At 39.5% G+C, this 144179-nt stretch overlaps 3 protein-coding genes, 1 long non-coding RNA gene and 1 pseudogene across 22 annotated transcripts; 3 read left to right on the forward strand and 2 right to left on the reverse strand.

Annotated features, from left to right (window-relative positions):
* The first annotated feature begins 8857 nt into the window (after window positions 1–8857).
* LOC131221746 (receptor-like serine/threonine-protein kinase SD1-8) lies at window positions 8858–87900 on the forward strand. 4 transcript variants are annotated; one of them, XM_058217058.1, is made up of 7 exons: window positions 8858–10380; window positions 84338–84469; window positions 84549–84760; window positions 86172–86382; window positions 86885–87122; window positions 87245–87395; window positions 87510–87900. In XM_058217058.1, the coding sequence occupies exons 1-7, from the start codon at window positions 9099–9101 to the stop codon at window positions 87816–87818; spliced, it is 2535 nt and encodes an 844-aa protein (XP_058073041.1). In that variant the 5' UTR covers window positions 8858–9098; the 3' UTR covers window positions 87819–87900. The 4 variants fall into 4 exon arrangements, with proteins under 4 accessions (XP_058073041.1, XP_058073040.1, XP_058073042.1 ...); XM_058217057.1 differs by lacking the exons at window positions 84338–84469; window positions 84549–84760; window positions 86172–86382; ... (1 more) ...; window positions 87245–87395; window positions 87510–87900 and adding exons at window positions 10695–10826; window positions 10906–11117; window positions 12027–12237; ... (1 more) ...; window positions 13095–13245; window positions 13360–13823 and having other exon boundaries at window positions 8873–10380; XM_058217056.1 differs by lacking the exon at window positions 8858–10380 and adding an exon at window positions 82746–84051.
* Window positions 15549–19250, forward strand: LOC131221748 (G-type lectin S-receptor-like serine/threonine-protein kinase At1g11330; annotated as a pseudogene).
* Window positions 29935–31241, reverse strand: LOC131221752 (protein SIEVE ELEMENT OCCLUSION A-like). Its single transcript, XM_058217062.1, has 2 exons — window positions 30980–31241; window positions 29935–30784 (listed from the first exon to the last, which is right to left on the reverse strand). Exons 1-2 carry the CDS (start codon window positions 31103–31105, stop codon window positions 30554–30556), a joined length of 357 nt encoding a protein of 118 aa, XP_058073045.1. The 5' UTR covers window positions 31106–31241; the 3' UTR covers window positions 29935–30553.
* On the reverse strand, window positions 32352–75836 carry LOC131221754 (uncharacterized). The gene is made up of 4 exons (XR_009159581.1): window positions 75761–75836; window positions 75175–75622; window positions 74476–74573; window positions 32352–32451 (listed from the first exon to the last, which is right to left on the reverse strand). It is a non-coding gene; the product is annotated as an uncharacterized LOC131221754 (long non-coding RNA).
* A 29899-nt stretch (window positions 87901–117799) lies between the features above and the next one.
* On the forward strand, window positions 117800–121591 carry LOC131221750 (uncharacterized). Of its 16 annotated transcripts, none has more exons than XR_009159578.1 (6): window positions 117800–118177; window positions 118290–118379; window positions 118775–120100; window positions 120408–120474; window positions 120560–120603; window positions 121256–121591. XR_009159578.1 is itself a non-coding variant. In XM_058217061.1 (6 exons), exons 3-6 carry the CDS (start codon window positions 120002–120004, stop codon window positions 121482–121484), a joined length of 435 nt encoding a protein of 144 aa, XP_058073044.1. In that variant the 5' UTR covers window positions 117800–118177; window positions 118290–118379; window positions 119948–120001; the 3' UTR covers window positions 121485–121591. The 16 variants fall into 16 exon arrangements, 1 of the variants encoding a protein (XP_058073044.1); XM_058217061.1 differs by having other exon boundaries at window positions 119948–120100; window positions 120412–120474; XR_009159577.1 differs by lacking the exon at window positions 118775–120100.
* The last annotated feature ends 22588 nt before the right edge of the window (window positions 121592–144179 follow it).

Below are 144179 nucleotides of genomic sequence, written 5' to 3' on the forward strand. Positions count from 1 at the left end.
ACTCAACTGCACGTTCCAACTCTGACGAGGCTACGGCTGCGTCCTGACGTCACCTGCACACATCAATAGTGCATAAGCTTATAGAAAGCTTAGAGGGTGGTGTAAGTGTATGCACAATATAAGCGTACTCAGAATGCAAGGTCAGAGTAATGCGGAATCATCGTGATGATTATATGAATGCAAACAGCCGTACCAAGGCTATGCGGTGCAAGATATAAATGTTATTGGCCATAACACGGCTATGCGATGCGAGATGCAACTCAAGCATGCCAATCCTCATCATATATCAGTACAGTTCTCATTCTAGATAATCACCGGAGTTCAGTACACTCCAAATGGCACTGCCGCTCTCCTAGCCGCACAGTCCAAGTGAGCATAAGAAACCTCACTATCTGCCTGGCCAACTTTTGTCTCGAACCTTAGAATGGACTTAAAAAACGGTTGGACGGTTGGATGCAGCACATGCATCATGGTAGACCCCATAGGGATGGGAAGGATGGATGGCATATATGAGGTACATACCTCATGGGGGGGCCCACACTAATGGAAGGTGTGGATCACAATACATACATCAGTGGGTCTCATGTGGGGCCCACCATAATGTTTACTTTCCATCTGACCCATGGATAAGGTCACTCAGACCTGGGGGCCCACCGTACTGTTTATATGACATCCAAATTGTTGATAATGTCAGTCAGACCTGGGGCCCACCGTGTTGTTTTTATGACATCCAAACTGCTCATAAGGTCACGTGGACCAGGGGCCCACCGTAATGTTTATCTACCATCCAGACTGTTCATAAGGTCACGTGGACCAGGGGCCAACCGTGCTGTTTATTTTCCACCCAACCGGTTGATGAGGTCACATGGACCTGGGTTGAGGAGGAAAAACAAATTTCATATTGATCCAAAACTCCTGCCCCAAAAAGAGTTTCAATGGCAGATGTCCCATCGAACTGTTTCTTATAATGTGGGCCACCTGAGCTTCTCATGAGGCTAATTTTTGGGGGGCCCACTGTCCCAAAAGGGACCTACCAAATGCACGGAGTGGATGTCCCACACACATCATGGTGGGGCCTACAAGTGGGACCCATCTCCCTGGCCCCCTTCACGTCCACAGTCGCAAGAGCGGCAGCGTCCTACTGACGCTGCTGCATGCATGCATTTTTTTGGTAAATCATTTTCTCACAGTTTTTCATAGGTGGGGCCCACTTCAGGTAGATTCGACCCGGCCTTTGGCTCTTATGGCTCTTACCAACCCATCAAGCCCAATATTCAAAGGGTTTTGGTGTACAGCAACATCAGAGTGTATTTCAATGGTAGAAAACTTTGTTTGCTATGCTATGGCCCACTAGAAACTCGGATTGAGTTCATTTTTCGGCTTAACGCCTAAAATGATCTAAATGAAAGGATGGACGGCTTGGATTGAGTACATACATCAAGGTGAGGCCTGCATGAGTGGCCCACCATTTCCTTTTTTTTTTTTGTTAGCTCGTTAGTACACTCCCATGTCAGTACACGCACTCCATGTTAGCCGCCCTCATCACGTCCAGCGTCTAGAGACGCTGTATGGCATGGATAAACAGGGCATCATGATGGGTCCCACATGTACGTGGCCCACCTGTTTGGATCACCTAATACTTGTGTTTTCCTTCCTTCCGGTCCCGTTAATGGGTTGGATGGTGTAGATCCAACACACTCATCCGATGGGTCCCACATGAAATATGTGATTCATGTGGGCCACACTCACCCCTTCATCATCATCACCATTCAAAGAAAGAGAGAGAGAGAGAGAGAGAGAGAGAGAGAGGGACCCCGCCACTATGGGCCCCTCATGGATACAACACATACATCAAATGGGTCCCACAACAAGTGGGCCCTTAAAATTAAAATTAACGGAGGATCACCCACCTCTAGGCCTTCTCCTTGCTCCCTTAGGCTCCTAAGCTCCTTGCCTTCATCTTTGATGGAGGTTGATGGGAGTTTGATGGTGGGGATGAGAGATGAGAGGGTGGGCCACACTTGGCTTGGGAGAGAATGTTTGGACGTATGAAATTTTTGGGGTTGCTTGGGAGATTTGAGAAATGAGAGAGAGAGAGTGAGGTGATGGGAATGATATGGATGGGATGATGTAAGGAAGGGGATGAGAAGGTATGGTTTAGTTTGAAATATTTGTAAAAGAGGTATGGGTGAGTTTGAAAATTTATAAAGGGGAATGGTGAGGTGGAGAGAGAGAGAGTTGACTTATGGGGAAAGAGGGATGGGTTGCTTGTACCTAGGGCATGGTGTGTACTTGACATGAGTGATTGATTGATTAATGGGACATATCGTAGAGATTCTCTCGAAATTCGTAACGCGAGGCGTTTCTTTAGAACGAACGCAGGTCCACATCTTCTAGCCTAGGTATTAGTTCGGTACACAAGTCGCAGCGTTGGAACCGCGGCGACGGCGCGGTCGTTAAGATATAAGTTTCAGGTCGAGTCAACTTCGGTATGCGGGACCTGGTTTAGGATCACGCGCAAACGTCGGATACGGGTTGAGGATTGCTGGAATTCGACCGAAAGGACCGTGGAAGCCAACAGAACGGTACAGATTAGGACACGGGTCTTACACGATATATTCGCGCTTTAGCTCGCCCAGGTCAGACTTCCACTTAGTGTCCCTCTCCATCGCTTTGGCGAGAAGCCTCTTACATGCCTCCAGCTTGATCAGTGCCGCCTACACCTGAGCCTTCAGGGTTGCGCTCGTTGCCTCAACTTGAGCCTTCAGGGTCGCGTTCGCCCCCTCCACCCAAGCCCTCAGAGCTGTGTTTTCAGAATGGAGTTACTCGGCTTCAACACCTTTCTGCAGCAACGTGGCTCAACCTCCTTGTACTCTGCCTTACTGCACAATATTTCGCAGTAAGTGTTCAGGAGAGAAGGAATGAATCGAAACAAAACACATTAGAAAATACAAAAGCAACTAAGTAATCGAAGAAAATTTTGAAAGAAAACCCTACCCTACCAAGGAGCGTCGCCAACTGCCCCATGACCTTGTCTGGAGGCAAGTCCATCGTCCTAGTGAATTCGACATCGGTAACGTGACACTCAATCCAGGGCACAAGGGCCTCCATCGAGGCATGAGCCGACCTAAGGGACGCCTGGGCCTCGTCACCTTGGCCACCCACTGGGCCCTCCACTTGAGGTGCGAGAGTATTGCTCTCAATCTCTGCAAACCTCTAGGTCGTAGTAGCCTGGGCCTCAGTAACAGGAGCTGGCCCCACAACAACCTCAGCCACCTCGGAGATAATGGCAATGGAAGTCATGACTGGCGCGGTATCTAAGGCCTCCCGGCCCATGAAAGATGAAGACCCAACTGTTCCCTTCTTCTTCGAGGTCGTCTTCTTCTATTTCTGAGCCACCTCGGTTAAGGATGGCACTTTACGCTTGTAGCCCCTCGGTTCAAGAATTTCTACAAAAAAAAAAAAGAAAAAGAAAAGAAAAGAAACGGAAGTCAGCAAACACATAGGTGAAAAGGAAACCTACAGTTAAACTCCTAAAATATATATTTGTAAAAAATAAGTCAAGATCTGATTTGAGCAACATTTTGGGCGTGATCAAGCGCTTCCAAGACCTCAGCTCGGTGTCCACCGACCTCACCTTAACAATCTAAGCTCGTTCTTCCACACCCACTCTAGCAGGGTACTTATGCAAAATTGCCATGAATAGCTACAGTTAGAGAATAAAAAGAAGGGAAGAAATTAAACTAAAGCATGACGGTGCGGACATACCAACCTGGAGTAGCTAAGGAGGTCAGAACCTAAGAGCTCAACCCAGAAATCCTTGGTGTCTCCCAATCCCCCGATGTGCATAACCATTTATTCTTCCAGTTCTTGTTTGATGTCGAGACGTCCCTGATTAAGGCTTTGTCAGTCCCCCGCCAAGAGGCAAAGTAATACTAACCCTTATGTACAAGTGTAGAAACTCATTCACGGTTGGCTCAAGCTGGTCAAGCTCAGACTAGAGAATGAATAACCCCACCAATGCCCTCCAGGCGTTGGGGATCAACTGCCCTGGGGCTAACCCCGGGTACGCGAGAATCTGCCTCACTATCCTTTGAATGGGGAGCCTCATACCACACTGAAGGTCGACCTGGAAAATAGCTACCTCACCCTCAGGAAGACTGTTTGGGAGGTCGCCTGGTGAGGGAGCTCGGAGTATCACTAAGTCCGGAATGTGATACCCTGACCTGATCTTCACCAGGTCGGACTCCGTCAGTACGGATATCCAACTGGCCCCCTCTCCTCAAACTCCAACGAGGACCCACTGGTCTCCTCCGTTGCCAGGACAGCCTCCTCCATGCCTCTGGCCGCTCTACTGGGGACCGTTCAGTCATTCGTGACTCATGGGAAGCTCGTAAATCCCGGTCGCTCATCATCATCAATGACGATGGTGGGTTCGACATGGGGCGAAGATCGTTTGCCCCACCATCACAACGAGATGCCCCCTCCTGCTAAATAGATGTTCCCAACATGACCGTGGGTCCGAAGGTTAACGGAAGCTCAAAGAAAAGAAGAAAAGTATGAAGGGAGGGGAATAGGAATGCAGAAACGAAGCTAACGAAAAGGAAGAAAGCTCACTTAAGAAGACACCAGAAGACCGCTCGCCGGGAATCGCTTAGAGCCGAATAAAAAAGCACAACATAGGTAAAGGGGCAAATAACCTTGCCCCACGTTAGGGCATCCCCTTTTATAACAATGCCATATACACGACATTTAATGCACATTCAATGCGATAGCCAGAGAGGCTCCTCGATGCCCATGCTCGGACATGTGGAACTCTACCGTTCGCTGAATGACTCCACAACCGAGAACATGCCACCCGTCGTCATCTCCTTTGCCCGATGCTGAAAAGGCGCCCTGACAGCACACATAGCCTCGGGCCACGAACACGCCTTCTCGCGTGCTATGTATCATGATTGTAGATGCGCTCAGATTCACGTTCCTGCCGCCTAACTTGATATTAATGACACACCAACCTAGTACCTTAGAAAACTATGGTCCGACAAGTCCAAGTCACTTCTCAAGCCCGCTTTACAAACTCAGAAGTAGGGGGGTTACCGTTGTGGGGAAAATGGGCCGACCAATATTGAAAGGTCTGGTCAGACCCTCGTACACGTAGCCGAGTTGGACGACAACGAACCCACATGAGAAACTTGTCACTCAATGCCAGACCATGCAGCAACTAGGTTGAAGCTCGGCCTCTTGCCAGTAGGAAAAAAAACATGGCGACCTGCACAACATCTAAGGAAGCCCAAACACGTGCCAAAAGAATATGTTCAAGTCGGCAGAGTACCCTTATGTCGGGTTGGCAGATTGCTCCTATGTCAGGTCAACATACTACTCCTAGGATAGGTTGACCAAGGCCAGCTCAATATCCTACTATATATCTCATCTAACCCCAAACAGTCAGATCTTATCTGAGAGAGGTTTGCCCAAGATCTTCTCGGGGGTGTCTGCGATATGCTCAAGATGTTGAGATCTTCGCCAAGGATCCTAGAGGATTTGCCGCATACAGAATCTGAATCCTACTATGACTCACCCATGCCAAAGAGGGAGATCTTTTTCATGTCACCGCCTCTCCTCAATAATAAATAGGAGCATCTCTAACACTGAAAGATAAGTATAATCCTTAGCCTAAAATCCATTACTTGATTGGACCCGGATTCCCCACATGACTTAGATATCGTAGGGTGTCTATATGAGCCCGGGTATCCATTGTGTGTTATTTATGCAGCCCGGGGAGGTTCAGATAAGGTTAACCAGATTTCTGCATCAATCGTATCTCCCCAATCTTTTGGGAAATTGACGTCCATCGTCAATCTTGACAAATGAGGCTACGAGATCAGGGTATTGCTGTCTCGTTTCCCACCTCTGACCTTACACTTTAGATCTTTTCCTAGCCCTCATGCCTCGTCAGACTTTTCACTTCAAATCTTTTCATAACCATTCATTTGTAGGCTACCGACGGAAAGGCTGCAATCACCAAACCAAGGACTATTCCAGAACTAGTCTATCACGACACGAAACAGCATAAAAATGATCTGGACTGCGGAATCGATGGGCCCACTTGACATTGTCGCGGGAATCGGATTACCTGTGACCTCGGGCGCTCGGATACTCCTGTACTCCGGGTTGTGTAGGGCCCACAGAGATGTCACGGAGAAATCCACTCCATCCATCTGTTTTTCAAGACCACAATATGACGTGAATTTAAACATAAGGAAGATCCAAAACTGATGTGGGCCATACCACACAAAACAGTTGGGATTGAATGCTTGGGGTGACAGAAGTTTTGGATCAGGATGATATTTGTTCCTACAGTTTATCTGAGTGGTAATAACCCAATGAACGGTCTGGATGGCATTTAAACATCATGGTCAACTTCAGGAACTTTTCAACCGTGGGCATTTCTGTTTCCACTGTTTAGTTTGTTGTGGCCCACCCTAGTATTTGACCTGCCTGATTTTTATAAACCTGTTCTTTTGTTGTTTTTCAAAAAAATGGACGGAGTGGATTATTCACCGACAACTTTTTGAGCCCCACACAGCCCCGTATAATTCTCTCTCTGTGCCTAGGTCACAGGCAATCCGCTTCCGAATTGAGTACCTGTGTATCTGGTGTAAAGACTCGGTTCGTGTATCCTGTAATTCGTCTTCACTCACTCTTAACGACTTCTGTTTTAAGAATCATACGAGTCTGAGATAACTAGTTCGAGTCAACTCAGATTTTGTTGCGTCCGAACCAGTTAAAGAACACGAGTAACCCCTGACTCAGGTGAGTTGTACCCATTCAGCCCCAACTCGCTTCTGGGTTGGACCAATCAATTCAAGTAGCCGAGTATTTTGACCATCTTCCAGACTGGCTATAGAAGTGGTCATAAGCTTTCAGTATTCACCACTGAACATTTGGCTGTATGGTTGGGTAATCAGGCCTATTGGATTATTTTCTCTTTAACTCATCGGTCATGGGCGCCATTCAATCACCTTCCATTGCTGGTGAATTGCAAGCTTGTTACTCATTTCCATGATGGAAAGCAAATCCGGCAAACTGTTTATTCTTCTCAGTTTCTTCGTATTCTACCGACGCGGATTGCATCCTGTCCGTCCGGGCAGGGCTCTGTGGGGCCCACTGTGATGTAAGTGTTTTATCCACGCCGTTCAACGCTTTTTTCAGATAATTTTAATATGCAACCCAAGAAATAAGGCAGGTCCAAGGCTTAAGTGGACCACAAAGTGGGGATTGAACGTCCACCATTAAAAACTTCTTGGGAGCCGGAGAAGTTTTGTATCATGCTGATATTTGTGTTTTCACTTCATCCATGTCTACATGACCTTATGAATAGGTTGTATGGTAAAACAAATATTACGTTGGCCCTTAGAAAGGTTTCAACTGTGGGTGTCATTATTAGTGCAGGTTCCTTTGGTCTGGTCCATTTAAGCCCTGGACTTGCCTCATTTTTTGGTTTATATATTAAAATTATCTGAAAAAATCATTGAACGGCGTGGATAAAACACTTACATCACGGTAGGTCCCACAGAGCCCTGCCCGGACGGATTACCGGGTGGGGGTAGGACGCAATCCGCGTCCGTATTCTACTGCCTCTGCATTCGATTTTCCCATGCAGTGGATACCATCACACAAGACCAACCGCTCACTGACGGGAACACCTTGATTTCTGCTGGTGAGGTCTTTGAGCTGGGCTTCTTCAGCCCTGGCAAGTCGAAGAATCGTTTTTAAAGAACATTTTAGGGCTTGATACCAAAAATGAGAGGAATATAAATATCAGATGGACCACACCGCAGGAAAACAATAGTGATTGGATATCCACCATTAAAATTCTCCCAAGGCCCAATGTACTGTTTATTTGACATCCAATCTGTTGATTAGGTCATATAGACCCAGATGAATGGAAAAAACAAATATCAGCTTGATCCAAAACTTTTATGGCCTCCAAAAAGTTTTTAATGGTCGATGTTCATTCAACACTATTTTCCTGTACTGTGGTCCACTTGAGATTGGGATATATCTTATTTTTGGTCTCATACATTAAAATGATTTAGAAACATAGATGGACGGCATGGATGAAACACATACATCATGGTGGGGCCCACATAGCACCAACCACCAACCGAGTAGCCAATCAGTTTCCGGGGACGCGGATTGGACACCGAGAGGTTGAGTAGACTCGCGGAGTGAAGTGACCAAGTTATGTGGGCGCCTTACTGATATATGTTTTGCATTCAAGCTGTCCATCTATTTGGAAATATAATTTTACATAAAGATTTAAGGAATGAGTAAAATCCAAAGCTCCAGTGGACCTCACCACAGAAAACAGTGGGGAGAGTGACGCCACCGTTAAAAACTTAAATAGGAAGGTTTCAACAGTAGGCATCAATCTCCCCACTGTTTTTTATGGTGGGGTCAACTACATATTGGATTTGCCTCATTCTTTAACTCATGCCCTAAAATTAAATCTCCAAATAGATGGAGGGTGTAGATAAAGCACATACATCATAGTGGGCCCACATACAGCACAATGGGCCCACATAACTTGGTGACGTCACTTGAGTAGCGAATCTCGCTCCTCTACCTGTCAGTAGCTAATCCGCGTCCATTGCCGTGTAGTTTCCGACCTCTGACTTTTCACTTTAGATCTTTTCTTGACCAGTATACGTCCTTTGACTTCTCATTTCAAATGTTTTTCTAACCATTCATTTGTAGACTTATCACTTCAAATCTTTTCCTAACCATTCATTTGTAGGCCACCGACGGAAAGGCTGCAATTACCATACCAAGGACTATTCTCAGGTGAGTGGTGCCATTCAGCCCCAACTCGGATCTGGGTTGGACGAGTCAATTCAAGTAGCCGAGTATTTTGACCATCTTCCAGACTGGCTATACAAGTGAAGTGGTCATAATCTTTCAGTATTCACCACTGAACATTTGGCTGTATGTTTGGGTAATCAGGCCTAGTAGAGTTTGTTTCCTTAACTCATCGGCCATAGGCGCCATTCAATCACCTTCCATTGCTGGCGAATTGCAAGCTTCTTACTCATTCCATGATGGAAAGCAACTCCGGCAAACTGTTTATTGTTCTGAGTTTCTCCATATTCTACTGCCTCTGCATTCGATTTTCCCATGCGACGGATACCATCACACAAGACCAACCGCTCCCTGACGGGAAGACCTTGATTTCTGCTGGTGAGGTTTTCGAGCTGGGCTTCTTCAGCCCCGGCAAGTCGAAGAATCGTTACGTGGGAATATGGTACAAGAAAGTCACGAACCAAACGGTTGTATGGGTTGCCAATAGGAAAAACCCAGTCTTGCATTCATCTGGTGTCCTTACAATCAACAGCAACAATGGGAATCTGATGATCTTGGATGAGATTGGAGGCAACTTCATGGTGACATCTGATTCTGCTACCAATCAAACAAGTGCTCGGCTCTTGGATTCCGGAAACCTCATCCTGATAGAAGGGAATTCGACGAATGATGAAGGCCGGGTCATATGGCAAAGCTTTGATTATCCTACCCATACATATCTCGCTGGCATGAAACTGGGAGTGAATAGAACGAGTGGGCGAAACTGGTTCTTTGCTTCATGGATAAGTGAAGATGACCCTGCTCCTGGGGACTACACTTTTGTAATAGATTCCAATGGATTGCCTCAATTTTTTATACAGAGAAAACGGCAAAACTACTGGAGTAGTGGCACTTGGAATGGAGAGGTTTTCAGCCTTATTTCTGGAATGATAAGAAGTACTATCTTCAATTACAGCTACATATCGAATGAGGATGGGGCATATTTTATTTATTCACTTTATGATAAAACTATAATTTCAATAATGGTGATGGACGTGTCTGGGCAACTCAAGCAATTGATATGGCAGGAGAACAGCCAATCTTGGAATTTGTTTTGGTCTCAACCAAGAGTGGCATGTGATGTTTATGCTGCTTGTGGGGCTTATGGTATCTGTGATGATAGTACGTCCTTGTGCAAGTGCTTGCACGGGTTTGAGCCTTACTCTCGAGGAGAATGGGATGCAGGTGATAAATCAAAGGGGTGCGTGAGGCGAATAGAACTGAAGTGTGGGAATCAAGATGGGTTCTTGCGGTTGAGTGGCATGATGTTTTCTGGTAACCCTCGAGTTCTAAAGAATTCAAGTCTCAGCCTAGAAGATTGCGAATTTGAATGCAGGAGAAACTGCTCTTGTATTGCTTATGCTTCTGCTCATGACAACAGAACCGGATGTTCCTTGTTGGATGGAGAGTTGTTGAATATTCGTGATACCTCCAGCAATGTCCCTGATCTTTATGTTCATCTCTCTGCTTCAGAGTTTGGTATGCCTACTAACTCTTGGCAACAAGTCATTCGTATCGGTAGATTTTATCGTTTCAACATCATTTTCTTTTTCCTGTTTCCGCTTATCATTTTTAATTGTGTATTTGTTTGTTTTCTTATGCCTGTAAAAGTAGGAAACTGCAACTTTATCTCAGTCTGAATGATTCTGTATATATATATATATATATATATATATATATATATATATATATATATATATATATATATATATATATTATGCTTGTGCTGTGAACCGCAATGATTTTCAACCATACATTCTTTTTTGTACTAATCAATACATGTTCAAATACAGAAAACAATACAAGTTCAGACCGAGGAAAGAAGAAGAGGAAACAAGTAATCAGTGCACTAACAATCTCTCTGTCCATACTTCTACTGGGCTCCTTTATGTGTTGTTTCTGTATGCGAAAGCTAATGCATAAAGGTAAAAATTCTCTTAGTCATGAACTATGCAATTGACATTTTGATTCATCAAGTGAAGCAACTGTTTTGCTACCAACCAGGGAAACGGGAAACAAGCCAAGAAGTATTATTGCGTGAGTTAGGAGATGATGGGTCAGATGACAGGGAACTCATGAATGCAAATAGGCTCAGAGAAGGTGGAAGGAAGGGTCTGGAGTTGCCGCTATACAGTTTTGCAAGTATAGTAGCTGCCACAGATAACTTCTCTCCAACAAATAAGCTTGGGCAGGGTGGTTTTGGCCCTGTTTATAAGGTAACCTTATTTCATTGACACTAGTCCAATTTAGATAATAAGAAATGACATGTATTTCCGCAGGGGATTTGAACAACGCTTTTAATTATTGAGAAAATCCAACACATGGTTCCTGTTAGACTTTTTTTTCTTTTTTTCCTTTTCTTTTTGGTTTTAGCCACTACCCCAACTGGAAATGGCTCTGGAACCATGCAGAAACTCTTTTTGTGCAGAGAAAATAAAAAGAAATCCCAACAAACCCTATTGGTAAACTACTACGCACTGGAATCATGAGTGTATGTTGGTGAATCTCAAGGAACAGAACGCAGTCAGGAAATTGAATTTCCAAGATGACCATAAACTTGAAAATCATCTAGAGAGAGAGAGAGAGAGAGAGAGAGAGAGATTGAAATTCACAGAAACCATATTTCAGAAATATATCCCATGACTTGGAAAATCATGAGAAAGAAAGGAAAATAAAGCCAATAGAGAAAACATCACTCTTATTCATGCCACCTCCAAATAATTACTAATGATCATGTAATTTTGTTTTCACCAGTACCTTTTCAAATACTATTATCTTCCTATCAAGCTTTTAACAGATTCACTAGGAAAATATTTCTAAGAAGAAGCAAATCCTAATCATGCTCTCGAACTACAACTATCAATTGAAAGGACAAGAAAAATAATTCATCTTAGATGATTCACTCTCTAAAAGTAAGTGTAGAGGTAACAAAACCTCTTATCTTACAATAAATAACATACTTAGTTGCCAAATTTCCATGTCTGTCACAACGTATGTTGTCCATCGGCAAAATAACTCTGCTTTAACAGGACTATATTTATTGCCAAACACCAACACACGAAGTATACACCACTTAGTGTATTGATATTGAATAGAAGATGCTGACGGAAAATGACAATCTTCAGGGTAGGTTGTCCGAGGGACAAGAAATCGCTGTGAAAAGGCTTTCAAGAAGTTCTGGACAAGGTCTAGAAGAGTTCAAAAATGAGATTTTACTTATTGCCAAACTCCAACACATGAATCTTGTTAGGCTTTTGGGTTGCTGCATTGAAGGAGAAGAAAAGATACTGCTCTACGAATACATGCCCAACAAAAGCCTGGACTTCCTCCTCTTTGGTTTGTTTCTCTTTAACACTCTCCAACTCCATGCAATACTATGGTGATAGTTTGGCATCATTTCTCAATTTGCGGTCTCTCATCCACTGTACATGTGCCATACATGCACTCTTCTCAAACCATCCAAATCTTCACCCCATTCCACAAGGATCATGACTCAAATTAAAATTCATACTGATCAGATGATCTTAGTCATCAGATTTTGGTCCACTAATTCGCACTGTTCAGGAACCAATTTCTTTTAACCGAATTCTACTGGAGTTATTTTTCGGATTTGCTTCATCCACAACCTACATTATGATTACAATGATCTAGCTCAATAAATTCAAATACCACATGTCTGGTGGATAGGACAACACTACTTGAGAAATGGACTATCTCGAAGTCCTGTCCGTCAACTTCATCTACATTCATGTCCTTTATGTTGGTAGAATATTCTCTACCATGTGCTCTAAAATACCTTCTTGTTAATATATTTGAGTCTGAAAATGATGCAGATCCAACCCAAGGAAAGCTTTTAGATTGGGGAAAACGCATCCACATCATTGATGGAATTGCTCAAGGGCTTCTCTATCTTCACAAGTACTCCAGATTGAGAGTTATTCACAGAGATCTTAAAGCCAGTAACATCCTCTTGGATGGTGAGATGAGCCCCAAGATATCAGACTTTGGCATGGCGAGAATTTTCGGGCGAAATGAATCAGAGGCAAATACAAATAGGATTGTTGGAACTTAGTAAGTAAATTCATTCACAAGTACCAATCTACACCTAACCACATACGCTTCTGTATACCCATAAACATGCCCAACTGATTGTCTAACTTCAATTGAAATTTTGTTGAATGGTGGAATTCCAGTGGTTATATGTCTCCCGAGTATGCAATGGAGGGCCTTTTCTCAGAGAAATCTGATGTCTTTAGCTTTGGAGTCTTACTTCTAGAGATTGTCAGTGGCAAGAAGAACACAAGCTTTTATCATTCTGATATGTCTCTAAACCTTCTCGGATATGTGAGTAACCAGAACAAATCTACCATCTTGGTTTCATGTTTCAAAACACCTTGTTTTTGTTTCGTTTTGGAATCCGACAATGACTTACAACCAAGAAAGATGTAATTGTTTCAGGCATGGGAATTGTGGAAGGATGGTAGGGTCTCGGAGTTGATGGACCCAACGTTAGGTGATACAACATCTACTGGCTGCGACATTTCGAGATTCATCCAAATGGGACTCTTATGTGTGCAGGAAAGTGCGAGGGATAGACCCACCATGTCCGGCGTTGTTTCTATGCTTAGTAATGAAATGGCAATGTTGGCTAATCCGAAACGACCTGCATTCTTTCTAGGAAGAAGGGGGCTTGAGGGAAATTCATCTAAAATCAGAACAGAGAATTGTTCCAATAATGATGTAACTATTTCTGTGATAGAAGCTAGATAGACATTCACACTTCAGAACAGAGTATGCCTCTTTTTCCAATCAACGGAAGTTTAGTTGGTTGAAGTTCAAATAATTCTTACCATTTTATGTCAGTCAGATTAAATGATTATGTTGTATCCTCCCATATGAGACAATGAGTATTATGGGTAAGATTGTGGGATTTATTCTCTAAACTCCCATAAATAAGCTATTATTTCTTTGAATTCTAGAGTTGAATGCGAGTCATTGGAAATTTTCTATTCATTGTTCTAAATTCATGAACAAACATGGATGGGAACCATCATCCCTTACAGATCAAGTTTCTTATGATGGCCCATATAGCATATGGTATCCGACACATTCTGGCTCCTGGTACACCACTTCAACCTTGATCTTGACACTCGTAACTGTTCTCCCTCCATTGCCAGCCGACAAAACCCAGCAATGCTGAAACATATCTTTTAAGATGTAAGAAGATGCAAGTGTATGAGTTCCTCACAATACTCTTAGACTGACAAAAATGAGGCTGATCTAGAACTCAAGAAGCCCACAGCACAGATAACAGTTTGGTTGAGCTTTCGGGCCAGCCTGCCTCAATGAGGCTTGGGATGGAGTATGTGGCCTGCAGGACGGGTTCAGCCTTAAAATTAAGGCCTGCTTCTCAGGCAGGTTTGGACCATTTACAAAAGCACGTCAGCCCCACTGAGCCCATTAAGATTTCAGAGGGTAATTTTGTAATACATAGTATATAAAAATCCTCATTTACTCATGTTACATGCTCCTCATCTCTCTCTTCCATCGGAGCCAATCGTTAGGCTTAAGCTTCTATCTGGTGGCCCCATCATACTTGACCCGTAATGGCTCTGACACCATTTGTTAAACTGGGAGTTCATCTGCCTCCTGACATCGCTCGGTGGGGCCCACAAGCTGAGTGTTCGTAATCATCCACGCCTCTGTTTCCATTACATAAAGAGTACTTACAATATTAACAAAACAAGCCCCTGTACTGCATGTAGAATCAGCAATCCTCTCCTCGTTGCAATTTCCAATTTCATTGTCAAAGTTAGGCGCATGTGAGAAATTATTCAGAAGAAGTTGCAGAAAAAACAATATAAAAATCATTCTTGGGCTCCTATTTAGTGACCCCATGATGCATGACCCGGTGGAGAAAAATGCACCAGTTAGAATATAGTAATACGATTGTTAGACTTTTGTCCATTCCAAGAAGACCATTTTAAGTGACTTAGGTGAGTTGTGCCCATTCAGCCCCAACTCGCTTCTGGGTTGGATCAGTCAATTCAAGTAGCCAAGTATTTTGTCCATCTTCCTGACTGGCTATAGAAGTGGTCATAAGTTTTCAGTATTATTTCCTTAACTCATCAGTCATAGGCGCCATTCAATCACCTTCCATTGACGGCGAATTGCAAGATTACTCATTCGATGATGGAAAGCAAATCTGGCAAACTGTTTATTCTTCTCAGTTTCTTCACATTCTACTGCCTCTACATTCAATTTTCCCACACGGCGGATACCATCACACCAGACCAACCACTTCCTGACGGGAAGACCTTGATTTCTGCTTTTGAGGTTTTTGAGCTGGCCTTCTTCAGCCCCAGCAAGTCAAAGAATCGTTATGTGGGAATATGGTACAAGAAAGTCACGAAACAAATGGTTGTATGGGTTGCCAATAGGAAAAACCCAGTCTCGCATTTATCTGGTGTCCTTGCAATCAACACCAACAATGGAAATCTGATGATCTTGGATGAGATTGTAGTCAACTTCATGGTGACATCTGATTCTTCTAGCAGTTACACAAGTGCTTGGCTCTTGGATACTGGAAACTTCATGCTGATGTAAGGGAATTCGACAAATGACGAAGGCCGGGTCATATGGCAAAGCTTTGATTATCCTACCGATACATATCTCCCTGGCATGAAACTGGGAGTGAATATAAAGAGTGGGCGAAAATGGTTCCTTGCTTCATGGACAAGTTAAGATGACCCTGCTCCTGGGCACTTCACTTTGGGAATGGATTCCGATGGATTGGCGCCTCAGTTTCTTATACGGAAAGAACGAAACAAATATTGGACTAGTGGAACTTGGAATGGGAAGAGTTTCAGCCTGATTCCTGAAATGGGAAGAAATAATATCTTCAATTACAGCTACATATCGAATGAGAATGGGACATATTTTATTTATTCACTTTATGATAATACTATAATTTCAATATTGGTGATGATCGTGTCTGGGCAAATCAAGCAATTGACATGGATGGAGAAGAGCCAATCTTGGAATTCGTCCTGGTCTCAACCAAGAGTGGCATATGAGGTTTATGCTCCTTGTGGGGCTTACGGTATTTGCGAAGGGACGGTGCTCTCTTTCTGCAAGTGCTTGCACAGGTTTGATCCTTACTCTCGAGGAGATTGGGATGCAGGTGATAAATCAAAGGGGTGCGTGAGGCGAATAGAACTGAAGTGTGGGAATCAAGATGGGTTCTTGCCATTGAGTGGCATGATGTTTTCTGGTAACCCTTGAGTTCTAAAGAATTCAAGTCTCAGCCTAGAATGCTGCGAAGTTGAGTGCAGGAGAAGCTGCTCTTGTATTGCTTATGCTTCTGCTCATGACAACAGAACCGGATGTTCCTTTTGGGATGGAGAGTTGATGAATCTTCGTAAGATCTCCAGCAACATCTCTGGCAAAGTCCCTGATCTTTATGTTCGTCTTGCTGCTTCAGAGCTTAATACACCTACTGACTCTCGACAACAAGTCGATCCACCTACTGACTCTTGACAACAAGGCACTAGAAATGGTAAATTTTAATGATTTGTCTTCATTTTATTTTTCCCAATTTCGGTTATCTTTTGTTTGTTTTCTTATGGCGGTAGAAGTAGGAAACTCAACTCTATCTCAGTCAGACTGATTCTATATGTATGTTATGCATGTGCTGTGAGCTGCAAAGGCTTTCAAATGTGCGTTCTGTTTTCTACTAATTAATAAAAGTTCGGGCACAGGAAAGAAGAAGAGGCAGCAAGTAATCATTGCAGTAACAATCACTATGTCCATCGTTTTATTGGGCTCCCTTACGTGTTATTTCTGTAGGCGAAAGCTCATGCCTAAAGGTAAAAATTCTCTTAACCTTGAACTGGGCAATGGACATTTTGATTCATGAAGTGAAGTGAGCCTTTTGCTGACAACCAGGGAAGCAGGAAAGAAGCCAAGAAGTATCATTGCATGAGTTACGAAATAAAGGGTCAGATGACTGGGAATCAGTAAATGAAAATATGCTCAGCAAAGGCAGGACGAAGGGTCTGGAATTGCCGTTATTCAGTTTTGCAACTGTAGTAGCTGCTATGGATAACTTCTCTCCAACAAATAAGCTTGGGCAGGGTGGTTTTGGCCCTGTTTATAAGGTAACCATTAATTTCATTGATAACTAGTTTAATTTATATAATAAGAAATGAACTTGTTTCTCTGTATATGGATTTGAAAAAAAAAATAGGATTTTAATTATCAAGAAAATGCAACACAGTATGATTTATGTTAGGCTCTTTGTTTTTTTTTTCTTCTTCTTCTTTTTCTTTTTTTTTTTTCATCCAGTCTCCAAGGGAACTCACAACTGCAACTGGCAGATGGTTATGTTACCAAGCAGAAACTCCTTTTGCTGAATAAACAAAAGAAACCCCAACGAACCCAATTGGGAAACTACTACAGGCTGAGATCATGAGCATGTGTTGGTGAATCTCAAGGAACAGAACTCAGTGTGGAAATTGAATAGCCCAGATGGCTGACTATACACTTGAAAATCATCTAAAGAGAGTAAGAAAGAGATTGAAATTCAAGGAAACCATATTTCACAGATACCGTTTAAAATAGTATTCGTATTTCCTATTAAGTTTTTAACTCATACTCACTATTAAAGTAATTCCAAGAAAGAAGCAAAATCCTAATCAAGCAATTGATCTACAACTGTCATTTGAAAAGATAAGAAAAATAATTCATCTTAGCTGATTCAAACTTTTAAACCTCTATCTTAACATAAACTTCAAAAATGAGATTATACTTATTGCCAAACTCCAACACATGAATCTTGTTAGGCTTTTGGGTTGCTGCATTGAAGGAGAAGAAAAGATACTGCTCTACGAGTACATGCCCAACAGAAGCCTGGATTTCTTCCTCTTTGGTTTTTTGCTCTTTAACACTTTCCAGCTCCACGCAATACTATGGTGATAGTTTGTCATCATCTCTCAATTTGCGGTCTCTCATCCACTGTACAGGTGACATAAATGCCACAAACCATCCAAATCTTCGCCCCATTCCATATGGATCATGACTCGAAATTCATACTGATCGGATGATCTTAGTAATCAGATTTTGGTCGTCTAATTCACACTGATCGGAACCAATTTCTTTTAACCAAACTCTGCTAGTGTGATTTTTGGCATTTGCTGCATCTACAATGCACATTATGATTACATTGATCCAGCCCAATACGCTTATATACCATGTGTATGGTGGATGGGACAACACTAAAGAAATGGACTATCTGGAAGTCTTGTCCTTCAACTTCATCTAAATTCATTTCCTTTATGTTGGTAGGATATTCTCTACTACGTGCACTAAAATACCATCCTGTTTATATATTTGAGTCTAAAATTGATGCAGATCCAACCCAAGGAAAGCTTTTAGATTGGGGAAAACGCATCCACATCATTGATGGAATTGCTCAAGGGCTTCTCTATCTTCACAAGTACTCCAGATTAAGAGTTATTCACAGAGATCTTAAAGCCAGTAACATTCTCTTGGATGGTGAGATGAACCCCAAGATATCAGACTTTGGCATGGCGAGAATTTTCGGGTGAAATGAATCAGAGGCAAATACAAATAGGGTTGTTGGAACTTGGTAAGTAAATTCATTCACAAGTACCAGTCTACACCAAACCACATACACATCTATATACCCATAAACATGCCTAACAGATTGTCTAACTTCAATTGAAATTTTGTTGAATGGTGGAATTCCAGTGGTTATATGTCTCCTGAGTATGCAATGGAGGGCCTTTTCTCAGAGAAATCTGACGTCTTTTGCTTTGGAGTCTTACTTCTAGAGATTGTCAATGACAAGAAGAACACCAGCTTTTATTATTCTTATGGGTCTCTAAACCTTCTAGGATATGTGAGTAACCAGAACAAATCTACCATCTTGGTTTCATGTTTCAAAACACCGTGTTTTTGTTTTGTTTTGGAATCCGACAATGACTTTACAACCAAGAAAGATGTAATTGTTTCAGGCATGGGAATTGTGGAAGGATGGTAGGGTCTCGGAGTTGATGGACCCAACGTTAGGTGATACAACATCTACCGGCTGAGACATTTTGAGATTCATCCAAATGGGACTCTTATGTGTGCAGGAAAGTGCGAGGGATAGACCCACCATGTCCGATATTGTTTCTATGCTTAGTAACGAAATGGCAACGTTGGCTAATCCGATACGACCTGCATTCTTTCTAGGAAGAAGGGGGGTTGAGGAGAATTCATCTAAAATCAAAACAGAGAATTGTTCCAATAATGATTTAACTATTTCTGTGGTAGAAGCTAGATAGACATTCCCACTTCAGAACAGAGTATGCATCTTTTTACAATCAACGGAACTTCTAGTTGGTTGAGGTTCGAATAATTCTTACCATTTTACATGAGTCAGATCAAATGATTATGTTGTAGCCTCCAATATGAGACAATGTGTAGTATGGGTAAGATTGTGGGATTTATTCTCTAAACTACCATAAATAAGCTATTGTTTCTTTGAATTCTAGAGTTGAATGCAAGTCATTGGAAATTTTCTATTCATTGTTCTAAATTCATCAACAAACATGGATGGGAACCATCATCCCTTCAGAGCAAGTTTCTTATGGTGGCCCATATAGCATATGGTATCAAATACATTCTTGCTCCTGGTACACCATTTCAACCTTGATCTTGACACTCCTGACTGTTCTTCTTCCATTGCCAGCCAATGAAACCCAGCAATACTGAAATCGATCTTTTAAGAAGTAAGAAGATGCGAGTGTATGAGTTCCTCACAATACTGACGAAAATGAAGTTGATCTAGAACTCAAGAAGCCCACAACACAGATAACAGTTTGGATGGGGATTGATGTAGGGATGAACGTGATGAGATCGATCACCATCTTCCCCAAGGATAACTACTACAAATCCACGGAGCTTCTTTGGACTCCTCATAGATACTTCTCAAATCCACATGGAAAAAGCAAGATAAATATAAATAAATTCAATAAAATTTGTAATTTTATTGATAAATAATAAAAATAAATTTACAACCCTTTAAATAGGGATACCAAGCCTTGAAGAAATTTCATAATTAAACTACATGTAAAACTCCCTTAAATTTGTAACTTACTATAAATAGTAAATTTACTATTTATGGTAAGGGTCCTATATGGCTTAACCACGTTATTCTCCTAATTTTTATTAGCACCTTTCATGTTGGATACAACTCCTAGAGCCCAATGGATGAAGAGTTATAATAAAACCGAAACTTACTACAAATATTAAAAATGGAAATAAACATGAAATTCGACTGTCGATCTGATGGAATCTCGCAAATTCGGCGTGGGCAACCTGGCTATTGGTTAAAGTAGCTCGTCCTACCCAAAATCATATATGGTATGTCAAGTAACTCATTCCAGTTTGCGAGATATGCCTGTTTTAAGGTTCTAATGATCTTGATGACTTCTGCCTTCTATCAGGCCTTCTCTGGTCCATGTTGGACATGAAAGTCCTCGTGACCTGCTCTACATTAGGGATGCCCTGCTTGAAGCTTCCCTGATGTTCTTTGGGGCCTTCTTATGTTTCTATTTGTTATGTGACGCAGGGATGAACATATATATATATATATATATATATATATATATATATATATATATATATATATATATATATATATATATATATATATATATATATATATATATAAAAAGCTTATCTCTCTCTTTTATTTTTTTTCCTATATAAGAAATCTCTTACTAAAAAATACCTCAGATGATGATACTAACCAAAGCCTATTTCAACTGGGCCTTAGAGAGAGAGAGAGAGAGAGAGAGAGAGAGAGGTTTCTACGTATAAAATGTGTAGAAGCATTTCACTTTTACAATGCCACCACCTCAACATTCTCTCACTTAAAGATTTCTTTAATAGCGTGAAAAATACTCTAATACTAGCTGTTCAAACTTTATTGATGATTAGGTAACAACAAGGTCAAAATAAGTTCTACACTAAACAAATTTCTCATTTACAATTAGAGGTGGGCATGTCTAATACAAGCCGCAAAGGTAATTAACAAAAGGCACTTAGGCAATAAATGGTCCGTAAGATGGTAAGTCCACCATAATTTCATTTAATTTTTTTACACAAATGACCACTAATTTGAGGACCTCTAAATATGCCATAAAGTAATCGCAAATGGTAAAACAAGTCACGTACAATGTTACTAACATTCACACATATAAAGTGTGCATCTTAAATCAGATTAGAAATACTAGAGATCATAGCATGTTAAATTTCTTGAATTTAATTCTAAACATGTTGCATTTATAAAAGATTACTCAAATGGAACTAACATTAATCATTATTTTCATGTTGCACTATATTAAGAAATCAACAAACTAATTAAACTAAGCTAACTATTATGATGTAGGAAAAGCTTGAAGGGTGATCCTCACCTTGGGTGGGTATCTTTTCTGATTTGTAACATTCCTATGAAGTGAATGTGATGGTCCTAAAATCTAATCAAGTAGGGATATTAGTGTTCACTATGAAAATAGGTTTCTCAGGTTCACCTAAAACCCTCACAATTGTGTCTTTCAAATGGGCTTACACAATTCAAAAACCCCACTTTCTGAGTTTTCTGGCTCTCCTTAAATAACTAACACAATGAGATTTTTCTAGCTCAATCTCAAAAGAAACAAAAAACATACAAGATTTATAAAAATGTAAAATACTTGGATATCTCCTTTTATTATAGCCCGGAAGAACCAAATCAGAGTAGAAGTTCGAATATAGAAGTTCAATGTTCAATACTCACTTGGAAATGGTTCTAAGTTCTAATTGATTTTAAATTAAATCAAGTTGGGCTAGCTCTATTTGATTTTGATTCCAAGAAGTGGAATATCACAATTCCTCTTTCAAATCAGATTGGAAAGCAGAAACAAAATCAAATATCAAAAGCTAACAAAAGAGAATATTAAATATGCACAATGTAGCTTAAAAAGAACACTAACTTATCTCTCAAAGTGATGCCTTGATTTTACTTTAAGTCTATATAAAACTCTGAAATTCGTGCTTTATTTATAGTTACAGAAATCACGTCTACGACTGGTCCAGAGGTCTCTACGACTAGTCCTAGAACCAACAAATTTTTAAAATTTGGGCGCGATTAATGAAAACCGTTCCACGACTGGTCGTAGGCACTTCACGACCGGTCGTGAGGCCTCCACGATTGGTTATGCAGAGCCTAATTTATTCGCTAGAGTTTGAGTCGTAGCTGCAAGACTAGTTGTGAAAGAATCGAGCATTGTTCACACGACCGGTCGAGCAGACTTCAGGACTGGTCATGGCCAAACTAAAAAATTTTGAAAATTTGCAACAACTTAGGACTGGTCTTCAAATTTCTTAGACTGGTCGAGCTAGTTCTAGGACTAGTCGAACAGAGTCTAGGACTAGTCTAAGAACAGACCAAACACTTATAAAATGATTCAATTTGAATTATGTATACAAAATGACCTACCATAAGGTCAATCTAAGGTCATTCATTCCTTGAATGTGAAGTATGGACATTGAACTTTCATTTCTTCAGATGATGGATGATCTATGAAGTTCATTAGACTTGAGATCTTGACACATGATGAAACTTGAACTTGAAATCTTTGAAACCTTGAACTTGTAGTTCTTGAGAAGTATTTCACCTTAAGTCTTGAACAAGATCTCGTAGCTTTAACACTCTGAAGCTTTAATAAAGAGAACAATGTACTTGTTCTTGCATTTCTTAAAGTAGATCATTATACTTGTCTTAAAGCATTGTGACGTAGTGCCTTGAACACACACACACACACACACACACATATCAACATACTACACAAGACACAGATTGAGGTTTTGGCACAACAAAATTTAACAATCAAGGGAATAGATAACCATTGCACTTACAATCTCCCCCTTTGTTAAATTTGTGCAAAACACACTCCAATAAGAATAAGAGTAGCATTACATGCTCAATAAGGAATCATGCACCAGTTACAGCCTGGTTAAAGAATCATGCACCAGTTATCATCAGCTAGCACAAATCATCATGAAGTAGGTAAAACACCTCCTTACTTACTCCCCTTGAGTAGCACACATATATCCAAAAAAAATGCTACTATCCATAATCCATCCATATCCATAAGCAAACATAATAAAATATTCTCCCCTTTTTTGTCACAATAAGACAAAGGAAGTAATTAAGATATGGAAGAGGAAAATGAACAAGAGAGTAATAAAGGAGTTAACTAGGCAAGATATGAAAGATATATAAGCAAATTCAAAGTGCACATATCATAAACCAGTATAATTCAAAGTAAGTCTAGCACACTGAAAGAAACTAAAATAGTCTAATAGTTATTATAGACCAAAGAACAAAAACACCTAATCAGATCCTGAAGAAGGAGCAGGTATGGTAGGATCAAGTTGATGAAGGCCCTTGTTTAAGCACCTAAGATACTTACGCATATATTTAAATTGTAAATCATGGGCAACATTCATGTTCTCTACCTTCTTCTCAAGTGCACGAAGATGAGCATCAAAATCAGATGGCTCATAGTCAGGATCATTAGTAAAGTCTGATTCAAGTTCATCAAAAATGTCATCTATATTTATATCATCAGGAGGAAGATCACCAGCTTTGTCTTCATTTACAGTCGTAGCTCCACCACCACCCACATCTACTTGGCTAGGAGCCAATTCCAATTTCATCTTATTTATATTAGAGTTGTTAAAAATAAGATGAGGAATAGGAGCCTCTCCAAAAGGCATAGCAACTTGCATGTGAATAGCTAACACAGTCATAAGATAAGCAAATAGAATATCACTGTGTCCTTGATGTAGACGAAACTGAATGATGGAATGACATATTAAAGGAAGACAAACTTTAGTACCAGAGATGACAGAATGCAAAAATTGAACCATAAAAGAAGTCAATTCTGTTTTATTACAAGAATGTGGATACAGATTTGAAATAAAGATTCTGTGGAGAACCTTATATCTGGGTAACAAGTACTTTGAGGGGAGCGCATTCCTCTTATGAGTCCATTGCATATCCATATTGCATAATGCTTTAGTGAGCAAGTATTTTTCTGATTCTCAGGGTTTCTCAACTAGAATATGAATAAGAATACCCTCGTCATTAACAGGCATGTCCATTAGACCCGAAATCAGATGGCGGTCAATTTCAAATGGACCTTCTCTAGCATCAATTTTAAACGTTAAATTCTCAGTAAAAAATTTAGAGATACAAGCAAACATAGCTTGCGCAATAGACTGGTATGCAGGTCCACCCCAATGTAGGATGTTAGCCCAACCTATAGCTTGGAGAAGTGGAAGGATACCAAAAAGAGCAATGTGGTCAAGATCAAAAGGACGTTCAATAATGACATTGCGCAATCGTAAATCCCGCATATATGAGGGATCATCTTTAGGTGACTGAATATGGCACCGTGTGATAGGAGTAGATCTAGAGGAAGATGGACTACGAGAAGTTTTCTTTTTTCCTCTAGCATCTATTTGAAATTAAGAGTATAAAGAATCAAGAGATCATAAAAGATGTAGAGTGGGGTTTGGCTAGAACAGATTTTTCAAAAGAAAACTCTAAAACCTTAATAAATCAAAAAATAAATTACTCCAGGAGTGAAAATGAAGTAATATTGACTAGAATCTATAAGAAAAACACAAATGACACACTAACCTTGAAGATCTAGGAAGGTGGGTACGACCGGTCGGGCGTCGATTCGTTGAAGAGAAAAGTTGAAATGAAGAAGGAGTTTTTCCAAATATTTTAAAAGATCTAGCGCGCTACACGACTGGTCGTGGGACATCCTCGACTGGTCGTGCCACGACTGGTCGAGTAAGTCCTCAACCGGTCGTGTACCGACTAAAATATGCATTTTTCATATAATTTTAAATTTTAAACAAATAAATTAACAAGTATATATGCTATAATACAGAAATACATGAATAATCAATTTGAATTGCACATACCAAGATCAAATTTTAATGTATTAAACCTGCTTTTGTCGAGCGGTTTAGTAAAAATGTCAGTAAGTTGAGTCTCGGTCAGAATGTAATCCAAAGAGATTATCTTTTCTTCCACTAATTCACGAATATAATGATATCTAATGTCAATGTGCTTAGTACGTGAATGCTGAATTGGATTTTTAGATATATTTATTGCACTAGAATTAGAGTCACAATAAACCATTAAAAACTAAAAGTATTCTTTAAATATCAAATTAGAATTTATGGAGTTCAACATAAACATGAATTTTTAAGTGTTGTGATATATAAAGCACCATTTGTTGTCAAATTTCGATGAGACAAAATAATTTAGAGTGTGACTTATTCATGTGATGCAAAGTTCACCTTCAAGTGAAGCAAGATGGAAAGTTCACTTCAAGATCATCATCATATGAAATTTGAAAGTGCAAGACATTAAGATAGTACTATAAGTTTGAGATCTACTTCTACTTCAAGTTGAAGATCAAGCTACTATTTCAACTACACTTTAAATAGAAGATCTACTACAAGCTACTGAAGATTCGATTAGTAATTCCAATGTCTAATAAATTCAGGTATAACTAACCCTGGAAAGACCCTAGACTTAAATCCTTTCATATGTTAATCATACACGGGCTTTTATACTTTGATTAGGCTTAAATTTGACTAGTCCCAGCATAAGTTCGACTAGTCCAGGCTCTGGTTTGACCAGTCCAATAAATGCTTCAACCATTCTAAGATTCAAACTCAAATTTGAAGTTTTTCTGGTAGTTCCTCAACCAGTCAAGCACCTTACTCGACCAATCATGGGTACTCTCTCGACCAGTTGTAGAGAGTTCAACTAGAACTCTAACAACCTATTTTATGCTCCCTCGACCAGTTGTGGAGAGTTCAACTAGAACTCTAACAACCTATTTTATGCTCCCTCGACCAGTCGAAAATTAGTTTTATCCGATCGTGCCGAAAATTTTGAAATTTTGTTGATTCTTAGACCAGTTGAAGGAGACCTTAGACCAGTCGAATGAACCACTTTTTAGCCTATTAATGGAGGTCTTATGTCATTTTAAATCATTTAAAAAGACCAGAAAAAGCCTCCACTTTGAGAGAAAGGCCCGCGTCATTATCAAACTATAGTCCAGTAATTTTAGATCCTTTAATAGCTTATTTATTTTTTTAATTCCTTGATCTTTGTTTTGTAAATTTGATTTTTTAAAGGGAGTTTTTACTCTACTTTGTAAGATCTAAGGAATTCAAATAATTGGCCCAAGGTTTAAGTTAATTTAAAATCTGTTTAGAACCTATAACCACTTTTTTATGTTTATTGGACATTGAGCATCTATACATCAAAAAAAGCAGTTATACGAGTTACATAAAATAGCATCTTCAGAAGAAGATAAGAACTATTTGATTATTTGCTTTTGGTTTTTGAAATATTCAGAAAATATTTATATTAGTTTTGATTGAGATCAGCCAGAAAATTTCATCGTGGGGTTTTGATTGTGATAACTCATTTGAAAACACAACTGTATAGGTTTTAAGGTGAATATGGGAAAACCTTGATTATTAGTGAACGCCAATATCATGTGGATTGTGATTATTGAGAGTAGAGTAAGTGTAGCTGTTTGAGAACAATTGGTGTACTCATCTAGTTGTTGTTAAGCGAATTATGCGATATGTCGCAAGTTCAACGAAATTGGGTCTCTGGTATCCATATGATATTAGTGTTCAATTGGCAGGGTACACTGATGCTGATTGGGCTGAAAATATCGATGATAGGAAATCAACCAGTGGTGGTTGTTCTATATCAAAAATTGTTCAATTTCTTGGTTTAGTAAGAAGCAAAGTTCTGTATCTCTTTCAACTGCTGAGGTTGAATACATCGCAACTAGAAATGCATGTACTCAGCTTGTATGGATGAATAGAATGTTAAATGATTATGGAATTGCATAGGATTCAATGGTTTTATACTGTTTGCAGATTTAATGAAATCTAAGTTCGAAATAAGCATGATTGGGGAATTGAATGATTTCCTAGGGTTGCAAGTAAAACAACAACCTGATGGTATATTTATTTCTCAAACCAAATATGCTTTGAACTTAATTAAAAAGTTCGGATTTGAAAATGAAAAAAATTTTGATACTCCTATGAGTACAACTTTAAGGCTCTCAAAAGACTCTACAGGTAAAAATGTGGATCCTAAATTATATCGCAGTATGATTTGTAGTTTACTTTATCTAACTGCAAGTAGACTTGATATTACTTTTAGTGTTGGTATTTGCGCTAGATATTAATCTGACTCTAAAGTTTGAAAGTCTAGAGTCTAGTTAATTAGTAGATTTTTGAATAAGTTCTTCAAATGAATTGATTCATATAAAGTTTAAACATCAATTTAGTCTAATTCACAATTCATACTTAACTTATATTCTGTGAAGTTGACTTGAACTCCTAATTTTATCTTAATGATTACTTCAAAGTGTTAGGAATTAAGTGTAGAGATCCATATCTACCTGAAGTATAAAAAGAAGAAGAAAATGACCAGCTAAAAACTAGTGAAATTGAAAATAGTTACTTATGGTATGTGTTTCAATGAGAAATCATTGAAAAAGAAGGAAAAGAAGAATGAAATGTTGTAAAAGCCATTGATATAGAATTGAAAAGCTAAAAAAAAAAGTAAAACTGAGATACGTTCAGAATCACTAACTTGTGTTAATCTGTCCTCTTTGAAGTAATGATTATGGTTAATGTTAGATAGAGAAGGTTAACTTTTATGGATTATAAATTGGATTTCACAAAGCATACTAGGAACTTAATGTTAACATGCATTCTACTAATTAATCGATGAAAGAGAACTTAGTTTAAATGTTTACTACTGATGTTAAGTTCTGAATTATCGATGTTTCATTCTTATATCTTTAAATTTTACTCATATATATAGGATTGCATATAATGTCGTTTTCTGAGAAAGGTTTGAAATTTGGTTTTTTGGAAGATTCATTTCCGCATGTTTTGCTCGAGACTAGTAAAATGCTAGTTTGGGGGTGTGTTGAATATGAAATATTGTATATATTTTTCCTTGTTATGCTTTGGTTTTATGAACATGGATGTACTTAATTGATTAAATTATTTGCGTTCTCTTACGAGGTGATTTTGAGAGACAATGGGAAAAGGATGTTTGAAGCGGTGATTTAATGCTTAAAGAATAACCAAGTGGAAGATTGGATCTATGGAGGTCAGTATTGAAGGATTGAAGAGTCAAAGATCTAATGAAACTAAGCGAAGAAGGAAGAAAACTGAGGATTCAATGTGCAGAAAATCGGAGAAGCAAAAAATCGATCATTCGATGCCATCGAAGCTATCACCGATCTCATTTTAAAAATCATGAAATTCCTTTTTTTTGTTGGACATATTCATACACTCCTCGATGCCATCGAAGTAAGTTCAATGTTATTGAAGAAAAGTTTGATCCCATTAAAGAAGGTTCGATGTAATCAAGAAAATTTACGAATTTAAATGTTCATTGCTGATCAGTTTCCTGTTTTCATCTAGATCATTCGATGGGAGTTCGATCCATCGAAGATGTGAAAGCTACATAAATTCAAGGTTGGTTTGAAGTCAGTGCGAATCAAAGCTATATAAATGAGTATTTTATATTTTCCTAAATTAGGGTAGAAGGAGTAGAGCAAGGAGTTGTGGAGTTTTAAGGAGCCATCCCTCCTCTTCAATCTTTCGATTTTAATTAGCACTTATGTTTTTCTATTTGATATTTAGTTCAATCATGTTTATGGTTGATTAATCTCTTACCTAGAACTAAGAGGTGAAGCTTGTAGTTTTTCTTAATGTTTAGTTTACTTTGATTTAAGTTAATTGATTTTCATATTGAACAATTCATAGATATTTGGTTTGAATGAAGAAGTAATTATAGTTTATTTTGCTTCATTTTCGACTTCGGGTACATTGGATGCTTACGAAGACTGAATATTTTCTTACCTATTTTATAACGAATTGATCTGTAGATTCCATTGATCTATTGTTGAATCCAGGCACGATAAATACTTTGAATCTATTATAATTAAATTTTTAATGCTTTATGAGGGAACCAATTTAATGAAAGTTCAAATAAGTTTTGAAACGTATGAATAATGATTTAACTGCTCATTATCGACCCAGATATGATAAGACTTTGATTCCAATTGTGTGATCCGATTGAATCAAGTAAATTACATTAAGGAAGCTATGAGTGTATCCTTGGTGCTCTAGTGTTTTATCTCTCATAGTTTCCTTCACAATTACTTGTTAAATTAGATTTTAGTGGTTAATTTAGATTCTACTTTTAGTTATAATGTATTTTAGAAATCGCACAATAGCATGTCCCTGTGGGTATGACCTTAGTCTTACCGAGTTATTACTACATCGCAGCTCTGCACTTGGCATATCATAGGGTACCGAGATCCACGGATCACAACTCTCACTTATTAATATCCTAATGTATAATCTTTAATTTTCATGGACGACTTGCAGATTCACTTTTCAACTAACCCATATATGTATGTAAGTTTTAATGTGACACTACACCCAAAGGTATGTTAAACTGTCCAGTGGAACTTATGTTCAATATGATCTATGACTGAGATCAGCCTCGTCTCATCGACATAGCTAGTGGGTTAGAGCTGACATTAGTTTTGTAGAACTTATATTCCAACAATGTGGAACGTGGAACCCTTACAAAACCAGCTGATGATTTCCGTACATTTCTACCTCTAAATAAGATGCATATAAGAATAAGGAGGTGCAATTCTTAGTCTCAACCATGCCATGAATCATGTCTACGTCAACAATCAGGTTAACCCTTAATTTGTTAGATTCAAAGGAACATGGGCAACCAAACGGTCAACGTTCTACATCATCTTCCGTTCATTCATTTCCCATACAGATTCATCATTGAAATTAGTAACTCTGGAAGCAATGTACTTCATAACTCAGCTTAATTATTTCACTCCAATAACATACATATTAATATTAATAATATTCAATGGATATGATAGTACACTGTCTTATATTGACACTAGAATGTCGTGAAGACTAGTTCTCAAGCCATGGAACCAGTCCCACTATCTTATTGAAAGACCAAATATTCTTCACACACATTTATTAAGGACACACATACCATAATCGGTCGTAGCATGTTATTACTTTAGTCGGTACAGCAGCGGTAGAGAATGTATTTCTCCATGGGGTGTTTGCACTCAGCACAGTCCACCTTCTTTGTAATTTTCCCAATTGTCCAAGGGAGTTGAAGGCTCACGCAATGCTTGGTAGTAGTAATGTATTGAGGAATTTCTTTTTTGAGCGCCGAAATGAATCCTTCCTGAATAATTTTTTGCTTCCATGTGCCGATCGTGTTCAAGCACTCGAGAATAGTCTTCCCATGATACTTCACCATCTCCGTTGATCCTTTGCTTATCCATGCCCACCCATGATCACTATCATCATACGTAAGCATCGTCATAACCTCTTGCATTCTATTGTCGTTTTCAATCGTCCGGCCATATTGCATCATAGAATGCCACATGCTCTCTAGGCGGTTCTAGAAGAACCGTATCTTCTTTACGTCAAAACAAGTACCGCTTTGGTCCACCTTCTTAATTTCAGCGATGGTCTCCTTCAATTGGAATTCCTTGGAGTTTCTCTTTCCCACATATACCATCTTTATGCGCTTTTGAGATTCAGTTTTCACACTTTTCATTGCATCTATGAATTGCTTAATCCAATCCTTGTCTTCTCCTCCATAGAAGCAAATGTACTCTCCATCCCTCGCCTATCAGAGAAAGTATTAACATTTGATCAATACATCAAGCCATTATTGATTTTATGTGTGTATATATATATATATATATATATATATATATATATATATATATATATATATATATATATATATATATAAGTGCATCAGGTGGTGAAACCAAATGGATCGATTCGAATGACATGAAATAGGAGAAACTAGTCATACCCATTGAAGTATCTCAGTATCGATCTGTTCCACTAAGAACTCGACCGTCCAAGTCTGCTCTTTCCAAAGGTCTTCCTCCTTAGAATCAGTGAAAGGGAAGGCCAGGCTGCCCCATATCCACCTCATGTGAAGTGCATTGCGACACACCAGATTCCCTCGGCCATCTAAACTTACCAACAGCGGTTTCTTCTCGAAATTCCACACTTCTTTGATGAACCTAATGACTGCAGGATTTAGCGCGGATGGGTGATGCACCGACTACCACGGCATTGATGATACCAAATCTTTGAACTGCTTTTCTTTCTCAACAGGCAACTCGGCCAACCCATCTATGACTGGTAGCCAGACCATTTCATATTGCCTATCCGATGGACGTTTATAGATTTCAGTCAGAACCTCACACTCCACATGGGAGATGTCGAGATCCGAAATGAATAGTATCACCATCTTCTTTTTTAGTTGTTCTTCCACGTTAACCTGCATTCCAGAACAAAGACAACAACTGTGGAGGTACCAGTACAGACACGTCTGATTCAATGAAATAGAATTTTTATGAATATGATTACTAATTCATAATCTGATATTGTTCAAGGGTATTCTAAACCAAACAGTATTAAATAGCATTGTTAGAGATTAATTTCGTATTAATATCATTTTATTTTTATTTTTTTGAAAAAAATGTCCCTTTCACTAATATTAACTGAAACTATTCCTCCTACTTGCTTGATGAAAAACTCTTTCAAGTGAAAGAAACAAGTTCTTTTTAGAAATGTTGATAGTGCCCATATTTGGAAAAAAAAAAAGAGAGAGAGAGAGAGAGTTACAAAGAAGCTTATGGCTTTTTTTTTTTTTCTTTTTTCTTTACACACACAAACACCCCCACACACTCACACCGCAGTGGGATTTCACCACCTATGGATACTCGAACCCTTGACCGGGTGTTCAAACTCCTAAGAAACTGATGTTTTTAGTGAAAAATGGAAATATACACTCTATAAGGCAACCCCATCATACTCTTACGAAATGCCTCGGCTATATTGCAACAGCTACAATTTAGAAGATAATGACAACTGTTATGAGAACAATGGTTGTGATTTAACGGGTCGTTTTTGTTACCTAGCACCACGACTGAGTTGTAACATTTCTAGAAATAGTTGCAAATAATGTTTCACCATTAAAAAAATAAAAATTAAAAAATAAAAATTAAAAATTAGAAACCATGTTTTATTTATTTTTATTTTTTTTTATGCTTGATAGTCTTCTAAAACATTGATGTTTTTAATCAAACACAGAGGAGAAAAAGTAAGAAACTTTGCATTGGTGTTTAGTGCAAACCCTTTTCTCGCTGCCGCCATAGTGAAGATACACATACTCGGAGTGAATCAATTCCTTGAGAATTTTCACGTTGTCGCTGTGTTTCATTTCCAAGAGGCGTATGATTACCTAAATACCTTCCATGTTTTTTTTCTTACCTGTAGACATTGTTAGAAAATTCAATACACAACGGAGGATAGAAGAAAACGATCAGATCTATCGGGTTCAAGGCTCGACTTGAATAGTTGATTTCTCAAAACAGATTTGGTGCCCTTTTTCTGGAAATTCCAGTAAGTGCAAACGAAGGAAATATACAAATTGTCTTCAGGATACAATGAACTCTCAATCCGTTTTTCAACACGAAAATTTGCACATTTAAGTGTTGAACAGATCTCTAGTTTTGACACTTATATACCTTAAGACGTTTAGAAAATATTTAGCAAAAGATTAGATCGAGAGTAATTGCACAGAAGATGATATAATATCAATGATTAAGAGTGTCTATACTTCTGGATTATAGTATCCAGGATTTATATCAACTGAAGGGCGATGGATTTCTTCTTGAAGAGGTGCTTAAGAGCCTCTTCAAGAAATCCATACCCATTCACAGCAAATTATTGTCTTTCCATGAAAGGATATGACTCTATGTCATATGGCAGTTATTTCTGTACCCATTCAGACAGGAGCAGTTATTCCAACAGGAAAAACTGTATCCACATAAGCGACACATGGCATAGGTGCCACATGTACAATCATGTTACAATTACTCTCAATTAGCAAACAAGGTAATAAAACATCAGGGTACCATGGTCCAAAAAATTGAACCGTGTGCCAAAAAGACTAAGGCTCTTATTGCTCCTTGCGACGTGCTAAGTGTGCCTAATAAAGCGCGAAAAAGCATCCCTACAGCCCACGCCACGTAGGCGCGTGCCCGGATGGTACTTCGCACCGTCCTCGAGGAGATTTGAACCCTAGTTGCATAAGCAAAAACCCCTTCTCTTACCGACTGGCTATACACACTATTTATGGAAAGTTTAAATAATTAATATATTTATTACTTTCTAAAAATAACTTTTATTTTTAAAATTTATTTTTTATTCTAAAAAAAATCACAACAGACATTAGCATCAATCACATTTGTCAATGCATATCACTAAAAAGTGCTTATGATCAGCACTCAACACGATGTCCTGATGACTAGGATTGTTTGTGTGGTCAGATTTTTAAACAAGCTGACCAACTATAGAGAGGACCAAAACTAGATGGACAGTGCAGAATCACTATCTCACCTTGCCATCCTAGTCTAAATTTTTAGGGCTCACCTGAATTACCCATCCCAAGTATCTAACATCCATGCAGATTTTCACAGTGATTCCAACGTTTCAATAGGTGGATGTGCAGAAGGGAAGGCTCATGCCAATGGATATATGGTTTGTAAGGTCGTAGCAACAAAATCAATGGCCTGCCCAGGGGCGATTAATAGAAATTTTGCCAATGATCGGCATTCAGCACCAAAAGCACCATGGATCTGACGGGAGTGCAATTTTTGGTCAGTAATCATAGCAAAGAGGGACCCACTACTTGAATATATCTGACCGGACGCTAGCGTCCTGAACAAACCCACGCCATCCATTCATTTTTCAAACTCAATTTTGTACAAATCCATGATTGAAGCACATCCAACACTCGCTGCGCTTTCCTTCATCTCTGTCTGCGTGACCCTACCAAGGAAAATAAATATCACGGTGGGCTCCGGGAAGGTTTCAACATCGACATCATCTTCCCTACTGTTTTTTATAATGCCGTGCACCTGAGTGTTGGATATGCTTTAATTTTGGGCTCATCTCTAAAATAAGTTGAGAAAACAAATAGAAGGCATGGATAAGTTACATCAGGTGGGTCACATTTTACTCAGCACGCTATAGGAGGCTTAGTTACTTAGAACACGTCACATGCGATCATGGTCGGTACTCGAAATAATAAGTGTGGATGCTGCTATAAGAAACTCCTTTAGTGCCATCCACCTATAAGTACCGATTTTAAAATATTTAAATTAAAAAGCTTATGCTTTGCACTGATAGTAATCCCAACACCGGGTGTCTAATGACATTAGCCTTTAACACTATTTAAAATCTGTATTTTTAAAAATAACAAAATTACCCTCTAAGTAAAGTCAACAAGCTCTTCTAGTTGAGAGTGATGAATGCAATGGGAAATTCAATGCTGTCCTTTCTCATTGGGCCATGCCATTGCCGATGACAATAGCTCCCTAAATGGACCAATTCTCTCTCTCTCTCTCTCTCTCTCTCTCTCTCTCTCTCTCTCTAATAGATTGCGCACTACACCACAAATTTTTTACGTGTGGAGCTTCTCTCGCCCCGCCATTACTTATGTTATAGATCCACACCATCCATCAATTTTCTTAGATCACTTTAGAGGATGCACACAAAATGAAGCACATCCAAAGCTCAAATGAATCACATCATAGAAAGCAACCAGGATTGAACAACCACGGATGAAACCTTCCTAAGGTCCATCATAAGGTTTATTTTCCATCTAACCTTTTCATAAGGTCACAAGGACTACAATGAAAGGCAAACACAAATATCATCTTCACCAGAGCCTTTTGTGGTCCAAAAAAGTTTTTAATAGTATGCATCCAATTCCCACTATTTCTTTTAGTTTGGCCACTTGAGGCTAAAATTTGCCTCATTTTTTGTCTCATGCCCCACAATGATCTGGAAAAATGGATGGACAGTGTGGATCTAACACATACATCATAATGGGCTCCACAGAAGTTCCATATGCCAACACTCCCTGTTTATTTCTCCTCGGAATGTGCTGTTATAACAAGAAACAAAATTTCTTGACTTAGTGAAATTTACATAGCCCCACCATGATGTAATTTTTAGGTCCACACCGGCAATTCATTTTTTTTTCAAATCATTATAGGATATGATCCAATTTCAAATTATTATAGGTCCACATCACCGGAAAAGAAACAATAGAAATTGATGCCTAATTTAAAAACTTCATGGTGCCATAGAAGGTCCGATGTAGATGATATTAGTATTTTCCCTCCATCTAGGTTTGTGTGAGCTTATAAATAGGTTAGATGGCAAATAAACGTCACGGTTGGCCTTTGGAAACCGTAGTTTGTCCAATCCCCACTGCTTTTAGTGGTGTGGTTCAATTGAGCTTTGAATTTTGAAACTGTAGTTTGTCCAATCCCCACTGCTTTCAGTGGCATGGTTCAATTGAGCTTTGAATTTGCCTCATTTTTGGGCTCATGCTCTAGAGTAATCTGAAAAAATTGATGGATGCTGCGGATCTAACACACGGTGGGGCTCAAAGAAATTCCATACATTAAAAGTTGTGTTGTTTAGTAGAAATAGAGAATCTATTCGGCAGAGAGAAAATCAACCTCTTTTGTAAGCTCGTGCCATAGCCAATGGCGTATACCAATGAGAAGCGATGTCCCATTGGCAAGTGATATAACATCTGTCATGCAAACGATAGGCCCCACCATTAAACTTGATCAGCCACACCATTGGCAGGTGATATAACATCCGTGTCATGAAACCGGTAGGCACTACCATCAAACTTTCTTGGTGAAAAAATCAGGTAATGAGACTCAGATTTTTTACCCCTCCAAGGTCAGTTCTGAAAAGGTTATTGGGCCCACCAAGATGAATGTGTTATATCCACACCCTCCAATTTTGCTAGCTTATTTTAAGGCATAAGTTAAAAATTGGAGTAGAACTAAATCTCAAGTGGACCTGCCACATAAAACAGTGGTCATTGAAACACGCCCCACTGAGACTACAAGAAAACTGGCATTTACCGGCGGTCAAAACCGCCGCAAAGGCTAAGAAAACCGCCGTCAAAGCTTTTGCCTGCGGTCAGCTAACAGCTGGTAAAGCCTCAGTCGGTAAAGGCTTTACCGGCTGCCAGGACCTTTACTGACAGTTATGCTGGACGCCGCTAAATCGTCTTTTTTTTTTTTGCAAAAATGGTCAAAAGCTACGGATAAAATTCGTAGCTAAATATGACCGCCCCACAGTACAACCGTAGCCATTGGTACCGTAGCCACGGTAAATGCATAGCCTGCTAAGTGGGGTTCAGAAAATCAATTTCACATTGTCTTAAAAGCCAAGCTGATTGTCTTTTAACCAGAAATTAAAAGACAAGTGTGAGGGGGAGAACTAATTCAAGGAAGATACAAGCAGAAGTAACAAAAATCTGATTACACTGCTTGAGAAGGTCTAGCTCCATATTCTTGCTCGCATCATGAAGGATCCTGGGCTGATGGGCATTTCTAGCATGAAAGAAACATGGGGGAAAAGTAGATGATGGGGATTCTGTTCAAACAACATAGACATGCATGTTTTTCTCGGATTCAAACTCAGAAGTTTTGGATCTGCCTCATTTTTAGGCCTATGCCATAAAATGAGGTTACAAAACAAATGAACAGTTTAGATATAACACGTGTTATTCTCAATAGTTTCAAATGATGGTGGGCATATCCATTCAATGTACCACTGTATTACAAACATGGCATGGAATTAAGCTTATCCCATGGTATCAGGGGACAATCCCTGCCATGTGTAATAATTATGTTTTTTGAATCCCATCCCACCTAATCCTTCCCAATGCCATGCGCCAAACACCCCCTAATGAACTAAAATAAAATCAACTGCAATTCCCAAAAATAATTTTAAATTGCAGGGAAAATAGGACTATATAAATTGAACAACAACAAAATGTAGTTTGAGCATCCAAGTGTGGAATTCTCCAGACAAAAAGGTGGAAATCGTCTAAAAACTCATATGAATGGAATACCTTCTCATTTCCAGAACTACGGTGCATTTATGTCAGGTGATTGAATATTTGTAGAAGGAAGCCTTCTGAATGATACAAATGAAGTAAACACAATTAAACCCTTGTAGCATGTTTGTATACATATAACATATCTATATAACATCAAAAAAAAAAAATCATAATAAAAATGAGATGATGATGGAACTGTTGCCCAGGCCCAGAAGTCAGTCTGATCCAGTAATCAGATGGCCAATACAAGTAGGAGAAGATGGATATATATACTCCTAGCCATATCCCAGAGAGAATAGGATTGGACTTCAGGATCCCTCACACAAGTAGTGGCCTACCAAAGGAAGAGTCAATAGCAGTGGTCTACACTCAACAAAGTAAAATTCACAACAAATGGATAGTCAAACAGTTGTCTCATCATCCACATTGTGGCCCACCATATCAACATAATCAAGACAGTTTCATCACCAACTATGTCATTGGAGAAAAGTGCAGGAAGCCATCTGGATACTACTCTTTACGATCTCCGGACTGTTGACTGGTGGTGCTTCTGCATATGCATTATGGCAAAAAAATCAGGCCAGATCTGTCGTTCATTTCATCCAATTCGTATTTCTTGTACATGTGCTAGTGTGGCATATGTTTGATGCAGGGCCATTGATCTGGTGCTGCTTGCGCATATGCACGGCCCAAAAATCAGGCTGGACATGTCCTTGGCTGAGTTCATGTATAAGATGGTTAGGGAAAAAAAAATGTCCACCAGTCCACACCCTTAACGTACATGTTCCCCCAGCTGATGACAGGACTGTTCTGATTTTTTATCACAACACATGGTGGGGCCCACCAAATGAACGGTGCATATACAGAATTGATTCCTGATAACCACCCCTGTGAGCAGATGTAGCAGTTTTTGCTATCCCAACACCCCCAGTTACAAGAACTACTCTTTCTTAATTGAAGATAATTCAAGTTTGTATAAATCTCCAAAAACATATCTACGTGAACATAGTAATGAGAAAGAAAGAGAAATCAAAGCAAATGTCTCATTGAAATCCATGCCCATACCACTGTTTAGGCACATTTTTCAGTTAGAACTGGTTGTCTGGATCGCTTCCAACAGAAGTTCATCTGTGAGTGGCTTCACCAAAACAACTCTGCTGCAGATTCAATTTCACTGTGTTCCTCGCCATCCATCTCACCTAAAACAACAAACCACAAATGAAAAAGAGATATTGATTTCTAGTTTAGAACTTCTCCAAGAACTACGGCATGTCTGAAACAATGGATTCCATGCCAAACAATGAAAAAGGGAAAAGGTTCAGTGGGAGGCATGGTGTGTTAGGGAATCCTCCATGTCTAGAGCCTTGGCAATTTGTAAAGAGATTATTTCTATGAAGTCAAATTTTGTTGAAGGAATGGGCTTTGCCCTCGGGAATGGGGAGAATATTAGTTTTTGGGAGGACATTTGGGTTGGTGAAGAGTCCTTGCAATCTTTGTTCCCGAGAACTGCTCGCCGGTCCACAGTTCATGACAATCCGGTAGCGCCTTGCTTTTCAATTTGTAGTGAAGCCGTTATGTGGTAAACATGTGTGTGATCTAATCAATCCATTCAAGTGGCACAATCATGTAAATGCCCTTGTTTAACATGAACCTGAACCAGACCCACTGGAAACCAAGGTCCAAAGACCCAATGGGTACCAAAGGATAGTTGAACCCAATCAGTTTCATCACCAACTAGGTTAAAACGACAATCAATGTGAGAATGAGGGTCAGGATTTTGTGTTCAGAACATCTCTTGGGATGGTGAAGATTGGCAGATTTGGGATCCTAATCCTAACTGAAATAGTTACAAAACTGTCATTTCAGGATATTTATGGTAGCAGCAGGCCTGACTCAAGTTTCAGACCTCGTTTAGTTTAGTTTAGTTTTATTAATATTATTATCAATTTTGGAAGGTAGTTTCATGGCAAGTTGATTCAGATGATCAATTATCTCACTGATCTGATGTTCTAACTAGCTGATTCATTTACATCAATTGTATGGCTAAAGTGAAAAATAATCAAATTCATCCAGGAACTGGATGCTTCAGACATCACCCAAAACTGAAGCAACTCCTCTATGCAGCAGCAGTTGTCATCCTCGGAGCCGCTTGGGTCCCTAAAAAAGGGAGAAAATCAATCTCAAAAGCTATCAAACTGCCAGGCACGCAAAAAAAGAAAAAAGAAAAAGAAAGAGGAGTTCAATCTCGACAAAGATGGAAGAAGCAAAGACTACCTTCTCTGAAATTGCTCTTGAACCTTCAAGGCACATGACGTAAATACCTCACCCTACCCGCTCTGGTTGTCTTCCTCCTAATGGCCTTCACACTCCAGTTATCTGTTTCTTTAAGATAATCAGCAAACAACATACTTAGAGAACCTGCTAAAACTATATAGATTACAAGAAGATAAACAAAGGAATAAAAAACTGTGACCCATGAAATGGTCCAAATGCCAAATGTTCTGAGTTTTGCCCATTGAATATGGACATTTGCTGCACCCAAAAGGCCACAAAATCTGGCTGACCAAAGACCTGACTACTCCAACCATCCATATTGTCTTGATTGATGATCTATGTCTGATCCAAAGTTTGATGAGATGAACAGCCAGATATATATTATGGGGCCCATGCGATCAAACAAATGGAACGGATGACATGTGCCAGCTAACTAATCATTATGGGACAAACATGCATCAGATCCATACTATATAGGGAAATCCAAGACTTACATCAGCCGCACCATAGGGAAGAGGGTTTTTCACTACATGGAACAGTGTAAAACCATTCCTAAAAATTTTAAATTCACATGGTTTGGCCAACATCACTATCAAAATGCCTTAATTCTTGGAGAATCCATTAATCTTGGTGTGGAATGTCAGGTGAGTGGATTGGATGGTGGATGCACACCAAAGTAGACACCACATGTAACATACGTGGACTATTTAAATGATGAGACTTCTGATCTCAGCTATTTTCCATGGTGCGTACTAAGTGTTGAATCAGCCTGATTTTTGGGCCCTGGTCCAAATAAGAGTGGCACACTTGATTGACAGGGTGGATCTCATCCACATGAACTTGGTCCTCATTAAATAAAAGTAATGCATCGAATACATATGAAGTCATGGACTGCATTTTGGAATTCAGGCAGAGAAGATTGGAGAGAGAGCCTCGGGTGAAACTACTTGGGATAAAGAATGAGCCATAGGTTGGCTTTTGCAGGTAAAATTCTTAGCCATCATTCAGTTTTTAAACAGAGGTGAATCATAATATGTGCATTACATTTCTACGAGCATTTGAGGTGTCAACTTCCAGATGGATCCTTACTCTCGCATGGGTGGTAGACGCTTAAGAGTTTCAACACCAGGTCAAGGGTTTGAGTATCCATAGGTGGTGAAATCCCACTGGCGTGAATGTGTGGGTGTGCGTGTGTAAAAAGAAGGAAAAAAAAAAGGTGTCAACTTCCAGATCAGGCTGCTTGAGGAAAATTGATTGCACATCTAGCAATAATTCCACAAACCTTAACCTAAAATGAGTAGCAAAAATAAAAAATTCAGTATACATGTATCAAAAGACAACATGTATCGCGACTTTTGTTTCAATGTGTTGATGGTGAGTATCAAGTTGTGTTGTAGAAGAGACCACATATCATTTATGTCTCTCTTTTTTTTCTCTTTTTTTTTTTTTTTTTTTTTTTGCTGCTTGACATGTGGAGGTTTTCTTGAAGTCCTTGGCTTTAAATCTAGAAATGCAGTCCACATTCAACTATTCAGATCTGGGTTGCATTTGCACGTGATTATGTTGAAGACAAACAATCACATGATTAAGCACATTAGAACAGAGATAATGCAAAAAGATAAAACAAATATAGTAATGAAATTGATGAAATGAAAAGGAAAAAGATCCCCTAACAAGATGAAATGTGAAAACAACCCAACCTGTAGAAATTGACGACTATATCCATAATGTGCAAGCCTTATACATGAATGACAAATTGTGAGACCTAATAACCAACACAAAAAATTTATAAGGATACGGAGATTTACTCACAAAAAGACTAACATTGTTTTATTGTGTAAAAGAGCACTAAAACTGTAAAAAGTTTTTCTAACTTTGGATCTCCTTGGGCATACCTCCATGTATCCTTTAAACTCAGAAGAGAAGATACTTCATTTTTAAGTTTCTCATTTTCAGATTTCAGATTTTCAATTAGGGAGGTTTTGAATTCTAAATCGCATTTTGATTTTTCAAAACAATCTGAAATTTAGGATTTTTCTAAAATAAGAGATTCAAAACATTCTTTGAGTTTAAAAAACTTTTTTTTTTGAAGTTTAAGTTTGACAGCAATTTTACAACTTTCCTTGTATAAGGCGTTGTAAGCGTCTTGAAGATCATCTTCATTTTTATAATCACTATTCAGATTTTCATCGCTAGTTGAATCATCATGATCTGAAAAAGTGAATTGGGCTAGAGCCATAAGGGCTTTAACTTCATTGCTCGACTCGGTTTCAGAATCTTCTGATTCAGAAGAAGCTTCAGAATCAGATGATTCATCCCAAGTAGCCAACATACCCTTCTTTTTGGGTTTGTCCTTTTTAGGATATTTGTTTGCTAAATGCCCATATTCTTGGCAGTTGTAACATTGACTATCTTTCAAAGACTTCCAAGTTAGATTTAGGTTTTGATCTTTTCTTATCATTTGATTTTTGAAAATCAACCCTCTTTTTACTCTAAAAAATCTTGTAAAACTTTTTGGCTAAAAGAGCCATATCATCTTCAGAATTTTCTAAATCATAGTTTTCTTTAGAAGATTTAAGAGCGATAGATTTACCTTTAGGAGCTTTAAAGTTTTACTCATAGGTTTGTAAAGAACCAACTAGTTCTTCTACCCTCATATTGTCCGTATCATGAAGTTCCTGGATTGTGGTTACCTTAGAGTTGAACCGTTCAGGAAGTAAGCGTAGTATCTTTGCACACACTTTACTTTTTGAGATTTTATCGCATTGAGTTTACAATGTCATTTAATCTTATGTAAAAGTCTATAAACATTTCATTTTCCTTCATATGAATTTCCTCAAATTTGGTTGTAAGGAGTTGGACCTTAGATTTTTTTACAATTGATGTACCCTCGTGTGTCATTTCTAAAATATCCTAAGCTTACTTTGTAGTATCACAGGATATAATTCTTTGAACTCATCCGGTGATAATGCGCAAGTAATTGCATTTAGTGCTTTTGCATTGGCACTACTCTCATTTTTCTTAAGAGTGGTCCATAAGAAATACAGTGCTGCTCTCATTGATTTTGAACCATCGATACCAATCACTTTAGTGGTAGGTGGGTTCCATTCAGTTGATGTGGCTTGCCACACACTCTCATCCATTGATTTAAGGAAGATCCTCATCCTGGCTTTCCAATAGGCATACTTGGAGCCATTAAAGGGTGGAGGCCTAGTGACTGATAGACTATCAAAATTTAACATCTTTTAAATAGCTTAGATCGGCAAAAAAAAGAGTCGATAATGGTCCACTTTCTTGCAGTGTCACTAATCTATAGAGGTCTATGCCAATAAAAAAAAAACTCAGAAGAGTTAATGTCTTCCTTAAATAAGGTTCCAAAATTCAAACTGTCACCCCCTCTAGGGTCCAAAAGGCACGATTTACTATATTGTACACATCCCGTTTCCCTGATTCCTATAACTTCAATTTATACAAGTACATGATTTCTCTGGATTCATAGTTTCAATGCTCGCAACCAACCGTATCAGAAAGGTTAGCACTATTCCAGTCCTCTATCTTTTGTTCTTTCATTTCAATATTTTGTTGAAAAATTGATAAATTTTGTGTTTCCTTTTCAAAATGGTCTTGTAGTAACACAAGTAAACATGGCCATTGTTTTCTAAAATGTTCCTAAAAATTTTAGGATTCTATTAAAGAGATACATGTTACAAACTTTTCACTCTCCGTAATCATTTATTTCTCTTTCAATCTTTTCATGGTAAGGTAGGTAATTCTTTCCTCCCTAATCACTGTTGTGTTTTTATCAAAATTAGAATTTGAAAACTTATGAAAAGGGCATGCATAACACTCATTGCATGTAAATTTCATACATTGCTGGGCACTGAACGTGCCACTTACCAGTCTTGAATAAATGCTTGGAAAAGTTACACTAAAGAACAATGATTAGCAGCCACACTCACAAGTTTGAGAGATCCATAGCATTCAATCAATGATCACATCAAGTTGCACAAACGTCACGTTACACATCTAATTACTAGCCTATAGATATCAATCCAAGGAAAAAAGAAAAAAAAAACTACTATCGGACAGCCTAGGAAAAATTAGGGGCAAAATAAAATTCCATTGACTGCAGGAATTAAGAATCATCTGATTGGTGCAATATTCTGGCCAGGCCCTTCAATAAGATGATCCATTGATTGGATTGTCAGCATTTAATTCAATGGATATTGAGTACCAATAGCAACCAGATCTAGAAAACATAGTTCTGTTAAAAAAAAAAAAAAGCGCAGAGGTTTTTAAGCACATCAGAGAAAAAACGAAAGAAAGAAAGAAAATACATAAAAGACAATGCCTTTTCTATTATTTTTGAAACAGCAACCACACATAAAGCTCTCCCAATTCAAGACTGGCTTCAATCAGTTTCAACTGCTAAAGTAGCTGCTGAACAGAAATAGATCTGATTGATGAAACCAAGCAGCTATATGATGGCTCCATAGGGCAAAAAGGCCATTTGAAACCTTTTTGTTGTCTGTCAATCTAATTGGCCCACCATCAAGTGTCTCTGCTACAGAATCCCACTTAGGACAGATACATTATGAAGCCAATGAGATGATCAATCCACACGAGTAAAAGCTGAATCCCGCCTTTACTGTTGGTTGACCAGAAAGAATGCAGTTTGGTCCCCAATCTAATTCAAATAAGCACAGTTGGTTGATCAGAAAAAACGCAGTTTGGTCCTCAATCTAATTCAAAAAAAAAGGCACTGATCCATCCAAAAAGGGGAAGGAGAAATCAAGAAACCTGACGTAAGTGAAAAAAATATTACATAGTAAATGCATCGAACAACCAAATCACAAGGGGAAAAACACACAATAGGCATCAGTCACATGCAGTGATGAAAAAACCAAAAAGAAGGGAAAAACATTCAAGAAAAAATTTATTAGCTTAGACCACTACATGACTCCCTTCTTTTTTCAATTTCTCTGTTTTTCCTCCCAATCAAAGAACTACACCAAAAAACAATCTCCTCCCCAGAAATTTCAAATCCCTCAATTAAATGAAAATTTTAAAAAATAAATTAATTAATATTCAAAAGATCTACATCATCAAAGCACAAATGAAAAACATCAAACAAAATTTTTAAAAAATAAAAATAAAAATCCTATGAAACGATCTCAACATCAAAATGCAGCACCAGAAACCCCCAAAAATCGTTGCAGAACACAAATGTGACTCAAAAAACCCTAGAAAACATAATGCAGGTCGATGAAACCCTAACCTTACAATGCGGGAAGACGAGATCGAAAGATTGCGTTTGCTCTTACCTTAAATCGATAAAACGGGAAGCGAGAAAGTAAAACAAACCCTAGATCCAATGCGAACACGATAACCAAACGGGTCCGCCTTTGAAAACGTGAGCTCGTTGAGATCTGCGAATCCAAACGAGAGCTCTCTCCTCCAGCATTTAAAGTGAAAGAGAGAGATAGAGATGGAAAATCGGTAGTAGGGTTTTCTAAGAGAAGCGAGGGAGCGTGTCGGAGAAAAATTCCAGAGCTTTCACCTTTATCGTTGCTGCCGGGTGTTGCAAGAAGAAAAAAAAAAAGGAAAGAAGATAAACACGAGGGAGATAGGGAGATACTGTGCAAATGGATAGGCATTTACGTTTTTTTTTTTTTTTCGTTTAATAGGAAAGGACCCTTTGCCCACAGCCGTTAAAACGGGCTGCGGGCAAAGGATAAGCCCATCAGTCGGCTAAGCCCTAATTTGTTGTAGTGTGAAATTATTCACCCCTCGAGTATGGTGATGAAAAGTTGTGGCCCCCATCATGATGTATGTTTTATTTCCACGTCATCCACAGGTTTTGCTTGCTCATTTTATGGTAGGAGCTAAAAGTTGAAGCAAATCCATATCTCAGGTCAACCACACCACACAAAACAGTGTTTATTGAAATGAAACATTAAAAACTTCCTAAGGCCCACAATGATGTTTATTTCTCATCCAACTTATTTATAAGATCACATAAACCTAGGTGTAGGGAAAACATAAGTATCAAATTGATCTAAAACTTTTATCGGCCACCAAGAAATTTATAATGGTGGGCGTTCAATCATCATTGTTTCATGAAAATGAGTTCTACATGCAATTTAGATCCTACTTATCTTTTTGCGCTGATGACCTAAAATGAGGGATGAGGATTGCCTACTTATAGCGAGGTGGCTACTGACTCTGTAGGCCCCCATCATACATGTGTTTTATGAAAGCTGTCCATCTATTTTTTCTTATCATTATAGAGCATGAGCCCAAAAATGATGGATGTCCAAATTGCGAGTGGACCACACCACAAGTAAAGAGTGGCCATTGAATGTCCGCCATTAAAAACTTCCTAAGGCTTGTCGTAATGTTTATTTGTCATCCAATGTAACACCCCGTACTTTCCAGTACTCGAGTGTTACCATGCAAGTTAATTTAATATAAATACAAATATATATATATATAATGTAATTTAAATATATATACTATGAGATGAATATACTTTGTAAAGATTTAAAATTTCATGCTAAAATAATACATATGTATTTAATGTATATAAGACATTATGAAAATAATATTATATTAAATAAACATAATGAAAAATAATTTCACAACATAAAATCAAATTTTAAATAATAATGTAGCAGTGAATATTTTTATATCCGTATGTATACAAAAATCATTAGATATTTTAATGAAATTTTATATTTAACAATATTATTAAATACAAATATAGTTTTAATTAAATATAATATTGTATATTAAGAATTATGTATATTAATGAATGTGTGAACAGCAGCATGTAATTAGTGGTATGTTAATATTAAAATTATATTTATGTATGAGATTTTAAATATTATAATTATAGGTAAGATACAAAAATAATAAAAAATTATATTAATATTAGTATCAGTTAGTAATATATGTTAAAAGCCTTACAAATGGCCCATTAAGACCTTTTAACCGTTGACGTCCAACTTCGGGATGATCTAACCGTCAGATCAATGAAAACACCAATTTAGAGGAAAAATCTGCATGGATGGCCCATCTGGGTATTGTACCCACCTGAGTTTAGGTTAAAAACCCATACTTGGGCCCATCAAGTGAAATGGACGGAGTGGATTTATCACAAACATCACTGTGGACCCCACTCATATGATGTGTGTGCATAGGGCATGTACACACGCGGTGCACGGGACCATGGAGCTCGGTCAAACTGGATGCTGACCGTGTTTTCCCGCAAATGGGAAAATCTCCCTCTCTCTCCTGTTTCTCTGCCAGCGAACGGGCTGACGTCCGTTTGTTTCAATGGTGGCCCACCAGTGGGGCCCATATTCATGATCTGAACCGTCCATCCAGTTTATACGATCCCTATGACCAAGTCCCACCTAAACTCGCACCTTGGAACTCGTCTGTATGCACACAATTCTCGATGCCACCCGGTCCTACAAACACCTCGTTTCCAAAAATGGAAACTGCTTTCTTCCAGCTCAGCGATCCGCGTGAGGCCGAATCCGCCTATCCTGACCGTTCATTTCAAACCAATCCCGGCCATCCAATGGCTCCCCAAATGGGAGAGGATTCTCGCCCACAGAGAGACCAATACCGGGGCTGGTTTCGGCCTTACAAGTGGTACCCTGAAACGGCTTCAAGCCAGTGCAATCTGGGCCATCCAAAACACATCCAACGGTCCTAGAGAGCTAGGGATTTTCATAAATGAAGAAGGAGCTAGTAGATGCAATCGCTCTCCACCTCCTACAGCGGTTTGAGAGAAAATCGGCTGAAACCTGCTCCAGTCGAACCCACCACCCAGATGTTCTCCAAGCTCCGGAAAAGCTTATCCGTAAGCTTCCTAGAGTCCATATGAACCATCCCAAGCCGTCAGATTAAAGGAAGAAACTGCCGATGGAAATCCACCATCAACAGCAGCCCATCTTCCTCATCAGAGCTGCACCGAGTCATCTCAACTCAGGGCGAAATCAGGTCGAGCCATGGGCTCTGTTAGGCCTCTGAAACAATAGAAAAGAAGAAAAGGAAGAAGGAAGGAAACAGAATGAAGAAAGAAAAAGAAAAGGGAGAGAATAGATAGAGAGAGAGAGAGAGAGTGAGCTCGACTTGAGCTGTGCCGCACTACACCGGTCCGCCAGTGCTGGTGTGACTCACGGACGAGCTTGGCCCGCTGGCGAGTTTGGTTTTAGCCAGGGTCTCTGTTAGGCCTCTAGGGGAGTAGAAAATCAAAAATGGGAAGTGAGAGAAAGAGACTGAGTGGGCCGGACTCGAGCTGGAGCCGCACTGCTCGCTGCAACATGCAACACGGGCCAGTTTCAGACTGAGTTGGGTCCGATCCAGGCCAGCAATGGGTCTGGGTTGGGCCTGGTTCGAGATCTGTTGGGATCTCAATAGAAAGGAGAAAGAGAGAGAAGAGGGAAGAAAGGAAGAAAGAAGGAGAATGGAGAAGGAGCTGGCAACTGTTGCCATGCTGCACCACTCTAGTCTGACCCGAACCGGGCCGCTGCCTCGTTTGGACTCATTCAGGATAAGTCCTGAGCTGATTGCTGCTGACAGCAGAGAGAAGAGAAAAGAATGAGGAGGAAGAAGAGAGAGAGAGAGAGAGAGAGAGAGAGAGAGAGAGAGAGAGAGAGAGGGAGATACAATGAACGTTAGAGTCGGGCCTTGACCCGAGTACGACTGAGTGCGTGGGGTCACTGAGTCTAGTGAGACTCGAGCTCATGTCGGGTCCAGGAGCTGCTGGTTGTTACAGCAGAGTAGAGAAGAGAGAAGGAGAGAGAGAATGTAGAGGTGTTGGTGTTTGTGTTGAGTCGAGTCAACTCGCCTCGAACCGAGCCAACTAGGTGAGTCAACCTGTTTCCCCAATCCAGATTTGTTTCAATGCATCATTATCATTGCTAACAATGTTATTATTAGTATTGTTAATATTACCAATGATTAACCGCTAGTAGGATATTTAGAATAAAACTAGTTATGATAAACAAATTTCAATTATTAAATCATAGTGTTTCGTTTATCATTCTTAAACCTTTGTTAATGATAGTGGATTGCACTAAATGATGTCATCATGATGATTATTAACAAATACTAATTATAATATTAACATTGATAAATATTTCATAATTGTTAGATTAACTCTAAAATTAATAATATACCAAGTAAGGTTCAAACCCTAAGAAACCTAGCCTAGACCTAAACTCTAGGATAGAAACCTAAAGCTAAGTAATCTAAACTCTAAGTCAATACCTTGGACATAGATAGTGTGTTAGGTTTGGGCTAATTATAGAACTTCATAACTCATGGTAGATCACAGTGTCTAGTATCATGGCTAGATTCACTATTATTGACTATTAGCATTTGAAAATACTTATCATGGGATCCGTATAATACTTGTTAATGTAATTAGTCCTTATTTTATATTCTACTAATATTACTTATATTATCCAAGAGATTATTAGTCATTATAAAAATATTAAATAATGTCGGTACGTGCAAATATGAACTTATGAAAATATGAATGGATTAAGACTCCAACCATGAATAGTATTCGGCCCACGGTACAATAACAACAACAACAACAACAACAACAACAATAATAATAATAATAATAATATTAATAATAATCTTGGATTCAAATCCTAGGATCTAAGCATTTAACTAAACCTTGGGATAGAACTTTAATTCTATATTAAAACCCTAAGATAAGTAAATTTAAAACCCTAGACCATGATCTTAAACTTAGATAGTACATAGAACGTGGATCTAATGGTACAAGTTCATGAATTGTGTTAGGATTCAATTCTAAAGGCGCAAGCACTTTGCGACACTAGTAGGCGATTCCAAGTATAAGGTGATGATTCTTCCCCTTGAGCTTTCCATCTTCTCATTAGCTTAAGTTATAGTTTTTATTAAAAATTATAATTGATATCTCTCTCTTATAATCACATGTATTAGCTGGTGGAAATTGAATTGTTATATTGCCTGCTTAATGTTTATCCTGTATATTTTTTCATGCTTGTGAATTATTTGTGTATTGCTTATGGACTTTAAACTGGTATATTAGTGGGAAACCCCCACCTATAAATGTACACCTATACTTGGGATGTAACCCGACTGGTTGTGATTAGAATGGACCTTCGACTTAGTGGTTATTGAGTAGTGGTCTAAATGGATCATTAATGTGGGCCTACCATCCAGGGTTACTGTGTCCAAATGGTTTTTAAGGATGGTCTTTTATCGCATGGCTTTGATACTCGCCCTATGAGGCCTATTTTGGTAATTGCCCTATGTGGCTTGTTTGATATCGCCCTATGTGGCTTTGTTCTGATATTTTCCCTATATGGGTTCGATGTTTTATACTGTATAACCATACGATGGTAAGCCCCATATATTGTAATATGATTGGCCACTAGTCGACGAGTTTCCATTAAACATCCTAAGATGGTAGCCTCATGAGCCGGGGATGGTGGTAATGGGATACTATGCCCGAGCTGCCGGCCTACGCTGGGCCATGTGCTCCCCATAGTGACCTTTGAGCTTATCTAAATTGGTTGGTTGTAAATGGACTAATAATGACTTGGCTAATCATGCATGGCATACTACGACGGCTTGGATCATTATGCCCATGCGATTACGCTGCGAGTTGCGCTAATGACCAGCCGATCGATTTATGATGATGACTTGGATCACTCATGCCCATACGATTACGCTGCGTGTTGCGCTGATGACCACTCACATCTTTCGCGTCCTAACCAATGTCCGTTCGGATGTTTTAACCGGGGCTCCGACCGTCCGGATGATTTACCCAGGTCGATGATTGCATTCATGCATCCATGCACCTAATAAGACTGCATTTACTCTGTTTTGGTTGTCTGGATGTTTTGTACTATTTCTTACCTAATGCGGCAGTGTGTAATCTTGAGGGGAATTCACACTGAGTTGGCCACTCATCCATCAAATATACAACCGTACAGGTAGTACAGGTGGCTTTAGTGATATGTATGTTCAGACTTGATGAGGAGCAGGGTACGATTGCCAGGGATGCGTGGCCGTATTTACCTGGAGGAGCTACGTGATCTTGCGGTTTATATTTATATGCTTTCCGCTATTCTTCATGTATTAAATTTTTGTAAATCTTGTACTTGTTAAATTCAGAGACATTGGTTTGTATAAGTCATTATGGGCAGCTTCTTGTAAATTTGAATGATAATGAATTTTCCTTTATGTCGATTTGTCCACACTACGCTCATTTGTTTACTCTGATGAAGGAAAAGAAAAATGTACACTCGAATTCGACCATCCTTTAAAGCTAACACTCGGGTTTTTGGGACACGGGTCATATACTCGGGTCTTGAAAACCGGGGCGTTACATCCAACCTGTTGATTAGTTCAAGCAAATATCAGCTTAATCTGAAACTTTTGTGGCCCCTGAGGAGTTTTTAATGGTGAGTGTTCAATCACCACTCTTTCCTGTGGTGTGATCCATCTGCCTCATTTTTGGGCTCATGCTCTAAAATAATATGAAAAAATGGATGAAAAGCGTGGATAGTATACATCCACTATGATGGGCCCCACAGAGCATTGTGGGTAGCCACATCGCCAGTGACTCTGTTAGTACTCCATGTCCTAAAATGAGTTGACAAAATAAATGAATGGTGTTGACCGCACAAGTAGATAAAAGTGAGTAGATAAAAGTGGGCTCCATCAAACCTTCTGTCCGCATAAAAGGGTATAACAGTATAAACCAAAGGCACCGGGATAAATATCTCTTTCGCAAACGGATGAAGTGACTACATTGTTTCCCTGGTGTGGTCCACTTGAGATTTGCATCTCATTTGTTTTTGTTTTTAAAATTTTTGGCTCATCCCTAAAATGATATGGAAAAGTGGATGGACAATGTGGATCTAACACATACATCATGGTGGGGTCTATAGAAGTTCCACATGCCGAAACATTCAGTTTTTCTTCCTTCTACAATCGGACTGCGTAGTACTGCCAGCTAATTTTAGGTGAGCACCAGCCAACTAGGTGGTGACAAATCTCTGTGAGCCCTACCATGATGTATTTGTTTTATCCCGCCATAGCAGTTTAGGGCATGGACTATAAAATGAGGCAGATATAAACATGAGGGGAACCACGCTTGCCCGAAAGAGTACTGGTGAATGAACTCCCACTGTTAAAAACATCCCAAGGTCCACTGTAATATTTATTTTCCATCCATCCTGATGATTAGCTCACATAACCCTGGATGAAAGGAAAAACACAAATATCATATGATCCAATACTTGTATAGAACCGGAAGATTTTAATGGTAAGAGTTCAACCTCCATTGTTTCTTGTGATATAGTATACTTGAGCTTCGGATCACATTATTTTTGGGTTCATGCCCTGAAATGATTTGGCGAAATGGATGGACAGCGTGTGGATAGGAATCGGATTAGCTACTTCCCCTCCACCAGCCAATGGCTGGTGGTCGGTGCTCTGTGGGCCCACCATATGATGTATGTGCTTCATCTATGTCGTCCATATATGGTATGAGACCAAAAATAAGGAAACAGTGTTGAATGAACATTGACCATTGAAAACATTTTGGGGCCCATAAAAGTTTTGGATCAAGCTGATCTTTGTTTTTTCCCTTCATCTGGGTCTGTATGACCTGATCAACCGATTGAATGTCAAATAAACAATACAGTGGGCCTTACAAGGATTTTAATGGTGGATATCCGATCACTATTGTTTTCCCGTGGTGGGATCCACCTGAGACTTTTATCCCTCTCGTTTTTTGGATCAAGCTCTAAAATCATCTGTAAAAATGGATGAAGGGAATGGATGAAACATATACATCATGGTGGGGCCCACAGAGCACCGACCACCAGCCACCAGGCTAGTGGCAGGGGCAGTAGCCAATCCGTTTCCGCATAGATAATACCTGTACATCGTGATCGGCCCACAGAGATTTGACACCAGCTAGCTGGCTGGTGTTGGGTCACCCGCCAAACCGCGTCTTCCATTTTGGCGAAGGGTATCACGGGACCCACCGTGGGCACGTAGTTTATGGGTACATGGTGTAGAGACTCCATGGGACCTACCTAGTGTATGTGTTTTATCAGTGTCGTTCATGGGTTTTGCCAACTTATTTTAGGGTAGGATCTTAAGAAGTTTCAACCGTGAGTGTCACTGTAACCCGCTGCTTTCTATCAAGTGTTCTAGTTGAGTTTTGGATTTGTCTCGTTTTTTTGGTCATACCCGAAAATGATCCTGCAAAATGAATGGATGGCGTGGATGTAACATATACCATGGTGTGGGCCTACAAAAGTTTCGAGTTTTTGGTTGGTAAGGTCTACGCTAGGCAATCCGAGTCCAGAAAGTGAAAAGCGGAAGCGGATTGGCTACTGTACCACACACTAGCTATATAGCTGCCGTAGGTACGTGTCGTGCGAAGACGAGCACTGACGCTCCTCGAGCTCCGAGTTGTACGAACGGTTCAAAGGGGATCAAAGTTACATGGCCCTACCGTGATGTATTTATTATATCTTCCCCGTTCATCTATATTTAGATATCATTTTAGAACATTATCCGATAAATTAATCATATCCAAAGATCATCTGGACCACACCATAAATAGCAGCAGAGATAATGATTTTCACCGTTAAAAACTTTTCAGGGCCTACCAGAACGTTTATTTACCATCCAATCTGTTCATAAGGTCACAAAGACTTGAATGAAGAGGAAAAACAAATTTCATATTGATCCAAAACTTTTATGACCCCAAAAAGGGTTTTAATGGTAGACGTTCAATCTCCCACTGCTTTTTGCACTGTGGTCCACTTGATAATTATGTGGTCCACTTGATAATTAGATCTGTCTTATTTTTAGTCTCAAGCCTTTAGACGAGCTCGCCAAATGGATGAACAGTTGGTAATGGGGATCTCAACTTCTGGTCAGATAACTGGTTGGGCAGAGGCCTCATCCAACCCCTTCTTGACTGCGCTGTCCCTATTGAGCTCAAGGAGCTGAAAATTGGATATGTGCTGGGTCACTCCGGCCCTCTCCCTCCTTCCCGGGTTTTTGCCTTTCTTCCCCAACAACTATTCGACGAGATAATCAACGGCGGATTTTCTACCTCTGATGATCCTCCTCAGTGTTTCTCGCTGCACGAAACGTCAGGAAATTTTTCTATTTGTTCAGCCTGGAAACTGTTGCGATCTCCCTCTCTGCCCATCCTATGGGCTACATGGATCTGGGCCTGCAATCTTCCTCCTAAATTCTCTATCTTCTTATGGAGATTTCTTCACAATGCGATCCCCGTTCATAGCAGAGTTTAGGATAAAGGCATTGCATTGGCCTCTAAATGCAATTATTGTCTTCAAGGTATGAATGCGTCTCCCTGTCCGGAATCAATCCCCCATCTCTTTCTAGTTGGTCGTCATGCACAAGCCCTTTGGACCTTTTTCGGTGTGTTGTGTGCTATCCCTCTACTGATCCATAGCTCGATCGTTAGCAACTTGAGTCATTGGAGGAATGCCACGGCTCCTGGTGCTGCGCATAATTCGGTCAGAGCTTTGCTTCCTTTTATTATTCTTTGGGAAATCTGGCGCGCCAGAAACGAAGCAGTCTACAGCGATTCCCCTATGAATTTCAGTAAATTAGTGTCCCGCGTCCGATGGTGGGCAAAATTGGTCCTTGGCGAGGAGTTTCTGGTAGCTGTTAGCAAGGATCACGGTTTGAGACCCAGGAATTTGACTACGGGTCATCCTCCGCCTGCTCCTTCCCTGGTGAAATGGAGGCACCCATCCCCGGGATGGGTCAAATTGAATGTTGATGGTTCAGCGATGGGTAACCCGGGTCCTTCAGGTGGGGGTGGCATTTACAGAAATGAAAACGAATCCATTATATTCGCCTTTTCAGTTGGATACGGGGTGGGTTCTAATAACACGGCAGAACTCCGCACTATTCATGTCGGGATGATTCTCTGCTTGGAAAAAGGCTTGGACAGGGTTATCGTGGAGTCCGATTCGAAACTTGTGATCCATAACTTCTCAAATCACCCCAAGACCCCTTGGAAGTGGGGTCCTTAGCTGTCTCGAATTAATTGCTTACATCGATTGGGAAGTTTTTCTTTTGCTCACATTTTTAGAGAAGGCAACGGACCAGTCGATGCTCTAGCTCACGAAGGGAGTCTCATCCAACAGTCTTCGACTTTTTCCCATTCCAAGTGCCTCCATCTAGTTGTTCGTGGCTTGGTTTTTTTGGATAGGGTCGGTTTAGGCGCGCTGAGAACAAGAAAATAGCGCGGTCCTTGCTCTTTTCTTCTTTGTATTGCCTGTACATAAGTGCTCGTCCTTGCTCTGTTTTAACTGGTCCTCTCCTCTTTTTGCTGAGAAGGGCCTCTTGTTAGTGCCGAGCCTTGTAAAGTCTTCTTTTCTTGAAATGAAAGTAGAGAGAGTTTTTTTTTTTTTTTTTTTTTTTTTTTTTTAACAAAAAAAAAAAACGGTTTGGATATAACACATACCTCATGATTAGACCCATAGAACTTGCTAACGTCAATACAGCAATCATATAGCTGTTATGAGGTACACCAGCTAATCCGCTTCCGTGAAAAGTGGGCCCCGAGCGTGAAGGGAGCGGATTAGCTGTGTCTGTAGGACACACCCAAGATGGTGCCACCCTCACCGTGGGTCCCACATTGTTGTATTTATTCTATATTCACACTATTCATTCGTTTTTCTAGATCATTTTAAGGTAGGGGCCCTAAAAAAAATCAGATCCAATTCTCCGGTGGACCATAGATACCATAGGAAAATAGTGGGGATTAACCATTCACAGGCCACAAAAGTTTTAGACAAGATGAAATTTATTTATTTTTCCTTCGTTTGGGTTCATGTGACCTTATCAATAAGTTGTGTTATAGGTAAAATCGAACTAACCAAACAATCAAAAGGAGATAGAAAACAGATGGTAGGTAGCTCGGAAGAGGAGATCGAACAAGAGCTCGGCCCCGATTATTGAGCATGATCTCCGCGACCAACTCAAATACCAACCATCAACAATGGCCTCAACCACTTATTTAACACTTTACTGTTGCAACTAAAGAATGACTATGGAAGTCGACCTTGGGAACGACCACCGAGGACTCGGACCTCAAGACCCGACTCCGACTTGGATCATTGATCAACATTTTAGCTCAGTCTGTAGGGCCTCACCAACCCGACTTAGAGGTCGGCATTGGCAGTCAACCATGACCTCCTCGAAAGCCAACCACCAAGAGACCTTCTTCGTATACGAACATGATTAATTCCCCGGGATCTTTGCCGAGAATCGTGTCGAGGATAACACCTTGTATCTTGAGGATGATCCCTTGCATGATACGTGACTGTATGGCAGATTCATTACCATATACGTAACAAACACCAAAAGACTATAAATAAGAACTCGACCTATGGAAGAAGGTATACACAAAAACCCTAATTCGACTAGACCTAGAGTGTATTCTAACTTTGGCAACAGAGGGTCCCCTACTACATCGAGGGTCTCCATTGATGTTTAGTTTTGTAGGTACACGATGGTCTAGCAGGGATGACCAAATCTCAGCATCAACAGTTTGATGCCATATGAGGGAAACGATAATCAAGTCATTCTAAACTCACCTACCGTGTATCTATTCACTCTATAATAGTGAAAAGGAGGAAAAGAGCCTTGACCGCCATTACCACACAAACCCTCGCACTAGAAGAACAACATGTTGATCCCTAGGATCCTTCCTCACAATATTAAACCGACTCTTCTCCTACAATGCTCGCATGAAGGTCTCGTAATCAGGGAAGTTAACTTGTCTCCTTTGAAAATCAGGTTGAGGCCTTAATCGACAATATGAACCTGTAGACACCCCACCCAAGTTAATACTTTGGAAAAGCTAAGACAGTCTAAGAACCATGATCAAACTCCGAACCTTAATTCGAACCAAACCCTAATCCAAACCCTGATCCGAACCAAACCCTAATCCAAACCTCGATCCAAACCAAACCCTAATCCAAACCCTGATCCAAACCAAACCCTAATCCGAATCAAACACTAATCCAAACACTGATCCGAACCAAACCCTAATCCAAACCCTGAACCAAACTCTAATCCGAGCCCTGATCCGAACCCTAATCCGAACTCAAAAAGCCCGAAAGGAGACTCCTGGATGAACCAGAGCAGCAAGTGAGGCCCACCGACCAAAGCCCGACCTGATCTAGGCCCGGGCGGTAGTCGGACTACCGCTCTATAGAGAGACAGTTGTCTCCTCCGAGTAATAGCTATTTCTCATCCCAAAGTCAACTTTCATATGGATTTACCCCTCCAGCCCACATTATTTATCATTTTACCAACCTCCACCAATCACCAAGAGCCAATAAGAGCATGTCATGTGGCATTCCTCTCCCCTCAACCAATCCCAAGCTGCCATGTCATCATTTACCCCCCTCAAACCCAACAATAACTACATGCCATTGGAGAAGGCTATAAATAGCCCTCTCCTCTTCACATTTCACGGAAACTTCCATTCTTAAAATGCAAGTGATAGTGAGAGAGAGAGAGAGAGAGAGAGAGAGAGTAAGGGTGAGCGAGTGAGCTCTCAAGCCTCCAAGATTAGATTTTTTTTACCATCTCTCAGCCTTCTCATAACCTTCTCAATCTTGAGCCTAGCACGGATTGATATGGTGTAACCCATGTTTTAACTTATCCAAGTTCAAGCCAAAGATTCTTTTACTTTATGTAAGCATTCATCATGACATCTACTCTCTTCTCAACCCCCTCTGCTCCTCTAAATCTCCAGTGAACGTATGCTCTGTGACTTGCCGTACATCGGATCCTGTCACATCAGAAATTCCTAGTAATCTAGTCCATTTTTCTTTACCCCTTTACATAATCATCATATCTACCCTCTAGACACGTTATTGGACGTATACTCTTTGGCTTATCGAAATCTCGGATCTTGCGGCATTAGAAATCCACATGTGCCTAGTTCCATCTCGACTCTATCATCCAACCCTTGAGATTGTTTTATCACACTAAGTAGAGACCGTACATTTGTATGGGTAGAGAGAGTACTTAATCCCTTCCCTCTTTATAACCAAGGTCCCTTACTTGGAATCCTGGATCGTAGACTAGGAGTCAATCTAAGGAAGTAAAGTTTTCGGATTTCTCCAACCTTGAGTATTCCACAGGTTCTAGCTGACTGCGAGATTCTAAGATTAAGTGGCTAGTGGCGACTCCAAACTGAAATCACATACACCCCATCCTACAAATAAGCAAAAACATCTGCAACATCTGGAAGATTCACTAGATGAGCGTGGACGCCAATTTCCAGCATTCACAGAACCACATAATGTAAGTACTGGAAGGGCAGAATCCACCTCCTAACTGAGGGGAAGGAGGAGCGGTGACTGAGCTATCCCGACCTCCTCAAGTACTTGTCAACTCTGGCATAATCAAACAACGACTAGGGCAACATAGCCATGAGCCCACACACTATAGGAACCATCACGCTTGTTGATTTTGACCTATGCCATACGCTGGTAATAGTAAAGAATGAGGTCCCGTGGGAGGCCGAGCTCAAGGAGATCAGAAGACAACTTGGTGATATTTAACAAGAGTACTGTGCTTGGTTCCCGACCTCAATTGAGGCCATGTTGATGAAACAGAACCACCGTTTAACGGTGATATCATGAGATCTCAATTTTCGTCAAGGTTCTGGATGCCTTAGATCACACCCTACTCGGATGACAATTAGACATTATGAAAACATTACGGTTGGCCCTAAGCAGTTTTAAATGGTAGATAGCTCATCACCAATATTTCCTACATTATGGTTTGGTCCACATCATTTCCTTGGTAGGGCTAGGGCACACCTAAATTGCTTTAAATACATGTATATGACACATGACATCATGAGCAGTAGCCTAATAAGGGGAGGCCGCACAGAACTTCATTGTGCCTTTAAGTATTATTTGATTGGGGGTATTTACTTGTTTGTATTTTCCCTGAATTGAGCATTTAATGTATGACATTGACTTCATACTTGTTTGGTAGATCTTGATTCACAAAACTAGGCAAACTATATAGGCTCCATCACAATGTACATGTTATATCCACATGGTCCATTCATTTTTTAGATCATTTTAAGGCATAAGCCCAAAAGTGTGGCAAATCCAAAGCTCAAGTGTACTAGATCATAGGAAGACCAACATCTTTCTTTGGTGTGGTCCAGTTGAGCTTTGGATTTGCTCCATTTTTAGGCTCATGTGCTAAAATGATTTAAGAAAAGTGAACGGACAATGTGGATATAACTTATAGATTATGGTGGAGCCCGGGGTTTCAATAATAAGAAAATAAGGTTGAGTTTTAATCGAGTAATTCTGCTTTTCCCAAACAATAATAGACGTAATTAATATGGTTTTTGTAATGACTCTAAATTTTATTTCACTTGTAACTACGATTAGTAGTTAAACATTTAAATTTTAAATTAAGAGCAAAAAGAATCAATAACTGAGTTAGTAGAGACACTTTTAGTTGAGAGAAAGGTTGAGTGATTGATTCATGTCATTGTGACACTCATTTGTGGGTGAGGTCAAATGATTAATTTTTGAGACAATAATAATAACTTTTTGCCGAAGGAGAAAAACCCTAGAGAGAGAGGGAGTTATTAGAGGTAAGTATCAACCCTTAAATCTTTTTTATTTTCATGCATTTAGCTTATTTTAACCTGATTTATGCAATGGACGGTGTGGATCGACCACATGGCCATTGCATATGTACTTAGAGAAATCTCAAGAAGAAATGATTTGGAAATCCAAATTAATCTTGGCAATAGTATCTCGAGGAATAGATCAAATTACTGGCATCTAGCTGCATTTGGATGGATTTAAACTGATCATTCAATCTTAAGGATCGAAAGATATCAGAGCCCTAATTTTCAGATTGATATGATTAGTGGATTGTATGTGCTATGTTATATATCAAGCACCCTATATTGTCAAATTTTGTAGTGACAAACCACTATGGAATGATGGACTTATTCATGATGGAAAGTTCACCTTCAAGTGATGGAAAGTTCACCTTCATATTCACCTTCATACGAAGATGTGTTATAGGCCATGAAGACTGTTCTATCTACATCAACTTCACATCCAACATCAACTTCAAGTGCTACATCGACTTCAAGTTTAAGACCAAGTTCAAGTACATGTTCAAGTGCTACTTCAAATGCCAGACCAAGTTCAAGGACACTTGTACTACTTCAAATGCAAGATCAAGTTCAAGTACACTTCATAGTCAAGAAAATGATCAAGTTTCAAGTATACAAGTTCAAGCTTCAAACACTTCAAGAAGAAGATCTACCGAATCTACCAAAGCTACAAGTTCAATGTTCAACATTTGAGGTATAAATGACCCTAGAAAGACTTTGGGTTTAGGTAATTAATATTGTACATTTAATATGGGTTATTATGCTTATTATAGGCTTTACTTCGACTAGTTCTAATCGCTATTTGACTAGTCCTAGTCGCTGGCTCCACCAATCCAGGGTTTTTCTTGACCAGTCCAAATTTAAATTCAAAATTTCAGAATTTTCTGGTAGGTCCTCGACCAGTTGAGCACCCTGCTTGACCTATCGTGGAGACTGGCTCGACCAGTCGATCAAGGCTTGACTCAAACTCCAGCAACCATTTTGAGCCCCACTCGACCAGTCGAAGGTCAGCTTTATCCGATTGCGCCAGAATTTTTAAAATTTAGTTGTTCACAGGACCAGTTGAGGTTGACCTTAGACTAATCGAGGGAATCGTTTTTCAACTTATAAATAGAGGACTTTTCTCATCTTTTTTTATTCATTCCAAGCCAATTCAAGCCACCACTCTGAGAGATAAGTCCACGTGATTGTCAAGCTATTGTGAGGTAATTTAATATTCTTTTTATAACTTTTTTATTTCTAATTTCATGATCTCTTGCTACTTCAATCTGATTTGATAAAAGGAAATTCTGATCTACCCCTTTTGAGATACAAGAAATTAAATCAAAGTAGCCCAAGGTTGGATTAATTTAAAATTCATTTAGACCTAGAAACCTTTCATTTGTGTGATTGAACATTGGATATCTTTATCTTCAAAGAAGCGGTTCTACCAGACTACATCAAAAGAAAATCTTCATATATGCATTTGATTTACAGCTTTTGGTTTGTGAGATTGCCGGAAAATCTCTATTATGGTTTTGACTGAGATAGCCAGAAAATCCCAGCATGGGGTTTTTAATTGTGGTAGCCCATTGAAAATGTAATTGTAAAGGTTTTAAGGTGAATATTGGAAAAACTTCTTTCATAGTGAAAGCCAATATCACGTGGATTGTGATTATTGGGAGTGGAGTAGGTGTGGCTGTTTTAGAACAGTTGGTGTACACACCGAACCAATATAATTCTTGAAGTTTGGTGGATGATGATGTATGTGATTTATGAGTGGTGAATGCTTGTACTTATTTCATGTACTTATGGTGAATGTTGTAATAGCTAGATTTATTTCAATTGCTTCTTGTATTAGTTTGAGTTTTTGATCCGTACCGAGTTCAAGAAATCAGGTACTTGTCCTATCATAAACTTTGATTTTTAGTTTAAGGTTGTCCTTTGAACAACGTTTGTATCAACCTCTTAATACTATTGCAATTAAGGTTCTTATTTGTTTATTTGTTTCAGCTAGCTATCTGCAATTATATTCCGCATTTATTTTTTATTTGGCATAATCCTATTCACCTTTTAAAGTGGTGAATAGGATTATTCTATTGGATTTACTCCCCCTCTATGGCTGAGAGCTCACCTTTTTAAAGTGGTATCAGAGCTAAGTGGCTTATTCTATTGGATTTACTCCTGAGCTTATAGATCTAGAGCGTTCAGCATGTCAAATTTTAATAGCATATCTATTACTAGGCCACCACCATTTGATGGCTCCAACTATACTTATTGGAAAGCCAGGATTAGGATATTTCTGAAATCTATTGATGAAAGCGTGTGACAAGCCACAGTGACTAGATGGAATCCACCAATGTTTGAAGTTATAGGCAATCATGGAACCAAGTCCCTAAAGGAAACACCATTTTATATGTGGAGTACTCTTCAGAAAAATGAGAGCAGTGTAAATGCTAAGGCTTTAAATGCAATCACTTGTGCACTATCACCTAATAAATTCAAAATAATCATTTCTTATGATACTGCTAAACAAGCCTGGGACATTCTTGAAATGACACACGAGGGTACATCCATTATAAAAAAGTCTAAAGTTCAGATCCTCACCACTAGGTTTGAGGAAATTCGTATGAAAGAAAATGAGTCTTTCATGAACTTCTATATTAAACTAAATGACATAGTCAATTCTATGTGGGGTCTTGAATATGGTATCCTAGAAAGCAAAGTCTGTGCAAAAATACTACAATCACTTCCTGAGAGATTTAATTCCAAGGTAACTGCCATTCAGGAACTTAGAGACACACATCACATGAAGGTTGAAGAACTTGTTGGTTCACTTCAAACATACGAGTTAAATTTCAAAACTCCAAAAGGTAAGTCTATAGCTCTTAAATCATCCAAATGTATTTCTCATGATAATAATGTTAATTTTGATTGTGAAAATTCGGAGGATGATAAGGCTTTACTTGCAAAAAAATTTTACAAGATTTTTAAAAGAAAAGAGTTGATTTTCAAAAATCCTCTGAGAAGAAAATAGGTAAATCTAAAATATGAAAATCTCTTAAAGATAGCCAGTGTTTCAACTACCATGAATATGGGCATTTGGTAAATAAGTGTCCAAAAAGGGACAAGCGAAAGAGAAAAGGCATGTTAGCCACATGGGATGAATCATTTCAGCTCAAAGCTTCTTCTGAGTCGGATGAATCTGAACCCGAAACTTTAAATAAAGCTAAGGCTTTAATGACTCTAGCTAGAGTCACTTCCTTAGATAGTTGCGATTCAATTGAATATGAAAATCTGAGTGACCCTGAAAATGATAATGAAGGTAATCTTCAAGATGCCTATAATGCCCTATACAGGGAGAGTTGTAAGATTGCTGTCAATCTTAAACTTCATAAAGAAAAATTTTTGAAATTGAAAGAGGAATTGAAAATTTTGTTTTAGAAAAATCTCATATTTCTGATTATTTTGAAAAAACAAAATGTGATTTGAATTTCAAAACATCTAAATTTGAAAAATTAAGAACAAAAAATGAGATATACTAAAACTTGAAGTTTCTTCCCTATTGAGTTCAAAGGATACATGGAGGTATGCCCATGGAGACCCTAAACTTGAAAAGTTATTAACCGCATCTAGAACATATGGAGACAGATCAAGTCTGGGCTATGACAAATTCACGCGTCTGAAAAATAAGAGTGTATTTCCCACATTTGTCAAAAGAGAATCGTCTAACTCAAATGGAAAGGGCTTGAAATATAATAATCAAAACAAATCTAAAAATGTAAAAACTTTTCAAGCTTCTAAAGTCAATACTAATAATGTCATCTTTAGAAAATAATGCTATAATCCTTTAACTGAAAAAAATTGTGGACTTACTCAAGGAGCTTCTCAAATCTAACTCTAATGTGAAACTTAATAGTAATTACAAGTGAAGAAAAACCAACAGTGCACCAAAACCCAAAACTACTATGAAATGAGTTCCTAAGATTACTTGTTTGGTTGCCCACACTGCCTTCAAGGCTTCGAGTCAATCAAAGTAGTACCTAGACAGTGGTTGCTCAAGACACATGACAGGTGACAGAAATTTGTTCACCAACTACAAAGAAATGACTGATGGTTCAGTCACTTTTGGTGATGAAAACAATCGCAAGATAATTGGCCAAGGTACGGTTCATATTTCTAACATTCCTCTTTTTGAAAATGTTTTATTTGTAGATTGACTTAAGAACAATATTTTGAGCATATCTCAAATCTGTGATAACAAGCATAGTGTTAAATTTATAAATCAAGGATGCGAGATCTCAAATGAGAAAGGTTGTGTAATATTAAATGGTTGTAGAACATTTAAGATTTGCTATATCGTGAATGAATATTACTTATCTAAATTATCTTGTTACATGGTCCAAAACGATGATAACGAATTATGGCACAAAAGCCTTGGACATGTGAACTACTAAAATTTGTATAGATCGAACAAAACCGATCTTGTTAGAGGTCTACCCAAATTGAAGAAAATAGATATATGTGGCGCAAGTTAGATTTGAAAACAAACAAGGAGTAGTCACAAAAAAGTGAACTCCTCTACCACATCCAAACCTCTTGGACTTCTCCACATGGATCTTGTTGGACCAACCAAAACGGAGAGTATAAGTGGAAAGAAGTATTTTTTGGTAATTGTTGATGGATTTACCAGGTTTACTTGGGTTGCATTCATGAGAGAAAAATCTAAAACTCTCAATGAAGTTAGAAGAATACATAAGCGTATTCAGAATGAAAAAGAAATGAATGTTATTAAGATCCAAAGCGATCATGGATCGGAAATCGAAAATAGGAATTTTAAGAAGTTTTGTAGCGATCATGGTATATCGCATAAGTTTTCAACTCCTAAGACGCCTTAACAAAATGGGGTTGTTGAAAGGAAAAACAAAGTGTTACAAGAGATGACCACTGTAATGTTAAATAGCATGAAGTTACCTAAAAATTTATGGGCCGAAGCTGTTAATACTGTATGTTATATCATAAACCATGTTTATATTAGAAAATCTAAATATGACACGGCTTATGAATTGTAGTTTAATAAGAAACCTATAATTAAATACTTTCAAATTTTTTGAGGTAAGTGTTATATTTTACGAGACCGAAAATTTTTAGGGAAGTTCAATATTAAGAGTGATGAAGGGATATTCCTAAGTTATGCTCTGAATAGTCGAGTATACCGCGTTCTTAATTAGAGAACTTGTGTTATTCAGGAGTCTATAAAATGTTGTTATTAATGATCACCTGAACACACTGACATCTAGTTCAGAAGATAATGAAGTCACTGTAATAGATAAACCTGACTCCTCATCTTGTCAAATCAATACTAAGTTACGATCAGTTAAAGACCATCCTATTGATCAAATACTAGGTAACCCTCTCACTGGTGTGCGTACTCGAAAACATCTAGAAAACATATATAATTATGTGTGTTTTACTTCCCAAATCGTACTAACCAACATAAAAGAGGCACATACTGATGAAAATTGGATAGTTGTCATGCAAGATAAAATAAACTAATTCATTAGGAATGATGTATGGTATTTAGTTCCAAAATCATCTGATAAATATATAATTGGAACCAAGTGAATTTTCAAAAATAAATCTGATGAGTTAGGAAATATAATAAGAAATAAGGCTAGACTGGTTGTATAAGGGTACACCCAAATAGAAGGAGTCGATTATGATGAAACCTTTGCCCCAGTAACTCGTCTTGAATCCATCAGATTATTCATATCTATTGCATGTTTAAAAAAGTTTAAAATCTATCAAATGGATGTTAAAAGTGCATTTCTAAATGATGATCTACATAAAGAGGTTTATGTTGAACAACCTAAGGGTTTTGAGGACCCTAAACACTTAATCATGTGTATCACCTGAAAAAGGTACTTTATGGTTTGAAATAAGCTCCCAGGACATGGTATGAGAAATTGACTAAGTTCTTACTTAGTCATAATTTTGTTATGGGAAGTGTTGATAAAACTCTTTTTGTTAAAAAATTCAATGAACACATACTAATAGTACAGATCTACGTTGATGATATTATCTATGGTTCTACTTGCTCTATTCTATCCATTAAGTTTGCAGAGTTGATGAAATCCAAGTTCGAATTGAGTATGGTGGGAGAATTGAACTACTTTCTAAGTTTACAAGTTAAACAATTAGAAGACGGTATCTTTATTTCTCAAACCAAGTATACTTTAAACCTGGTTAAGAAATTTGGATTTGAGAATGACAAAAAATTTGATACTCCTATGAGTACGATTTGTAAGCTTTCAAAGGATACAATAGATAAAAATGTAGATCCTCGGTTATATCATAGTATGATTGGTAATTTGCTATATTTAACTACGAGCCGACTTGATATAGCATTCAGTGTAGGTATCTGTACTAGATATCAATCAGATCCTATGGAATCTCATCTTATTGTTGTCAAGCGTATTATTAGATATGTTGCAAGTACGACTAATCTAGGCCTCTGGTATCCACATGATACTAATGCTCAATTAGCTAGATATATGGATGCTGACTAGGCTGAGAACATAAATGATTGAAAATCTACTAGTGGTGGATATTTTTTATATTGCGAATTATTTAGTTTCCTGACACAGTAAGAAACAAAGTTCTGTATCATTATCCATAGCTGAAGCTGAATATATTGCAGCCAGAAATGCTTGTACCCAGCTTGTGTGGATGAAAAGAATGCTCAATAATTATAATATTGCACAAGATACAATGATATTGTATTCTGATAACTGTAACACAATTAATATTTTTAAAAATCCCATCCAGCATTCTCGTACCAATCATATTAACATTCAGTATTGTTATATTCAGGAATTAGTAGAAGATAAAATCATTTCATTGGAATACGTTCAAACGGAAAATCAGCTTGTGGACATATTTACTAAACCACTAGACAGGAATTGGTTTTCTAAGTTGAAAATGGATGTTGGTATGTGTAATTCTAACTGAGTTTATCATGTTTGCATATTTTTTTATTATATATTTTTATAATTTTGAATAAAATTGAATAAAATTTAATTTTTTAGAGGTTGCACGACCGGTCGAGCACATACTCAACCAGTCATAGCTCAACAAGTCGAGCATGTACTCGACCGGTCGAGTTGCGCGGTTGGGACCCTTTTATGAGCAAATCACTTTTTCACCCATTTTCTCATCTCCCTCACTTGACCCCTCTTCGACCCATTGAACCCATCTTCGATTAGTGCTTGGTAAGTGCTCCAATTTTTATTTCTTTTCATATTTGGGTTCTTTGGATCATATATTGCTAGATTCTTGGGTTGATTTGAGCTTTTTTAGTGGTTTCTAAGGATTTCTAGTTAAAAATTTGTTGGGTTTGAAATCCCTATTTCCATTGTTGTATTTCTTTCTTTTAATCTTGCAATGGAAGGATAATCTAAGAAGAAAGTTACTAAAGCTTCCTCTTCTCCATCCACTCCAATTAGGGTGTGAACCCTTCGTCCTCCCGAAGTGGATCCCGAGTATGTGCGGGATTTTTGCACTTGCGAGATTATAGTTGAGCAGTTAGTCAATTCAAATCACCTTGCTCAATTTCAGATTCTTCCCCTCCTTACTGCTGTAGGTTGGGAGAACATCTTGAATTGGGACGAACCGGCATACCGCTCCATAGCACAAGGGATGTTCGCTTACATTAACGATGAATCTCTTGATGAATTGACCTTCACAATTGTCTTTAGAGAAGGTTCATTTAAAGTCGATCATTACTTAATTTCAGGCTTACTTGATGTTAATGTAAATGATGATGGTATTACAATACCAACCTTGGCCGAAAGTTTGACTGAGTCGGAAAAGCGTACACTAACCCGTAAATTATGTAACATAGACTCAGAATGGAGTGCAGGACATGCGCTCTGGACCAACCAAACGTTGCCCAAATATAGGGTTTTGCATCGCATTTTTATTTCAAATGTCTATCCCTGATCTAGCAACAAAGCTGAATTGACATCATTTATGGTTCATATTATTCACTCCATTGTGTCGAGTATTCCTATTTGTCTTCCTTCTTTGATATGTTACATTATTATTCAATTTCATCTTCACCCGGGCCACAACTATATCTCATTTGCTTACTTGATGACCACCCTATCTTTACATTGTAATGTGGTCATGCCACCTAGTGAGAGCCCTATCTCGCTTCTTCCGTTCAATAATTCAAATATAAACAAGATGAACTTGAAGCTCAATCCTGTTTAAAAGGATGGGGAAGCAGAGGAAGTTAAAGAAGAAGATGCGTTACCAACCGACACCATGATGAAAGATATATTTGATAATTTAGAATCAAATGGTTTTGAGGCTGATCCTGATTATCAGCCACCTGAGTATGATGAGCGCCTTTGCGCTTTAGAGGAGAAGGTGGATGCATTAAAAATATCCCATGATAGTCAAATGAAATATATGTGTAAGTATTTTCGACACATAACTAAGGGATTGCATTAGATTTTTATTTTTATTTTATTAATATTTTTTTTAAGGTCAATTCATTCATATCTGAAGGATGATTACAGGATTTGGGTTGCCCATGAATCCCAAAAATCGACAATGGGCAACCTATCATAAGTAAGAAAAGAGGAAAACTATACATGGACAATTTTCCTAATGGCACCGATGCCTGCTGAATCTAGAATCACCCTACCCCTAATCTCGTGAGGGAGATTCTGAAGAGACAAATACAAGTGATGAGAATGGGTCCTACAATCCTCCTTGGCCAGGCCATTAGCTGGGCCATTGCCCTCTCTGAAGATGTGGGATAACCTGAAGGAAATGAGGCTAGCTGTGTTGGAGATTCGGGTAATCCAATGCGGCCATTTCCAGCCCCCCCTGAGAGACGCCATTAACCAACTCCACCACTAGTTTGGAGTCCGATTCAACAAGAACCTGTCACAGGCCCATGTCAATACAAATGGAAATACCATCATGAAGGGCCGAGAACTCCGCCGTGTTGTTGGATCCTTGGCCATATCCTCTTGAGAACCCGAAGATCATACTACCATCCTGTCTTCTGCATATGCCACCGCCACCAGATGGACCTGGGTTATTGAGCGCTGATCCATCCACATTGAGTTTGACCTAAGGAGAGTCCGGTCTAATCCATTTGATCATGCTAGGATGCAAGGAAGGAGGGGGGGGACAGAGGGATACCCAGGCTAGAGAGCAGAAGGCTATACGGACAGGACTTGGAGACAACTTGGGGCTTCCCTTTGAAGGCCCAACCTAGCCACCAATTGACCCGAGAAATCACCATCCGAGCATTAATCTTTTTGTCTTCAAATCTAGCTGAGTTTCTGGCTTTCCATATTTCCCAAAGAAGGAAAACAGGAGTCAGCCCGCGGATTTGGAAATTAGAAATCCCTGGGACCACCCCACCCCACCAGAGGTTGAGCTTACCCAAAATGGGCTGATTTTCCACCCCTGAGAAATCTAGAAGGCTTTAAAAGTGATGCCAAACTGCCTCTGCTAGGTGCCCTTCGAAGAAAACATGATCTAGAGTCTCATCCATTAGGCGGATGCCATGGGGGGCACAACAGATGTAGGAGGAAGCCAAGATAGCTCCTTTCTACTGAACTCTATCATCCACCAGGATTGTGCCTTATATGAGGCGCTAAAGAAAAATTGAAAATTTTGAGGGCCCAGCTGATGCCACACCCACCGAGACCATAACCTGCAATCAGCTCTCCATCTGACCACGGCGCAACCAAATTTCACCGAGAAGGCACTTGAGGGAGTTAAGGGCCAAATACATTGATCGTCCTCCTCATTGGTGAAGAAACCACCTGTGAAAATATGATGAATTACCTTCACCGGGAGGAAATTAAAAATAGAAGATGGAGGCAAGGGGCCCTGATGACCAATGAAATCTCTTACCGGCATTTGACGAAGATGAAAAGGAATATCTCTAGTTGCGTGATTCAGGAGGGGGCCATGACCAGTCCAGTCGTCCGTCCAGAGTTTGCAATCCCCTTTGCCAAGTAGCCAACGCACCTTGGCTGATAACAATGGAAACAAGGACTAAATCTTCTTCCAGATAGGGGATGCCATGGCCTGATGCAGCCTATGACCCGGCGTTAGAGAGGTGGGTAGAAGATCCCTGTATTTAACCTTCATGAATCTCTTCCAGAGGCTATTGCTCCCACCACAGGAAAGGTTCTAGGCCATCCTTAGCCTCAAAGACGCCATCATCCCGCCAAGCCTCCTGATGCCCAGCCCGCCTTCCTCCGTGGGAGCCGCAATCACCTTCCACTGAGACCAGTGAAGTTTTTTCTCCCATTCGTCCACCCCCAGAAAAAGTTCACAAAACCTTTCTCCATATCAAGCAAGGATTAAGCAGGGATAACTGTGGCCGCCATCATGTGAACCGGGATACTGGAGAGGACATGCTTAATTAAAACAGCCTGACCCGCCTGAGAAAGAATCCTGGCATTTCAGCCATTCACTTTAGCAGCCAGTTTGTCTAGCAGGGGTTTGAACGTAGGGACTGCATTAGATTGACCCATCCATTCCACCTCCTTTTTTCTTGATATTTTGGGCATGTATTAATATTAAACTTTAAATTTTACTTCTTTTTGGTCTTGTTATGTATAACTTGCTGATGTTGATACTCTATTAAATTATGCTGTAACTTTAACTCTTTTTCTAGTACTCTTTGTTATTATCATAATCATAGTTATGTTTGCGCTCTATTATTTATCTTTCTTTGTTAAGTTGTGACAAAAGGGGGGAGAATTTATTAGTTTTGTGATTATGTTCATGAGATTATATGGTGCATGGTGTAGAGTTGCATTTTTTGTTTGGAAATATGTATTTGGTAATATAGGTACTCTACAAGTCACCAAGCTTAGATTGAGGGGGAGTTTTTTTTTTGAAAGAGTTAGTGTCATATCATGAAGTGAAGTTGTGATGTTTGTGGACTTGTGTATTATTGTGAAATCTTCTAAGTTGGTTTTGTCACAAATTTGACAAATGAGGAGATTTTAAGTGCTATGTTGTATATCAAGCACCTGTATTGTTAAATTTTGTAGTGACAAACCACTTTGGAATGATGGATTTGTTCATGATGGAAAGTTCACCTTCAAGTGATGGAAAGTTCACCGGCATACGAAGATGTGTTACAAGCCATGAAGTCTGTTCTATCTACATCAACTTCATGTCTACATCAACTTCATGTCCAACATCAACTTCAAGTGCTACATCGACTTCAAGTTCAAGACCAAGTTCAAGTATATGTTCAAGTTCTAAACTAAGTTCAAGTACACTTGTGCTACTTCAAATGCAAGGTCAAGTTCAAGTACACTTCATGGTCAAGAAAATGATCACGTTTCAAGTATACAAGTTCAAGCTTCAAATAGTTCAAGAACAAGATCAACCAGATCTATGAAAGCTACAAGTTCAATATTCAACATTTGAGGCATAAATGACCCTGGAAAGACCTTAAGTTTAGGTGATTCATATTACACATTTAATATGGGTTATTATGCTTATTATAGGCTTTGCTTCGACTAGTCCTAATCACTGTTCGACTAGTCTAGGATCTGACTCGACCACTCCAAAGTTTTTCTCGACCAGTCCATATTTAAATTAAAATTTTCAAAATTTTCTGATAGGTCCTTGACCAGTCAAGCACCCTACTCGACCGGTCATGGAGACTGGCTCGACCAGTCGAGTAGGGCTCGATTCGAACTCCAACAACCATTTTGAGCCCCACTGGACCAGTCAAGGGTCAATTTTATCAGATTGCGCTAGAATTTTTGAAATTTGGTTGCTCCCAGGATCAGTCGAGGGAACCGTTTTTCAGCCTATAAATAGATGACTTTTCTCAGCTTTTTTCATTCATTCCATGCTAATTCAAGCCACCACTCTGAGAGATAACTCCTCGTGATTGTCAAGCTATTGTGCGGTAATTTAAGATTCTTTTTATAGCTTTTTGATTTCTAATTTCTTGATCTCTTGCTATTTCAATCTAATTTGATAAAAGAGAATTCTAATCTATCCCTTTTGATATCCAAAAAATTGAATCAAAGTAACCCAAAGTTGGATTAATTTAAAATTTATTTAGACATATAACCTCTCCATTTGTGTGATTAAACATTGGACATCTTCATCTTTAAAGAAGCGGTTCTACTGGACTACATCAAAAGAGAATCTTAAAATACGTATTTGATTTATAACTTTTGGTTTATGAGATTGCTAGAAAATCTCTATTGTGGTTTTGACTGAGATAGCCAGAAAATCTTAGCATGGATTTTTAATTATGGTATCCCATTGAAAACATAATTGTAAATTTTTTAAGGTGAACCTTGAAAAACCTTCATTCATAGTAAAAGCCAATATCACGTGGGTTGTGATTATTGGGAGTGGAGTAGGTGTGGTTGTTTTAGAATAGTTGGTGTACACATCGAACCACTATAATTCTTGGAGTTTGGTGGATGATGATATATGTGATTTATGTGTGGTGAATATTTATATTTATTTCATGTACTTGTGGTGAATGTTTTAATAGCTAGATTTGTTTTAATTGCTTCTTGTATTAGTTTGAGTTTTTGATCCTTACCGAGTTCAAGAAATCAAGTTGTCTTACCATAAACTTTAGTTTTTGGTGTAAAGTTGTCCTTTGAACAACGTTTGTATCAACCTCTCAATACTATTGCAATTGAGGTTGTTATTTGTTTATTTGTTTTAGCTATCTACATTTATATTCCGTATTTATTTTTTATTTGGCATAGTCCTATTCACCCCCCCTCCCCTCTAGGACTGAGAGCTCGCCCTTTTCATAAATGAGCCATATTAATTAGATATAATCATAGACATGAATTTGTATATTAAGCTATCTGGAACATTAGTGATGTTAGATCTAATCTGAACCATTTTGACACACACACACACACACACACACACACATTTAGTATAATCATATGATGACCCATTTCAATCATATCTAAACTTAGGAATCATTTTATACCTTAGATTATAAGATGATGCTCAGACGGATCGAATCCGATTCCCACCATTTGCACTTATTCTGGAATAGATCTAACTTGTTATCCAGAAAATATGGGTGGATTTGACTGTTGAATGGGTCATAAGGATGAAAGGTTAAGATCGTACTTATTATGCTTTAAATTAGATTTTGAAAGCATGGATGGTTTGGATCTAAGTGATCTATTTACCCATTCCAAATTTGGGATTATATGATGTCAATGAATGGAATAGATATGTCCCATATGATAAATGGATCATTTAAAACAAGAGGAATTATGAAAAATAAGGAAACTTGAAAAGTTATAAATTTCAGATCTGAAAAATTCCAGCAAGGTTAGTTTGATCGGTCCAGCAATCATTTCGATCTATCAAAAATAACCTAAATGGTCAAGCAACTAAATTCCAAAAATTAGAATATGTTCAATTAGTCAATAAGGCAATTTGATCAATCGAAGGGTATTTCAACCAATCGAATAAGCAGTTTCAACGATCAAAAGGGACAAAAGTGTATTTTTTTAATTCATATTTATTTCAACTGATTGAAGTAGATTTTAATACCTTGACCGGTCGAAGGTAGTGTGAACCAATTAGTTTGAATGGTCGAAAATACGTAGGAATTTTGTTTGTTTAGAACTTTGATTTTTTATTTATATGATGTAAATTAGCAATAACCGTTGATCATCTAGAGATAATGGGATGATCTAAGTGCTTTGGTTAAGTTAAGTGGGCCCCATGTGGAATGATGAATAATTATGTGTTGTAGGTGAGATTTAAGAGAATTTAAAATTTTACGATTGAATATTCCTTGTGAGTTGTCCCGAGTTAAGAATTTATTAACTAAAGGTGAACTGATCAAATAGGATTAGATAGAAGCAAATAGTGAGCTAATTAAAATATGTAATTAGGTAATTGCTAACCGATTGATCTCGAGGTAACATATCGAAATCCACATTATCATATTTAAGGCGAGTGATCACAATATGTTTCCTCTCTATTGTAAATAAAATAATGTCTCATTATTTTGCTGATTATGATTTCTTGTGTTGAGTGCTTTGTTGAATTTGCTTATAATTAAAATATCATATACTGCTATATATGTGACAATGGCTAATATGATTAGGTACTTAAAGTATCGAGGGACCTAGGGGACCATCTCTTGATACCCACAATATGTGGAAGCCTACAAAGATGGTGGAAGCCTAGCTTAAAAAGGGGAGATATGGGTTGATAGAATCTAAGTCAAGTGGACTGATTGACCCACTTAATGCATTTACACATTTATCTATCTCATGACATTCATACAATACTATGTTAATTATGATGTGCATGCACTCACTGGGTCTAGCCAGCTGATGTTCTATTGAAGAAAAAATTGTATAGATTTAATGGACAATAAAACCGTTGCTCAAGTTTAGTTGAACCAGTGGATGATACACAAGGGCAGTGACCCTATATTGAAGAAGATGAGTTGAATGTATTAAGTCACTAGCATGTTTAGTTGAAACTTATTTTATTTCCTTAATTATGCTTTTGAACTAATTTTAGTTGAGTAGTTAGAAATTTTTTGAATGTTTTATAGTGGTTATTAGTCAATGTTTTAATAAAGCTCCAAATGGATGGGTTATAGTGCAATGATTAGTTTTTTGTGAGGGTTATAAACATGTGGACTAAATGCCTATAAATTTTCTTAGTAGTTATCATATGTGGATGGCTGGAATAATTGTAAGTGAGATGCCTTGCTGAATGTTTGATATTGTGGACTTAGAGTATATGTAAACTAAGCCTTTGGAAAATAGTATGAACTTATGATTTAAATACACTCCGTATACAAGTCATGTGCTATGATTCGGGTATGAGGATGCACATTCTGTATCCACTTTTAGTGCATGACAAATTTACCCTTATAACCTAGCATTATAAGTATTTACATTGAATCAAATAGGCCACCAACACATAAAAATTCATTGAACATGTATACACACACACACACACAAAAGTTTGCTATGCCACATTGGTTTCTGTAAACTACACTAAGAATTTGAGTCAAGAGAGAGAAAAGTGAGACATTGAATGTGAAGATATGTGCATGACCAAAGTGTATATACATATGCATTTTTATTTGTTTACTTTCGTAATTTTTTCCAACTGACATCACCAGAAGTCATGAGCTGTGACATGGCCCAATAAAGGGAGGTGGCTCAGAAATTCCCTGCGCCTTCAACACAAAAAATGATTGATCAAAAGTCAATTATAATAATAATAATAAATCATTGCTACATACCTATGTGTTCATGGCACGAGTCTAATTGCATCATCAGCTCATGTATTTTCTTAAACTCGTCGCCAAGATCCTTAACCCCTGTCATCGGGCTTATGTGCCTGAAATCAACATTAGAAGCTCATCACGTTTTCCACATCATTAACTAAAGAACATGTTCTTTAGAGAGCTTCTTTTAGCTTTAGAAATCCCGGTCTGGCCCAAAATGTTACCAATATGAATAAAGAAACGGAACTTCACTTATTAATGATTATGGACAAGTTTGGATAATTGATTTGATTTATTGATCAAATCAAATCAGTAGTAAGATTCAATTGTAAGATTCAAATTACAAAATTGACAGATTAAAAATCTGGGTATCTAGAGGAAGGTTGGTAAAGGGCTGGAAATCCTTACTCCCAAGATCTTAGGAGGGATTAATTATAGGACATATAACCAATACTTACTGATTATCTTAGCCTCTTAGTATATTGATTACTGACTTTGTCTTGAACTAAGTGGGCAAGCTGATTGAAAATAGGGACAATCACTCATTCTTAAAATCAGAATTCTCAAGAGTAACAAAGACTCGACCCAAAAAGGCAAATTAAAATTTGGGAAAGGATGTGATAAATGAAATCTCTCAGAAGAATTTGTAACACACATGATAATGATCGAATGAAAAACCCGTCCTTGGAAGATGATTGCACCACATTAACTTACTCGTGACCCGAGTGTATGAAGTCAGCGATCAGTGAGGCACAATTCATAATGACTTGGATGGTCAAGTAAACTGCTTTGGGGATATCGGTCATGTCCATGGTCATTGTAGTAGTTGCCAATGTATTATATTTTGTGCGAAGCTCTTTAATTCGAGGATATCCTTGGTCACATCTAGAATTTTCTTTGTGAGGTTGTTGAGTTCGGTGAAACGATGTTTCAGAGTGTCCTTGTCCTCTTAGATGTCAGGCAACTGCTTGAGTAGGGCCACGGATTTTGTGAGAGCATTGACGCTAGCCTGCTGTACAATGAGACAGAGCTCCCCATAGTTGACCGCGAAGGCACAAAGTGTTAAAACCAGTTTTGCATCCCATGAATAGTTTGAGAGTGAGTTAAACAATGCCAACATTGTCTCATTCACATCTCCACTACCAGAGAACTTGCATGTTATCTGGCATCATACAATATAAAGAAACGCATGCATTAGTGCTAGTGGTGAATGATAGATCGAGAAAAAGATAAATGCATTAAAGGTAATGGTGTATGATAGAGAGCAGAAGAGACATGTATTATGGATTTTTACACTTACCTCGCATGCAATCCTTTTGATGGTCAGAAGTGCTTCAGGCGTTAGGATGCTTGAAGAATGCTCGGTTTTCCCTTCCACGATTTCAATTTGGGCTTGTTGGGACTGCATTGAGATTCAAGGTGTGGATGGTTAGCTCAAACTTTCTCAACAAATTCATATTCCATGCAATGTATTTGCATTGGTTGTATCTGACGAGTGGACCATCCTGGTTTTGTTTCAAAGTGATCTCCATTGTGGGTCCACTTCTGGGAAGATCCCTTATCCATCATATATGAGAATCAAATGTTGGCTATTAAGGTGTTTGTGGTCATTCATCAAACACAAACATAAGACGCATATATTACATTACATAGTAGGATTACGAAGGAAATATTTAAACAATACTTTTCTATACAAAACCATTCATCTTAGATTTGTCAATATCACACAAAGAAGTGTAGTGTTGGGGAACCACGGAAGCATAGAAAGACGAATCAAACAAAGTTCACAAAGTACTGTAGTGCTTGGAACCACAGAGGCACTCAAAGACGAATCAAGCAAAGTTCTACCAATCACACAACCAAGCCCAAACACAAACAATCCAAATTTTATGTGGAAAATTCCTTTTGGAAAAAAATCATGTCACAAAGCAATTAGTATGGACTATAGAAGCAGAAATTACAAGACATATACCAATTCGAATAAGCCTCGAATCTATATATATATATATATATATATATATATATATATATATTATATATATATATATATATATATATATATATATATATAGGAAAAGGTACTATGCGCTCTACATGGGAACGTCCCATGAGGTCTAGTGATGCGTTTCGAACATCTACCCCATTAGTTAGATACATCATTCCATAGGTCATCAAGTCAATTCGTGACTTGTGTCACACACCACACACATATATATATATCACCATTAAAACATTCATAATCATATATATATATATATATGTGGTTTGCATATATATATATATATGTGTATATATATATGTATAATTTGTATATACATGTATATATATATATATATGCTTTATATATGTATATATATGTATTCACATATTATATATATATGGTATATAGATATATATATATATATATGATGGCATGTATATATATATATGTATATATATGATCATTTTTGTAAGCAGCCCACACACCTTGACCTCACGGGAGCTTATCGTGAGGTCGAGCCCATAGTACCTACACACACACACACACACACACACACACACACACACATACATATATATATATGCACTCGACCTCACGATAAGCTCCCGTGAGGTCAAGGTGTGTGGGCCCCACCGTGATGCGTGTCGACCATCAACACCGTGCATTTGATGGGTCCCCTCTAAATTGTGGGATATCCCAAAGATCAGCCATATACGGAACTCAGGTGGGCCATACCATCTAAAATCATGTGAAGACATGCCAAAAACATATAAAAGCACTTGGTGGGGCCCACCTGAGTTTTGAATACTGCTGAAACTTGGTCTGAACCCTCATCCAAGTGGGACACACATAATGGGTGGGCTGGATTTGCAAACCACATCTCGATGGGCCCAAAAAATGATTATGAATGTTTTAATGGTGCACGGCCCCTCCCCACTTCTGTATGTGGTGTGGCCCACACAACTCACGGATTGACTTGATTTTTGAGACCTAGGCCCACGATGGAATGGTGCATCTGACTGATGGGGTAGATGTTCGAAACGCATCACGGTGGGGCCTACACAGCTTGACCTCATGGGACGGTCTCATCGGCTGAGCGCATAGTACCTTTTCCTCATACACACACACATATATATATATATATGTATATATATATGTATGTATATGTATATACATATATGTGTGTGTGCGCGCGCGCCATTTAAATTGGTCCAACTAGCTGTGCATTAAATGTCTAAATTCCTATTTTCATTCACATGTAATGGACCACATATGAGGATATGTGACACTGAGTTTTATATAAGTATGTTGAGAATTATGTGTCATAGATCCAACCCGTTTATCAGAAATGGAAAGATAAGGTGGACCCCCCACAACACTAAGTTTTTGTGCTCGTATCCTAGAATACTACTAACCTGTATCATAGAAGTCAGTAGATAATCCCTAGTCATGTTTCTCTGAGGAGTAATTAGCCTATGTGATTTGTGTACCAGCCAGGCTAGCCCTTGCATGGGCTGAGCGTTGTTCTTTTTTCTTCTTCTTCTTTTTTCTTTTTTTTTTTTTTGATTATCTTGCATAGTTCTCTCAAGTGAAAGAAAGATGATTGTAATGGAAAAGATGCAGATGATACTGGAAAATAAATAATAACAATAAAGAAGAAAGAAGCACGTAAGTCATCCTTACAACAATAGGGTTGTAACGCTGCAAGATGTCCTCCACAACATCGAGAGGGGTCCCACATCGATGCTGTGGCTGTCAAGTTTATGCGTGGCTTGGATCTTCGTCATGAACACATTGTTAACCAAAGATGAAAACAATTGGTGCTCTTCCTTTATCAGTTGCAGCTCCTGGAACGCCATCGTTTGTATGAAGATAGGAGAAGGAAAGGAATCAGAAATCAAGAAAGTCTGGGGTGGGGAAAGCCCTTGCATGCCAAGGTGCTTATATAGGCAAAATGAGTGCGGATCGATAGTCTGCCATAGCTTCTCATTGGTCCACCTCATCGACGATGATACTAGGATAGAAAACACGCCAATTTTCTCTCTCCCCTGATGGATTGCATACTATACCACCCAACTTTTATTGCGTGGATTTTCTCTAGGCCCCACAATGATTGATGTTCTAGATCGATACCCTTCAGATCATGAGCTCAAAAACAAGGTACATCCAAAGCTCAAGTGGCCCACGCCATAGAAAGCAACTAAGATTGAACAAACACTGTTAAAACCTTTCTAGGGTCTACCGTGAGGTTTATTTTCTATCATACCTCTTCGTGTGGTCACACTGACTTTGATGGAGGGAAAATACAAATATCAGCTTGTTCAGAGTCTTCTGTGGTCCCAAAAAGTTTTCATTAGTAGGCGTGCAATTTTCACTGTTTCTGCAGTGTGGCCCACTTGAGCCTAAGATCTACTTTATTTTGTTATCTCATTCCCTAAAATGGTATGGAAAAATAGATGGACGGTGTGGATCTGATACATACGTCCGGATGAGGCTCACAGAAGTTCCACATGTCAACACGTTTTTTTTTCTCTTCGCCTGGAATGTGCCGCACCACACGGGAAGCAAAGGAATTTCGGGCTTTACAATTACGTATTTCTTAGAATAAGACTGTCCTTTCATTTATTTGAGAGCATTCTAGGATACGAGCACAAAAACAAGGCAAATGGAAAGATAAGGTGGACCCCCTACCAGAAAAAGAAGTACGAATTAATCCTATCCTTGAAAACTTCTTGGACTTTTCAGCGAATGTGAACGAATGGCTGTAGTAGTGTACCTCGCGCTAGGTCACATTCCTAAATGACAGCTATGTGGGTGGAAACTTTATAAGAACCAACCCCTTCCTCTACGCTGGTTCATGTTAATCTTATATGTAGTCTAAAAATCATGATAATTCAATATTTAGGTGGGCCAAACCAAAAGAAAAAGTTGGGATGGGCGAAAACTATTAGTCTCTTTTTTTTTCTTTTTTCTTTTTTCTTGTGAAGGCCCTGTAATGAGCTTTATATGCCATCCAATCATTAATTATCTGAATTTCCTAATGAGAATGAAAGAATCACCAAAAATCGCTGCATTCCAGAACTCCAGTGGGCCATGCCATTCAATTTAAGAAGTTTATGGTATTATTTCATGCGGTAGCCCACATGAGAGCTCAATAAGACTAATTACTGGAATCAAGGCCAGACAAGGTAATATGCCGTATGGACGCGGTAGATTTCCGACAAGTTGGGTAGTTTCTACCATTCCAGAGTAACCACGGTAGAGACCTGGTCACCCTCGTGGTCCCATTCAGAGTAGGTTACGTGTCATCCGAGCATATTTGCATGGTGGTTTCAAAGATTCGCAGAGATTGTGTGAAAAGGATTTCTTGATAACAGGGATGGAATGCATATAGCAATGCCACGTAGCTGTGAATAAGGTCGAACATAAAGTAGGGGTTGCTGGACAGATGGCAGGAGGAGAATAAAGTGGTGGTACTGAACAGTTATAGCAACAATGAGGACGTAAGAAGTATTTAAATGGCTGGATTGAGGTTATAAATAAGAAAATATTGGACAAGAAAATTTAAGAAAATTTTATCTCATAGCAATTGAATCAAACTAAATATTATCTTTTAATTATCAGTCAATTACATTATGTAGTGTAATTATTCTACTTCTCAGTTCCTCAATCAAACAGCCAGGATCACGCTCATTAAGCATATCCTCTCAAGTATTCCAATTCACACTGTTGCATCGATTGAAACCCCCGGGAAAACACTGTCTTTACTGGAAAGAGGTTTTGCCAACTTCTTTTGGGGGTGGTCAGATGGCGAAAAGAAATTTCACTGGGCCGGCAGGAAGCATATTGCGTCCCCTTCAATGGAAGGTGGTCTAAACATCAAGGCCTTGAAGGAGGTCTCGGAGGCCCTAAGAATGAAGCGGGACTGGTCTATTTTTTACGGCTACAAATCCAGCCTATGGGCGAGATTTATGTGCTCGAAATACGTGGTCAATCACTGTGAGACCTGACCCGAGTTCGTAGGTGTGCATATGTGTGTGTGAGTATGCATTCCGTCCATCTTGATCCCGCGATCCTACCGGTCGAATCCCCGCGACCTGTAACCCTTGGATAGTGTTTGCGGTCATCCGTGAGCCTAGTTATGAAGACCCGACTCGGATCGAGTTGAGACCTATGTCATTGTGATCGCATCGTCGCCGCGGTTCCAATGATGCGTCTTGTGTGTCCATCCGATGTGTGGATCATAAGTTATGTGCATCTCATTTGTAGCCTTTGAGCATGATCATGTGGCCCACCTAATGTGAAGGGCACATTTTTTCAAGGTGGCCACCCTCTTTTGTGCAAATTCCAACACACACTACCCATACACTACCTAAACCCCCAAATCCTACACCACCCACCACCCACACACTACCAATCCCTACTCTAGCCTAACAACATAGTTTATATCACCATAGGCTATGATAATTTTTCTCTTATCTAGGAGAGAGAGTGATGATTACTTTTCCTCTCTCTCTTTTCTAGCAAATTTTCATACTCTCCCTCTCATTTCTCTCTACTCTCTTCTTTCTTTCTTTCTCTCTTAGAAAAAATTTCAGCCCAATTTTTCCTCTTCTCCAGCCCCTTCTCCCTCAAATCCCCTCCCATCTAACCTTCAATAATCCATCTCACCCATTGAAACATGTCCCTTGGAGCATAAAGAGAAGATTGATGTAACTTTGGAGTGGGATCCATTAAGGTGGGTGATTATAATTGCTGATCTTCTTTTCTACCATTTGATCTTATTTTTCTTTCTAGATGGATCATATGGGACCCACCAATCCATGGTGGGGATCCCATTTGATCTCATAGATGTGGCCCTTTGGCCCATCCTACATGCATGTCATGATCTATGATGGGGCCATTCTCCATGAACCCCATCATGATGTATTTAATGATCCACTCCATCATAAGGTCATCTAGACCTTAAGGATCATGTTGGGATGGCATCCCAACCATCCAAAACAAATATATATCATGAAAGTAGTGAATAAAAGTTGCATGTAAAATCAATGTAGTTGTATAGGTATGATTCGCTCTTGGGAGGGCCCACTAATGGCGGGGCCCTACCCCCATGGCCGGATTACTCTCTTTCTTTCTTCTCTTTTCTCTGATGTATGGATGATAATGTGTGTGTGGCCCATTTATAGTGGGCCTTAGATGTCCCAAAATAAATAAAAATAAAAATCCAACAAGGTGGGATGCTCTTACCACCTAACTCCATGATCATTGGACACCTTAATCAATGCATGTGCGTCCTAGTCCAGTGGCAGATCGATTTATGTGGGCCCACCCGAGGAAGGCCACACATCCTTTTTATGGCTTGGAGATTATTGAGATATAGGCTGATGGCTCAAACATGTATTGTCAGCCCAAAAGCCTGTGACCTCGGGCGCACAGATACTCCTGTGCTCCGTGTTGTGTAGGGCCCACAGAGATGTCCTGCATAAATCCATTCCATCCATCTGTTTTTCAAGACCATAATAAGACATGAATTTAAACACAAGGAAGATCCAAAACTGATGAGGCCATACTACACAAAACAGTTGGGATTGAATGCTAGGGGTGACAGAAGTTTTGTATCAGGATGATATTTGTTCCATGGTTTATTTGAGTGGTAATAACCCAATGAACGGTCTGGATGGCATTTAAACATCATGGTCAACTCCAGGAACTTTTCAACCGTGGGCATTTCTGTTCCTACTGTTTCGTTTTGTGTGGCCCACCTGAGTACTTGATCTTCCTGTTTATTAAAAGCATGTCCTTTTGTTGTTTTTCAAAACAAATGGACGGAGTGGATTAGTCACGAACATCTCTGTGAGCCCCACGCAGCCCCGTATAGGCAATCCGCTTCCGAATTGAGTACCTGTGTATCTGACGTAAGGACTCGGTTCGTGTATCCTGTAATCCGTCTTCACTCACTATTAACGATTTCTGTTTTAAGAATCATACGAGTCTGAGATAACCAGCTCGAGTCAACTCAGATTTTGTTGCGTCCGAACCAGTTAAAGAACACGAGTAACCCCTGACTCAGGTGAGTTGTGCCCATTCAGCCCCAACTCGCTTCTGGGTTGGACCAGTCAATTCAAGTAGCCAAGTATTTTGACCATCTTCCAGACTGGCTATAGAAGTGGTCATAATCTTTCGGTTTTCACCACTGAACATTTGGCTGTATGATTGGGTAATCAGGCCCAGTGGAGTTTGTTTCCTTAACTCATCGGCCATAGGCACCATTCAATCACCTTCCATTGCAAATTGCAAGCTTGTTACTCATTCCATGATGGAATGCAAATCCGGCAAACTGTTTAATCTTCTTAGTTTCTTCATATTCTACTGCCTCTGCGTTCAATTTTCCCACGCGGCGGATACCATCACACAAGACCAACCACTCCCTGACGGGAAGACCTTGATTTCTGCTGGTGAGGTTTTCGAGCTGGGTTTCTTTAGCCCCGGCAAGTCCAAGAATCATTACGTGGGAATATGGTACAAGAAAGTCACGGAACAAACGGTTGTATGGGTTGCCAATAGGAGAACCCCGCTCTCACATTCATCTGGTGTCCTTACAATTAACAGCAATAATGGGAATCTGATGATCTTGGATGAGATTGGAGGCAACATCATGGTGACATCTGATTCTGCTACCAATCACACAAGTGCTTGGCTACTGGATACTGGAAACTTCATACTGATAGAAGGTAATTCAACTAATGATGAAGGCCGGATCATATGGCAAAGCTTTGATTATCCTACAGATACGTATCTCCCTGGCATGAAACTGGGGTTGAATAGAAAAAGTCCGCAAAACAGCTGGATGCTCTCTTCATGGACAAGTGAAGAAGACCCTGCTCCTGGGGACTTCACTTTGGGAATGGATTCCGATGGATTGGCTGATCAGTTTCTTATACGGAGAGCACGACAAAACTACTGGACTAGTGGCCCATGGAACGGGCACATTTTCTCCCTTATTCCCGAAATGGCTCTAAGTTATAATATCTTCAATTACAGCTACACATCGAATGAGGATGGGGCATATTTTATTTGTTCACTTTATGATAATACTATAATTTCAAGATTGGTGATGGACGTGTCTGGGCAACTCAAGCAATTGATATGGCTGGAGAACAGCCAATCTTGGAATTTGTTTTGGTCTCAACCAAGAACGGCATGTGATGTTTATGCTGCTTGTGGGGCATATGGTATCTGCGATGGTAGTACGTCCTTGTGCAAGTGCTTGCACGGGTTTGAGCCTTACTCTCAAAGAGAATGGGATTCAGGTCATAGATCAAAGGGGTGCGTGAGGCGAACAGAACTGAATTGTGGGAATCAAGATAGGTTCTTGCGGTTGAGTGGCATGACGTTTTCTGATAACCCTCTAGTTCTAAAGAATTCAAGTCTCAGCCTAGAAGATTGCGAATTTGAGTGCAGGAGTAACTGCTTTTGTATTGCTTATGTTTCTGCTCATGATAACAGAGCCGGATGTTCTTTGTTGGATGGAGAGTTGATAAATATTCGTGAGACGACCTTCGGCAATGTCCCTGATGTTTATGTTCGTCTCTCTGCTTCAGAGTTTGGTACGCCTACTTACTCTTGATAACAAGTCATTCGTATTGGTAGATTTTATCGTTTCATCATCATCTTCTTTTTCCTGTTGGCACTTATCATTTTTAATTGTGTATTTGTTTGTTTTCTTATGCTAGTAGAAGTAGGCAACTGCAAGTTTATCTCAAATTTTATATATATATATATATATATATATATATATATATATATATATATATATATATATATGCTGTGAACCGCATAGACTTTCAACCCTGCATTCTTTTTTTGTACTAATCAATACATGTTCAAATACAGAAAACAATACAAGTTCAGACAGAGGAAAGAAGAAGAGGATACAAGTAATCAGTGCACTAACAATCTCTCTGTCCATACTTCTACTGGGCTCCTTTATGTGTTGTTTCTGTGGGCGAAAGCTAATGCATAGAGGTAAAAATTCTCCTAGTCATGAACTATGCAATTGACATTTTGATTCATCAAGTGAAGCAACTGTTTTGCTACCAACCAGGGAAACGGGAAACAAGCCAAGAAGTATTATTGCGTGAGTTAGGAGATGATGGGTCAGATGACAGGGAACTCATGAATGCAAATAGGCTCAGAGAAGGTGGAAGGAAGGGTCTGGAGTTGCCGCTATACAGTTTTGCAAGTATAGTAGCTGCGACAGATAACTTCTCTCCAGCAAATAAGCTTGGGCAGGGTGGTTTTGGCCCTGTTTATAAGGTAAACATATTTTTATTTTTATTTTCTTTTTGAAGAAATAGATATATTCAATAAAACTTGGCGAAGCTGTAGAGATCGCATACAATTTGGGCTAGCCCTCTGGGACAAAAAGGAGGGGGCAGCCTATCATAAGAAGAAACTGTGCAAAATGGCTCTAATTTTCCCTGATCATTCCAAGAGCTGCCCCGTAGAGGAGGAGCTCCCCTCTCGACAGGAGCTGGAGGGCAGATACTTTGTTAAACTCCCTGTATAGTCTGCCACTCTGTTAGCTTCCCTCGGAATGTGCTGGATAGAGCAGGTAGTGGACACTTTCATAGGCCGTCTGCTACACTGATAGCTTTCTCTACCCTTTCATTGACACCAGTTCAAGTTAGATAGAAAGAAATGGCATGTATTTCTGCATAGGGATTTGAACGAAAGTGTCACAGACACTTTCATGACAAAGATGGACCAGAGAAGGCCGGATCAGAGGTGGAAGTGATTGGGACCGTCAGAACCTTAACACAGTATCTTGCAAACCAGAATGAGTTTTTTGATGTATCATATACGATTTTGGGGTAGGAGAGGCTACTTTAGCCAACCAAACCCACTATGCTAGATTGCCCACACTGGATTTGCAAGACTCCATCAGAACGACAGTCAAAAGCCCCTTTTACTTTTGTTTTTACTATAAATAGTAAGTTTTAGTTTGATTATAACTTTTGGTCCTTTTAGGAGTTTGCCCAACATGAAAAGGACAAGAAAAATTAGGGGAATAACATGGTTAGGCCAAATTGGACACTCACTATTTTTGGCCGAAACAGAGAGAGAGAGAGAGAGAGAGAGAGAGAGATTGAAATTCACATAAACCATATTTCAGAAATATATCCCATGACTTGGAAAATCATGAGAAAGAAAGACAAAAAAATAAAGCAAATAAAGAAAACATCACTCTTATTCATGCCGCCTCTTCCCACCAGTGAAACGACTCTGCAAATGTATTTATGAGTCCAAACTGATCATACAGTACTTTAGCTCAAATAATTACTAATGATCATGTAATTTGTTTTTCACCAATACGTTTTCAAATACTACTCATCTTTCCTATCAAGCTTTTAACAGACTCACTAGGAAAATAATTCTAAGAAGAAGCAAATCCTAATCAACCTCTCAAACTATAACTATCATTTGAAAGGTAGAGAAAAATAATTCATCTTAGCTGATTCGTTCTCTAAAAGTTAGTGTAGAGGTAACAAAACTTTTATCTTACCATAAATAACATACTTAGTTGCCAACTTTCCATGCATGTCTCAGCAAAATAACTCTGCTTTAACAGGAATATATTTATTGGAAAACACCGACACACGAAGTATACACCACTTAGGGTGTCAATATTGAATAGAAGATGCTGACGGTAAATGACAATCTTCAGGGTAAGTTGCACGACGGACAAGAAATCGCTGTGAAAAGGCTTTCAAGGAGTTCTGGACAAGGCCTAGAAGAGTTCAAAAATGAGATTATACTTATTGCCAAACTCCAACACATGAATCTTGTTAGGCTTTTGGGCTGCTGCATTGAAGGAGAAGAAAAGATACTGCTCTACGAATACATGCCTAACAAAAGCCTGGACTTCCTCCTCTTTGGTTTGTTGCACTTTAAGACTTTCCAACTCCACACAATACTATGGTGATAGTTTGGCATCATTTCTCAATTTGTCGTCTCTCATCCACTGTACATGTGCCATACATGCACTCTTCTCAAACCATCCAAATCTTCGCCCCATTCCACATGGATCATGACTCAAATTAAAATTCATACTGATCAGATGATCTTAGTCATCAGATTTTGATCCTCTAATTCGCACTGATCAGGAACCAATTTCTTTTAACTGAATTCTACTATGAGTTATTTTTCAGACTTGCTTCATCCACAACCTAACCTACATTATGATTACAATGATCTAGCTCAATAAACTCATATACCACATGTATGGTGGATGGGACAACACTACTTAAGAAATGGACTATGTCGAAGTCCTGTCCTTCAACTTCATCTACATTCATATCCTTTATGTTGGTGGATATTCTCTACCATGTGCACTAAAGTACCCTTTTGTTTATATATTTGAGTCTAAAAATGATGCAGATCCAACCCAAGGAAAGCTTTTAGATTGGGGAAAACGCATCCACATCATTGATGGAATTGCTCAAGGGCTTCTCTATCTTCACAAGTACTCCAGATTGAGAGTTATTCACAGAGATCTTAAAGCCAGTAACATTCTCTTGGATGGTGAGATGAACCCCAAGATATCAGACTTTGGCATGGCGAGAATTTTTGGGCGAAATGAATCAGAGGCAAATACAAATAGGGTTGTTGGCACTTAGTAAGTAAATTCATTCACAAGTACCAATCTACACCTAACCACATACACATCTGTATACCCATAAACATGCCTAACAGATTGTCTAACTTCAATTGAAATTTTGTTCAATGGTGGAATTCCAGTGGTTATATGTCTCCTGAGTATGCAATGGAGGGCCTTTTCTCAGAGAAATCTGACGTCTTTAGCTTCGGAGTCTTACTTCTAGAGATTGTCAGTGGCAAGAAGAACACCAACTTTTATCATTCTGATAGGTCTCTAAACCTTCTCGGATATGTGAGTAACCAGAACAAATCTACCATCTTGGTTTCATGTTTCAAATCACCTTGTTTTTGTTTCGTTTTGGAATCTGACAATGACTTGCAACCAAGAAAGATGTAATTGTTTCAGGCATGGGAATTGTGGAAGGATGGTAGGGTCTCGGAGTTGATGGACCCAATGTTAGGTGATACATCTACTGGCTCTGACATTTTGAGATTCATCCAAATGGGACTCTTATGTGTGCAGGAAAGTGCGAGGGATAGACCCACCATGTCCAATGTTGTTTCTATGCTTAGTAACAAAATGGCAACGTTGGCTAATCCGAAACGACCTGCATTCTTTCTAGGAAGAAGGGGGTTTGAGGAGAATTCATCTAAAAGCAGAACAGAGAATTGTTCCAATAATGATGTAACTATTTCTGTGATAGAAGCTAGATAGACATTCCGACTTCAGAACAGAGTATGCATCTTTTTCCAATCAACGGAATTATAGGTGGTTGAAGTTCGAATAATTCTTACCATTTTATCGCAATAAGATTAAATGATTATGCTGTAAGCTCCCATATGAGACAATGTGTAGTATGGGTAAGATTGTGGGATTTATTCTCTAAACTACCATAAATAAGCTATTGTTTCATTAAATTCTTGAGTTGAATTGAGTCATTGAAAATTTTCTATTCAGTGTTTTACATTCGTCAACAAACATGGATGAGAACCATCATCCCTTCAGTGCAAGTTTCTTATGGTGGCCCATATAGCATATGGTAACAGACATATTCTGACTCCTGGTACACCACTTCAACCTTGATCTTGACACTCGTAACTGTTCTTCCTCCATTGCCATCCGAAAAAACCCAGCAATGATGAAACCGATCTTTTAAGAAGTAAGAAGATGCGAGTGTACGAGTTCCTCACAATACTCCTAGACAGACAAAAATGAGTCTGATCTAAAACTCAACAAGACAACAGCACAGATAACAGTTTGGATGGGGATGCTCCCCCTTAAGCTTCCCAGATGTTGTTTGGGGCCTTCTTGTTTTCTATTTGTCATGTCATCCAATCTACTGGTAAGATGACACCACCCCCAAAAGAAAACTATTGCAAAAACTCAGGTGGGCCATACCAACTGCTTGCCTGCAAAAACTCAGGTGGGTCATGTCATCCAATTCACATGGACATGGATTTGCAGGAACTTTATGAGACAAGAAGCTAGGGGGCCCACCGTGATGCTTGTGAGAAATCTACCATGTTCATCTTTTTTCTTCGAATTATGTTAGTACATTGGCACAAAAATGAGGTAGATCCAAAACACAAGTGGCTCGCATGATAAGAAACGGTGAGAATCGAACATCCACAGATGAAACATTCTTGGGAACATAGATGTTTTGGACCAGGCTAATATTTTGTGTTTTCAGTTTATTGCAAAAATTACCTCATGAACGGTATGAATGGAATATAAACATCACGGTGGGCCTCAGGGAGCTTTCGACAATTGTCGTGTAGTCCATGGTGATCAGAACCAGTTATTTGTTGATTGATGTCTTAAATATATAAATTAATAAGTCTGTCAATGACAGTTCGATGCCATCGAGCAGACTTCAATGCCATCAAAGTCATGATCGATGCCATCATAAAAATCCAGAATTTCTCATATTAGTTGTTGGACACTTTAGGTGTCCTACTTGATTCCATCGAAGGCTATTCGATGACATCGATAGCCTACTCAATGCTATCATAAAATTTCAGAAAATTCATGATTTATTGTTGAAACGTTTTGATGTTTAGTTCGAACACATCAATGGGGGTCGATGGCATTGACAGTCTATCGACGCCATCGAAGTCTCATTGAAGGTGCCATCGAACTATCGCGTAGAGTTACATAGTTGCGTATGTGCGGGATTTGTTTCCTATTTCGATAGTGATTCTCATACATATAGATATATATATATATATATATATATATATATATATATATATATATATATATATATATATATGTATGTATGTATGTATGTATGTGTGTGTGTAATCAGTATTAGGAGGTATCTCAAGGCTTACTAATTCATTCAAAAGGTTTTAAGGGCTTGAAAGGAGAGATTCAAGCCTTGTTCGAATCGGGTATTCTCTCCATCTCTTCTAATTTTTTGCTTTCATAGTGTATTATTGTCACTTTGTAACATGTTTTTTTTTCCTTCATTCCACGTTAAATTCAGTTTGTTTGTATTTGGACTTGGTTGTTGCGATTGGAGTACTTTGCTTAATTTATCTTTGTGTGCTTTTGCAGTCCCCCAACATCATCCATTGAATCTTGCCTTAGATTGCCTAATGCGCGAAAATATTACTAATTGTGTGATCGCGAAAATATTACTAGTTGTGTGATCCCTTTCCTTGGGTGAAAGGAGTCTTGCAATTAGACTTAGAAGCCATCAATGGCTCATGTGCATGCATGGTAGCGAGGCCTAGATGGGATCATGATTGGGGCGCAGGTTGTGACTAGGTTGAACTAACCCACAGTCAATCCAATTCCATCTCACTTTATGCTAGGTTTGGATCATGAAACCTATAGCATGCACTCACTTACATGTGTGGGGACGATGTCTGATTGATGTAGAGCAGGTCGCAGACACTTTCATGGCGAAAATGATACGGACTGTTGGAACTTTAAATCAGTTGTACATTGAAAACCAGGATGAGTTTTTCAACACCCTGATCCATAGCTCAGGTGGTAGACTAAGTGAAAGACACCTCATTTCAACACCAAGGTCATGGTATCGATTCCCAAGTGGGGGTGGCTAGCAGTGAAGTGTGAACTGATAGTGTGGGGTGTACTAACAAGCAAGCTAAAAAAAAAGGATGAGTTTTTCAACACATTATATGTGATTTTAGGTAACGTGGTTAAGCCCACCAACCCTGCTACGTCGGGTTGTACGCATCCCATTTGCAAGATTTCATTTGATCGATGGTCAAAAGTCCCATTTAGTATCATTTTTACTATAAATAGTAAGTTTAATTAGTTTGAGCATAACTTCTTATCCTTTGAGTTGTAGAAGTCGTGTCCAACAACAAAAGAGCTTAGAAAAATTAGGAGAACAACTCGTTGGGCCAAATTGAAAACTTACTATTTTTTGCTGAAAACCATTAAGTCTAATAAGAATAAAGTTGGTCTACAAATGGTAAGTTCACTATTTATAGTAAATCACGTATTTAGGGTGTTTGACTTGGAGTCTAAGTCTAAAATTTTGTCATGAGGTTGAGCTCATTATTTAAACAGTTGTAATTTTATTTCTTTTATCATGAATTAAATTATTTCAAATTATTAGAAATTATTCATGCTTTTATTCCTCCTAGATTTGAAGCTCTGTGAGCAGTACAGAGAACTCCATGAATTCATAGTTATCCCCTAAGGAAGACAATAATGATCGACCTCATCACGTCCCGCCGTGCATCACTGATGGTAGAGACTTCTCGTGTACCCTATTGTCACATTATGTATGATGGTACATCTGACTTGTTTTATTTCACTCCCCATGGTACAATGACCACAAAGAAGTCTCTGGTTAGATCCATCCCTGTGCTATCCATTATATCTAATATACAGTAATGATGCTTGGTTGGACCAAAATGGCATATATTCCAGACTGTGTTCTTCTTAATCAAACACATGTGTGACTTCTGCAGGACACGGAAGGTTTTAATTTATAATGTGAACTGAAAAAAATAACTTCGACGAGATACACACGGTCTATCAGGTACTGGGTCGCTATTTCTTTGTACCGGTGCTCAAAATTCCAAGATGATCCAATAACGAAGGGGGCACACCATGGTACAGTTGGTATATATATGCCATCCAATCCACCCATTTGAAATACCATACTATGATAAATGGATATTAGAAAACTCATTTAGATTTAGGCTACACCACATGAATTGGTTGGTTTTAGTAGTGATTTTTAAATATTTCCCTATATAGTGGTCCACCTAAGTCTTGGATTTGATTTTTTTTTTTTTTTCAAGGATCCGTGGTTAAAATTTGATGGGATGATCAAGTATTCTGGGTTCACCATTTTTCTGTGAAATCCACTCCAACCCATCAGGTGAGCCCTTTGATTCCAGGCACTATGGCCAAAAGCCAGCCAACCAGATAGGCAACTCAGGTGGCACACACAACAGGGAACAATGGGAAAAGGACGTCAACAATATGTTTGTTTGTAGGACCACCATGAAGTATATCTTTCATCAAACTCAAAATACAAAAATCAGCCTGATCTGAAGCTCAGGTGGACCACACCACATGAACTTTAAGACTTTTCAAGTATAATTTTACATTATTTTTACTGGCGTGGCCCATTTGAATTTTTTATTGGGATGATATTTTGTTTGAAGGGTGCACAGAAGGCTTCTCAGCTGATTGACATACTAAATTTCACACATACATCATGGTGGGCCCCACAGAGCTTGGGGTTTTAGGCACTCTTTAGAACAGGTGTTGAAGTTCAGAGAGAAAGAGTTGCCTAGGCACTTGGAAGCTGATTGCGTCCAAACCCCAATCGGACAATAAGCCGTCTGACCAGGGATCCTGTCACGGTGATGGATCAGTTTATACACCCTGTCCATCCATTTTCTAAGATCATTTTAATGTATGAGCTCAGCAGATCAAACGCCCAAGTGAACCATACAGAGATGTCTCTTGCGTTTAATTCTTTGTGCATTTATTGTGACTCAAGCTCACAATTTTGTGTGGTCCACTTGGGCGTTGGATCTGCTTCAGTTTGGATCATTCCTTAAATGATCTGAAAATTTGATGGACACCGTGGATAAACATATACATCACCTGTAGGACCCCACTGGAGGTCTGGTTGGACCGCTTATTGTCCTGGGGTTGGATGCAATCGGCTTCCGACTTGCACTGGCAGAAGAAAAGTCTAACTGGCGCGTTTTTAAGTATGATGGCCCCCACCAGATAGAAGCTCTTCATTGATTGCTATAATGTCTTTTCTGGCAACCTCTTTCAAGTAATTTCTCTAAAAGGATTCATGCACCAACTTTGTGTATTTTTATTTATTTATTTATTTTTATTTTTATTTTTTATAAGTTTCTGTTCAAATATGATTTTTAACCCCTCCAGAGATAAGGTGGGCTTAATTGATAACGGGCCCAAACATTATTTTAAGGTTGGGCTTAAGAGTGCTGTGCTGAGCCCATATATTGACAGATTTCTTACCATACATGCACAAAATCAAGACCTGCACAAAATCTGTAATTAGATTATTTTTAGAATTCAATCAAATATTTCCTTCTCTCTTTCATCTTTACATGGTATCAAGCCTAAAAAGATCAACCCATTCTGTCATGGCCAACAACAACACCTCATCCATCCCCTCATCTTATCTTCTTCACCCTTCAGATTCTCCTAGTTTAATTCTCGTCAATAGCCTTCTCACAGGCGACAACTACCCCAAATGGCAAAAAGTCATGACAAGAGCCCTTAATGCCAACAACAAACTTGGTTTTGTCAATGGCACCCTCACACCCCCTGAACCGACCAAACCAGAATACACTCAGTAGGACCAAACGAAGGATATGGTCCTTACCTGGATCATCAACTCCATCAGTCCTTCTCTCGCCAATTCCCTTGAATATCATACAGATCCCCGCGATGTCTGGCTCGACCTCTCTTCCCGTTTCTGTCATGGAAACAATGCCCGCATTTATCACCTAAAACGAGCCCTCTCCTTCCTGCAACAAACCACGAATTCTGTCCATGATTATTCCATTCAAATCAAACAGATTTGGGATGAACTTGGCCATCTCCAAACCACAACTAACATCAAAGACCTGCAAAAACAGGTTGATGATGAATCATTTCTTCTTGAGCTCAATGATTCCTTTGCTCCTCTTCGCACCCAAATCTTGGCCATGGATCCACTTCCCTCCATAAGCAAAGTCTTCTCAATTTTGTTTCAAGAAAAATAACAGAGACTCCTCAACCTTCAACCATCATCCTTTGAAATGATGGCAATGGCTACTCGCACCACTGCTCGCCCACGACCCCCTCTAAAGTGCACAACATGTGGCAAAGATGGCCACACTCGTGAACATTGCTGGACCATCATCGGGTACCCTCTAGGCCGAGCGCCTCGCACCAACAAATCGCGGTCGTCCATCTTAGGGCAACCTCCGTCGACTGCAAATCTGGTCTCTCTCACTCCATCCACTTTATGTCCGGTCGCTGGATTGTCATCGGAGTTATATAAAAAGTTGCTCAGCCTCCTCGCACCATCGCAACCTCCAAATGATCCATCCCCTACAAATTTCGTTGGTAACCTCTTCTCCCCATCTGATTTCTCCTTCAATCGGTGCCTCCATTGGGTGGTGGACAGTAGTACAAGCCACCACATCTGCCACCAACACGATGCTTTTGCCGATTTGAAGCCTCTTGCCTCCCCTCACCACATTCGGCTTCCAACAGGACAAGATATCCCAGCCGAAGGGCTGGGTTCTTGCATTCTCTCCTCTTCTCTCAAATTAAAACACATTTTTTATATTCCACTTCTGTCCTTCAATTTACTCTCAGTTTTCCAAATTACCCTTTATAAATCTTGTGTTATCTCTTTTTCCTCTAACACTTATTTATTTTAGGACCCTCAATCAATGAAGCCGATTGGAGCGAGTGATCTATGCAATGGGCTCTACGTGTACTGCCCCAACCCTCCTGTCATTTTTGCTGCTCAATCTACTGCTAATAAGACCCTATGGCATCAACGTCTACGATATCTATCTAGCTTTACTATTCTTAGTATTTTTAATTCTCCTTGTACTCTTTCTGAATGTGATGTTTGTACTCGTTCTAAGCATACAAGATAACCTTTTTTCCAATTATGTCAATAAAAGTGATTCTCGTTTTAATCGTATCTTTTATGATATTTGGGGTGGTTACACACCGCATCTTTATGTGGTGCTCATTATTTTCTCACAATTGTTAATAATTTTTCTCGCACCACATAGGTATATCTTATGCGTTTTAAATCTGAGGCTTACATCCATTTAATGCACTTCTCCACTCTTGTCCACAATCAAATTAACACCACAGTCAAAATTATTAGAACTGATAATAGACAAGAATTTTTTTCCCATCAATTTCAAACATACCTACACAATCACGACATCATTCATAAATATACCTATGTCGAAACTCCTTAACAAAATGGCGTTGTGGAGCGTAAACACCAGCACCTTCTAAATGTTGCCCGCAGCCTTCGTTTTCAAGCATACTTACCTCTACCTTTTTGGGGTGATTGTGTCCTCACCACAGCCTACATCATCAATCACACCCCTAGTTGCACTCTCTAAAATAAATCACCTTTTAAAATTCTGCTCAATAAACCTCTAAACTATGATCATCTTCGGGTATTCGGATGTCTTTGTTATGCACAAACCCTCAGCGCTCACTGTGACAAATTTTCTCCCCATGCCACTAAATGTGTCTTTCTTGGCTACCCAAGCACACATAAAGCTTACAAGCTCTACAACCTCAATACTCAATCTGTTTTCTACTCTCGAGATGTCACCTTCTACGAACAAATATTCTCTTTCCAAGATCTTCCTGACACTCCTTCCCTTACCACTCCTATCATTCCTCTTCCCGTCACTGAATCTATTATGTCTTCTTCTCCTGATTCGCCGACCTCTCCTAACTCTCCTGACTCCCCTGACACTCCTGATTCCTCGACCCCTACGACCTTATCAAACACATCTTCACCAGCTCCTCGCCCTCGCCGCACCATTATTCGACCTGCCTACTTTCACGACTATATCTATCCCACCTTACATGCAGAGCCCACGGCATCTACACCTGCTTCATCGGCTTCAGGTACTGCTCACCCTTTGTCTGTTTTTCTTTCATATTCCCGTTTTTCCACCTCACATATTACTTATTTGATTGCTCTTACCTCCTGTACTGACCCCCCCATGCTATTCTGATGCTATCCACCACTCTCACTAGCACGAGGCTATGTCTGCTAAGCTTCGTGCTTTAGAGGATAATTTCACCTGGACTCTTAAGCCTCTTCCTATTGGTAAGAAACCCATTGGGTGCAAATGGGTTTTCAAAACCAAACTCAAAGCCGACGGATCCATCGAGAGGTAAAAAGCTCAACTCATTGCCAAAGGATACACTCAGGTTGAAGGACTTGATTACTATGAGACTTTTGCTCCGGTCGCCAAAATGAACACAGTCCGCTGCTTACTGGTAGTTGTAGCTACCAAAAATTGGATTATTCATCAGCTTGACATCAACAATGCCTTCTTGCACGGCGATCTTGATGAAGAAGTTTACATGACACCACCACCTGGATATTGTCCTCCAGGGGAGACCCATGTCTATCGCCTCAGAAAATCCCTCTATGGCCTCAAACAAGCCTCCCGAAACTGATTTTTTAAACTAAAATCTGTGCTTCTTGATACTGGTTTTCATCAGTCTCAGGCGGATCATTCTTTGTTCACTCTCATCACTTCCACCAACATCACTCTTGTCCTTGTTTACGTTGATGACATCCTAGTTGCTGGTAACAATATCTCTCAAATCGAGCTTTTTAAAAAAAATCTCTCCACTCACTTCAAGACAAAGGACCTTGGTTCCTTGAAGTACTTTCTTGGACTCGAAGTTGCTCGCTCTCCTAAAGGCATCTTTCTTAATCAGTACAAATATGCTCTCGTCATTCTCTCTGACAGTGGACAACTTGGTGCACGGACTACTCTTTTTCCTATGGAGCAACATTTGAAGCTTAATACTCAAGACGGTGACCTTCTCCCTGATTCTGGCCTTTACCGTCACCTTGTTGGCCGTCTCATCTATCTGACCATCACCAGACCAGACATTGTTTATGTAGTCAACACACTCAGTCAATTCATGCATGCTCCTTGGGTCCACATGACTGCAGCTACCAGAGTTCTTCGCTACATTAAAAGCTGCCCCGGCCAAGGCATCTTCTTTCCTTCATCCAACAGTATACATGTTACAGCTTATACAGATTCTTATTGGGCCAGCTGTCCCACCACCCGCCGCTCCACCACCGGCTACTTTATTTAGTTAGGCACTAATCCGATCTCATGGCACACCAAGAAGCAGAATACAGTTGCTCACTCTTCCGCTGAAGCTGAATATTGAGCCATGGCCGTCACAACCTGTGAACTCACTCAGTTGAAACAACTTCTCACTGATCTTGGTGTCTTTCATCCCGAGCCATTCACTCTACATTGTGACATTCAATCTACACTATATATTGCACATAATCCTGTGTTTCATGAGCGTACCAAACACATTGAGATTGATTGTCATATTATTCGAGACAAAATTCGCTCGGGCCTCCTCAAAGCTGTCCACACTTCTTCCAGTGAGCAAGTTGTTGATATCTTCACCAAAACTTTGGGATATGAACTTTTTCATCATTTTTCGCGCAAGTTGGGCATTACGGACCTCCATGTGCCAACTTGAGGGGGAGTATTGACAGATTTCTTACCATGCATGCACAAAATCAAGATTTGCACAAAATCAAGATTTGCACAAAATCTGTAATTAGATTATTTTTAGAATTCAATTAAATATTTCTTTCTCTTTCATCTTTACACCATAGATTATAGCTGGCAGTTACAGTTAGGACATATTTGGTATGGTGATTAGATTAGTGGATGTGCAGTGACGTAGATGGAGAAGATATGAATGATTGTGCAAGATCATTGAATCTAATCCATAGACAAATAACATCAGTGAATAGAAGATGTGATTAGTAAACTCACACCATTGAAAATTTCTACTTCTTGAAAGATGAAAGAGAAAAAAATTCGATACTTTGATAGTTTGATGGATATATATGCACACATAAATTAAAATTGCACGTGGCATACATATAATTATATCAAAGTATCAGGTACCCAGGGAAATCACGTGGTGGCGGCATTTGTAGGCATCACAATGGGGAGTTCGCATTCACATTCTCGGTGGGCTATGGCATCAGCTCAAACACCAGAGCTGAGCTCAAGACAGTGTACAATAGTATGAAGCTCTGTTTAGAGTTCGGCTTCAGCAAGGTAGAGGTCGAATCAAATTCTAAGATTGTCGTGGCACTTCTCAATGGCTCGATGGAGCCTAGCTGGTGATGGGAATACTGGCTTCAAAGGATAGATAGGCTGAGGGCAGCCGGGACGTTCACGTCCGCAGGGAGGGTAATGCCCCAGCAGATGGGATGGCCTGTTTGGGGTCTGCCCTCCAACGACCAGCATTCTTTCTAGGAAGAAGGGGGTTTGAGGAGAATTCATCTAAAAACAGAACAAAGAATTGTTCCAATAATGATTTAACTATTTCTGTGATACAAGCTAGATAGACATTCCCACTTTAGAACAGAGTATGCATATTTTTCCAATTAATGGAACTTTTAGTTGGTTGAAGTTCAAATAATTCTTACCATTTTATAGCAGTTAGATTAAATGATTATGTTGTATCTTCCCATATGAGACATTGTGTAGTATGGGTAAGATTGTGGGATTTATTCTCTAAACTACCTTAAATAAGCTATTGTTTCTTTGAATTCTAAAGTTGAATGTGAGTCATTGAAAATTTTCTATTCATTGTTCTAAATTCATCAACAAACATGGATGGGAACCATCATCCCTTCAGAGCAAGTTTCTTATGATGGCCCATATAACATATGGTATTTGACACATTCTGGCTCCTGGTACACCACTTCAACCTTGATCTCCACACTCGTAACTGTTCTTCCTCCATTGCCAGCTGACGAAACCTAGCAATGCTTAAACTAATCTTTTAAGAAGTAAGAAGTTGTGAGTGTATGAGTTCCTCACCTTACTCTTAGACAGACAAAAATGAGGCTGATCTAGAACTCAAGGAGGCCATAGCACAGATAACAGTTTGGATGGGGATGCTTCCCTTTAAGCTTAATTTCCAGATGTTGTTTGGGCCCAACTTGTTTTGTATTTGTCATGTCAACCAATCTACTGGTAAGATGACACCACCTAAATGAATTGACACCCCAAAAGAAAACTATTGTAAAAACTCAGGTGGGCCATACCACGTTCTTGCCTGCGAAAACTCAGGTGGGTCATGCCATCCAATCCACAAGACATGAATTTTCAGAAACTTTCTGAGACCAAAAGCTGGGGGGCCACCATGATGCTTGTGAGAAATCTACCACGTTCATCATTTTTCCTCGGATCATTTTAGGACATGTGCCCAAAAATGAGGCAGATGCAAAACACGATTGGCCTGCATGATAGGAAACGGTGAGAATCGAACATCCACAGTTGAAACATTCTTGTGGCCATAGATGTTTTCGACCAGGCTAATATTTTGTGTTTTCAGTTTATGGCAGTAGGAATTACCTTATGAATGGTGTAGATGGAATATAAACATCACAATAGGCCTCAGGGAGGTTTAGACAGCTGTGGTGCAGCCCATGGTGATCAGAACCAGTTATCTCTGAATCTTTTAGGCCCCGTTTGTTAAATCTGAAGTCTAAAGCCTGAATCTGAAATCTGAAGTCAAAAAACATGTTTGGTAATTATAGATGAAGTATGAAAATTAAGTACTGAATTTGAAACTACCTGTTTGTTAACAAACATCTGAAATATGTTAATTTGACACATTTCTCCCTATCTCCAGATTGAAAATGTTTTACATTATAAAGAAATTATTTTTTATTAAATGAAAATAAAAATATTTTATTTAATTCAAATAAACTAAAGTATGTAATAGAAAATTAAAATATCATTATTCATAAAAACAGATAAAAAAAATTAATGATTTGCATGTATAAGTATATATGACACCAATTTCTTCTCACATATTGGACATAATAGTTTTGGCTCTACTTTTTGGATGCACTTGAGTATTGGATCCACCTCACTTTCGGTGCCAGGTCCTAAAATAAACTCACAAAACCGATGGACAGGGTGGATTTCTCACAAACATGAGGTGGGCCCCACCTACTTTCTAGGTTGAGTAGCAAAACTGGCTAATGAAGTGATGTCATCAAGTGCTGTAGGTCCCACCATGATGTATGTTTTTGTATCCACACCATCCATCTATTTGGAGAGATTATTTTAAAGCATGAGCCAAAGAATGACTCAGCTCCAAAGCTAGAGTGGAGCCTATCTTAGAAAATAGTGGAGAGAGTGACGCTCACCATTAAAAACTTCTAAGGGCTACAAAAGTTTTATATCAAGTTAATATCTGTGTTTTCCCTTCTTTAATGTATGTGTTAACTTATGAACAGGTTGGATCTCAAATAAACATCACGGTGGACCTTAGGAAGGTTTCAATGGTGGGCGTCACTCTCTCCATTGTGTTTTCTGTGGTGGGGTCCACTACAGCTTTGGATCTACCTCATTCTTTTTCTCATGCCCTAAAATGATATTTACAAATGGATGGACGGTGCAGATACAACACATACGTCATGGTGGGGCCTACAGAACTTGGTGACATCACTTCATTAGCCAGTCTTGCTACTCAACCTGTCAGTAGCTAATCCCCCTGCCACCAACTCGTGGCTAGTGATCGGTGCTCTGTGGGCCCCATCACAATGTATGTGTTTCATCCATTCCGTTCATCCATTTTTACAGATCATTTTAGGGCTTCACACAAAAAATGAGAGGGATATAAATCTCAAGTGGACCACACCACAAGAAAACAATAGTGATTGGATATCCACCATTAAAATCCTCCTAAGGCCCACTGTACTGTTTATTTGACATCCAATCTGTTGATTAGGTCATACAGGTCCAGATGAAGGGAAAAAACCAAGATCAGCTTGATCCAAAACTTTTATGGCCCCCAATTAAAGGTTTTTAATGGTCGACGTTCATTTAATACTATTTCCTGTAATGTGGTCCACTTGAGATTGGGATATACCTCATTTTTTGTCTAATACCATAAAATGATTTGGAAAAATAGATGGATGGCATGGATGAAACACATACATCATAGTGGAGCCCACAGGCTGGTGGCAATCCGTCCACGCTATTGGCTGGCAGCGTGAACGCGCAATCTGCATGGGATGTAGATTTCACGCAGAAGGCTTTCGCTTTTGGAGGATTTTTCTACCTAGGGATTCTAGGTGGACGTGTCAGTGGCTACGTGGGGCCGACGGTGCTGTATATGATTTATCCACATCGTCTATCCACTTTTCCATATCATTTGGGGGCATAAAATAAATAATGAGGTAGATATAAGAATCAAGTGGGTCACATTGTAAGAAATAGTAAAAATTGGGTGCCTATGATTGAAAATTGCTTAGGGTCATAGAATGCCCTGATCATGCTGAAATTTGTATTTTTCTTTTTTTTATCAAGGTACGTGTGACCTTATAAAGAGGTTATATGAGAAATAAACATTACATTGGATTCTAGGAAAGTTTCAACAATAATTATATTGAATTTCTATTGGTTTCTATGGTGTGGTCCACTTGAGTTTTACATGTACTTTATTTTTTGGGCTCATACTCTAGAATGATCCGAAAAAGTTGATGGACGGTGTGGATCAAACACATAAATCATGGTGGGGCATAATTTAAAAAGTTTCACATGTTAAAAGTTGATTTCGTATTGCGAAAACAATTTAAAGAGAAAAATTTTCCGTACTAACTTGAAAAGGGATAATTTTGGAAGCAAATTTTTTACTTTTTTTTAAAAGAAAAATAGCGCATTCTACATTCACCATTAAGCCAAACTCGTATCATGAAAAGATTTCAATGAAAAATCACTAAGCACTTTTTGATTTTGACATTAACAAACAACTCTTGATATGGGCATTTTCTCAATTCCGCGTTTAGTTCTAATTTTAAGAGTTAACATACATGCCCTTAGATTGCCCAAGTTGTGAAAATATTACTAGTTGTGTGATCCTTTGCATCTGGTGAAAGGACTTCTGCAATTAGACTTAGAAGCCATCAATGGCTCTAGATGGGTTCATGATTGGGTTGCAAGTTGCGACTAGGTTGAACTAGCCCACACTCAATCCAATTCCATCTCACTTTATGCAATCATGAAACCTGTGTAGCATGCACTCACTTACATGTGTGGTGTGATGGGGTTTTCCTCCTCAGGTCAGAGGAGATGAGGTGCGGTTCAAATGCCATAAACAGTGGAATTCTCGCGCTGCTTGACCAGTCCTGCAGCCTGCTCGACTGGTCGAGTGAACAGTGCTCAGCCAGTCCTAGGTCACTCGACTTAAAGTCCAGCGAGTTCTGTGAACAGTGCTCGACCAATCGAGGGTCGGCTCGACCAATCGAGTGAACAGTGTTAGACAGTCGTGCAACCTGCACGACCAATCCTGGTTACACAGATTTGAGTCCGATTTTGTGCGGGATTCAAAATTTTGAGGCGGCTTTCGCAAGGATGCGAAAGAAAGTTTCCTAAACTATAAATAGGAGGTTCCTAGGGTTTTCTAGGGTATGCAAGAGGTAATACAAGAGAGTTTCCTAAAGCTTTGCAAGGGTTTGGTAAAGGGTTTAGGGCTATCAAAGGTGAGAGAGAGAGAGAGGAAGCTTGTAGAAGGGAGGTTATGCTCGTAGAGGTGATCTACTTTATCTCAATATTTCCACGTCCTCGTAATCGGTGAAATCTCTCTGTTTTTCTTTTATTTTCTTATTATTTATCCACTCCTGCGTGAGTGAAGAAGGTTGTAACGTTCTACTTCATAGTGGATTGTTAATCTGGACGATGTCTCATGACTTTTACCTCTTTGAGGGTTTTTCATGTAAAAATCTCTTGTGTGGTATAGTTTATGCTTTGATATATTTCATTGCTTTATTATCCCATAATTTTGGTTTGTTCTGAGAGGCTAAATCCTAAGGTTTTGTGTAAGGCCCCCAACAATGTAGTATCAAAGCTAAGTTCATTGAACAGGTAGGATCGATTTTGAATTATGGAAGGTGACTCATCAAGTATGATTAGCCTCAATGGTTCTAACTGGACCATATGAAAGGCTAAGATAGAGGACTTGCTTTAGTACAAGGACTTATATTCTCCAATTTTAGGCATATCAGTAAAATCCAAGGATATGCCTGATGATGATTGGAAGAAGATAGACCGAAAGGCGGTGGAGTTTATTAGACAACGGTTAAACGATTCCATTTTCCACCATATGTCTACAGAGACCTTAGCCGCTAGCCTATGACTGAAATTGAAAAGGCTATATGAGAGGAAGACAGCCGGTAATAAAATCTTCCTGATAAGACGACTTGTGAATCTCAAGTTCAAAGATGGTGGTTCTATGGCCGAGCACATGAATGAGGTCAGCAATATAATGAACCAGCTCTCTGTTATAAAGATGGTCCTGGATGATGAATTGCAGGCTTCGCTATTGCTTAGTTTGTTGCCTGACAGTTGATAGACATTGGTAGTGTCTTTAAGTAACTCTGGGCCAGACATAAAGATATTCATGAAACAGATAACTAGTTATCCCTTCAATGAGGAGACAAGGAGAAAGTCTCAGGGGTCTACTTAGAAAGAGGCCCTTGTGACACAGGAACGGGAGAGTGGAAAGAACAGGAATGGTGGGAAGGTCCGAGATAAATCAAGAGGCAAGTCGACTACCAGGAAGGATGTTGAATGCTGGAATTGTAGCAAGAAGAGCCACTATAAGTATGAATGTCATAAAAATAAGAACAACAAAAAAGGAAAAGGAAAGGAGAAAGAAGATGAATCAGATTCCACTGCGGTCGCTTCAGATGGGAATGTTGTAGTTATTTTTTTAGCAGATTACGATATATGTCTCACGACTACAAGTCAGTACACCGACTGGGTGATTGACTCAGAAGCTTCTTTTCATGTGACTTCACGCAGAGACTTCTTCACAAGCTACAAGTCAGGTGACTATGAGATCGTGAAGATGAAAAATTCTAACGTATCGAAGATCGTAAGAGTCAGTGATATTTGTGTAAAGACCAATGTGGGCTGCACATTGGTTCTCAGTGATGTGAGGCATATCCCAGACCTTCGCCTCAACTTGATGTCAACGAGAAGGTTGGATGATGATGGCTATGAAAGCCGGTTTGCTAGTGGGCACTGGAAGCTCATTAAGGGTTCATTGATCGCAGTCAGAGAAAAGAAGTGTTGCACCCTGTACAAGGCAACTATCAGTGTGTACAGTGGTGGGTTGAATGTAGCGGAAGATTCAACTATTGACATATGGCACAGGCGTCTAGGCCACATGAGTGAGAAAGGGCTTTAGGTATTAGCGAAGAAGCGACTCCTTCCAGACGTGACAGGTATACCTCTCAAAACCTGTCTTGATTGTTTATAAAGGAAAACAAAGTTTCATTTATTAAATCTGTTTCTCATGTTAATAAAGTGCATGTATTAGATTTGGTTTATTTTGATGTTTGTGGTCCTATGAGGACAAAAACCTTGGGTGGGGCATTATATTTTGTTACTTTTATAGATAATGCATCTAGGAGGGTTTGAGTTTATACTTTGAAATTCAAGGACGAGGTCTTTAGTATGTTTAAATTGTTTCATGCTATGGTCGAGAAAGAGACAGGTAGATCATTGAAGTGCATCCGCACTGACAATGGTGGTGAACATATTGACGACTTCCATGAATAGTGCAAGTCCGCGGGTATATGGCATGAACAGACGATTCCCAAGACCCCTCAGCATAATGGTGTAGCTGAGCGAATGAATCGCACCATTGTTGAGAGAATCAGATGCATGTTATCCCATGCAAAGATGCCCAATACTTTCTAAGGAGAAGCAATGCACACGGTAGTGTATTTGATAAACAGGTCCCAATCAGCCCCGTTGAATGGAGAAGTGCCTGAGAAGGTGTAGACTGGACAGGATCCATTGTATAGTCATCTCAAGGTGTTTGGATGCAGGACATCCGTTCACGTACGAAAGGACGAGAGGTCCAAGCTCGATATAAAGATCAGGCAGTGTGTGTTTTTGGGATACGGTGATGAAAAGTTCGATTACAGATTATAGTATCCGACCGAGAAGAAGCTCATCAGGAGCAGAGATGTGATTTTCTTTGAAGATCAGTATATAGAAGACATTGGTAAGCCAAAGAAGAACCAACCTAGTTCAAGTGAGCTAAAGAACATGGATCCGATTATTCCTCCCGTGGTGCTTGATAACAGGGGAGTACAACAAGGTGTAGAAGACGAGAGAGTTCCTTCAGAAGATGGACCAGGGGAGCAGCCCCCACTTGATCCACCTATTGAGCCACAGGTGAGGAGGTCATCTAGGGACAGACAACCGTCCAAGAGGTATTCACCGCATGAGTACATTGTTCTGACTGATGAAGGAGAGCTAAAAGATTATTCTGAGGCCCTAGCCAATGAGCATATGGAGAAGTGGTTGAAAGCTATGCAAGAGGAGATGAAATTCTTGCATAAGAACCACACCTATGATATGGTGAAATTGCCTAAGGGCAAGAAAGTTTTGAGCAACAAGTGGGTGTTCAAAAAGAAGGTTGAGCAGAAGAATTCACAAACGAGGTTCAAGGCTAAACTTTTAGTGAAAGGGTTTGGTTAGAAGAAAGGCATAGACTTCGAGGAGATATTCTCACCAGTGGTGAAGATGACATCCATACGGGTGTTGCTTGGGTTGGCGGCTAGCATAGATCTGGAGATAGAGTAGTTAGATGTTAAAACTGTCTTTCTCCATGGTGACTTGGAAGAATAGATCTATATGCACTAATCAGAGGGGTTCGAAGTCAAGGGCAAAGAGCATATGGTGTGTAGGCTGAGAAAGAACTTGTATGGGCTGAACAAGCTCCACGACAATGGTACAAGAAGTTCGACTTGTTTATATTGAACCATAGGTATGATAGAATGGAGTCGAACCACTGTGTGTTCATGTGCAAGTTCTCAGATGATGATTTCTTAGTTCTACTATTATACGTTGATGACATGCTCATCATAGGAAAAGATATCAAGAAGATCGACAGGCTGAAATAAGAGTTGGGCAAGTCATTTGCGATGAAAGACTTGGGCCCGGCTAAACAGATCCTAGGAATGGAGATAACCTGTGACAGAAGCAGCAGGAAGCTTTGGCTGTCATAAGAGCGGTATATTGAGAAAGTTCCAGAGCGGTTTAATATGAATGCAGCGAAGCTGGTCGGTACTCCACTGGATGGTCACTTCAGATTGAGCGACAGGCAGTGTCCCAAGACAAAAGCAAATGTGGAAGAGATGCAGAAGATACCCTACACGTCAGCAGTAGGAAGTTTGATGTATGTTATATTGTGTATACACCCAGACATAGCATATGCGGTTGGTGTTGTCAGCTGGTATCTTGCCAATCCTGGCAAAGAGTATTGGGTAGCGATGAAATGGATATTGTGGTATCTAAGAGGCTCATCGAGGTTGAGCCTATACTATGGTGACGGAAAACCTGTGTTAAAGGGCTACACAGATGCAAATATGGTAGGCAACATAAACTCCAGGAAGTCTACATCGGGGTTCATGTTCACGTTTGTTGGGGGAGCGGTCTCTTGACAGAGCAAACTATAGAAGGTAGTAGCATTGTCGACGACAGAAGCCGAGTACATTGCAATCATAGAGGCATGTAAAGAGATGTTTTGGATGAAGATGTTCCTATAGAAACTTAGCCTAAAGCAGGAGCAGCACGTGGTTTATTGCGATAGTCAAAGTGCTATACACTTGAGAAAGAATCTAAGTCAGCACTCCAAGTCGAATCACATAGAGATTCGGTATCACTGGATCAAGGATACTTTGGAACAGAAGGTGTTACAACTTGAGAAGGTCCACATGGACGATAACGGGTCAGACATGATGACCAAGCGGCTTTGCTCAAGGGCAAGTCAAGGTTTGTAGAAACCTAGCAGGCTTGAAGAAGGTGAATTCCTCCTGAGTCAGAAAGGAGGAGATTTGATGGGGTTTTCCTCCTCAGGTCAGAGGAAATGAGGTGCGGTTCGGATGCCACAAACAGTGGAATCCCCGCACTACTCGACCAGTCCTGTAGCCTGCTTGATCGGTTGAGTGAACAGTGCTCGACCAATCCTGGGTCACTCGACTCAAAGTCCAGCAAGCTCTGTGAACAATGCTCGACCAGTTGAGGGTCAGCTCGACCAGTCGAGTGAACAGTGATCGACCAGTCCTACAGCCTGCACGACCAATCCTAGTTACGCAGATTTGAGTCCAATTTTGTGCGGGATTCAAAATTTTGAGGTGGCTTTCGCAAGGGTACAAAAGAGAGTTTCCTAAACTATAAATACAAGGTCCCTAGGGTTTTTTGGGGCATTCAAGAGGTAATGCAAGATGGTTTCCTAAAGCTTTGCAAGGGTTTGTTAAAGGGTTTAGGGCTATCAAAGGTGTGAGAGAGAGAGAGAGAGGAAGCTTGTGGAAGGGAGGTTATGCTCGTAAAGGTGATCTACTATATCTCAGCGCTTCCACGTCCTCGTAATCTGTGAGATCTCTTCGTTTTCTTTGTTTCTCTTATTGTTTATCCACTCCTGTGTGAGTGAAAAATACTTTAACATTCTACTTTATAGTGGATTGTTGATCTGGACGAGGTGCCGTGGTTTTTATCTCTTTGAGGGTTTTCCACATAAAAATCTCCTGTGTTGTGTGGTTTATGCTTTGATTTATTTCATTGCATCATTATTCCATAATTCTGGTTTGTTTCAGAAAGCTAGATCCTAAGGTTTTGTGCAATGCCCCCAACATGGGGATGATGTTTGATTGATGTAGAGCAGTTGACAGACACTTTCATAGCAAAGATGGACTAGAGAAGGCATGATCCAAGGCGGAAATGATCCAAACCATCAAAACCCTAAATTAGTCGTATCTCGCAAACTAGAATGAGTTTTTAACATATTACATATGATTTTTGGTAGGAGAACCTACTTAAGCCCACCAACCCTGCTACTATTAATTTTTAGTTTGAGTCCATCTTTTAATACTCTGAGTTGTAGAAGTCGTGCTTAACATGAAAAGAGCTTAGAAAAATCAAGAAAACACTTGGTTAGGCCAAATTGGAAACTTACTATTTTTTTGCTAAAAACCATGAAGTCTACTAGGAATAGAGGCCATCTATAAATAGTAAATTTACTATTTACTGTAAGTCACCTTTTTAAAGTGTTTGAGTTGGAGTGCACCTCTAAAATTCCATACTAGAGTTGAGCTCATTAGTTGAAGAGTTGTAATTTCATTTTTTTAATTATGAGTCAAATTATTTTGAATTATTAAGAATTATTCCTACTTGTATGCCTCCTAGATTTGAGGAAGCTCTCTAAGGAGTTAAGAGAGCTCCATGAATTTGGAATAGTTATCTCCTGAGGAAGACAGTGATCAACCTCATCACCTCCCTCACTGCGTCACTGATGGTAGAGACTACTCAAACATTATGTATTATGGTACAATTGACTTGTTTTATTTCACTCCGGATGATACAATGACCACGAAGTCTCCCTGCTATATCCATCCCAGTGCTATCCATTCTATCTAATACTCAGTAATAAAGCATCAATGGCTACAATGGCTAATGCCGTAAAATTCGTTGGACCAAAATGGCATGTATTCCGCACCGTGTTCTTTTTAATCAAACACATGCGTGACTTATGCGGGATAGGGAAAGGGTTTAATTTCTAATGTGAAGTGAAAAAATTCACGTTGATGAGATACACATGGTCCATCAGGTGAGGTGCCATTTCTTTGTACTGGAGCTCAAAATTCCAAGGTGCTTCAATAATTAAGTGGGCCACAACCATGGAAAACAGTTATTAGTGTATATATGCTATCCAATCCACCGATACCAATAAAACGACCAATGCCGACGAATGTATTTATTTATTTATTTATCTAAGCCGTCCATTCATTTTGAAACCTCATTTTATGGAATGAGCAAAAAAAGTAGATAGGTGGAAGGCTCAAGTGAACCACACCACAGGAAACAATATACATTGAGGGTCTATCATTGATACGTGGGCCCACTTGAGTCTTGGATCCTACTCACTTTTGGCCTCTTCTTCTAAAATGAGCTCACAAAATGGATGTACCGAGTAAACTCACGACAAACATCACGGTGGGCCCCACCTAAGTCTCCAGTGCAGGAACTTTGTGCTTAAGGCTTTCGAACTTGGCAGTAAAGGACGCGGATTAACTACTGCTCGAGACTCCTATTGAAGTGACGTCACTAAGTTATGTGGGACCCACCATAATGTATGTGTTGTATCCACACTGTCCATTCATTTGGAGATATAAATTTAACACAAAATAAAGAATGAGTCAGATCCAAAGCTCGAGTGGACCCCACCACAGAAAACAGTGGAGAGAGTAACGCCCACCATTAAAAAATTTTAATATTGGAGATATAAATTTAACATGAGACAAAGAATGAGTCAGATCAAAGCCCGAGTGGGCCCCACCACAGAAAACAGTGGAGAGAGTAACGCCCACCATTAAAAAAATTTAATACCCACAAAAGTTTTCAATCAAACTGAAATTTATGTTTTCCCTTCTTTTGTGTCTGTCATAACTTATGAACACGTTGGATCTCATATAAACATCACAGTGGACCTTAGGAAGTTTTTAACGGTGGGAATCACTCTTCCCACTGTTTTCTATGGTGAGGTCCACTCCAAATCTGAATCTAAGTCATTATTTGTCTCATGTACTAAAATGATCTCTCCAAATGGATGGACGGTGTGGATATAACATATACATCATGGTGGGTCCCATAGAACTTGGTGACGTCACTTCAGCAGCGACTCCGCATCCGCAGGAATGCAGCGTCCGAAACATACGGCTACTCAATGGCTAGAAGTCGGTGCTCTGTGGACCCGAACATGACGTATTGTCTCATCCATGTTGTCCATCCATTTTTTCAGGTAAGTTTATGCGCTCAATACGAAAATTAGGTAGATCAAAATCTTAAGTGAGCCACAAAGTAATAACTGAACTATCACCGTTAAAAACTTCCCGGGGGCATTAAAGTTTTGGATCAAGTTTGATATTTATTTTTTGAGTCGGGATCCTCTGTTATCAGGTCAACAGAGAATTTCTGTTACCCTAATGGTTTGACCTCCGAAGCTGTTTTTTATTTTTTTTATTTTTTCAGTGAGGGGTGACGTGGGCCAATGAGAATTTGGGTATCAGGAATTCTCTGTGACTCTTGTTTTTGACCTTTATCCAGGTCATCCACCTAACTAGCACCTACATCCAGGTCTGTACGACCTAATCTACAGGTTGGATGTGAAATAAACATTACAGGGGGCCGTAGACGTTTTTAATGGTAGACGTTCAATTACTATTGTTTTCCCATCGTGTGGTCCACCTGAGATTTTTTTCTACCTCACTCTTGGGATAAAGTTTTAAATTGATTTGCAAAATGGATGGACGGTGTGGATAAAACACATAGATCATGATGGGGCCACATAGCACCGACCATTAAAATAATTGGAATAATGATTTCCTGTGGTGTGGTCCACTTGAGATTTTGATTTGCTTCGGCTTTTTTCTCTGAAGCCATAAAATTATCTTTTAAATCGGATTGACGGAGTGGATTTATCTTATGCATAAAGGTGGGCCCCACAGAGTTTACTCAGAACGCTTGTACGCCGCCGCTTCCGTCTCGCCCAAATCCGCTGCTCTCTCTGATCCTCTCTCACCCAAATCCCTCTCCTCTGTCTCTCTGTCGCCCTAATCCCCTCCCTCTCCTCTCTCTCTTCATCTCGATCTCTCACCCTCCTCTCTATCTTCCCGCTCGCTCTCTCTTCCTGCTCTCTCTCTCTCACTCTCTCATGGCTGCCTTGGGCTCGCTCCAGCGGCAGCAACTCGATAACCCATCAGGTATCTCGATCTCTGCGCTATGCGAGTTTTTTTTCTTTTTCTTTTTTTTACTGGTTATGGTGGGGATTTACTAGATCTAGAGCTAGGGTTTGTTTTTCAGAAGATTGAAGTGAGAAGATGCTTTTTCTTTTTCCATTTTTCTTTGCATTCGTGTGATATAGTTTCTGCTTCTCAGAAGATTTCAGTATTTGGTAGTTGTAGTGTTTAGGGCTTGAGATATGTTGTTTTTGTTCTTCGATTCATTGCAGTTTTCTTGATTTTGTATTGTTTTAGGGCTTGAGATCTGTTTCAGTGGTTCCAAAGGCGTTTCAATTCGTTTCTATTGATATTTTTTCCCTTTTTCATTAAGATTTGCTAGATCTAGAGAGAGGGTCTTCATTTCGGAAGATTAAAATGAGAAAATGGTTTTTCTTTGTGGAATGAAATGGATCATGTTTGTTATTTTCATTATGGGACGTCTGAATATCTTAGGATACATTTGATCCATTGATATAAATGGAAAATATTGATTGGTTATTGTTTTAGTGTTGTTGCCAATTTTCACTATTGTAAGCCTACTTGAGCAGCTGGAACAAATCTACCAAACGGAAGCCTTAGAAGCTCCCCAACTTGCCCACTCTCCACTCATTGGGTGGGCCGACATTTGTAAGAAGACAACTGGTGGTTTAAACCAGTCCTACCAACACCCTGTGTCACGCCCCGAAATTCGAGTACAGAGTGTGCACCCTCAGACCCGAGTTTCGGCCCATGACACGTACACTGAGTGTACTAATTTCATTCAATTATACAATTATTCATTTACCTACTAGCTCTACCGTAGATTTACATTCCATTCATACTCAACAACATCTCAAAAATAAGAAACGATCATTTATTCTAATAATTAATCATAAACATAACTAAGGACCCTTTCAATTGGGATTTTATGAAATGAAATAAACATGTCCAACAACTTGAAAGAATTAATTTACAATCTAAGAAAATTAAATATAATTAAAGTAAAAATATCATGACTAGTCTAAGGCTGCAACTTCTTCTTTTGTTAAGTAGGGTCACGTGTCCCTTAAGTCTTTTCTGGCTTGACCACATATTCCTATTTTTGAGCCACCGGCCCACCCTCATTCACATTTGTACGGTTTTTCCATCAATAAAAAAATATAAGCTGGGCAGGCTTAGTGATATAACCCAGCATGGTTCATAATCATAATAATTAAAATAATGTAAAAATACATGTACAAAGATATGAATGTAAAATGGGGTATGAATGCATCAGATAGGGTGATTGTCCATCTGCTTGGGTTGGAAGTCGTCAACCCGCATCCACCCGTTGGGTAGGCTTCCACCTTTCGGTAGGCTTGGGCATAGCCCGCATCTGGTAACGCTCTACCAGGATCGACATTTCTTCTAGGGAGGGCCCCTAGGATCGACCATGCATTATGCAATGCAATGAATGAGGGATGATATGTAAATGCATATTTTTCATATTTGGCATAGTTGTCTCGATTAAAATATTCACATATAAATTTATCGTACAATTATCATATCAAAATATTCAAACCAGTAAATCAATCAAACAATCACAATGATTTATTTTAATTTTAATGAATTATGAGACAAGTTGGGTTACTCACCTGAGTTTGGTAGTATTGAATCTACAATGTAATTATGTTGGTTTGAATTCAGAAATCCTACCAGTTATATCAACAACATTATTATTCATATGTTTTTATTACATGGTGGGGCCCACCTCTGATTAACATCCTAGGTGGCCAGATCCAAAATAATCGAATAATTAAAATTTTTATTCTATTTTTTCTCCTTTTTAAGATTATAAAATTGAATGATAATTACTTGATCGAGGTGGTCCATCGGATGGTCAGATCATTCAAATTCTTGAGGTATTATCATGTTTTGCCTCTACACATTAACTGGATAGTGTGGATTTAACCACACATACACCGATGGCCCATATCGACCTTCTACGCCAAGTGATACCAACACTTGCGCAAAAATCTAAGATTCCTTTATTAAACACTTTTAGATCTAACTAATGTGGCCTATCTGATTGTTAGATTGATCTAAAAATTATGGCCCTTGTATATTTTGGCCTTAAGGATCATATGATCCGTACAGATCTATCTTAGCACAATCAGATTCCATCCATTTAATTTATTCCTAAAATATTACTAATTAGACCAAAATCATTAAAACATCACTTTATTAAAATTGACTCTACACACCTATACAATGATGGTGTGGATGATCCACGCCATCTATTGTATAGATCAAGAAGAAATTAACAACATAATAAAAAGTTAAAAAGATCTAACGATTAGAACTTACTTGATCGAGCCTTCTTAGAATTTCTTCTTCCTTTTACTTTAGGGCTTCCTATCTCTCTCTCTTTTTTTTTTTTAATGCAGAAACCTTCCGTATCCCTTTTAAAGAAAATTCTGATAAGATAGAATGAGCACATCCTTCCTTATCCTGAATTTGAATTTTTTTATGATATTTAATAAAAAATTTATTATTACCACTTCAAGAATCGATCCCTATACCTCTTTCTCAACTAAGAATTTCGCTACCAACTCAACTATTGACTTGTTTTTATTTTTTATTTAAAAATAAAATCTTTAAATATTTAATTTAGTTTTTTAATAATGTACCAAAATTTAGGGTTGTTACATTCTACCCCCTTAAAATAAAATCTCGTCCTCGAGATTTAGAAACTAACATTTCAATTTTTATTTTATTTTATTTTTTTTTACTTTTTGTTTTTAGTGGCATTGGTCACACTTATATTATGGATGGTTTTAGACATTGGATTGGTCTTTTAGTTTTCGTAGTAGTGAATTTATAAATATGTAAAATTTTGTCAAAAACTAAGGTTTATAAAAGATTCAAAATTTCAGATAGTGAGGGCTGTGTAGAGATAAATATTTTTTTTTTCTAGTTAAAAATAAAATTTAGTTTTTAAAAATTTTAAAATTTTATTTTCTTAATTATTTTCTTTTGAACTTGATTTATTAATCTACGATGTAGCCTTTGAATCACCTTAATTGGACTCGTACTTAATTAGTTATGAGTTTCTCAAATCAGGTGATTTTCATTATTTAACAAAATATAAGGAGCAATTTTTTTTCTTTTTAATATTATGGGCTCTTAGGTTGGGTTTCTAAGTTTCAGACACCATAACAATCAATGATCTTATGTATTGCATCACTCAAATAACCAATAAAATATTTTAAATTTGGACTCACAGACACAATGTTATTCACAGAATTTTAACATTCGAATCAAAAGTCAAAATGACTTGAAATTTGAAAAAAATGTCATTAACTATATGATAAAAAAAGAAAAAAAATTCATATTAAAATTATTACTTTTACTATTTTTTTTATCGCTGCTAATGTTGAAAAATGCTGCTGTCCAACAGTATTTTTTATCGTTTACAGCCAGTGCTTAAATGTTTATAATTTCTTTACAATTCAAATCATCATAAAATTTTATGGAGTTGTCTAAGGGTATTTATATGACTATATATATATATATATATATATATATATATATATATATATATATATATATATATATATATATATATATATATTCAGAATATCAAAAAGATATGAATTATCTAGTTTGATCAGGGATACTAAACTGGTCTAGATTTTCACTCTATAATGTTGAAATTTATTAGAAAATTAAAAATAATTTAACCATACCTTGAAATTTAGGGAAGACATTGTCCTATACTTGAAAAAAATTCTAGTGAGTTTGATATTTATTTATTTATTTATTCTTTTTGTTCTTAACATATTTTTTTTCCACCAAATATGGACTTATGATCCTATAAGAAGGAATTTTTAAAATTTAGTAAAGATTATAGTTTTTTTTTTTAATACTTAATATATTTTTTTCTTTAAATGAAGTACTTCAAATAAAAAAAATATTTATTTAACCAAAGATAATTATTAAAATGAAAAATTCTATTAATTCAAATCTATAGAAAGTCAGTATGGACAAATTGATTTTCGGTTTGATGACTGTTGTTTATATTACATTTTATTATACTATAAAATTTCAGATTAGGTTAAAAATTTATATGGAGATCTTATTATAAGTTTACTATCTCTGTAAAATCTTAGTTAAAAATTCTAACTGTAAAAATTTTTAGAATTCCTGCAGTCAGTTCTGTCCAGAATTTGATAATTTATGACCAGCCCGTACTAATTCACTGGATCAGTATATTTACTATAAGATTTAAATTTTATTATTATTTTTATCTTAATATTGACTTGTCTATCTTCGATCAGGCTTTTGAATCGCCTCAATCGGAGTAGTACTTTTATAGCTATGAATTTTATAAATTGGGTAATTCTTGCTGCCCATTGCTGTCCAGCATAATTTTATGAATTAAAATATCTTTAAAATTCATTTTCATTATATTAATCCATCTTAATCTAAATTATATTCAAATAAAAGTATAGAGAATCTAAATTCTTATTTCTACGTTCAGCAAAAATTAATACGAACTTAGTTTTTTTTTTTTTTTTTTTTTGAATCACCACCATTAGAATTATATTTTTTTTTATAGTTACGATTTTTACAATTAGAGTGACTACTGTTGTCCATTTCTGTATAGCAGGATTTTGAGAATTTTAATGTTTTTAATAAAGTTTTATGGTTCAAATAATATTAAATTACAATATAGAAAAACATCCTAACGTTGTTTTATATATTCATATTTTTTTTAAAAATAATATATCAATGAATATGGAACATTTATTTATTTATTATTATTATTTTCTACGTTTTTTTTTTCTAATACACAATAATTAAATAGGGAATCCTAAGTGTACAATTTCTAATTAAAAGGAATATACTAATTATGTATGTATATGGGATCATAACTTACAGGTCACACTAAATTTGGAACGAGCATCGCTCTGATACCATTCTGTCACGCCTCGAAATTCGAGTACAGAGTGTGCACCCTCAGACCCGAGTTTCGGCCCATGACACGTACACTGAGTGTACTAATTTCATTCAATTATACAATTATTCATTTACCTACTAGCTCTACCGTAGATTTACATTCCATTCATCCTCAACAACATCTCAAAAATAAGAAACGATCATTTATTACAATAATTAATCATAAACATAACTAAGGACCCTTTCAATTGGGATCTTATGAAATGAAATAAACATGTCCAACAACTTGAAAGAATTAATTTACAATCTAAGAAAATTAAATATAATTAAAGTAAAAATATCATGACTAGTCTAAGGCTGCAACTTCTTCTTTTGTCAAGTAGGGTCACGTGTCCCTTAAGTCCTTTCTGGCTTGATCACATATTCCTATTTTTGAGCCACCGGCCCACCCTCATTCACATCTGTATGGTTTTTCCATCAATAAAAAATATAAGTTGGCCAGGCTTAGTGATATAACCCAGCATGGTTCATAATCATAATAATTAAAATAATGTAAAAATACATGTACAAAGATATGAATGTAAAATGGGGTATGAATGCATCAGATAGGGTGATCGTCCATCTGCTTGGGTTGGAAGTCGTCAACCCGCATCCACCCGTTGGGTAGGCTTCCACCTTTCGGTAGGCTTGGGCATAGCCCGCATCTGGTAACGCTCTACCAGGATCGACATTTCTTCTAAGGAGGGCCCCTAGGATCGACCATGCATTATGCAATGCAATGAATGAGGGATGATATGTAAATGCATATTTTTCATATTTGGCATAGTTGTCTCGATTAAAATATTCACATATAAATTTATCGTATAATTATCATATCAAAATATTCAAACCAGTAAATCAATCAAACAATCACAATGATTTATTTTAATTTTAATGAATTATGAGACAAGTTGGGTTACTCACCTGAGTCTGGTAGTGTAGAATCCACAGGGTAATTATGTTGGTTTGAATTCAGAAATCCTACCAGTTATATCAACAACATTATTATTCATATGTTTTTATTACATGGTGGGGCCCACCTCTGATTAACATCCTAGGTGGCCAGATCCAAAATAATCAAATAATTAAAATTTTCATTCTATTTTTTTTCTCATTTTTAAGATTATAAAATTGAATGATAATTACTTGATCGGGGTGGTCCATCGGATGGTCAGATCATTCAGATTCTTGAGGTATTATCATGTTTTGCCTCTACACATTAGATGGATGGTGTGGATTTAACCACACATACACCGATGGCCCATCTCGACCTTCTACGCCAAGTGATACCAACACTTGTGCAAAAATCTAAGATTCCTTTATTAAACACTTTTAGATCTAACTAATGTGGCCTATCTGATTGTTAGATTGATCTAAAAATTATGACCCTTGTATATTTTGGCCTTAAGGATCATATGATCCGTACAGATCTATCTTAGCACAATCAGATTCCATCCATTTAATTTATTCCTAAAATATTACTAATTAGACCAAAATCATAAAAACATCACTTTATTAAAATTGACTCTATACACCTATACAATGATGGTGTGGATGATCCACGCCATCCATTGTATAGATCAAGAAGAAATTAATAACATAATAAAAAGTTAAAAAGATCTAACGATTAGAACTTACCTGATCAAGCCTTCTTAAAATTTCCTCTTCCTTTTACTTTAGGGCTTCCTATCTCTTTTTTTTTTTTTTTTCCTTAATGGAGAAACTTTCCGTATCCCTTTTAAAGAAAATTCTGATAAGATAGAATGAGCACATCCTTCCTTATCCTGAATTTGAATTTTTTTATGATATTTAATAAAAAATTTATTATTACCACTTCAAGAATCGATCCCTAAACCTCTTTCTCAACTAAGAATTTCGCTACCAACTTAACTATTGACTTGTTTTTTTTTTTTAATTTAAAAATAAAATCTTTAAATATTTAATTTAGTTTTTTAATAATGTACCAAAATTTAGGGTTGTTACACCCTGATTGGATGTGCACAGCGGGACTAACCTGTTTTTAGCTCCAGCTGATACTTATGGTAGGGCCTGCCTTATGCATAGCTCAGATCTATGCTATATATGTATGATAGGTAGGCATGTGAGCTGGGTTACACATGAAGTTCACATGCATTTGGTCGTAGGTGATCATTCCGCTTTTATGCACTCATGTAAACTCAAGGATTTAAATCAGAATTTCTGAGTGCAACTTACCTGGGGACTGAAACCCGTATGACTTGCCTGTATGGGTTTTTTTCTGTCTTCTCAGTCTTGTACTGATCGGTGACTCAATTTATTGTGGACTGAAACCCATATAACTCAGATGATACCAAGTCATTCCGGACAATATTTAAAACCCTGGTATCTATACACTACTAAACCTTTTTGCATTACTGTATAACTATATGCATATCACAGATATTTGGTTGCGAAGGTTGCTGTGCCTACCATATTGTGTCCTTGTGTGTGTAGGCTCAATCAGATGGGTTTGTGAAAGAACGGGCAATGCTTTAGGCGCCTAGTATTTCAGTTTTAGGAAGCTGACAAGTTAAGTCTTTTATCTGATTTCTAAATGCTTTGTGCAATTCAATGCCTTCAGGTTCTTGCACAGGTGAAATTGTGGAATTCTGCATTAAGGCTTGGTTCCTCACAGCACATGGATTTGGGCTACTAGACTGAATCTCATGGAGGGGAATTCTCATACCTTCATGCCATGATGAGCGAGTCATGTTTAATTTATAGTGGTCGTGGAAGTGATAAGTTCTCATATCAGGCCCCATTGACATGCCTTTATCCACCATCTAGTACTTTGTGGATGCATCTCTCCCTCCAGTCCTTAGACATTGGAAGTTCCTTTTTGCTCAATGAAAAGATTGATGTTTGACTGTTTCTTAAGAAGAAAGGATATTCAACTAATGATAGCGCAAGTTAAAAGAGTTGGGAATCAAATACAAGTTCTCTCACTTCTCCATCCCGATGTTGCTCTTGTTAGAAGGTGGGATTAACCCCCCGCTCTCTCTCTCTCTCTCTCTCTCTCTCTCTCTCTCTCTCTCTCTCGTGTACACACAAACTGATAACAAAACACACTCATCATTCTTTCTTTGTAGGCTGCCTTTTGAATGATAGAGACAGAGCAATGTCTATGGGTTTGGAGTTTTGCTGCTGGAGCTCTTAACTGGGCTGAAACCTTTTGACAGGTCTGGCATCTCACCCTTGAGTTTCGTTTAATACATTCATGTTTATGAATTGGCTTCTGTATATATGTTCCAACCCATTTATTATCTTTCATTGCATTTGGTGTTTTCTTTCTTTTTTCTTTTTAAGACCATTCCATCTTTCCTTATTGCTTTCCTGAGTTAATAATCATATCTTGAGTGCTTAATCCTTTAATCCTCTTTTTCTTTTTCTTTTTTCTTTTTTCTTTTTTTTCTTTTTCTTTTTTCTTTTTCTTTTTTCTGTGATGCCAGTGCAGCCTTGCTTTTTATTTGTCTCAACATTTGATTCTCTATTTTTATTTTATTTTATTTTTTTTCTATGATGCCAGTACCTGCCTGCTCAGTTTATTACTCAAAAAACTCCCTTTCAAATTCAGGTTACTGAAATCAACCAAGATTCCAAACCCCGCCCGTCTTCAACCTTAGTTGCAGGATCCTTGTAATAGGTGCCGCTCCCGCTTCGAGTCATGCTTCGGACTCGTGTTCATGTCCCACTTCCTAGACATTTATACTTGATAACATTTGCGGACAGACGCTTTCCTGCTCTTACATCTGAATCTGTTGTCTCGCTTGCCTCACGCTTCATGCAACCATATTTCCGCCACGCCACCAGTCTATGAAAAGATACTCTTGCTTGGTCTTGCTTAATTATATTCAGAAAGTTCAAAAAATTGTACTGGATGCATTTATAGAAATCATAATACTCGCAAAGTACAAATGGTTGAAGTTGCCATCAGTGAAAGTCTAACCGGTCTTTGATATGGAGGAATGTTATAAACGTTGATGGTCAATGTTATGTTGAATGTAATTTGAGAATGTGTTCCCAAACTTATATTTGATTCCTTTCCTTGTGTGTGCTTGCATTTCTTGCAGTTTTTGGTACTTGGGTCACTTGATTTCACATAATAGTTATCTCTTCTCCTTTTGTTTGTTAAGAGATTCATGTTAAACAAAACTTGAGCAATTCCTTCATGAATATCCTGTCTCAGTTCAGGAAGACTACAATGCCTTTTATACACTGTCATGATTTGCATCCATATACATATTCTCAAATACCAATATCATGACATGTATTACCTTATAGGTGCATGTTGATGGGAAATGGATGATTGATGAGCTTTTAATTTTCCATTTATATATTTTTCAGATTTTTTGATAATTTAAGAAAATCAGAAAATCTTACAATTTGTGGTACGGTAGCGATTTTGAGAACATTGTGCTATTCGTAAGTGATGGACCACAGTGGAAAAGGCTATGAATTTCACATGGCAACTTTAAGAGAGATGGGAGTTCTTAATTTATGGGATTCTCAAGAGTCGAGAGCTCCTATAATATAAAGAATCAATACTCATTAGGCATGCATATGTTATTATGTAAATTAATGAAAACATCTAGTACATGGGAGTCCAACCAATCAATACTCATCAACTTCAGTGTGATGTTGGGTGATTTTACAGCGAGCTATATATGGTAGTGTTTGATTGACCTTTTGAAAAAAAAAGGTTGTGTTTGTATGGAGGAAATGTCATGTGTTCAACCCTGCAATACAGGTGGGATCCTACTCTTGGATTATCCAGTCAATCTGATTGTTAGACTATTTTCCTATGTTAGCCAAGTATGCATATGGGTGTCAAGTATTACAAGGATCAGTTTGGCAGATCCTCAAAATGCAAATTCTCAGTAGACGATCACAACAAAGATTGGTAACTACTTACAAACAAGTATGGCCATGTTACAAGCATCTGACTCCATACTCTTTTTTGCTTTTTAAGTCATTGAGTTTGGGTCGTTTTCTTCACCTTAACTGTGTAAGCCTGTGATTGAAGGGTTAGGAACTTGTAATCTGTAAGAATTCCAGGTCATCCTTCATCCATTGCAGGTCCTATCACATCAAGGAGTTCGTAATGATAAAAATCAGTCCTTGATGTTCAGAATCCTGTCTCATCAAAATCTATAACTCCGAGTCCTTTTCAAATCTTTGAATGTGAACTTACCGTTTTCATGTGCTAGGTAGGAGGAAGGCATGTCGGTCAATCCAACTTTCAATGTGTCAGTTATATTTGGTAAACGTGATGAGGTACTGTGACCACATATCTGCTGTTGTATTTTCTTGTTTTTGGGACAAAAAGATCTTGATACTTGTAAAACCATGATGCTTGCAGCCGATGCTGCTAGCATGCGCATGCCAACTGATCGAGCTCATAAGGTACACTTTTGTGCTTGATTTTATTTAAATAAATTCCAAATGGTGGAGAGCAAGGTTTCAAGACTCCAGGACTCGGACTGACTCATTCAGTCCCGAGTGAAGTTGTGATTCATGTGTCAAGGTGTGGTTCAGAAGAGTTGGGCCGAGTCACTTCTATTTTCAGTTTGACTCCTGGTGTTGAACTGGAGCTGAAACTGAGTTGAGTCGACTTGGATGAGTCACATCCGACTCGGTCGAGTATTGATGCATGGTGAAGGCTGAATTGGAGGATTGAAATTTCGGTAGACGGCAAAAGTTACCATACCACCCACATGATCCTTCCTAGAAAAAGGAAAGTGAGTTGAACATGGACAAAGAATGCTGTGAGGCTGAAATGGTAAATATCTAAGGTGAGATAGTCCTGATCGACTCATTAAAAGGAAAATTAAGGTAAGAGTTTGTATGTACCTCATGGTTAGCTTCTTCCAAGGCCTGCATAATGACCTTGGGATTTTGAAGGAGCATGGGAAATGCTACTCATGCCGAGCAATCTAGCATATTCCACTAGAAAACATGGTTGAGATGCGAACATTCTTGTTTTAACTGTGCTTTTCTACTAGCACATCCTGGTGGTCGTGTATCCTAATGGAGTCCTGAATACCGTCTGCTGCAGGTTTAAGGAAATGTGGAAGATACCAATCGAAAATGAGCGCGGTCTGAAGGAAATGTGGAAGATACCAATGGAGTTGCACATGCTAAAGGAAATGTGGAAGATAACTTTGGGAAAAGGAATGGAAGCATCAAAACCCATTCAAGACACTAACCCTGAGGATTCCTCTAACCATGGTACTTCAGAAAAGAAAAAATCTTTGACTATTCAATTAGTGAAGTGTTTTAGTTAACTTTTAAAAACGCATTGCTCAAATCATGTATTAGTCAGTTTGATTTTGTTTTTGATAGTGCATTGCTCTCATAAACATGATTTGAATGTCTTTTAGATTTGTCTGTTAGGGCGAATGCACATAAATGGTGTTTTAGGGAAGTACAAATTTTTTATGTTTGGAATTCGGATGATACATCTGATTTTGATGTATAGACTTACCTTCTCAAATAGGTTGGTTGGTTTAGGGCGTTGGAGTAATGGTATATCTAATTTTGGATGTGCGCGTTGATTAGGCAATTAATTTCTATTATTGATGATTCTTAAAATTTATAAGAAATGCCAAAAACCGTCGGTGAATGGCCGTCGGCGATGATTTTTTCCGTCGAAAACGCCAACGGTTTAAATCCGTCGGTGAGTAACACTGACGCCCCCTTTTCCGACGGACTGCCCGACAGCTTTCATTGCCGACGGTTTTTAGCTGTTGGCGTTGCCCTATTTTTTGGTAGTAAGGAAAATGGATCTTCTTGATCAAGGTCTAAATCTAATGGCAAGGGCAAATGTAAGTTGAAGTGCTAGAACTATGGAATGTCTAAACACTTGAAGAAAGATTGTAAGAATCTTAAGGCAAGAAAAGAAAACTTGGAGGATTCTTCTAAGGAGGCCAACACTGTTGTGTCTGATGAAGGTACTAGTGAGTAAGCAGATAACTATTCTTTCTGATCATGAGGCTGAAGCTGTAAGGAGATGAAAAGAAAGATTTTTTGGGTTTTTGAAGACACCTTGCCATTAGGGAGAGCCTTGCTGAGATTTATGGCTAGCTCCTCTTTGCTGTTTAAGTCGATTGCCCTGCATGATGTGGGGCAGAAGGAGATGGCAGGACTAGGCTCCTTCAAGAGAAACCTCAGTACACGCAACAAAAATCAAGGGAGGAAAGAGAGGAAGATCAAATGGGGAGTCTTCACATCTCAGGGATTCCTGCCCACAGAGGAAGGAGTAGCTACAGCCTCTTCGTGGGGAATATCCCCTTCGATTGCACTATTGAAGACCTTAAGGAAATTTTTAGTAGATATGGAAAGTAATTGACGCATTCATCCCCTGTTTTTCATATTCCAAGCAGTTGTAAGGATATGCCTTAATTTGTCCGTTTCCTGTATGAACATGAAGCTAGGGCAGCCATGAGAGTCCTAGATGGAAAGATAATATATGGCAGGATTGTTTCTGTTAAGGAAGCAAGACCTAGGTCCATCCCAGCTAGCAAAATCGCTCAAGTTGCAAAGGCTAAGATATTAGCGCCTATCCCAAAGGGAAAAATGTATGCAGGTGTGGTTAAACGTTCTTGTAACACCCCGGTTCCCGAAACCCGAGTGTTAACCTTTAAGATACCCGAATTTAGCATACATTATTTTTTTTATTTTTTATTTTATCAGAGTTAACAATTTTAGTGGAATAAAAACAATTCGAGTATAAGAGGGAGTCCAAATATACATAGCCAAGTATTCGAGTGGTTACCCGAAAACTTATACAAACCAACATCTTAACTTATTACAAAACATGACAATATAAATCTAAACACAAATGAAATTAGGAATAGAAGGTCGCAAGATCGTTTGGCTCCTCCTATTCCACATAATCATCGCCAGGCGCATCCTCTATGTATCCTGCACACTGGATATGGTTTGATAGCGTCAAAGGCTATCGCAGTGAGGTATAACTCCTAAGATTTATCATATCATCAAGATAATTAAGCATAGTTACCATAGACAATGTATAACAATTATTACACAATGATTATCATGGAAATCAGATAAGGTTCATCGAATACACATTCATTAAATAAATTTCACAAAGATAATCTTGTATAAATGCATGGATGCATGCACATGCTCATAGACCTGGGGATGCACATCCAGCTGGTAAAAAGTTGCCTAAGGAGAACTAGCCACCCGGAGAAGTACACAAAGGTATGGCCAAGGAGAACTATCTACTTAGAAAAGACCATATAATATAGATCGCTCGAGGAGAATTAGTCACTCAGAAAAGTACACAAAAGTACGCCTAAGGAGAACTAACCACCCAGAAAAGACCATGAAATATGGATCGCCTAAGGAGAATTAGTCACCTAGAAAAGTACACAAAGGTATGCCAAAGGAGAACTATTCACCCGAAAACACCATGTAATACAGATCGCCCAAGGAGACTTAGTCACCCGGAAAAGTACACAAAGGTACGCCCAAGGAGAACTAACCACCCGAAAAAGGCCATACGCCATGAAAATGCATGATTAGCTTAACCATTATTATTCCAATTTCAAACAATCGTTTTAAGAAAGCTCAAAGGTCACTATGGGGGGTTTGTCAGCCAGCATGGGCCGATAGCTCAGGCATAGTGTCCCATCCACCATCCCTGACTCATGAGACTAACGAATATGATGTTTTACGGGTATCATCTTCAACTAGTGGCCAACCGTAGTCCGACAAGTAAAACTTACTATCGCAAGGTTGTATAAAGTAATTCATTAAAGCCACAAAAGGGCAAGGAGTCAATCAAAGCTATAAAAGGCAATCGGTCCATTTAAGGATGCGATAGAAAGGGGTTGTCACCAAAAAGTCATAAAGGCACATACGATCCATAAGATGATAAGTCCACGACAAGGAAATTTCCATTTAATCTATTTGGCAGAAAGGCCACTAGTTTCAAGGACTTCCACAAACACCATTAAATAACCACAAGTAGTAAAACAAGCCAAGCACATTGTCAAAAGTAATTACAAAGGTAAAGTGGAATATTTGAGATATATTGCAAGTTCATATTTGAATATAAATCTAACTATCGGTCATTATAAAGAATTATTCAAATAGAGACTAGCATTTATCATCAATTTCACTAAGTGTTATTTTAGACAAGAGATAAAATAAACGAGCTATGCTAACTATCAAGATGTAGAAAAGCTTAAAGGGTGATCCTCACATTTCAAGAGTTGGTTCGTCTCCTGATGATGCTAGAGTTAATCGTACACGCCCTGGGATCAAGATATAACAAAATTAGAATATTTGAGGGGTTATATTTCAATGTTATTAAACTTGCACAGTTAGGATCGAGGCCTAGGGTTTAGATCATGCAAGTTTAGGGTTTCATCATGTGAATTAAACTTAAGCTTAGGTTTTAAAACTCGAATCCTAATTTTTGTGTAATGAATAAAATAATATTCATATTAAAAGTATTGATTGATAATATTAATAATGATAATTCACAAGTTGATATTAATATACCAACAATTCTTAATATTATTTTAGCATAACTAACAGTTTAATAAGAAGTAATGCTAATAATCATATTAACAATGATAATGATAACCCATAATGATAATAATAATAATAATATTATTATTATTTTGAAATATTATTATATTATAATAATAACAATAATATAATAATTATTAATAGCATACGACTAATAGGCATGATAGAAGAAATTTGTGATTCGACTCACCTAGTTGTGAGACTCGATGCATGCTTGGCCCAAATCATTCTTGACACAGCGGGTCGACTCATTGAGTCAGCTCAGCTTGACTCTCTCTCTCTCTCTCTCTTCCTTTCTTTTCTTTCTTCCTTTCCCTTTCCTAGATCAAGTCTAGCAGGGTTACTAGACTCAACTTGGTTTAACTCAGTGGCTACACCGAGCCCTGAGTCGAGCGGGTGAGTCAACCCGACTCGGCAGCAATCAAGGCCTCAACCTCCATCTCCTCTCGTTTCTCTTCCTTCCTCTCTCCCGTTTCTTCCTTCTACTTTCACCGCTGGGAATACCCTGCAAGAAACCTGGACCGGACCAGCCCCGGTGTGGAACGGCAACAGTAGCCCCCGCCCCCGCTCTTGCTCTCTCTCTCTCTCTCTCTCTCTCTCTCTCTCTCTCTCTCTCTCTCTCTTCTTTATTCTTACTTTCTTTCTTCTGCTTTCGATCTTTCTTTCTCTCTCTTTTTTTTTGAATGCTGATATGATCGAATGGGCCACTAGATAAACATATCAGATCTGAAATTGTTGGCCATATGAAGATCCACCGACATTGCAGCTTGCCGAGGAAGATGATGGAGCTCCAATGGCGTTTTCCAAACGTTGGGCTATCTCATCGATCTGGTTCTTCTGGATGATTCTGATTGATTATAGGAGTCTTGGGAAAGAGGATTTTTGAAGCTTGGAGGAGGTTGGGCCGATGGATTCGAGGTTGGAAGAAAAATGACAGATTCCTAGTGTTTCTGTAAAAGACAGAAGGAACAACCATTGCATTCGATCCCTATCTCATTTATATCGTTGCCCAAACTATTTCAGACCGTTGGATGAAAAGAATGCACGGTCTATATTCAACCTAGGGTTTCCTACTTGTGCGCTCTCTCTCCTCAAACTGATTCGTTTGTTTGGTTGTATAGCTAGCAGTCCGCTCTTTTGAAATGGAGGGTTGGGATCTCCCTTATCAACGACTAAGATGAGAGAAAACTCTCTCACATGGATTGCCAACGTGGAACTGAAATGGATTTCTGTTTCCAGAAACGACCATACACACACCCTATTTACACCGAAAATCATGTGCATATACACACGTTTCAGCGGAACGGGACGAGTTAGGTTTTAGACAGAATCAACCATTCTACAAGATAGACAGTTTAGATCATTGAAATGATCACAGGTGGGGGGCCGCAATTCAAATGAACCGATGACGTCGGTCGATGGCGAAAACTGGAAAGGAAGGAAGAAAGCTTCCTCTTTTCAGAATGTTTCGGGTCGGCGCCTATCCTGACCGGGTTCATGATCTGATGCACAGCGAGTGTGCACACACACCAAAAATGTGGAGCCCATAGTGATAATCTTGATAATCCAGTCCGTCCATGTGATTCCACTTGTCGTATTAGGACATTTATCCAGAGATGGGGCAAATCCAAAGCTCAGGTGGGCCATACCAAGCGATCTTGTATTACGTGTTGATTATTAGTAATCTAACGTCGGGTTGATTTTAATCTTTGCTTCAATGGTCACAAAAAGTCCCAAGGAGTTGTTCCAATGGTCAAGTCATTTCATGGTCCATATTGGATGGTTAAATAGCCATTCTTGTGGTAAAACGGGCTCATAATCTACACTAACAGTTACTCTTAAGATTTAATGGACAATTTCAACGTCTAATGGCTGAATTGTTTTTAAATGGTCCGTCAATGGTCTAATTTTATTGATCGCTAACGATTATAAGGTTTTTAATCTAATTTAGGAAAATTTAGCTGCTGTTTAAATTTCTTTTATATATATATATATATATATATAGATGACCATACATCTCAAGTGCATGAACCGTAGTGAGTTTGAATGGTTAAATTGTTTCATAATAGATCATCAACTTTCGGTTCGTAGTCTAGTTTAGGGTAGATTTGGCAACTCTACAACCTGATTAAATGGGCAACCCCGAGTTTAGACAACTAGGTTAGTTCAGAATAGATCTTTTAGGGTCCAAGAGTCCTTTAAAGCATATGGATGAATCTAACGATTGGTTTTAATGGTCAGACCCTTTATCGAATAGTGTGAGGCCTAATTCTAATAACCAATCTCAAACCCCTTGATTAATTGATAATTTGATGACCGGATCTTGAAGTCCTACTATAAAATTGTCCTAGGATCGATTCCCCTTGGTTCTAATTGTCCTAAATCTTATCTAGGTGGGTATCTAGCTCGATTTATAATTAGACAGTCAGACGGTTAGATTTAGGCTAGCGAAATTGAATGTCTAAGTAAGATAGACTTGTGTTTATATTATGTTAGGTCTTCATGGTAATGCTCTAGTACTGAAAAGTAAGGGGTCAATCAAGGGTAATTAAGAATGGTGTGAGTTACAGGTTATGTGTGTTCTAACACATGTTAATGCCGGATTTGACTTAAATGATAACACCCAAGTACTGAAAAGTACAGGGTGTTACAATTCTCCTCTTAACTCGAGCTCTCAGACGGTAGTAGATGAGGGAACAACGCTAGCGGACTCGGCAATGGTCGTGATTAGACTTCGGGAGCTCAAATTGGGGCTGGTGGGGAAAACTGCAGACTCTAAAACCTCCATTATTAAATTAATGGAAGCCATTAGAGAATCCAAGTTCGCGGCCTCAGCGGTGGATGTGGCTAGATTATCTCATTCTCATTTCCTTATAGTTCTGAAATCAAAGGTAGATTTCTCCAATTTCTTAGGGGATCCCCAATTACATCAACGTATGGGGTTGGTTGATGTATACCCTTGGTTCCCAGACTCTCTCCTTGGTGGGGAAGGGTCCTAGATCTGCCTCTATGGCATTCCTCCACATTCGTGGATGGAAGCGGTGATCCTTGATTTGGGGAATTTCTTTGGGAAAGTGGTCTAGATCGACACCAATAGCAGATTTGGGATTTTCCAGGTATTCGCTAGGGTGAAAGTTCATCTTCGTCTAGGGGTGGATCTGAAGAAGGTGCTCAATCTAATTGTAGCTCACAAGTCTTACTAGGTCATTGTTGAGATAGAATCATCCAAGCAAGTATTGCCTAGGCCCTCTATCCCCCCATTCACCACAACAAATCTAGGGAAGCAGAAGTTAGCACAAGAGCCTGGGTAGTCTACTTTCACAAATGAAAACGAGGGCAACAAGAGTTGTTGGCTAGGTGTTTGTCACTTGGCCTCTGAGGAATACAGAGAGCGTCATGCAACTGTTCGACAGAATGGCCCTGACGAGAATGAGGAAGGGGGGCCTTCAAGGCGCCAAAATGCTGATGAGGAGGATCTTCAATTCCTCCCGAATGTTGCCTCTCTATCCATTGCGAACCAGAATCAGCATCACACCTATTCACGGAACAGGCTGAAACTATAATGGTGGTGGAACAAGCCGAAAAAGGCCCCCCGCCAATCATCTAGCTATCTGATCGAACAGATGAGGAAAATGGCCTCCCCTCCCTTCAACATACTAGTTCAACGGCTTCCAAGGGTGCTTAGTTGAGTGATACCAACATCATCTCCTCCATTTCAATGCCTCATATTAATGTAGACGTGCAAAGACCTCATCCACCTGGTGGTAGAGGACGCCTGTTTGGGCTGTCTAGATCGACTAATGGCCTCCCCATATACAGAAATACTAGTGGCAGGGAGAATAGCCCCCTATGGAATTATCCCCTATCCCAGGACCAAAATTCCGAAGATAGATGGTCCCCTACATCAGAACAGCATCATGTGGTAGACAGGAGGTTGGACCTTGAAGTGGATTTCTCCCCCTACTTCATGGACGTTCCTCCTTTCAAGCAGAAGTCCTTAGATAGAGTTGAAGACCAGTTGCAGAGTCAGCTACAGGGGCAGAAGGAGAGGTCAAGGGAGCCTTGGCAGAATTTCAGGGAGAACTCCCCTGAAGATACAGAGACTGAAGCCTACCCCATCCTTCATCATGCTCACTTTAGGGACCCCCTCGCTACATCTCATTATGAAAACTCGTGAAGGAAAGGTCCTATTCGTTTCCCTCAGAAGTCGGGGGGTAACCTAGCTGGGGAAGTATGGGAGTCAAGGTTGAAAAGACTAAGAAGACGGGCTGTGAACTCAGGATGTCTCATGGATGGATAAAATCCTTGTGTGGAACGCCCGTGGCGTCGACAACTCGTCGACCATCAGAATAGCCAAGCAAATTATTAGAAGTCACAGTCTGTCAATCGTGGCAATCCTAGAGCCTATGCTCAGGGAAGAGAAGAGAGTTGGTACTGGTCTAAAACTAGGTTTTCATTCCTCCCACTCCAACGGTGAATTGGGAGGTAAGATCTGGGTGTTTTTCAATAACTTGATTAATGCTTCTATTATAGATTTGTCTAACCAAATGTTATCTATCAAAGTTAGCATGCTTAATTCTCAAGTTCCCCTCTACCTCACCTTTGTATATGCAAGCTGTGTCAAAAGTAGAAGAAAGCTATGGGATGATTTGGTTGCCATCTCCAAAAGTTCTCAAGATCCATGGGCTGCGTGTGGAGATTTCATCGTGGTATTTTCCATTGCCCAAAGAAGAAGCAACAGGTCTCCCGACGTTGCAAGTTTTGTCAAGTTTGCAGATTTTATCAATAACGTCAGGCTGATAGATGCAGGTTTCTCGGGAAACAGGTTTACCTAGAGTGAGAACCAAGAGGGCAGCGCGCGGATATGGGCCAGAGTGGATAGAGTCCTTATCAACGCAAGTTGGTTGAATGCATTTTCACTTTTTTAGGTAGATTATCTTCCTTGCGCCAGCTTAGACCATGCTCCTATCCTCATGACATTCCCCGGTCAACCCCCTTCCTCTGCGAAGCCATTTAGATTTCAGCAGATGTGGGAGCTTTCATGACTCCTTCCAGTAAGTTGTAAAATTTGCTTGGGAGCACGATTTAGCTCCTATGTTCAAATTGCAGTTGAAGCTTCGGAATGTCAAGACAACCCGCTAGATCTGGAATAAGGAAGAGTTCGATAATGTATTTCAACAGGTTGAGCAGGCAGCTATGTCTCTTCAGGAGATAGAAATCATATTGCAAAATTCAGTCTTAGATATCGTTCCAGGGTCCAACAAGAGTTAGCTGAGGCCAAGAGCCGCCTTGCCCATATGGAACTTAGAGAAGAGATTTTCTGGAAACAGAAGTCTAGAAATAACTGGCTAGACGAGGGGGATAAAAACACTAAGTTCTTCCACGCCTCTGCATCCGAAAGGCAAAGAAAGACGGTTATTAAAGCGATCGAGCTGGACTCAGGCAATAAGATCGAGGATCAATCATCATCAAAGACGCAGCTATCTCTTTCTATGAATCCTTACTTAAGGTGGAAAATTTTTCCAAGATGCAGATCTTCTCTTGGCCATCCCCTCGCTCATATCTCAGGAGGACAACGATTAGCTGACAGCCTCTCCATCCATTCAAGAGGTCCTCCAAGCGGTGAAATCCCTTCCGAAAGATGGGGAGCCTAGCTCGGACGGTTTTTCTGGTGCTTTCTTTGGGGCGTGTTGACACGTTGTGGGATCAGACATCCATAAAGCGACGGTATATCTATTTCAGGCAGGTAATTTCCCTAGGGCCTTTACTACTTCCCTTATATGCCTTGTGCCAAAGTCCCTTGCTCCAAAAAAAAATCAGACTACCGCCCTATTAGTCTTGCAATTGTATTTATAAAATATTTTCAAAGCTCCAAGCATCTAGATTGAGACAGGTGTTACACATAATTATTTCTCCCGAGCAAGGGGCATTTGTGCAGGGCCACTACATTGCAGAAAATATCGCTATAGCCTAGGAAGTGCTCAGGGAAATTAACAGAAAGATTAGAGGTAGGAATATCGTCCTTAAGCTTGATATGTAGAAGGCTTATGATAGGGTAGACTGGGGCTTCCTAAAGTGTGTTCTTAGCCAATTTGGGTTCAACGAGTCTTAGATTTCTTTGGTCAAGAAGTGCTGGAAGAATTGTTGGTTTTCGGTTCTAATCAATGGAGAAGCGGCCAATTTTTTCAAATCCTCCAAAGGTCTACTCCAGGGAGATCCCCTCTCCCCTAGCTTATTCCTTCTGGCAGCGGAAGTTCTTAGTAGAGGGTTCTCTCGGCTTGTCATTAGGGGTTTCTACAACCCCTTTAAACTGATCTAGGGTTGCCTGACGATATCTCACCTCCTGTATGTAGACGACACGCTTTTGTTCCTCAATGGGGGTTGCGCTTCTCTTCGTGTGGTGAGGTCCTTCCTCTCAGCCTACGAAGATATATCAGGGCAGAAGGTCAACCTCCATAAAATTCCTTTGCTCCAAAAAGTTGCCCCTTTTTAGGGTCAAGGCCATAGAAAAGACTCTGGGTATATCCAGGGGCAGTAGCAGGCCCATTTACTTGGGGGTCCCGCTGATTTAGGGCAGGATGACTAGAGCTCATTTTTAGCCTTTGGTGAATAAAATCGAAGTGAGGATTGGCGGTTGGAAGGCCAGGTTTCTATCTCAAGCGGGTAGATCGATCCTGGTACAACATGTCTTACGAAGCATCCCAGTGCATTCCATGGTTGCCTGCCAAATTCCAGTCCTCGTCCTAGGAGACCTAAAGAAGCATTTCGCAAATTTCTTGTGGGGCTGGGCAGACGGAAAGAAAAAGCTTCACTAGACCAATTGGAAAGAGATAACTAGGCCTAAGTCATAAGGTGGTCTGGGGATTCATAGCTTGAAAGAGGTAATGAAAGCTCTTTGTGCTAAGATGGCCTGAGTAGCTAAATACGATAATGAGGACAGTTTGTGAACGTCTTTCGCTAAAGCCAAATATAGAGTAGATATCTCCTTGTCAGGGTTGGGTTGCTCTTCTACTTCTGCCTCCCCGCTATGGTAAAACATAAGAGCGTTGTTCCCTGTATTAGAGGACAAAGCTTAGCGGCTGATTGGCCTTGGTTCCTGTAGCCTACGGTAGGAACACTAGTTAGGTCAGGGGCCTTTGGCCAATATGGTGGATTCGCTAATCCCAGAGTCAATCCGTTCGTTGCAGGTTCGTGACTTCCTAGGCCTAAATGGTCCTCTTCCTCCATCAGTTTTCTGCTTCCTTCCCCAAGATGTTATCGACATTATTTTTCAAAGTGGGTGTTGTTTATCAGATGTGCTAGACTCTTGGATTTGGCCTTTAGATCCTTTGGGTAGATTCACAGTTAAATCAGCTTGGGATTTTCTCAGAGACCGTAGGCTGCAGAGGAGCTCGTCAAAATGGGTGTGGCACTCTAAATTACCCCAAAGCTCTCTATTTTTATGTGGAGGCTCAGAAAAAGTGCTCTATTGATTGAGAGCTCTATCCAATCTCGTGGTATTCAGCTTGCTTCCAGATGTGTCTATTGCAAAGAAGGCCATGATCAGCGTCCATCAATAGAATTTATATCCTACCTGTTCCTCTTCGTCAAGCTAGCGGCCTCGGTATGGAGCTATTTTGGGGTCATGTTCGGTCTATCTGCCGCGGGAATTTCTTCTGTGGATGGAAAAATGTGCCAATGGTGTGTAACGCCCTGGTTTTTGAATCTCAAGTATATAACTCGTTTTCCAAAAACCCAATTGTTAGCCTTTAAAATTCAGTATAAATTTGAACCACTTATTATTAATCAGAGTTAACAACAAATGTTGGTGGAATAAACTATGCATTGTATAAAAATATTTTAATCATCATAAATATCCAAATGTAACGCCCATACAGAACTTATACAATCATAAATAACAAAGTTTATTAAATAAAGATAGAAATCTGTCGTCAAATGATGGAACTCAACATGGGCCGTAGAGACCCCGTTTAGCTCCTTAGCTACCCGATCTACTCTAGTGACCCAGTGAACGACATCGGCTTGCTCTACACCTGCATCAACTGTTACGGTTTTGATAGCGTCAATGGCTATCGCAGTGAGGAGTACCCTATAAGATTGCACACTCATCATTCATAATTCAACATAAATCACAATATATGAGAAGAGACATATTAAACAATGCAATTTAAAATCATGATCATATACTCAGAAATGAGCTAGTCAACATAATTTCAACATTAAGGAAATGTACTAGAAATCGCAATGTAAGTGGACGTGTCCAAATAGTCAAATAATTAATTATACAAACTCCACAAAATGGCTAGAAAATCAAGCTTTAAACCTTTACTTCACCCGAAAATCATATCATACGTGAATACCGCAGATGACTAAAAAATTGATAAGCGAACTCCCGCTCCACCCGAAAATCACAGTATGATTGAACACAGCGAGATGAAGAGAACATACAAACATCTACTTCATCCGAAAATCATATCGTATGTGAACACCGCAAGATGGCTAGAAAATCAATAAGCGAACTCTCGCTCCACCCGAAAATCACAGTACGACTAAACACTGTAAGATGAAGAGACAATCAACATACAAACTCTAGATCACCCAAAAATCATATCGTACATGAATACCGCAAGATAGTTAGAAAATTGATAAGCGAACTCCCGCTCCACCCAAAAATCACAGTACGACTGAACACCGCAAGATGGCTAGAAAATCAATGTACCAAACTCTACTTCACCCAGAAATCATATCGTACGTGAACACCGTAAGATGACTAGAAAATCGACAAGTGAACTTTAGCTCCACCCGAAAATCACCATACGACTGAACATCACAAGATTAAGAGAAATCAATATACAGACTCTAGACCACTTGGGAATCATATCGTATGTGAACACTGCATGATGGCTAGAAAACAACAAGATATGCGAATATAACCAACAAGCCACAAAAGAGCACCAATAATTTATCAAAACATGAGGGTAAATATGCGGTCCAAACCGTATAAGACAAATGTGCGATCCAAGCATGTATGACAGATGTGCGATCCAAGCTGCATAAGTCAAATATGGACCGCAAGATGGTAAGATCAAGACGAGTTTCATTCAATCCATCAAATAATCACAAATGACAATCATACAATTAATTAACAGATGCACAACTAAAGATAGCATGTTATCATCAAATCATTTATGCTTGCTATACTTAATGAAACATGTTCATTATCTAACACAGGAATCAAGTGCGTGATATATTAACATATTCACATATTTACATAATAAGTTAAGTAACTCAATCAAATAACTTAGAAGATAGTAAATGGGAGGGATTAAGGCATCATCTATGATTAGATTAATGAATTTAAGTGGAAAGCTCAAAGGGTGAGTCCTCACCTTATGAATCATCGGCACTCGATCTAGTGTAAAGTCAAAACAAGATTAAAAGTGGAGTTGGGTAGAGCAAACCCCTATATTTAAACAAAGATATTAAAGAAAATAATTAAATTTTAATTAGGATAATGATGGAAGTTTTGAGAGACACATACCTCGAATGATTTAGTTCTAACTCGACTTGGCCAATTTTCAAAAGCCAATAGGTGTTAGAAAGCTTCTAATTCCTACTCGAGAGTTAATCTTGCCTTACAAGCTTGGTTCGTGCTTGACTCAGTTTTAAACTGAGTCAACTCAGAACTCTCCTTCCTTCCTTCCTTCCTTCCTTCTTGTATTTCTTTTATTCTTTCTTTTACTCCCTCACCCTCACCTTTTGCTGGAATATCCAGCTAGGCCTGGACTAGGCCCAAGTCCAACTCCACCCAGTCAGACTCGGTCTTGACTGAACATCAGCCCCACCACTATCTCTCTTGCTACCTTCTCATTCTCTCTTCTCCTTCGCTTCTACTGCTGGACCAGACAGAGTCTAGGCTTGACCAGACCGCACCCAAATCGGTCCGGACTCAGTCCAGATCCGGCAGTGGCCTGGTGTGGCAGCTGACAGGAAGAAGAATGAGGACATTGTCCTCACACACACACACATTCTCTCTCTCTCTCTCTCTCTATTTTTCCTTCTTCTCTCCACTGCACCATCTAGCAACTTGGACCAGTCAATGCCTGATCTGCGCTCGACCTGGCTAGGTCGGGTTGGGACAGCAACCACCCCTCTCCTTCTCGTTTTCTCTTTCTTTCTTCCTCTGCCTTCCTCTCTTTTCTCCCTTCTTCTTTCTTAGGCTTAATTAGCAAGAAAGTAGGACATGAATAGATCCTGAGCTCGAGTGAACTCAGCCTGACTCAACAGCATCACAGTCGAAGGTGCAGGCAGCGCGCACACAACCTTCATGCACTGATTTCATTGAGTTTTAGCCTTGCACGCATGGGATGGATATAGGTTTGGTTCAAGGATGGAATGCTGACCAAATAGGCCATCTAATGAGCTTTTCTGATCTCGGAATGGGGTCCACCATTGATCGCACAGACTCGATCTTCAAGCGAGGAAGAAGAAAGATGGTCATGGCAGATTTCATATCGTTAGGTTTTCCTTTTATCTGGTTGTCATGGAGGGTGTGGATGAGGCCAAGGGAGCTCGGAGAATGCTTAGATAGAAGCTTAAAGGTGGCTTTTCTGGTGGGTTCAAAACTTGAAGGTTGGGGCTATTTTCTAGGGTTTTCGAAAGAAATGGAGGAGGCAATGGAATGAAGTCTGATCCTTCCTCTTTTAAGGCTTGCTCCAGCTCTCCAGAGCCATTGGACGAGGGATGGATGGCCCGGATTGCACACAGTTTGCAACAACCTTCAAATACGGCCGGTAAAACCAAAACTGGCCGTGGTTTTCAGCTTGGTAAGGAAGCCCTAAACCAAAGGAAAACGAATGGTTGGGATGAGCTTGTTCCAATGGCCAAGATTGTGCGGATTCAACTTCACGCGGATTGCCAGCGTGGGGGAAAAATAGGGCTTTCCATTTTCAGAAAAAACAATTGCACACAACGCTCTTTGTGCCAGAGATTGTAACCACGTATGGGAACTTCAAGGTGAGTGACCAGAAAGGTTATGGTCAAATTCGCGCCCTTTACAAGATGGACGGATTGGATCATCCCAACGGTTGAGTGTTGTGGGCCATGAGCGGACGAAAACGGACGTTGTCTGTTCGTCTGTAGCGAGCAGGAGAAATTTTCAAAAGAAGGAAAGAATTTTCCTTCTTTAGTTCGGGTCAACTAAGCTTGATTGGTCCCCTTGGTTCGGTGCACAACAGGTGCACGTGCTTGTTGTACATATGCATCAAATGTGGAGTCCACCGTGATGTTCATTATATGATCCACTCCGTTCATTTGTTTTGTCACCCTGAATTAGGGCCCAGTCCAATGAATGAGGCAGATCCAAGCCTTAGGTGGGCCATATCAGATGACAAATGGCCTTTGAGTGCCAATTATTGTCAATCCAATGATGATCTATGGTCCAATCCCACCATTAAAGCCATTCATCCAACTGGTGAGTCAATCAGGTCCACTACATATTTATATTGGTATCATCTTACATGTATGAGTCACACAATGTTTGCCCTTTTTGGATTTTGTTACGGATTTATGTTGATTGGACGGTTAGATCATCTCTAGATCTGAAATTAAGGTTTACTATAGATTCCTAATCAATCTAGAGAGAATTTAATGTTTGGTTAGGCATTGATTAGTTAGCTTGTATGGTTTGATCATCAAGGTGTTAATAATATAATAAATAGTGAATCTTATGATCCAAAGTTTAACATTGATAATGGATGGTCTAGCCTGCTTATCGAGGAGGTTAAAACTCTAAAATAATCCTCTTGTGGTGTGATGGTCCATCTTGAAAGACGAATGGATGCATTGATACGTGGTCCTAAATCACTCCCAAGGGTCAGACTTAGGCTGCATGATGTGAATGTTCACACTAATCAAGTTTATGTTTATGCTTGGTGAGGTCTCCATGCTAACACCTGAGTACTGAAAGTATGGGGTGTTACATGGTGGTCCACTTCCGACCCAAGAAACAACTTAGTAATCCTTTAAGGCCTGCTACCCAATATTATATTCTAAGAGATTTAGATATCTAGAAACGCCACAAAATTTGACAAAAAGCCGGTCTCAGCCCTCGACACGATTGCTAGGGTGAAGTGGAGAATCTGTATGCTTGCTAAGGGCTTTCTTTCCTCCAAGGTGCTATCCCTATCCTCTCAGTCGACGTTAGGGGAGATGAATATCCAGGTCTCCCCACGGTTTTATCTGTTAACGGTTTTGGTGAAATGGAAGAAACTGATCGAGTGGGCCAAATTGAACGTAGATGGAACTACAAAGGGCAACCCTGGTTGGTAGGTGGAGATTCGACAAAAAGCCGGTCTCAGCCCTCGACACGATTGTTAGGGTGAAGTGGAGGATCTGTATGCTTGCTAAGGGCTTTCTTTCATCCAAGGTGCTATCCCTATCCTCTCAGTCAACGTTAGGGGAGATGAATATCCAGGTCTCCCCACGGTTTTATCTGTTAGCGGTTTTGGTGAAATGGAAGAAACTGATCGGGTGGGCCAAATTGAACGTAGATGGAACTGCAAAGGGCAACCCTGGTTGGTAGGTGGAGGAGACATTTGTAGAGGTGAAGTTGGGGGCTTTATATTTGTAACACCGCGAACATTTTAATACCCGAGTATTGAAAGTTCTCGAGTGTTACCGAGAAACTTACTTAATATGTACACGTATACGATACCAATCCAACTATCCTAGCCTTACATCCACGCCCTGACACAAACCTAACTGTTAGGAATGACCTTGGGATCACCATCGTTGCTCTGAAAGCCCGAGCAAGGAGTACCATTGCCACTATACCTGGTAGTCTCGACGATAGCAGTCATCTCGACCCTCATTCAAGAACAAGGAGAGAAACAACTGTCGGTATACTACGTCAGCAAAGCCCTGGTCCCTGCTGAGACCAGGTACCCAGATATTGAAAAGCTAGCCCTATCCCTTATCATATCATCACAACGCCTACGACCCTATTTGCAGGCTCATACTATCGTCGTTCCGACTAACCAACCTCTTTGCTAGGTACTTCAGAAACCTGAGGTATTAGGAAGACTTACGAACTGGGCAATCGAGCTTAGTGAGTTTGGCATAAAATATTAGCCCCGAACAACCATTAAAGGCCAAGCAGTGGTTGACTTCATCGCCGAACTCATGCCTAAGACGAACGTAGGAACCAGCTCCGACATCCAAAATGAACGGCCCGGATGTCAAACAGCCGACCCAGATCGGCAGACGTGGATGTTGTACGTTGACCGCTCATCCAATTCTAAAGGCAGTGTGGCAGGAATAGTCCTTAAAGCTCCTTACCAAACCTGTACACAATATGCCTTAATATTCAGATTCCAAACATCAAACAATGCGGCTGAATACGAAGCACTATTGGCTGGGGTCAGACTGATAGTAGCCATGAGAGCCAAACATTTAGAGGTCCACAACAACTCATAACTCATCGTCAACCAAATAGCTAGCGAATACCAGGCTAAAGAAAGAGGAGAGAATTAAGGCCTACTTACGGAAGGCCCGCGAGCTAATAAGCAAATTCACTAAATGCAATATCAACCTGATCCCTAGGGTAGAGAACTTTAAAGTAGACATGCTAGAAAATCTGGCCACAATGGCTGAAGATGAGATCCCGAGACCGATCTCGATTGAGTTCTTAATCGAACCGAGCATCAGCGAACCCAATTTAGGTACGATCCTCCCAATAGATTCAGAACTGACCTGAATGGACCTAATAGTCAACTGCCTAAAGGAAGGAGAGCTGCCTGTAGACCGACTAGATGCACGTAGACTCCGATCTAGGGCGGCTTGTTACACCATGGTCGGAGACACCCTTTATAAAAAATGATTCTCTCTCCCTTACCTCAGGTGCCTTTGACCTGACGAAGCTGAGTACGTCCTAAAAGAAATTCATGAAGGCATTTGCAGCAACCACTATGACATCGAGCCCTCACTCACAACGTCATCCTATAGGGATATTTTTGGCCAACCATCCAGACAGGCACCAGACAGTACACTCAGAAATGTGATAAGTGTCAGCGATTCGCGAAAATACCCCGTTAACTGCCCGAGAAACTGACCACCATGACTGGACCATGGCCTTTCACCCAATGGGGGATCGACATCATCTACCCCGTACCGACTGGCAAGGGATAGACTAAATTCGCAGTTGTCGCGGTCGACTATTTCACAAAGTGGGCCGAGGCTAAGCCCCTAGCCAAAATTACTGAGCAAAAGATTACCGACTTCATCTGGAAAATCATCGTATGACGGTATGGGATCTCCCACACGATCATTTCAGACAACGGGAAGCAGTTCGACAACAACCAATTCCGAGGCATGGGCGAAAAACTCGGGATTCAGAACGTCTACTCTTCACCTCGACACTCTCAGGCTAACAGACAAGTCGAAGCGGTCAACAAGATCATCAAGAACTACTTCCGAACCAAACGGGAGAAAGCTAAAGGAACCTGGACAAAAGAGCTTCCCCACGTTCTTTAGGCTTACCGAACTATTACTAGTACGACCACAGGAGAGACCCCCTTTTCTTTGGCCTTCGGTGCTGAAGCCATTGTCCCAGTCAAGAACAAACTCCCGACTGCTTGGATCTGCTCCCATGACGAGCATCTAAACACCGAGCAGATAGCATTGAACCTTGACCTGATCAAAGAAAGAAGGGAGCAAGCCCAAATTAGAGTTGCGGCTCAACAACAGCAGGTTTCTCGTTTCTATATTTCTAGAGTGAGGACGAGAAGGTTCCGTGCTAGAGACTTGGTCTTCCGCAAAGCCTTCCAAAGTACCAATGAACCCTAGGACCAAACTGGAAAGGACCCTACATTATAACAAGCATGAGCCGACCGGGGATGTATTTGCTCAAAGACATGGAGGGACGACTCTTTCTGCATCCGTGGAATGCCGAGCACTTAAAAATCTACTATGAATAGGGGCCGACCTAGCCTGAGCACAAAATCTACTTTCCTCCTGTTTTTAATCTACAATGTCAAAATCTATGAAAACTATAATAAAGATCTCGAGCTCGAGAAAACTTCGCTCTCTACTTTCTTATCTATAAACGTTCCACCTACGAAAAATATACTAAGAATGTCCTACATACAAGGAAAGAACAACCCTCATTAATGGACTGACCCTTAAAGAAGAGGTCGGACAACGAACTATTGCTACTACATAAGCAGCATAACCAGTGATAGGAACAACGCTTGTGAAACACAAAAGTATTCGACTTACAGAAGTATTTTAATAAGAATCACATTTCGTAAAATAAATGGCTAAGGGGCCAACCTTGGAACAACCCAAAAGTTCCGACCTTCCCATCGAATAATCTACTTAGAAAGTCCACACAAGACAACTATTGCAACAAAAACTCTTTAATTAATAACAACTTGAAAAGTACATTACAAAACCGAGGGAGAAAAGAAAATCATGACGCCGGAAGGGGCTGCTCGGAAGGCAAATCCTCAGGAGGCGTCTCGGAATCTTCAGTGGAGTTAACCTTAAAAGCCGAGAGGTCAAGCTCCGGATACGCCCCTTTGACGTCTTCGAGGCACATCTCGTACCTAAGGCCATACAGGGTGTCCCTATCCTCCTCATAATTCTTAGAGACCTTATACTCCTCTACATCAGTCGCCCAAGCCAAGGGGATGGCCGCCTGGGCTTCCTTCATCTTCACGATATATTCGCGCTTCAGCTCACCCAGGTCAGACTTCCACTTAGCGTCCCTCTCCATAGCTTCAGTGAGAAGCCTCTTAGATGCCTCCAGCTTGGTCAGCACCGCCTACACCTGAGCCTTCAGGGTTGCGCTCGCTGCCTCAACTTGAGCCTTCAGGGTCGCGTTCGCCCCCTCCACCTGAGCCCTTAGAGCTACGTTTTCAGAACGGAGTTACTCGGCTTCAACACCTTTCTGCAGCAACGCGGCTCAACCTCCTTGTACTCTGCCTTACTGCACAATATTTCGCAGCTAGTGTTCAGGAGAGAAGGAATGAAGCGAAACAAAACTCACATTAGAAAATGCAAAAACAACAAAGTAAACTAAGAAAAATTTGAAAGAAAACCCTACCCTAACAAGGAGCATCGCCAACTGGCCCACGACCTTGTCTGGAGGCATGTCCATCGTCCTAGTGAATTCGACATCGGTAACGTGATGCTCAATCCAAGGCAGAAGGGCCTCCATTGAGGCACAAGCCGACCTAAGGGACGCCTGGGCCTCGTCACCTTGGCCACCCACTGGGCCCTCCACTCGAGGCACGAGAGTATTGGCCTCAATCTCTGCAAACCTCTAGGTCGTAGTAGCCCGAGCCTTAGTAACAGGAGCTGGCCTCGCAACAACCTCGGCCACCTTGGAGATAATGGCAATGGAAGTCATGACTGGCACAGTATCTGAGGCCTCCCGGCCCACGGAAGATGAAGACCCAACTGTTCCCTTCTTCTTTGAGGTCGTCTTCTTCTATTTTTGAGCCACCTCGGTTAGGGAGAGCACTTTACGCTTGTAGCCCCTCGGTTCAAGCATTTCTACAAAAATAAAAAATAAAAAATGGAGGTCAGCAAACACATAGGTGAAAAGGAAACCTATAGTTAAACTCCTAAAATATATACTTGTCAAAAATCAGTCAAGATCTGATTTGAGCAGCAGTTTAGGCGTGATCAAGCGCTTCCAAGACCTCAGCTCGGTGTCCACCGACCTCACCTTAACAATTCAAGCTCGTTCTTCCACACCCACTCCAGCAGGGTACTTATGCAGAATTGCCATGAATAGCTACAGTTAGAGAATAAAAAGAAGTAAGGGAAGAAATTAAACTAAAGCACGACGGTGTGGACATACCAACTTGGAGTAGCTAAGGAGGTTGGAACCTAAGAGCTCAACCCGAAAATCCTTGGTGTCTCCTAATCCCTCGACGTGCAGAACCATTTATTCTTCCAGTTCTTGTTCGATATCGAGATGTCCCTGATTTAGGCTTTGCCAGTCCCCCGCCAAGAGGCAAAGTAATACCAACCCTCGTGTACAAGTGTAGAAACTCATTCACGGTTGGATCAGGCTGGTCAATCTCAGACCAGAGAATGAATAACCCCACCAATGCCCTCCAGGTGTTAGGGATCAACTGCCCAGGGGTTAACCCCAGGTATGCGAGAATCCGCCTCACTATCCTTTGAAGGGGGAGCCTCATACCGCACTGAAGGTCGACCTGAAAAATAGCTACCTCACCCTCAGAAAGACTGTTTGGGAGTTCGCCTGGTGAGGGAGCTCGGAGTATCACTAAGTCCGAAATGTGATACCCCGACCTGATCTTCACCAGGTCGGACTCTGTTAGTACGGATCCAATTGGCCACCTCTTCTCAGGCTCCAACGAGGACCCACTGGTCTCCTCCATTGCCAGGACAACCTCCTTCACGCCTCTGGCCGCTCCGCTGGGGACCGTTCAGCCATTCGCGACTCACGGGAAGCTCGGAAATCCCGGTCGCTCATCATCATCAATGACGATGGTGGGTTCAACATGGGGCGAAGATCGTTCGCCCCACCATCACAACGAGATGCCCCCTCCCGCTAAATAGATGTTCCTGACATGATCGTGGGCCCGAAGGTTAACGAAAGCTCAAAGAAAAGAAGAAAAGTATGAAGGGAGGGGAATAGGAATGCAGAAACGAAGCTAATGAAGGAAGAAAGCTCACCTAAGAAGACACCAAAAGACTGCTCGCCGAGAATCACCTAGAGCCGAAAAAGAAAAAGCACAACAAAGGCAAAGGGGAAAATAACCCCGCTCCACGTTAGGGCATCCCCTTTTATAGCAATGCCATATACACGACATTTAATGCGCGCATTCAATGCGATAGCCAGAGAGGCTCCTCGACGCCCATGCTCGGACACGTGGAACTCTACCGTTCGTTGAATGACTCCACAATCAAGAACATGCCACGTGTTGTCGTCCCCTTTGCCAGATGCCGAAAAGGCGCACTGACAGCACACATAGCCTCGGGCCACGAACACGCCTTCTTGAGTGCTATGTACCATGATTGTAGATACGCTCAGATTCACGTGCCCACCGCCTAACTTGATATTAATGACACAGCGACCTAGTACCTCGGAAAACTATGGTCCGACAAGGCCAAGTCACTTCTTAAGCCCGCTTTACAAATTCAGAAGTAGGGGAGTTAGTGTTGTGGGGAAAATGGGCCGACCAATATTTAAAGGTCAGGTAGGACCCTCGACAACATAGCTGAGTTGGACGACAAAAAACCCACATGAGAAACTTGTCACTCAATGCCAGACCATGCAACAACTAGGTTGAAGCTTGGCCTCTTGCGAGTAGGACAAAAAACATGGCGACCTGCACAACATCCAAGGAAGCCCAAACGCGTGTCAAAAGAATATGTTCAGGTCGGCAGAGTACCCCTATGTCAGGTTGGCAGATTGCCCCCATATCAGGTCAGCATACTACTCCTAAGATAGGTCGACCTGGGCCAGCTCGACATCCTACTGTATATCTCATCTAACCCCGAACAGTCAGATCTTATCTGAGAGAGGTCTGCCCGAGATCTTCTCAGGGGGTGTCTGTGAATGCTTGAGATCTTCGCCAAGGATCCTAGAGGATATGCCGCATACAGAATCTGAATCCTACTATAACCCACCCATGCCAAAGAGGGAGATCTTTTCCGCGTCACCGCCTCTCCTCAACGATAAATAAGAGCATCTCTAACAGTGAAAGATAAGTATAATCCTTAGCCTAAAATCTATTACTTGATTGGACCCGGATTCCCTACATGACTTAGGTACCATAGGGTCTCTACATGGCCCGAGCATCCTTTGTGTGTTATCTATGCAGCCTGAGAGGTCCAAATAAGGTTAACTAGTCAACCGTTATCTCCCCGGTATTTTGGGAAATTCACGTCCATCGTCAATCTTGTCCAAGGAGGCTAGGAGATCAGGGTATTGCTGTCTCGCTTCCCACCTCTGACCTTTCACTCTAGATCTTTACCTAGCCCTCATGCGTCCTGAGACTTTTCACTTCATATCTTTTCCTAACCATTCTTTCTTTTTCACTTCAAATCTTTTCCTGACCATTCATTTGTAGGCTACCGACGGAAAGGCTGCAATCACCCTACCAAGGACTATTCCAGAACTAGTCTATCACGACACGAAACAACATAATAATGATCTGGACTGCGGAATCGATGGGCCCACTTGACATTGTCGCGGGAATCGGATTACCTATGACCTTGGGCGCACATATACTCCTGTACTCCGGGTTGTGTAGGGGCCACAGAGATGTCACCGAGAAATCCACTCCATCCATCTGTTTTTCAAGACCACAATATGACGTGGATTTAAACATAAGGAAGATCCAAAACTGATGTGGGCCATACCACACAAAACA

Source organism: Magnolia sinica, chromosome 12 (genome assembly GCF_029962835.1).
Source record: "Magnolia sinica isolate HGM2019 chromosome 12, MsV1, whole genome shotgun sequence".
In the NCBI taxonomy this organism is placed as follows: Eukaryota; Viridiplantae; Streptophyta; class Magnoliopsida; order Magnoliales; family Magnoliaceae; genus Magnolia; species Magnolia sinica.

Coding starts and splice junctions, on each gene's coding strand:
- LOC131221752 (XM_058217062.1), bottom strand. CDS start 31,105: ATGAGGTGGATATGGGGCAGCCTGGCCTTCCCTTTCACTGATTCTAAG. Junction 30,785..30,979: donor ATACTGAGATACTTCAATGG/GTATGACTAGTT, acceptor TTTCTCTGATAG/GCGAGGGATGGAGAGTACAT.
- LOC131221746 (XM_058217056.1), top strand. CDS start 82,758: ATGATGGAATGCAAATCCGGCAAACTGTTTAATCTTCTTAGTTTCTTC. Junction 84,052..84,337: donor TCTCTCTGCTTCAGAGTTTG/GTACGCCTACTT, acceptor GTTCAAATACAG/AAAACAATACAAGTTCAGAC. Junction 84,470..84,548: donor GCGAAAGCTAATGCATAGAG/GTAAAAATTCTC, acceptor GCTACCAACCAG/GGAAACGGGAAACAAGCCAA.
- LOC131221750 (XM_058217061.1), top strand. CDS start 120,002: ATGTTAGCCAAGTATGCATATGGGTGTCAAGTATTACAAGGATCAGTT. Junction 120,101..120,411: donor GACGATCACAACAAAGATTG/GTAACTACTTAC, acceptor TGTGCTAGGTAG/GAGGAAGGCATGTCGGTCAA. Junction 120,604..121,255: donor CAACTGATCGAGCTCATAAG/GTACACTTTTGT, acceptor CGTCTGCTGCAG/GTTTAAGGAAATGTGGAAGA.